Source organism: Bos indicus x Bos taurus, chromosome 11 (genome assembly GCF_003369695.1).
Source record: "Bos indicus x Bos taurus breed Angus x Brahman F1 hybrid chromosome 11, Bos_hybrid_MaternalHap_v2.0, whole genome shotgun sequence".
NCBI lineage: Eukaryota > Metazoa > Chordata > Mammalia > Artiodactyla > Bovidae > Bos > Bos indicus x Bos taurus.
Genome location: NC_040086.1, coordinates 94,231,858 through 94,376,036, shown reverse-complemented (window position 1 = coordinate 94,376,036; position 144,179 = coordinate 94,231,858). Strand labels below are relative to the sequence as shown.

At 48.6% G+C, this 144,179-nt stretch overlaps 1 protein-coding gene across 3 annotated transcripts; it reads right to left on the bottom strand.

Moving 5' to 3' along the window:
- Positions 1 to 25,975: 25,975 nt before the first annotated feature.
- LHX2 (LIM homeobox 2) lies at positions 25,976 to 125,893 on the bottom strand. Of its 3 annotated transcripts, none has more exons than XM_027556233.1 (5): positions 112,795 to 112,932; positions 111,088 to 111,290; positions 109,772 to 110,175; positions 103,918 to 104,123; positions 25,976 to 27,226 (listed from the first exon to the last, which is right to left on the bottom strand). In XM_027556233.1, the coding sequence occupies exons 1-5, from the start codon at positions 112,912 to 112,914 to the stop codon at positions 27,140 to 27,142; spliced, it is 1,020 nt and encodes a 339-aa protein (XP_027412034.1). In that variant the 5' UTR covers positions 112,915 to 112,932; the 3' UTR covers positions 25,976 to 27,139. The 3 variants fall into 3 exon arrangements, with proteins under 3 accessions (XP_027412034.1, XP_027412033.1, XP_027412032.1); XM_027556232.1 differs by lacking the exons at positions 25,976 to 27,226; positions 112,795 to 112,932 and adding exons at positions 93,235 to 94,135; positions 125,687 to 125,893; XM_027556231.1 differs by lacking the exon at positions 25,976 to 27,226 and adding an exon at positions 93,235 to 94,135 and having other exon boundaries at positions 112,795 to 112,992.
- Between the last annotated feature and the right edge of the window lie 18,286 nt (positions 125,894 to 144,179).

Here is a 144,179-nt window from a genome sequence, read left to right as displayed (position 1 = left end):
GACACCATTTTGTAGATAGATGGGTGATGGATGGATGGATAAATGATAGATGGATAGATAGGTAGGTTGGTAGATAAGACAGATAGATGCTAGATCAGTTCAGTCAGTTCAGTCGCTCAGTCGTGTCCGACTCTTTGCGACCCCATGAATCGCAGCACGCCAGGCCTCCCTGTCCATTACCAACTCCCAGAGTTCACTCAAACTCACATCCATCAAGTCGGTGATGCCATCCAGCCATCTCATCCTCTGTCGTCCCCTTCTCCTCCTGCCCCCAGTCCCTCCCAGCATCAGAGTCTTTTCCAATGAGTCAACTCTTCACATGAGGTGGCCAAAGTAGTGGAATTTCAGCTTTAGCATCATTCCTTCCAAAGAACACCCAGGACCAATCTCCTTTAGATGGACTGGCTGGGTCTCCTTGCAGTCCAAGGGACTCTCAAGAGTCTTCTCCAACACCACAGTTCAAAAGCATCAATTCTTCGGCGCTCAGCTTTCTTCACAGTCCAACTCACATCCATACATGACCACTGGAAAAACCATAGCCTTGACTAGACGGACCTTTGTTGGCAAAGTAATGTCTCTGCTTTTGAATATGCTATCTAGGTTGGTCATAACTTTCCTTCCAAGGAGTAAGCGTCTTTTAATTTCATGGCTGCAATCACCATCTGCAGTGATTTTGGAGCCCCCCAAAAATAAAGTCTGACACTGTTTCCAATGTTTCCCCATTTATTTCCCATGAAGTGATGGGACCAGATGCCATGATCTTCATTTTCTGAATGTTGAGCTAATGGATAAATAGATGGATGGCTGGATGGATAGATACAGTAAAAGAAATGATTATGGGGAAAAAAAGAAATGACTATGGGAGGAAAATAAACCAAATAATTTTATTAGTTAATGTTTGGACATGGACTTCTTCTGACTTTTGTTTTCTTTCACCTTTCTATATAGATCCAGTGAATCTGTTTCCAAGGGATCTTTTAAATAAATACTGCGAGTGTGTGTGCTCAGTCACTTCTTTTGTGTCTGACTCTTTGCGACTCTAGGTAGCCTGCTAGGCTCCTGTGTCCATGGGACTCTCCAGGCAAGGATATTGGAGTGAATTGCCATGCCCTCCTCCAGTACCACTTTTATTTAAAGACAGTTTAAAGAAGAGAAGAAGCCACATACAGGTCACCAGGCCAGCCCCCTGCCACCTGGCCCCGGCCAGCCCTGCTGTCCTGCCCTTCCCTCTACTGACCTGTGGCTCCTGCAGGTGCATCCCACCCGCAGCATTTCACAGTGGCTCAGGTTCCTCAAACCCTCAGTCTGGCTCACCCTCTGGTGTTGGCTTCTTTACTCCTCTTGTCTACACTGTCAGGAGTGTCAAGGTATTGAGAGGTGGCATACCTGGAGAAGGAATGGAAACTCTGGGCCTATGCATCGCTTCCATTTAGCTGGTATGGAGTTACAGCCTTTATGATAAACCAGCAAATGCAAGTCTTCTCCCTTGAGTTCTGGGAGCTGTTCTAGCAAATTATTGAACTTGAAGTAGGGGTCCTGGGATCCCAATTTACAGTCAGTTGGTCAGATGCAACTGGCATCTGAGGTGGGGGCTATCTTGTCAGACCTGCAACTTGTGGGATACGATGCTAATTCTAGGTAGGTAGTGTCAGCATTGCTTTGAGTTATTGGATGCCAGTGGGTGTCTGGAGAACTGGCTGTTGGAGTCAGAAAATACTGCAGAAATTCCATGCCCATTTAGAAGATGAACAAACTGAGACCCCAACGGATGAAAATAACTTGTCTGCTGTTCAAGATGTGGAAGGACCGAAGAGGAATTCATACGTGGGGCTGTCTGAACTCCAAAGCAGTCCTTCATCCCTAATTTGGAGAAGGCAATGGCACCCCACTGCAGTACTCTTGCCTGGAAAATCTCATGGACGGAGGAGCCTGGTAGGCTGCAGTCCATGGGGTCGAGAAGAGTCAGACACGACTGAAGCAACTTAGTACCAGCAGCAGCATCCCTAATTTACACAGTCCTCCCACAGGGACTGCAGTTTGGTACATTTTGCCTTATTTTTTTCCTTTAATTTTTTTTAAATGGCATTTATAATAGAGGGCTCAGAAGAAAGAATATGTACGGCCAGTATTTTTCACAAATACATCCATTCTTTCTAAAACACTGAAAAGGCCTTGGCATCCTAAATAGTCCCCAAATGACATATTAGGAGAAAATCCTACATTTTTAAAGAAGCTTTTACTTTCCTGGCAGTGGTATCATATTGACTCACACAAGAAAATCGCACAAGGAAAAGATCCCATTTCTCTCGGTACACCTGCCCTGCAGAGGCTCCAGGTCCGCTCAGCAGGGACTGCTGCCAGGAGTCCAGCAGGGGCCTGGGAGTGTCTCCAAGGCTGGATGGGGGTCCCAGATCTGGTGAGGAGACGGCCTCTGGCTGGCCTTGGTGAACCCTGGTCCATCCCTAGACTCTGCCAAGGTCATAAGGCTTCCCTGGGAGAGTCAGCTGAGCACAGGTCTTTGTCTGAGTGAGGGTCAGGGCTGAGAGGCAGCTCACAGTTCTCCAGACTGCAGAGGCAGCTGGGGACTGGCTGATGCTCATAGAAGCTGGAGACACAGTATCCCTCAGTAACCCCATCCCCTGAGCCTGCTCAGCCTCCAGTCCCCCAGAGAAGTGAAGAGCCCTGCCAACCCCCAGAGCCGCCCAGAACAGCCAGTGACTTTCCCAAGGTCACACAGCTTGCAAGCCAAACCGTCTGATGCCACAGTCCTCCGTCTCCAAGCCTGGGGTGAAGTACATAAGGTCTGGGTCCAGGCTGCCTGGGCTCGAGTCTTCACCTGAGGATCCTCCCTCCTTGTCCTCCCACCATATCCTTCCCATCCCACTCCTTACATCTTTCAAGTCCTCCCCCTTCTCCCAGCCCAGAGCTGCTTTCCCTGCATTTTCAGGCTGAATGGTTCATGGCTGTGGCTCGGTGATGGCAGCACGTGACAGCGGGCAATCACTGCCTGCCAGGTGGTATGCACAGATCAACTCACTTGATTCTCGTGCCCCCATGAGGTGGATGCTCTTATTAACCCCACTGTACAGATGAGGAGACTGAGGCCCAGAGCCCTGTGTCAGTCACCAACACGATGTCAGAGTCACACGTTCCACTGAAGACTCGAACCCAGACCCCATGCACTTCACCCCAGACTCATGACTCAGAGACTGAGGGCTGTGGCATCAGATTGGTCCCGTTTGCAACCTTAGGAAATCCACTTCATCTCTCAAGTCCGTTTCTTCATCTGTAAAACCAGAATGCCGATCTTGCCTTGAGTTGTGGAAAAGATAAGATGAAATAACACACATAAAGCTCCGTGTGTTTGCCATTATTTCATACTGACTGCCTTCCTGCCTCCCCTCTCCTCTCCTGGGTCCCACCTGGCAGTCTGAGTAATCTCTCTCAAATGCCATTTCGATCCCGTTACTCCCTGATTAAAACCTTCCACATCTCTAAAGCTCCTCATTGCTTCAAGATACAATCCTCTCCCTTTACTCCGAAATTCAAGTGCTCCCTGACATGGTCTCTGAAGTTCCTTCCCCCATTCATCTCCTCCCCCTACCCCTCCTGCTCTGGATTCTCCCTCTCACGGCCCACGCCTCATCCTCCCGGTTTTTCCCTTACATACCAGGCTTCTCATAGCCTCCCTCTGCACAGGCTATTCCTGCCTCCCTGGAACACATTCCCTCCATGACCTCTTGGCTGTCTCTGGCTCAGACCTCAAGACTCAAGTTGAAGGTCACCACCTCTGTGGCTCCCTTTCTCTGCATGGGTGAACTGGCCAACACTTTCCCCTACGCTCTGCCTTGTAATGCCTTTATTGTTACTCTTGTCATGTCCTATGGAAATATGGTTTCTGTCTCTTCTTCTAGAATACAAGCTCTTTGGGGCAGAGAGTATATACAGATGATCCAGCCCTGGATGGAGGTTGGGAGTCCCAAGCTGCCCTAACCCCAGGACCCTGAGGTCCTCTCCAGCCTTTCCACCTTTTGCCTGGTTGGGACAGAGAAGCACCTGCCCGGGGAGGATGCTCTGGCACCAAGGATCAGAAGTGCCCTTCGTTGGAAGAGGCCTTTGGAGGGATCTGCCTAGCTCACCATCATCTCCTTCTCCCCAGACTGCTGTCGCACCCAGAGGCAGACCAGTTTCCTTAGACAAAGCTGATTAGTGAAAGTCGATCAGTCGTGTCAGACTCTTTGCAACACCGTGGACTATACAGTCCCTGGAGTTCTCCAGGCCAGAATACTGGAGTGAGTGGCCTTTCCCTTTCTCCAGGGGATCTTCCCAACCCAGGGATTGAACCTGGGTGTCCTGCATTACATACAGATTCTTTACCAGCTGAGCCACCAGGGAAGCCAAAGAATACTGAAGTGGGTAGGCTAAACCATCTCCAGCGGATCTTCCCAACCCAGGAATTGAACCAGGGTCTCCTTCATTGCAGGTGGATTCTTTACCATCTGAGCTACCGGGGTAGCTGATTAGACTATAGACCATTTGGTGGTCCTAAATGGTCCAGTCTCAGCCCAGAATCACGTTTGAAGTCACAAGATACAGCCATCCAATAGGATATTAAGAATTTCAGCCTGTACATGGATTTCAAGAACATTAAAGGGATCCAGGTCAGAACTCACAGCTTCTCCCCAGCCCCTCTGTGCTCCCCAGTCTCACACCTGCACCTGCTCTACGGCCTTTCACACATCCAGTCCCCACGATCCCCTCTCTGTTTTCCTTTCCTTCTTCTCCTCCCTTCCTCCCAGTTCTTTATCATTTGCATCATCTCAGCCTCTCCTTCCATCTCTCTGTTCCTATCTCCTATATCCATTCTTCTGACTCTTTAGGACTCAAAATCAGGGAACAGGCTGGCAAACAGTGGATGGAGGGTGGGGGAGGGGTGGGAATGCACTGACATTGGCACATGGATAAATATTGTCCCCAGCATGCGCACTTCCCCCTATTAGGGCCTGACACTTCCTTCTATTGCTCTCTTATTCCCGCTACAATTCTCACACGTGATTTGCATAGTATTACTGTTTCTCCTCGGGACTCACCAAAAGCCATATTACCCATCTTTTCCCACCCCTTGTCAGCCTTTTACAGTTCACAGATCCCTTTTACATTCACTGTCTCCCTCGAACTTCATGATAACCCTATGAGGGTGTCGCTAGTATTGTCCCCGTTTTACAGAGGGAAAACTAAAATTCACAGGTGCCAAATCACCTGCCCAAGGTGCCACAGCAGGCTTTGAACTCAGATCTTCCTGAGTCCAGGGTAGAGCTCTTCAACACTGCTCTCCACTGTCTTTAAACTAAATTCTCTGATGGCTGCTGTTAAGGCCATTTTTATTTTGATACACATGTGCACAATCACATCCATCCCCATGGAAACACATCCAGGTTTACACACATATACTCCAACATGCAGAATGACCTGCAGATACCCATCAGTGGATATATACACAGCACCCCACCAGGGTGAGGACACACTCAGGTACACGTGCTCACATGCAGACGTATAGTCTCCAAAACACATGTGCCTGGTGGAGCTAGTGGTAAAGAACCTGCCTGCCAGTGCAGAAGGCATGAGACGCGGGTTCAATCCCTGGGTCGGGAAGATCCCCTGGAGAAGGAAATGGCAACCCACTCCAATATTCTCGCCTAGAGAATCCCATTGACAGAGGAACCTGGTGGGCTACAGTCCACAGGGTTGCAAAAAATAGGACATGACTGAAGTGTCTTTGCACACACACTTGCACTGCTAGAAAGCTTCATTAACATGGACAAGAGCGGGGCCAATCCCACAGCTCCTCCCGTGGTCCTGCACAGCCCTTGGTCACCCGCAGGCCCCCCAGTGCCACGGCCTTCTCTGCCTGAGTTCCTCTCCCCTCAGCTCCTCCTGCACATTCTTCGTGCCCCTTCCTGAACTCAGCTCTGCCACCAGGCTCTGCTGGGACCTTGTTATTTTTACAGCTGCAGGGAGCGAATTCTTTGAGAGAAGGGAAGGCTTTGCTAAGAGGGCGGGTGCCTAAGGCTCTGAGTCACTGCTGGTCCAGCCCCGGGGGGCAAAAGCCCCTCCCTCTGCCCACCCCTGGCTCAGCTAGAAGGTGTCTGTGGTCAGCCTGGGCCAGCTCCAGTGTCTTCCAGAGGGACCTTCCCTGGTGAGCTGGCTCAGTGCCACTACCAACTCTCCCCTCGGGGCGAGGGGGCACCCTGGATTGGCTCTGGGCCTGGAAAGGTCCCTAGACTAGCAGTCAGGGGAAGGGGACTCCGTGTTGGTAGGGATGGAACAGATCCCTGGGAGTCTTCCCCAATTCACTTCCCCTCGCAGGGCAGAGAGCTTTGGGGCTATGCCCATTGGTGTGCATCAAGGAAACTTCAGGATGGTTCTAGAACCAAGGGGCCGGCTCAGGACCCTGGAGAGGGGACAAGCTATTTCTGGGTGGGGATCTTTACAAGAGGGAAGGAGAGAGTGGGGGAGGAGAGGGAGAGATTTGGGGTTTGGGGACAGGAGGAGGAAAGTAGAGCATGTCTGATTACAGGGGGAGTCTCCTGCTAGATGCAGAGACCAAGGAAGACCATCTCCTGAAGACACTTGCATCTGGCACCTGCCTCCATGATTCCTCATCCATCCACCTGCCGAGACAGTGGGACTCTTTGGATTCCTATTGCTGAATTCCATTCCCCTCAGGGCAGTCGGTTCAGCCAAAGTGATATCCTTCCTGCCTGCCTGACATCTGGCTGCAAAGACCCTTCCAGGGTCCCTCCCTTGCTTCCCCACCTCTGAGACCCACACCCAGCCTCCTGGGCCCCAGGGCCTCTGCCAAGAGTTGTCTACAAAGTTGGGCACCTCTGAGTCCCTGGCTGTCAAGGAGCGGCTGCCAGGACAGCCCAGGGGCACCTTTTCTGGCCCAGGGCCTGGAGAGGTCTCTGAGGACTGCCCCAACATACTCACCCTCTTTCCGCTGAAGAGAAGGAATGTTGTTGATTTCAGTGTAAAGACCTCATTATTTCGCTTTCCAGACCAGAAAGCCCCACACGTGGAGTTAATTCCCCATTCTGACATAGGGCTAGTGCCAGCCAGAATTGGGAATTTTGCTGAATACCCACTGGGCACCACTGTTTCCATCACAGGGTTAATTAGTCCCCATGAGCGTCAGCCAAGGGAGGCTGCTTGGGCTGGGAGTCCAGAGCTCCAGATGCTGAATGTACATCTGCCAGTGACTATCTGGGTGAGCTTCGTTAGGCAAGCCCCTTTTCCTCTCTGGGCTTCAGTTTTCCCATCTGCAAAACGAGCAGGTAAACCTGGAACCCAGAGTCTTTTCCAACTGACTGGAACTTTCCATGACATTCTGTGATGCCGACATTCTGTAACAGCCTACAACGGTCTAGGAGATCTAGGATGACGTTCTAAGTCATTCCATGACATTTACAGCCATCTACAGCATTCTATGATGACATTGGAAGGTGGTCCTTGACATCCAATGACATTTACAACCATCTACAGCATTCTGTGACATCTTTTGACATTTACAACAATTTATGACATTTACAAGAATTCACGATATCCTGTGACATTCTTTGACATTCCAGAGCATTTTACGACATTCCTTGACATTCAACAGCACTCTATGGCATTCTTGCCACGATATTCTGTGGCATTATGTGACATCCTAAATTTATATCATGTAGGTTTGTCTCTCTTCCAAGGGGCCTCCCTGACATAGCCAGAGAGGCCACATCTTCCCTCAAGACCCCCCTCCAGTTCTCCTCCTGCCCAAGATGCAGGACCCCTCTGTGGTCAGAAGTTCATGAACTGGAGCCTCTAGAGCCAACAGCCATTTCAGGAATCTTATCTGTGCTTTGCGGGGCAGGGAAGAATCTCTCCCGCAATAGTCATCTCCTCAGGGTGTTTTACTCTTAAAGAAATCTTCCCCTCACTTTCCCACCCCCGCTGCCACCAGAATATTCCAATTAATGGCCCCTTCCTCTAGGATAAGACAGTCCCTTTGGCATAGTATTAAACTTAAGCATATAACACCAAGTATTTTAAAAACTTTGACCTCTGGGAATGGCAATTTTATACAGTTCAACCTAACGGAACAGAAAGTATGTGGATTTGGGAATCAGACAGCTCCAGGGACAAATATGATTGCTGCTATTTCTTAGCTGTGAAACTTCAGGCAACCCCACCAGACCTCACTTTCCGCATTCATAAGTGGAGATAACTCCTTATTCAAAGCGTTGGCAGAGGATTCAACCAAATAATGCAGGTACAGATCTAGGCAAAGATCTAGAACAGAATATAAGAAGTCCTTGAAAATGTTCTTTCCCCTTTTATCCTTCCCCTAGAACAACAGTGGGACTTCCCAGGTGGCTCGGTGGTAAAGAATCCACCTGCCAATGCAGGACACGAGGGTTTGATCCCTAGGTTGAGAAGATTCCCTGGAGAAGGAAATGGCAGCCCATTCCAGTATTCTTGTCTGGAAAATTCCATGGACAGAGGAGCCTGGCAGGTTATATAGTCCACAGAGTCATAAGAGAGTTGGACACGACTTAGCAATTAAAGAACAACAGAACAACAGTGAAACAGCTCATGCATGAGACAGCACAAGTTGAAAAAGAGAACCCAGGTTTGGGTCTCGGTCCAGTTACCTCCTCACTGTGTATTCCTGAGGTCTGTTCTATGGACCTTAGTTTTCCCGTCTGTAAAATGGGGCAGGAGACACTCAAATCAACTTGAGGACCTTCTGGCTCTGATGGTCTGGGCTTCTCTGGCTGTGGAGGGGAGGGTACAGAATAGGGAATCCTGAAGTCTGGTGGGGTAAGCCTGGGGCAGCAATGGGTCACCATAATCTGTGAGGGCAGGACATTGCAATGCGGGAGAAGCAGGTCAGACCTGAACAGTGCTTCTTTCTAACCATTGCAAGATGACAGTCTTGGTTGTAATGCTGCTCCTCCACAGCGTTTTAGGAGCATGGCCCCAAGATCTCTGGCTGAGTAGGTGGACAGATACCCGCTTCGGTGAGGGGTACCATCTCCAGCGCTCCAGGCTGAGTGGTGATGGGAAGGACTCAAGCTGGTGTGGAAACGTTAAGAGACTGCGCCCCCTGGTGGCCAGGCGCTGTCATTGCAATATAGGGCTCCCAGCCCGGGGAGGTGACACCGCTGACTGGGACTTGGTCTTAGAGGGCAAATTTCTTTCCAAGAGGAAGGACCCTGCGGGCAAGTCTTGGAAAGAGGGTGACCCAAGTTGGGGCAAGCCTGTAGGGCGGAAGGCTATTAAGGACCCTTCAGTAACCTCTTCAACAAAGTTTGCTGATCACCTACTGTGTGTCAGGTAGTGTCTTGGGCTCTCCAGCCGTGTTGTAGATGAGGCCCTTGCTCTGCGAGGAGCTCACAGCTCAGCCTGCTGAGGACCCACTTATGCGTCCTGGACTCCTCATAACACTCCTGGGAGGTGAGAATGATCGTTCCCATTTTACAGGTGAGGAAATTGAGGCCCAAATCCACACAGCTCTAAGGGTTCGGAGCGGGGATTCTTTCTTAGCTGGATGAGCCCAAAACTGCCCATCACATGACGTCTGTGTAGTAGCAAGAGCCCAGGCGCTGTCAGGCACAAGACCCCCTCGTCCCAGGTAGCCTCCTCAGGGAAACGGGGCCTGTGAGGTGCCCCGTGCGTTCAACCAGGGAAGGAGCGCCCCCATGCCCACGCGCTGTGCCCAATGGGACCTCCTCGCACAAGTAGGGGGGTGCTCCCCGACAGGCAGGCACCCGGGAGCCCGGGCATTGTTCTCATTGTCTCGGGCCTCCCTTTGTCTCAGGAACATCCGGGGCTGGCTCCTCCCCTGGCGGAGATGGGGGCCAGCTGCCTGGAGAGTCGGCCCCGTACTGCTGCTGCCGCTCATTAGAGCCCTCACAAATGCCTCTCTCACGGGACTCCCCACCCCAGGGTCTGAGGGAGTTTGACACGAATCTAAAAATAGCTGCTGTTTTGTTCCTTTGTGGGAGGGGAGGGGCTGGCAGAGGGGCTCCAGCTCCCCTTAATGACCTGCCCACAAAGAACAAAGCCTTTTCTCTGCATTCGCTCTCGCTTCCGCAGCGGCCCGGGCCTCCTCAGCTCACTGAGATGGAGCCCCTGAATGGTGGTCCTGCTGGTAGAGGCAGGGCCTGGGTCCAGGCCTCCAAGCCCGGCGATCCAGGCCCCAGGCTGGCCGGCAGCCGCGCCCAGGGTGTAGTGAGTCCTGTGGGCGGGGCTCCGCGGGGGGCGGGGCCCGCCCGTGTCCTGTGACATTGTGTGTGATGTCATACCACATGGCGCAGTGGATGGAGTGTGGTAGTCGCTCGGTCCTGTCCGACTGTTGGCGACCTCGTGGACTGTGGCCCGCCAGGCTCCTCTGTCCATGGAATGCTCCAGCAAGAATGCTGGAGTGGGTTGCCATTCCCTTCTCCAGTGCATCTTCTCCATCCAGAGATTGAACCCAGGTCTCCCGCATTGCAGGCAGATTCTTAACCGCCTGAGCTACCAGGGAAGCCCCAATGGATGGAGTCTGGGACAGCAAATGGCTGTTTGTGGCTGATTGTGGGCAAGTGACTCTGGGCTTATGCGTCACTGAGCCTGACTGTGCACAGATGACATCATAAATGAGTGAACCTCTCTACACACAGGTGACACACAGTTGGTGTGTGTTGGTTTGACATGGGGCGATGGGGCAGACTCTGCAGGTGACGCTGGAGGTGGGGCTAACTGTGCAGTGACATCATTAAGTGGCATTGGGAGAAAAACGGCCATCAGAGGTAACAGAGCACACTCCTGCTGTATCCAGGGGAGAGAGGGAAGAGTGGGACTTGGGGAGTGGTCAAGAGGGTCCCAGCTTCATCCTAATATTTGGGTCAGTTGCTCAAAGGGAGAACATATTTATATATTGCTGTCAAATTTTAAAAAGATTTCAAGCCCTGGTGGTCCAGTGGCTAAGACTCCAGAGTCCCATAGCAGGGGGTCTGGGTTCAATCCCTGGTCAGGGAATTAGATCCCACAGGCTAAAGATCCCACATGCCGCAACCAAGACCCGGCACAGCCAAATAAATAAATAAAAATTTTAAAAAAGATTTATCCAAATGTGACAAAAAGCTATTTGTTGTTAATCTAGGCTGTGTGATTATGAGTGATTATTGTACTACTCTTTGGGTTTTTCTGAATTTTTAACCTCAGAAAAATCATTAAAAGCAGTGCATGCTCGTGATGGAGTTTGTTATATGCCAAAGTTAACAGTAACTTCACGTCTCCATGTACACTGTGCTACATGCTTTACATGGATACCACAACCCTAGGAAGGGAGAACTCTCAGCATCCTCCCATTATACAGATGGGAAAAGTGAGGCTCAGAAGCCCTCAGGCAGGTCTGCAGTTCTCACCTCATCTTCCATACCACGTGGGATTTCAGGAAAACTCAAAATCTCCCTCTGCTGGATAACCCTGCCACTAAAAGGATGGAACCTGTGTCCCATGTATTAGTTACCTGTGCTGCGTTAAAACACCATCCCCAGATGCAATGACTTAAAATAACAGTCATCATTTAATATTTTCATTGATTTCTCTGAGTGAGGAATTTAGGGGTGGCTTTGATGGGGCAGTTCTGGCTGAATGACTCCTGAGATTCCAGTAAGATGCTGGAGGGCTGCAGAATGTTGACTGGGACTGAGGATCCACTTCCAGGTTGGCTTGGTCACATTTCTAACAAGCCAGTGAGGGCTGTGTTGTCTGCGTGGGCAGCTGGGGTTTCCTCAGCACATGGTGCCTGGGATCCAAGGGTGAGCTTCCCAGGAGAGCCAGGCAGAAGCTGTATCAGCTCCTGTGACCTGGTCTTGAAGTCCAGGCATCACATAGCATCACTTCCACAGTATTCTATTGGCCATGGGGGTCAGGTCTGATTCAGTGTCGGGGTGAATTGTCAGGGACTATGAGGGGCTGCCATTTTTACCCTACTTACAAGCTAAGAAGTTAGGCTTCTTAGATGCCCTCACTTCTTGGATGCTAACAGAAGACATGTGGCTCCAGGGTCAGACACAGAGGACAGTTCACTACTCACAACCATAGCAACAGCCAGAGAATCAGCATTTTTTTTTTCACCCAGTGCCCAGTTCCCACAGATCAGCATAAAGAGAGCTAGAAGTCATCTGCTCGCTCAGTGGGCTGTATTAGAGGAGAGAGCTCTGAGCTGAGGGAAACCACAGCTTCTATAATGGGCAGGAGCATGCCTGCCCTTCGCCACAGAGGGAGACATTTCTTTCTCTGTCTGTCTTCTGAGGGTTTGCCACACATACATCCTTGATGAGAGCCCAGAACAAACGACAGTCATGCCTTGCTCACAAGTCCTACCAAAATTCGAGAGCTCTGTCTTAGTCAGCTTGGACCGCCAGAACACAGTTCCATGGACTGAGAGGCTTGAACAACAGAAGTTTGGTTTTCACAGTTGCAGAAACCAGAGAGTCCACAGTCAAGATGCCGGCCAATTTGGTTCCTTGTGAGAGATCTCTTCTTGGTTTGTAGATGGCCGCTTCTTACTGTGTCCTCACATGGCAGAGAGACAGAGACTGAGAAACTCTCTTAGGAGAGAGCTCTATAATCCCACCCTGTGGGATTAGGATCCCACCCTTATGACTTTATTTAACCTTAATCACCTCCCCAAGGGCTTACCTGGTGGCTCAGAGGTAAAGAATCCTCCTACCAGTGCAGGAGACACGAGTTCAATCCCTGGCCTGGGAAGATCCCCTGGAGAAGGGAATGGCTACCCGCTCCAGTATTCCTGCCTGGGAAAATCCCATGGACAGAGTCTACAGTCCACAGGGTCACAAAGAGTTGGACATGACTTAGCTACTAAACAACAAAGACACCTCCGAAGTCCTGTCTCCAAATACAGTCACATTGAGGGTTAGGGTGCTAACATATGGATTTTGAAGACACACAATTCAGTCCATAGCAAACTCCAGCAGAACTGGTCCCAATAGGGACTAGCCGAGAAGGTGACCATGAGGGTCATCTAGGAAGCCGGGCACCACAGCCCAGGTTTTGCGGTGGTGTCCTCAGACGATCTCTTCCTAAGGTCAAAATGGAGAGTGGAGGCCATGGCCTCTTTGTCATTAATGATAACATCCCTTCACTATGGGCTTCCCTGGTGGCGCAGATGGTGAAGAATCCGCCTGCAATATGGGAGCCCTGGGTGCGATCCCTGGGTAGGGAAGATACTCTGGGGAAGGGAATGGCTACCCACTCCAGTATTCTAACCTGGAGAATTCCATGGGCAGAGGAGCCTAGTGGGTACCCACAGGGATGCAAATAGTTGGACATGACTGAGTAACTAACACTTTCCCTTTCCCTTCACTAACACCCTTAACCAGCTGCCATCCCTAAGTCAAGGCTCAAAGGGTAGGAACTGGGGCCCTCCTGTCCCCCTCCCTCACTGCCTTCCCCGCCCTTCTCTCCCCACTCTGTCTTTGGGGTAGGCTTTCCCCAAGGTCACATCTTTCCTTCCAAGGCTAACCACATGGCCAAATTTTTAATTGATAAATAGGAACTCTACGAAGTTGACTGTTGTCGAGCTACAAAATCCTATTTTTGAATGTCTGAAGCTGAATTTGTTCTTCTCTTTTTCCTTCTTCTAGATGTTCCCAATTCCCCCCAGATTGATGGACGCTCCCTGACCAACTACTGCAAAGATCAAAAACTTTTTTAAAGCACATTAACAATTTTCACACTATTAAGTCTTTTTACACACCAAATTGTTCAGAAGCACAAGGTGAACTGTCTAACATGCATTGTTGTAAATTTTGCTTTTCATAATAAAAAACATATTCAAGGGACTTTCCTGGTACTCCAGTGGTTGCCAATGCAAGGGATTCGGGTTTGATCTGGGGTCAGGGAATTAAGATGCCACATGCCTTGGGGCAAGTAAGCCCATGTGCCACAACTACTGAGTCTGTGCTCTAGAGCCTACGCTCGGCAGCTAGAGAGAAGCCCACGTGCTGTAACAAAGAGCCTGCAAGCTACAACAAAAGACTCCATGTGCCACACAGCCAAACAAATGAATATTTTGAAAAAACATGTAGGAATAAACCAGTTTTTAAAAAATATTCGAGGACCTCCCTGGTGGTACAGTGGCTAAGAATCTGCCTGCCTACGCTGGGGACACGGGTTCGATCCCTGGTCTGGAAAGATTCCACAAGTTTCAGGGCAGCTAAAGCCCATGAGCTGAAACTACTGAAGCCCATACACCTAGAGCCTGTGCTCTGCAACGAGAGCAACCACTGCAATAAGAGGCCCGTGCACCGCAATGAAGAGTTGTTCCCACTCACCACAGTAACAACAGAGCCAGCGCAGAGCAACGAAGACCCAGCACAACCAAAAATCAACAAAATGAAATTGTAAATACATAAATAAATATGCGAGATTCTGTCAGTAATATAGATATACTTCATTCTTTTTTGATCAGATCAGATCAGATCAGTCGCTCAGTCGTGTCCGACTCTTTGTGACCCCATGAATCGTAGCACGCCAGGCCTCCCTGTCCATCACCAACTCCCGGAGTTCACTCAGACTCACGTCCATCGAGTCAGTGATGCCATCCAGCCATCTCATCCTCTGTCGTCCCCTTCTCCTCTTGCCCCCAATCCCTCCCAGCATCAGAGTCTTTTCCAATGAGTCAAGTCTTCGCATGAGGTGGCAAAGTACTGGAGTTTCAGCTTTAGCATCATTCCCTCCAAAGAACTCCCATAATGCTATAGTATTCCAGAGTCATAGATATACCACAATGTATTCAATCCTGATTCTCCTGAAGGACGTTTAAGTTGTCTCTAATATTTTTGCATTACTGGCAATGCTGCAGGGAGTAACCTTATTTTTGCATGCATATGCTAGTAATTTTGTAGGATAAATTTTTACAGGGGAATTGCTGGCACCTAGAATACATGCTTCCATCATTTCATGACAAAATAGGGGAAAAGTGGAAACAGTGACAGATTTTATTTTCTCAGGCTCCCAAATCACTGTGAATGGTGATTGCAGCCATGAAATTAAGAAACGCTTGCTCCTTGGGAGAAAATCTATGACAAACCTAGACAGAGACATCACTTTGCCAACAAAGATTTGTATAGTCAAAGCTATGTTTTTTCCAGTAGTCATGTATGGATATGAGAGTTGGACCATAAAGAAGGCTGAGCGCCAGACAATTGATACCTTTGAATTGTGGTACTGGAGTAGACTCTTGAGAATCCCTTGGGCAGCAAGGAGATCAAACCAGTCAATGTCAATCCTAAAGGAAATCAGTCTGGAATATTCACTGGAAGGGATGATGCTGAAGCTGAAGCTCCAGTACTTTGGCCACCTGATGTGAAGAGCTGACTCATTTGAAAAGACCCTGATGCTGGGAAAGATTGAAGGCAAAAGAAGAAGGGGGAAGCTGAGGATGAGATGGTTAGATAGCATCACTGACTCAATGGACATGAATCTGAGCAAACTCTGGGAGACAGTAAAGTATAGGGAAGCCTGGCATGCTGCAGTCCATGGAGTCACTGAGAATCAAATGTGACTTAGCAACAGAACAACAACAGAATACACATACTTTATTTTTTGATAAATATTACTAAATTTCTCCCTAAATTAATTAGAATTAATGGTGTGATCACTCACCTAGAACCAGACATCCTGGAACGTGAAGTCAAGTGGGCCTTAGGAAGCATCACTACAAACAAAGCTAGTGGAGGTGACGAAATTCCAGTTGAGCTATTTCAAGTCCTAAAAGATGATGCTATGAAAGTGCTGCACTCAATATGCCAGCAAATTTGGAAAACACAGCAGTGGCCACAGGACTGGAAAAGGTCAGTTTTCATTCCAATCCCAAAGAAAGGCAATGCCAAAGAATGCTCAAACTGCCACACAATTGCACTCACCTCACATGCTAGTAAAGTAATGCTCAAAATTCTCCAAGCCAGGCTTCAGCAATACGTGAACCATGAACTTCCAGATATTAAGGTGGTTTTAGAAAAGGCAGAGGAACAAGACTTCAAATTGCCAACATCTGTTGGATCATTGAAAAAGCAAGAGAGTTCCAGAAAAACATCTATTTCTGCTTTATTGACTATGCCAAAGCCTTTGACTGTGTGGATCACCACAAACTGTGGAAAATTCTGAAAGAGATGGGAATACCAGACCACTTGACCTGCCTCTTGAGAAATCTGTATGCAGGTCAGGAAGCAACAGTTAGAACTGGACATGGAACAACAGACTGGTTCCAAATAGGAAAAGGAGTACGTCAAGGCTGTATATTGTCACCCTGTTTATTTAACTTATATGAAGAGTACATCATGAGAAATGCTGGGCTGGATGAAGCACAAGCTGGAATCAAGATTGCCAGGAGAAATATCAATAACCTCAGATATGCAGATGACATCACTCTTATGGCAGAAAGCAAAGAACAAAAGAGCCTCTTGATGAAAGTGAAAGAGGAGAGTGAAAAAGTTGGCTTAAAGCTCAACATTCAGAAAACTAAGATCATGGCATCCGGTCCCATCACTTCATGGCAAATGGGGAAACAGTAGAAACAGTGGCAGACTATCTTTTTGGGCTCCAAAAATCACTGCAGATGGTGACTGCAGCCATGAAATTAAAAGACGCTTACTCTTTGGAAGAAAATTATGACCAACCTAGACAGCATATTAAAAAGCAGAGACATCACTTTGCCAACAAAGGTTCATCTAGTTAAGGCTATGGTCTTTCCAGTAGTCATGTATGGATGTGAGAGTTGGACTATAAAGAAAGCTGAGCACCAAAGAATTAATGCTTTTGAACTGTGGTGTTGGAGAAGACTCTTGGGAGTCCCTTGGATTGCAAGGAGATCCAACTAGTCCATCCTAAAGGAAATCAGTCCTGAATATTCATTGGAAGGACTGATGTTGAAGCTGAAACTCCAATACTTTGGCCACCTGATGCGAAGAGCTGATTCATTTGAAAAGACCCTGATGCTGGGAAAGATTGAAGCCAGGAGGAGAAGGGGATGACAGAGGATGAGATGGTTGGATGGCATCACCAACTCAATGGACATGAGTTTGAGTAAACTCTGGGAGTTGGTGATGGACAGGGAGGCCTGGCATGCTGCAGTCTATGGGGTTGTAAAGAGTTGGATACAACTGAGCAACTGAAGTGAACTGAATTATAAAATTAATTTATATTTTCTCTAACAGCATGGGGCTTCCCAGGTGGCACAGTGGTAAAGGATCTGCCTACCAATGCAGGAGACATGGGAGACATGGGTTTGATCCCTGGGCGGGGAAGATCCCCTGGAGAAGGAAACAACAACCCATTCCAGTATTCTTGCCTGGAAAACTCCATGGACAGAGGAGCCTGGTGGGCTACAGTCCATGGAGTCAGACATGACTGAGCACACACACACACTAACAGCATATGAGTGTGCTCATTTCCCCGTACCCACTTCATCATTGAATATCACCAGTGTTTTAGTTTAGTAAGTCTGTTGGGCAAAAAGTGGTTTCCTCACATGTTTTAATTTTCATTGTTACTAATGAGCTCAAGTTTTCTTCATCTACTTACTAACCATTTGTAATATTTCTTTCTGAAATACTTCGCCTCATATCTAGCCCACTTTACTATTGGATAACTGTTATTTTCTTATTTGTTTGTGGGAACTCTTTATATATTGTAGATGTTACTCTTTTCCACAATATAAATTACAGATACTTATTCCCAGTTTGTCTTTTAAATTTCTTTGATTCTTTTTACTGCATAAAATGTTTTATTTTGGGGGAATTCTTTATAACTCCTGGGTTTCCTGTCTTTCTTGCATAAGCCTTTTATGGAGTAAAGATATTAACCCTAAAAAAAAAAAAAAGATATTAACCCTTTCAGTAAGAATGGGTTTTGCTCTCTGAACATTGTCTGATGTTGCACCTGATTTGAGATCCTAAAACTGCCATTAAAGGAAGTTACCTTCCCCTAGCCTGGAACAGGGGAGGGGGCATCCCAGAGGGTAGTTAGAGAGGCAGTGAGGGTTCCCAGTGATCTTTGTTGAACAAAACAAGCTGAACTCCTGGGATCAGGTCCCTTTGGAAGGGCATGGCTTCTTAAGAGGCCCCAAGGGGGAGCCTGGGCGGAGCCACTCTGATCCTCAGCTGCCTGGGAGCCTGTAGGAGGAGACTGCAGCTGCCACTATCAGGCCTCCTTCCCATTGTGACTCTGCCAGCCCACATTCATAGCCACTCACAATCATCCTACTCCAAAACACCAAACACAGCTGACATACACACCCATGGACATACAGAAACACAATTTAAAAAAATGCACATGTGCATACCCACATAGGTATCTGTGCCATTTGCCCCAACTCACAAATGGTCACATGGGCACACAGAAGGATGCCCACGTGTACAAAGCCCATGCATATTTGTACATGTGCACAATACGCACTGGGGCTTCCCTGGTGGCTCAGAAAGTAAAGAATCTGCCTGCAGTGTGGGAGACCCGGGTTTGAACCGTGGGTCAGGATGATGCCCTGGAGAAGGAAATGGCAACCCACTCCAGTATTCTTGCCTGGAGAATTCCGTGGACGGAGGAGCCTGGTGGGCTACAGTCCACGGGGTTGCAAAGAGTCAGGCTGCTCTGCAGCCTCATTCATACCTCCTATTGTCAGTTTGTGTATTTCCTTCTTTCTCCTCTATTTCACTTGCCTTCCTTGCTCCCTCTCTCCCCTTTCCTTCCTTCCTTCCTTTTTTACCTCCCTTCTCTTTTTAAGCCATTTAATAGCTGCGTAGTGATAACGTTTGGTGCGTTGAATTTCCATTTCTGGTGTGCTGCAGTCCGTGGAGTCACAAAGAGTCAGACACAACTGAGCAACTGAGCAACAGCAGCAACAATATACACTGATGTGCATGCAGGTCTCTCCAGGCACAGCCCTGCCAAGAGAGGTACTATCCACACGTGGTCACTCACTCAACGTCTGCACCTGCTGTCTCAGTCAGGAGCCTAGCAAGAAACATGCAAACCAGGTGAGATAAATTTAACAAAGAGGCTATTTATAAGAGTGAGGAAAGGGTGAAGGGCAAATGAAAAGCCACAGTGGGGAACCAGGTCACCATCCCTGGGCCTGAAGGGTCAGGAAAGGGAGGGACTGCGGGAGTTGGCGAGAGCTGAAGCTTGTCAGGGGACCACCCAACAGAAACTGTGGTGGTCAAACGGGACCACAGCCACTGTCGATCCACAGCCTGATGGGGAAGGAGCCAACCTGTCCAGCCCCCTGCCCTTCTATCTGCTGGCTGGGCCTGCTGTTGGCCGAAAGTGAAAAATGAAAGTAAAAGTCGTTTGGTGGTGTCCAAGTCTTTGCGACCCCATGGACTATACAGTCCACGGAATTCTCCAGGCCAGAATACTGGAGTGGGTAGCCTTTCCCCTTCTCCAGGGGATCTTCCCAACCCAGGGATTGAACCCAGGTCTGCATTGCAGGCGGTTTCTTCACCAGCTGAGCCACAGTTGGCTGAACTCAACTATTAATAGGAGCCCGCGGGAGTCTGGTTGATGTGTGCCTGGGTCGGGCCCCTTAGGGGACACAGAGCAGAGTGGAGAGAGGATCTGAAGGATCAGACAGCGAATATCACACAGAGCTCTAGATACACACACACAGATGCAAGACGCAGATATTCACGTGTGCACTTCTGCGCCTCCACACAGTGTAGGACTATGTGCACAGAGGCTCCAACACCCACAGACTCACAAGTGCCTGCGGAGAAGGCTAAAAGCCACACCTTCCTTCCGCCTTGCCTGGTCCTGCGGTGAGCCCCGCCCCTTCCCCCTCCCCCTCCTCCTGCACCAAGCCCAGAGCCAGCTCTTTGCTGAGTTCTTTGTTGCTCTTGGCAAAGACCGAATCCCAGTGGGATAATGGGCTGGCCAGGCCCTCGCAAATCACTCGCTCTCTGGGGGCCTTTCAGAGGCCTGGCCTGCTGAGTGACAGCTGAATTGGGTCCAGATTGGGCTGGGGAGGCGCTCCTGGAGGCAGTACTGGGAGGTCTCCAAGCCCCTGTCTGACTGCCACCCTCCACAAGCATCTGCCCATTGATGCCCCTGCAGGGGCACCTGGCCCAAGGGAGGGAAGTTGGGGGCCCCCAAACCCCCTTAAAGCCTTACTCCCCACTGACATCTAGCTCACCCCCATATCCAAATCACACTATGCCCCGCTGCTCCAACACCCTAGGTCTCCTTATCTTTGGCCTGGGAGCTGCCAGAGGAACTTTTTTGAAATGTAAATCAAATCATTTTCCTCTTCTGTTTAAGATCCTTCAATGGTTCTCCTCACCCACTCCAGATAAAGTCTCAATTCAGTCCTATCCTGCACCAGCTGGTCGCTGACCCCATTCTTAGTCCCAGGGCTCACCAGCTGCCCCTAACCCTCCCAGGCTCCCAGTTCTCTAGGTGTGCCAAGCCCTCTCCTTCCCCTGGGCCTTAGCACCTGCTATTCTCTCTGCTGAAAAGTCTTCACCTCAGTACTTCATCTATTGACCCCTTCCAAACTAGAGCTTCTCAAACTAACACTGGGATAGAATCAAGCCAGAGTTTTCCCCCACTTCCATCATGGAGAGATGTTTTTGTAAAAACACGATGAAATAAGCTACTAGAAAAAAAAATAAAAACAAAGAGAGGTATAACTATCTTGGAAAATAGTAGTTTCACATAAAGTTAAATATTCATTTACTGTATGACTCAGCAATCTCACTCCTGGGTATGTGCCCAAAAGAAGTGAAAACATTCATCCACGTAAAACCTATTTGAGAATGTTCACAGCATTTTTATTTATAATCATCCTAAACTGGAAATAACTTGATGGTGAATGGATAAACTTTGGTACATCTATGCACTGGAATACTACTCAGCAATAGAAAGGAAAGAACTGTCAAGACCCACAGTATGGGGAATTTCAGATGCATTATGCTAAGTGACAGAAGCTAGACTCAAAAGACTGCATTCTGTATGATTCCATCCATATGACGTTAAAGAAAAGCAAAGCTACAGTGACAGAAAAGAGATCATTGTTTGCCACGGGCTAGGTTTGGGCTGGGAGTTGGGGGTCGCTGATGACAGAGGAGCGTGAAGGAACATTTGAACGATGGAAATGTTCCATATATTGATTGTGGCACTGTTTGTCAAAATTCGTAGAACTACACATTCAAAAGGGTGAATTTTACTGTGTAAATTTTACCCCAATAAATCTGACTTTTAAAAATGTAAATACAAATTCCATTTTTTGTTGTGGTAAAATCTACATAATGTAAAATCTATCATCTGAACCCCATCACGTAGCATTGAGTATGTTCACATGTACAGCCATGTTGCACAACTGTCATCACCCTCTATCTCTAGAATGTTTGTTAATTTATTTTTAATTGAAGGATAATTGCTTTACAATATTGTGTTGGTTTCTGCTGTACTCTAGAACATTTTCCATCTTGCAAAACTGAAACTCTGTACCCATTAAACAACAACTCCCCCTTCCTCCTCCCTCCATTTCCCAGTGAGTACCATTCTACTACTTTCTATAAAGTGAAAGTTGTTCAGTCATGTTTGACTCTTTGCAACCCCATTGACTCTACAGTCCATGGAATTCTCCAGGCCAGAATACTGGAGTGGGTAGCCTTTCCCTTCTCCAGGGGATCTTCCCAACCCAGGGATGGAACCCAGGTCTCCTGCATTGCAGGTAGATTCTTTACTAGCTGAGCCACCAGAGAAGTCCAAGAATACTGGAGTGGGTAAGCCTATCTCTTCTCCAGGGGATCTTCCCAACCCAGGAATCAAACCAGGGTCTCCTGCATTGCAGGTGGATGCTTTACCAACTGAGCTATCAGGGAAGCCCAATTTTAATTATTCTAGGTACCTCACATAAGCAGAATCAGGCCGTGTTGTCCTTTTGTGTCTGGTTTATTTCATTTAACATAACATCCTCAAGGTTCATTCATGTTGTAGCCTGTGTCAGAATTTCCTTCCTTGTAGGGCTGAATGATATTTCATGCCTGCAAAATGATCACATTTTGTTTACCCATTCATCCACTAATGGATGTTTGGGTGCTTTCCACCTTTTGGCTATTGTGAATAGTCAAAATGTTAAAAACAACAACAACTGGGGTATGAATATAACCTCCATTTTAGAATGTATTAGATTCAACAGACCTGAAATTACTCTGTACATTTGCTAAGCACTTACTCTCAATTTCATTATCCATTTCCCTAGTCTGCCTTTCAAGTAGCAAAGCTGCCTGGTCCCTGGACTGGCTGGACACTACCTTCCATGAGCACCCAGTCGTCCCCCACAATTCCTTGGGTGTGTCACACCTGCTGGGGTGGTCTGCTGGGGAACGGAACTTCCTGAGGAAAGACGAGGTCTGAGTCTCCTTAATCTGCAGCAACCACGGTTGGGGTTGGGTCCAGGCAAAGGGCTCAGAGAAATTGCAGCCAAGTGAATCCTCCTGTTTCTCGGGCCATTGTGGGAGCAGGGCTTGAACCCACATCTGACTTCAGATCTGTGCTCTTTGTTGTAAGGTACATGCGGTGACAATGGCCCTGAATTGGAGGCAGGGTTCAAGGCCCACCCTTCTCTAGCTGTCATGCTCAGGACTCTTTCTGCTTGCAAGAACTTCTGCTCCCTTCCAAGGTCAAGATGGAATCACTCCGTTAAGAAGCACTAGTTGTTGCCTGCTAGCTGTGTTGGCTCCTGAGCTGCGGATGGGGCTACACAGGTGAGCCACGGACAATCACGGACATTAATATGCATGTACGGGGCTTCCCTGGTGACTCAGTGGTAAAGAATCCTCCTGCCGGTGCAGGAGATGCAGGTTTGACCCCTGGGCTGGGAAGATCCCCTGGAGAAGGAAATGGCAACCCACTCCAGGATTCTTGCCTGGAGAATCCCATGAACAGAGGAGCCTGGCAGGCTGGAGGCCATGGGATCACAAAAGAGTCGGACACTACACAGCGACTAAACAACAACACAGTAATATGTATGTACACATGTGTGCATACATGTTACCTAGGTGTGGGGGCTTGATATGTGTGTGAGTTCCAGAGAACTCAGATTTTTATTTTTTGAAATAACAATCATCTCTTTTCAAAGACTAAGGGTCAGGGAAGGAGGTTTTAAGATGTGTTAGGAACGTAAATCTCAGGACTTTCAAGGTGGCTCAGTGGTAAAGAACCTGCCTGCATTGCGGCAGACACAGAAGACGCAGGCTCGATCCCTAGGTTGGGAAGATCCCCTAGTGAAAAAAATGACAACCCACTCCAGTATTCTTGTTGGGAAAATCCCATGGACAGAGGAGTCTAGTGGGCTCCAATCCATAGGGTCACAAAGAGTCGGACACAACCGAATCGACAGAGAACACAGGCACAAGAGCATAAATCTCATTCCTAGTGACTGCCCTGGCACCTGAGCTTCCAGGGAATCATAGAAAGTTTTATTTAAAAGGTGAAATATAGGCACATACCCACACATACATATGTGTTTCAACATAAACACAGGATAATGTATGCCTAATCCCAGACTGACCCATGAACACATGCATAAATTCATAGACACATAAGAGATATACACATAAATTTATAGACAACCACATATAATACAAATGTTAATTGCCAATATTTATTAAGTGTTTCCAGTTAACAAAGCACTGTGCTAAGTAATTAACATATACTGCTTTACTGAATCCCTTTGCAAAAATCAGGATGCATGCGGTAATTTTCGCCCCCATTTTACAGAGAGAAGCGAAGTGACTTGCTTGAGGTCACAGAGCTCAGAAGTGGTTGAACTGGGATTTGAGTCTCAGTGGGTAAAAGTCCGAAGCCACGTGCCTGATCACTAGACTGTTTGCTAACACACAGCTGCATATGTCACATACCCATGAGTTCACACACAGACTACAGGTGTTGACACACTGGTGCACACCTCCAGGCACACATATGTGCATGGGCCCGCACATACAGCACGCTTGTGTACAAAGATACATACAGACACATAAACACATAGTCGGTTCCCAGCAGACTTACAGTCACACATTTTAATGTTGGCCATGTCCAGGGTCACACACCAAGTGTATTGACTTGAGTTTGTGCAGAGCTGAGTCTAGACTTAGATCTGGGTCCTGGCATAGACTTCCTCCCTGACTGCCCTGGCCCCTCTTGGCAGGTAAGAGCTTGGGGGTTGGGCATACTGCACCAAGTCCTGCCAGCTGGTGGCCTGGATCCTCTGAGGACTGGCTGCTACCTCCCACTCCAACCCGCCTAGTAAGCAGAGCCACCCTCGGGGCCAGCTTCACAAAGCGCCACACCTGGGCCCCTCCCAGGAGAGGCTGAGCTCAGGAAACCTTCCAGGTGGCTGCCACAGTGGCGTGCCGCAGCCCCAGCCCACACCTCCTGCTGCTTGCTGCTCCCTCTCCAGCAATAGGTGTCAATTATGGAGGCAGTGACCCTCGCCTCTCCTGCCTCATTTTCCATTCAGCCCCCAAGTCACCCCACAGCCCAGTGCACATGCACCCTGGGAACAGAGCAGTGATACCTGCCCAGGCAGGGAGTCAAGGAAAGCTCCCTCAGGGAAGCCGTGTCTAAGCTGAGGTCTTTACCTGAAGGTGTAGCAGGAACTAGCTGGTGAATCAGAGTGGAGGAGAGCTTCAGCCAGAGGGCGGTGTTGGCAATGTCCCAGAAGTGAGAGAAAATCACACCTTTGGGGACTTACAATTGATTCATCATGACTGAAGGGGAACAAAAAGGAATGCAGAGTGATCAAAAGCCTGGGTTAGGGGGTGCTTTGGGGGTGAGCTCAGAATTGCAAAGGCCTTGGACAGCTTCCAGAGTGGCCATTAATTTAAGCCTCCCTTCTGTGGCTGCCAGACCACTGATGCTCTCAGACCCAGAGTACAGGCTCACTGTCCTGGGATCACCTGGTGGCCCAGGGCTTGCCCAGGCAACCCAGTGACCATGTCTCATCCTCACAACTAGTGATACTTCTGTGTGGATATTACTATTCCCTCTTTACAAGTGAGGAAAACTTATCTTGCAGAGGCATCATTTTAGAATGAGAATGATCTGTCTAGAGGTGACCATGAGGAGAAGGATTCCTCTGGGTGTGGCCTGGGAGAACTGTGCTTGGATCTGGGAGGAAGGGGAGAGAATCTGTGGGGCTGGGAGGCCTGGGAACAGAGACTCAAAGATTGAGGCTGGATTGCCTCTGGTGGGAGTGGCTTTCTGGTCTTTGGAGTAACCTCTAAGGCACTCCTTTAGCATGAGCCACTCCTAGCTTCAGCCCCCTTCTTGACAGTCCAGAGACCACCACCCCCATGCCCATGTAGACAGCCCCAAATAAATCTTTCTTCCTAGAAAGTACCATTAATTTGTATGGTTCCCATGTAATCTCCCTATAAGATGGGTTAATGGTTGCAACAGTGGTGACTCCACCCCTAATGAGACAGATCCTTAAGCCCTCTCAGCCCCAGCCTCCATCTCAGGCCTTCCCCTGAGCCCTAGGTCCTTGGCCTTCAGGGGGCCAATGTTCCCTGGCCTCATAAGAGTGAGTGCAGAACTAGGAGATACACAGGCCAGAGTTTTCATCCTGATTCTGCCCCCAGAATCAGCTCTGTGACATCAGACAAGTCCCCCCGCCACCAGACCTCAGTTTCATCACCTGTAAAAATGGGATGATTGTAACTATCTCATGGTAGTCTATTACAAGATTGTGGTGGTGGTTTAGTCACCAAGTTGTGTCCAACTCTTGTGACCCCATGACTTTAGCCCACCAGGCTCCCCTTTCCATGGAATTCACCAGGCAAGAATACTGGAGTGGGTTGCCATTTCCTTCTCCAGGGGATCTTTCTGACTCAGGGATCAAATTCCCATCTCCTGCATTGCAGGCAGATTCTTTACTGACTGAGCCACCAAGGATATAAGATTGTAGTGAAGATTTTATGATAAAATGTATGGGAATGGCCAAGTACAATGCCCAGGTCTTCATATAGATTTTTTAAAAAATGGATGGTGATTTTTTGGGGGGCTCCATATTTTCTGTGTCAAAGAATCTAAATTCTGTAGCTCAGAATTCAAAGTTCTTCTAAATAGCTCAGCCCAGCCCTTCAGCCTTATCTTTCCCATGGAAAGCAGTAGGGCTCAGACTGGGGCTCAGGGAGCAGGAGGTGCTGGATGTCAGCTGGGCAGCACCCCCTGGGGAGAGGGGCTGAGACTGCTGATGCAGTGTTATAGCCTCTGCTAATCTGAAAGGGCTCTGAAATGGGAAACCTGAGCCTGTGGTGAAGATCTCTGTGCCTTCCTCTCAGGTGGCCTACATGACACCTTGTCCCCTTTATCAGCCAGGGCTGCCACTGTCTTCCCCTGATCAAAGTTTTGAGCATGGTTGAAAGACAGGTGGATGGCTAAGAGTGAATAAGACACTCCACTTCCCAGGGGTTCTGTTCCCAGTACCAAAAGACTCACAAATCAGGCCCTCCCTAGCCTGGGCCCAAGATCACTTGTTTTTGATGATTGCCCTAGAGAGATATGTGGTAGAGTCCCCACTCTGGTGAGAATGGGGGTTGGGGGTCTTAAGGGTGGGAGATAGCAGGGAAGAGGGGCTAGATCAATAGCCAGATATTTATAGGTTCATATCCCAGCTCTATTATTTACTGTGAGTATGTGGACAAGATGCTCTCTTTCACTGATCTTCAATATTTGCATCTGTAAAATGGGAGAAATGACATCTACATTGAAGGCCCATTGGATATATTACATGAGATGCCATTTGTACAGCATTGGAATGGTGCCTGGCACATAGCCGACTTGATAAAGGCCCCCTCTCCCAGTTGTTAGCACTAGTACCCAGGACAGCTCCCCATCCTTGCCTGCTTGGCTGCTGTCCATGGTGCTGATAAAAGATTGCCGTCTCTTCCATTCTCTCCCCCTTGCTCCTCATTCGTTGACCTCTAACATTCTCACAGGTCTTCGAGATCAAAGGGAGTGTTTTCAGGACTTTCTCTCCAACCATTATCACCATGTTCAAAATACAGTTGTAGAATGAAAGCTATCTTTCCCACGGTGAGCAGATGTGTATGTTCTTCCTCCTGTACATTCCACTGAATGTCTGTTGGGTTGGTTCCAAGAGCTCCAGCTTAATAAGTGAAATAAAAACAAGAACAAAGCACAATAATGTTTGTTGACCACTGATTGTTAACCAAGACTTCTCATTACTCCAATCTCTTAAACCACTGTCCAGAAATTCAAACATTTTCAAGAACACCTAATAATTCTTGCCTCCTCTTCTTCCTTCCCAATTCCAGTAATCTGTAGGGAAAAGTGACAAGACTCCAGAATCTCTGTTAATACCCATTTCTCCATTCAGGGATGTGGTCAAAGCCACCATGATTCTTAGCACATCTTCCAGCAAGACGAGTCAGGTACAGGCAATGAAAGAAAAGAGCATGGGATTTGGAGTAAGCCAGACCTGGGTTTGAATCCCAGCTCTGTTACTCACTAGCTCCCTGCTTTGGTAACTTCTCTGAGCCTGTTTTCTCACCTATAAAGCGAAGTTAGTAATTGCACCTCTTTTGTAGGATTATTGAGTGAATCAAAGGATATGTTGTTTCTAAAGGGTTTAGCAGTTTCTCCATAAATGCTCCATAAATTGGTGACTACAGTTACTTCAGGTATCTGACTCTGAGACTCTCAGTGCAGAGACACAAATCACCATGTGTCCTTTCCAATGAAGTCAGCTTCAGATTCCTTAATGTTGGAGGTTGTCCCAGGGGCTTGGCTTTCCTCCTACTCCCATAGGCTGTTGTATCTCCCAGAGCAACAGTTCCTCTCTCCTTCTTCCCCCATTCAGTGTAAACCCCTGAACACACACGCACACACTGTCTTGTCAGTTTTTATTTGGTTGGGTCCATCTGTTCTGAATTTCAGACAGAGTTTGGGTAATATCTATTGGAGATAGGCAAACCTGGGTTTGACTCTTGGCTCAGCACATGCTAACTATGGTACTTTAGACAAGTCACTTAGCCTCTTTAGCCTCAGTTTCCTCATCTGTAAAATGGTGATGATAATATTCCCTTCCTCATGAGGTTCTCACAAGAAGCAGGGGAGAAATGCATTAAAATTCTTAGCACAGATGCATATGGCAAGTGCCCAATATCTTTTCACCATTATTGTTGTTCTTCTTAGTTTCCTGATTTTGGTTCTGACATTCTTTTCTAGGGATGCTCTGCTTTCTCCCTGACAAGCTGGAGAATAAAGAGTCCTACCTCATGCTTTTTGGAAGCAGAGTGAGCCCATCTTGTGTACTATCATCTCTGGAAGAAAGACATGCATGGAGTCCCCTGAGACCCTTTTTCTCTTACCCAGGATTGGGATCCTAAGTGGCATGCTCAACCTTTGTGATTGTCTTTGTTGTGTTGTGTGTGTACACATAAGATTGGGTGTGTGCATATCTGTGAGTGTAGGAATAGCTGTGTTATGTGATTGTGTGTGACTTTTATATAAGTGTACATGTAATTAGGTATGCAAGAACACACACAAATGAGAAATGGCTGTGTGTGTAAGGTCACGTGCATGTGTGTGATGGGGGTGTAGCTTTTGGATGCATTGCCAGCTCTTCAGCCATCTGCAGGCTTGAGGGGTCCTGGGCAATTCACAAGGTTGCTGGTTGCCAGCACCTGCCACTCTGAGCACCATCCCCAGCCTGTCATTTGGGGAATAGCCACGCTTCAGTGACTCACCATCCTGCTTACTCAGAATTTTTCACAATCTGACCTAAGTGGGGTATCATGAAAATATTTGCCAAGTACACCAAGGGTACTTGGAGGATGGTTAGCTTTCATAAGAAAAAGTTTCCCAGTGCTTTAAAAATTACTCAGTTTGCACCCTCTTATTTATAGTGAATGCTTAATTACCCATGATGCTTATCTGTTCATTAAAGGAATGCTCCCAAGGGATCATGTCTTGACAATAAAGGGTTAGTCATTAATTCGCATTAATTTGAAAGTAATAAAAATTTTGCAGTGTCCCATAATTCAGACATATCTCTAATTCACAAACACCCTCTCCCCCCAATTATTCCAAATCAGTAAAGTTCTATTATTTAACAGAAATACATACAATACTCAAGGGAAATAATTTCTATGTCACCATTTAGGATTCAATAACATAACATCTTCATCTGAACAAAGCTGAATTTTTTCAAAGCACTCAGCCTCCTATTGTTTTCTCTGATGCTCATAACAGGTCAGGGGTGGTGATGCCCATTTGTCAGAGGGAAACTGTTGCTCACAGTGGTTAAGTGAACTGCAAACCAAGCTCACAAAGTCAACTAGTGAAAGCAGTCAGAATTAAATGCAAGGAGTCTCAGTGGCCTCAGTTTCTCAAAACACAGTGAGTTGACCCCAGAAAAAGTCAGAAGGAATTCTTACTCTTGACCGTGGGAGTAGGAAAGATGTTGTTCTTGTTGTTCAGTCACCAAGTCATGTCTGACTCTTTGCGACCCCATGAACTGCAGCTTCCCTGTCCTTCACTATCTCCCGGGGTTTGCTATAGTTCTTGGCAGTTTGTTATTTCGTCTGCTCCAGGGCATTGTTTCAGGAGATAGTAAGCAGCAAGACATTTTAACAACAGGAACCTGTCCATTCTGTGCCTCCTGCCATTTGTGTCTGCCTGTGCTCAGTCATCTCCAAAACACCTACTGTGTGTGTGCCTTGTGCTGAGGCCAAAAGCAGGCTCCCAAGTGAGTCTTTCAGATGGCCTCAAGGACTTCATAGTTGAATGAAGGGAGGAAAATACATAAAAAGCAGTTATTCCAATCTAGCATGCCCTGTGGAGGTAGGGCAGGCAGTTCAAGGGAGTGCAGAAAAAGAAAGAAGATGCCCCCTTTGGGGTGTGGAGTCAGAGAAGGGGAGGGCTAGGGAATCGAGTTAGCCCGGCCAGATGTTAGGGGCAGGAATTCATATTTAAGTCCTACCCCCAGCACCTCACAGTGTGACTGTATTTGGAGACAGGGCCTTTGAAGAGGTAATGAAGGTCGAATGAGGTTGTATGGAAGGACCCTAGTCCAATATGACTGGTGTCCTTATAGGAAGAAGAAATCAGGACACAGGTACGTACAGAGGGATGACAACGTGAAGCCACAGGGGAAGACAGCTGCTCACAGCCAAGGAGAGAGGCCTGGAGCAGATCCTCCCAAGCCCTCCCGTACTCTACCCCGGACTTCTTGCTGCTGGAACCATGAGAAAACGCATCTCGATTGACTAAGTCACCCAGTCTGTGGCACTGTGTCATGGCAGCAAATGAACACACAGGACAGAATCTGGGGTGGATGGGAGCTGCAAGTGCTCAGCTGGCTGTGGGGCACCTCTGCCAGGCTCAGGAGGGCAGACTAGAGAAGGATGTCAGGATCAGGAGATGGGGAGGCTGTGTATGCCAGGCTCAGGATTTTAGATTTTTCCTAAAGGCCATGTGGTACCACGAAAAATTAAGCTAGAAGTGGGTCTCTAACTACGGTGCCCAAAATGGGGGAAAACCAACAAGACCACGACAGAACAAACAAATCTTAGGAGTGAGAAGTAGCTCCTGGGGGCTTTTAGCTCATAGAAATAACTCCAAAGAAGGCTGGGTGGCAGAGAGGAAAGCCTACAGGCTTTGAAGTCAAACAGACCTGGATCTGAATTTTAGTTCCACTATTTTGTCCGTGCATTCATTAATCTACTTGGCTCACAAATATTTTTATTGAGCACCTGCTATGTGTTCTAAGAGCTGGGAATACATCAGCGACCAAAACAGGAAGCCCTTGCTTTCAGAGAGCTTATATTCTGCCATTCACAATGAGCAAATTCATCAATAAATATGTAACAGGTCAAGTGATGATGAGAGCTGTGGGGAGAATAAAGCAGGGAAATGGACACAGAGGGGAAGACGGACACTTTTTTCAACCAGGTGGTCAGGGAAACAACACTGAAGCAGAAACCTGGAGGAAGTGAGGGATTGCATCACATAGAAATCTGGGGCAAGAGTATTCCAGGTGGGGGGAATGGCAGGAACAAAAGTTGCAACAGGTGTGGCAGAGAGACTCGTAGCTGCTGCCAACCCCTCCAGAACGCAGAGGCCAAAGAGCCAAAGACCACAGCACTTACACTGCAGGGACTTGACCAGAGCATCCTCAGGAGTGATAGGGATGAAGGCCAAACCAGGTAGGCTGAGGAGTGAATGGAAGAGGAAGGGGTGGAGATGGAAGCTCCAGACGCTCTTGCAAGACTTTTGCTCCAAAGGAGATCAGCCAGATGGGGCGGTGCCTGGAGGAGGATGTAGAGTCATGGGAAGCTTTTCTTCCAGGAGACATCACAATGTGCTTGTGTGATGATAGATGGATCGAATGCAGCAGGAAATGGCTGCCTCAGGAGGGAGAGGCAGTATTTGCAAGGGTCCAATCCTTGCTGGCGGAGAAGGCAATGGCAGCCCACTCCAGCACTCTTGCCTGGAAAATCCCATGGACAGAGGAGCCTGGTAGGCTGCAGTCCAAGGGGTCGCTGAGAGTTGGACACGACCAGGTGACTTCCTACTTTCACTTTTCACTTTCGTGCATTGGAGAAGGAAATGGCAACCCACTCCAGTGTTCTTGCCTGGAGAATCCCAGGGACGGGGGAGCCTGGTGGGCTGCCGTCTATGGGGTCGCACAGAGTCGGACACGACTGAAGCGACTTAGCAGCAGCAGCAATCCTTGCTGGGTGATAGGGGAGGGTTCTGGGGCATTCCCCTGCAGGCACCAGCCTCATGAAGAGGCAGGGGCAGTAGGGAGCACTTTGTGAGAGCAGGGAAAGTGGAAAAGGAGCAAATACACTGGTGCAAGAGGACCTGGGGCAGGTGGATTCAGCCTGGTAGCGCCCCTGGGGTTGGCTCAGAAGAACTGATGGTTAAATTTACAGGAACCTTTGGTGAATCGGTTAGTAAACCATTGGCAGCTTGAAATAGGCTACAGTGGGAAGATTTAAATCATGGAAATTGGCAAGTGCTACAGATCAATATCTTCTTTTTTAAACTTTTTTGTGGCCGCATTGGGTCTTCGTTGCTGTGTGCGGGCTTTCTCTAGTTGCCACCAGCAGCGGCTACTCTCTAGTTGCGGACCATGGGCTTCTCATTGCAGTGGCTTCTCTTGTCGGGGCACACAGGCTTAGTTTCTCTGTGGAAAGTGGAATCTTCCTGGACCTGGGATCGAATCCGTCACCTACATTGGCAGGCAGATTCTTAACCCCTGGACCACCAGGGAAGACCAATGCCTTCTTAACCAGAGAACCATTATTTAATATTTCCCAACATCTCCAATCCAAAGAGATAGTTCTCTTCAGATTGCTTCACATCCTCAGGGAGACAGGAAGGCAAAGTGATGAACTGAGCATGAGGAGGCGGGAAGAGCATTAGAGAACTGAGGAGAAAGGCAAAGATATGTGACAGTCATCTTGGAGTCATGAAATTGTCCTCTTGACCAGAAACTCTCTTGCTTGCACAGCAGTGCTGGGCTTGCTCATTCTCCTGGGCAATTTGCTTGGCCACTTTGAGTCTCACTTTGCACATCTGTTAAACTGGAGTCCTGATTCCAAGGTTATCGGGAGCATGAAGTGAGGTCAGGCACGTAAAGAATCTAGTCAGAGAAGGGGGCAGCGGCTGCATGGGCTGTGCTCTGGATCTTGGGTTTGCAGAGGAAGGAAAAGCTGAAGACAAGTCTTGCTTTCAGGTGTTCAAGGAGAGTGCCTGGTGCCCCTTCCCTCCACTGACCTCCTCCATGGATTGGGATGGATGGAGTCCAGCTGCAGGCTCAGAACATATTGCCCCAACTCCCCCCGATCCACATATTTATCACAATATTGCAACTGCATAATTTAAAGTGGGTGTTAAAAAATATTCCAATGTGTTATGTGATTTTTGCATTCCTGGGTGAAGAAAAATTGCTGCAAGAAGGTGGTTAATTATTTCAAAAGATGAATTCCATGAAATAAAATAAAAATAGACTCCCTGTCCAGAGGGAAAGTGAGAAAAAAAGGGGGAGACATGAGGAATGGTCCCCTCTAAAAAGGATGTGGATGTTTCAAGTAGTGAGTGAGGACATGGGATGGAGGCAGACGCTGGGCACCTGTCACATGGCCAGGAGAGAAAAAGACAGCAGGTAGGGAGGGTGCCAGCAGGGAGGCCAGTGAGGGAGCTGTGATTGCTCGGGACACGGTGGCACCTTGGACAAGGGAGGAGGTTGGTAATCGAGTGACGTGATTGAGTCTGAAAGTGTCTAGTAAGCATTGCATTGACAAGCGTTAGTTCAACTTGAGGCATGGAGATGAGGGAAGAGGCAAGGTGGGATTTTTATTTAAGGGACAGCTGGACTGGGGTGCCTTTTGCTGAAGTTCTTGATGAAGTTCAATAAAGAACCACTTTCTTCCCCATCTGAGTTCTGATCAATTTAAGAAATAAGGCCAAGGCTGACGAAGGCCAGATGCCTCCTTGCTTCCTGATGAAAGCCAGGTGAGGGAGTATATTTATGGGTGAGAGTCAAACAGATCTGCAAGCCAAACCCCAGAAGAAGGTCCATGCGCCCCTGGGAAGTGCTGACATGGGCAGCTGGCCCAGGAAGCAGGGCAGAGAAGAGCATCAGAGAAGTCCTACTCTCTGTTGGCAGCTTGCTCACAGAGGATTAAAGGGCAGACTGAGCCCAGTTGATTCTTCCCCAAACTATCAGTCAGAAAAGTCACTCTGCCTCCTCTGGGGTAGGAGAGGGAAGGAAGGGAGGGAGCCAGGAGGTAGACTCACTAAAGCATGAGGAAGGCAGCATTTGGCATCACCCCAAAACACCTTGCACAGAAATGTGGCAGCCAGGGCAACAAGCAGGCTTTGGGGAGGGCGACAGACTCAGTGTTGGCTGCGGGAGACCCAGGTGGGTGCAGAAGTTTGCTTTGCCATAGGATACTGGAGTGCCTGAATTGAAGCTTCCCTCTCACTTGCTTCTAAATGGTTTCTTGAGCAAAAGAGAAAGAAGCAGGACTTCTCTGATGGTCCAGTAGTTAGGACCTGGCACTTACACTGCAGGGGGCCCAGGTTTGACCGCTGGTCCAGGTACTAAGATCCTGCAGACCACACAGTGGGACCAAAAGGAGGAGGTGTGGGGAGGAAAGAGGGGGAGGGAGGGAGGGGGAGGAGAGGCTTTAGGAAAATTTTGTGGCAGGAACTTTGCATAAAGCCTCTTTGCTCATCTCTCTCCCTCACTGCACTGTGTTGCTAACTCACCATTTCCCTGCTTCTGATTCTTCTCTACCCTCTTCTTCCAGTCCAGAGGAGCCTCTGGGAGGTCTGCTGAATGAATCAATCACTGATGGAGAGGAGGAAGCGAGTCCTTCCCTCCTCAGCAGTGTGAATTACCCTCCGGAATCAGATGAGTCTCTCACTGAACACAAAGCTGCTTGCCCCACTGCAGATAGGGGCGTGGGTTCACGCCTCCATTTCTTCTCCAACTCAGGCATGGCCTCAGCCAGGGGAGTTAGATCAGCATTGTTGTGTGGCGGGTGGCAAGTCCTGTGTCCTGGTGTGGTGAAATGGTAGAAACTGTTTTCATGAAGGTGGCAGGAGCTGTGAGCCGGCTGGCCTGGGAGGGTGCAGGTGTCCTTCTTAGGGAACTCTGCTCCTTTGTTAAGGCAGCATCCTATGGGCCAGTTTGGTCAAAGAAGGCCTCTGGGCAGGGCCCTGGGGGAAGGAGGTCAGACAGTGAAGTGCCTCAAAAGGAATTCAGAATGGCTCAGGGGTGCTGATAAGGAGGGGCTAGAAGAGAAGAGTCTAGAGAGGGGTCCCCCTGTGATGGAGAAGATGGCATAGAACGGCGGGAGGGCCAGCAGGGACCACAACCAACTTTCATGAGAAACTGCTTCCTGTGCACTCAATGGCCTTGTGTGGGCCATTCTTCGGGGAATGAAGGAAGAAGGTTGGCAGTGCCAGGGCACGTTGCTGTGCCCAGCAGCCTGGGGAGCCGTGGCCTATGAGGGAGCTGGGCACGAAGACATGGAGCCATTGGAGAAACAGGCTGCAGTATGGGCTTGAGACAAGCCACATCGCCAAACAGAGTGAAGGAAAGTAACAAGGTGGCTGTGACCGGGCAGAGGCAGGAGGGGAACTCGGTCCTGCTCTTCATGGAGTGGGGGTGGTCGTTTTGTTTAGATATTAAAGTTAAAGCTGACCCCAGGGCCCTAAAGGCCTCAGAGGCCAACAGATGGCACTAATCATGAGTCACGTGCCTGACTGTTTAGGGTCATGGCTATGATGACATCATTTCCCCTCGCTGGCCTCCTTGACTTCTTGAGTGCGAGTGGAAGGGTGGGCATTTCAACCAGTGCCTGCAAGTGCCAGGGTGGGAGCGAGTGGCTCACGCAAATGTCACACATCATGTTTGTGACAGTGGAGAAAAGGTTGTGTCTCACTGGCGTGGACAATAGACAAGGAGCTGGGTTGGTGGTGAAGTGGGCAGGTTTGCCCGTCTCAGGGGCCCTGAGAGGCACCGCCTCCTCCAGTCCCTGCAGACGGGCAGTTGTGAGAACCCATGAGTTCACCAGCCCCACCACAGGCCCACAAAGAAGCCATCCCAGCCCTGCCCTCAGGGAGTGGGTTGGGGGTTCAGCTCTGCAAGGAACATAACTGGCCTGCGTTAAGAATTGGAGGAGCCTGGGAGGAGTTCTGAGGCTGAGATCACGTTCAAGCATGCTTGAGGTCAGTGTGAGTGGCTGTTTAAGGGGGGAGGTGGTATATCTGCATCCGAGGGAGAAGACATGTAGGTGGTGAACACACCTGTGTGCGTGAGGGTCCGCATTTGCATGTGTGATCACATGTGTGTGCGTGTGACTGTCAGCTGAGAAGGCAGGCAAGTATTTGGATGTCTTCATCAAATGTGTGTGAGTATCAGTAAGTATGAGCATGTGGGATGAAATTGGAGGGGGGCAGGCGTGTGGACGTGTGTGTGTGTGCGTGTGTGCTTGTGTGCGGGTCAGTGCAGTGGTGACCATGCATTACTCGCGAACCCGCTGTGCCTTAGTCTCCTGGTGGGTGAAATGGGATGGTGAGTACCCCCCTCCCAGTTTGTTTCAAGGATCTAACGTATGTAGAGGTGTAGCAGAGGGCCTGGCACATGGTGGGGGCTCTACCAGCCCTCGCCACTGTCGCTGCAAGTGTGGCTTGCATTCGCAGATGAGCATTTGTCTACGTGAGCGGGTGTGTGGATGCGAAGGGGCGGGGGTGCCCAGGTCTCAGGTGGTGGTTCCTGGCACAGGGAAACAGGAGACAGACGGATAGGAGCCCTGAGACCTGGGTGAGGCACCAGCGAGACCTAGGCTCAGCCCACATCCCCAAAGCACTGAGCCCTTATCCACTGCCTCCTGGAGGACTGAGAGTCTGGCCAGACAAGGGTTCCAGGGGCCCTCTTGCCCTCCTGCTTCTGTACCTACCCAAAGATCTGACAGGAGATGGGGGCTGGGGACAGACCGTCCAAGGGACCTATCCCTCCCCTTGCAACCTGACAGCTGTGGCCCAATTAAAATCAACAGTTCACAGGTGTTCCTGGTAATGACTCATGCACGGAAAGCTCCACTCCCTTTAGGGCTCTTCTAAAAAATTTTAGAGCTCTTTAAATTTTATTCACCCCCAACATCAAACCCAGGGAGGAAGTAATAAAAAGAGTCTGGGGGGAGGAGGCACAGCACACATATGTGTGCATGCACACACTTGCTCACTCATAGACACATACATATACTAGCACACACACACATCCCTTTGCCACTCCCACACACAGACCCAAACATTCACACACCTAGATGCACACTCAAATACCACAAACACACATTCCAACACATGCCATCTGAATCCACACCCACTCTCACAAACGCCCGGAGTGGCCCACAGCTTGCACCACTCAGATACACACAACCATACTGGTGTTCTCTCCCTGTATAACAAATGCCCACACACACGGCCTAAAACTGCACATATTCATTATCTTGCAGTTTCTGTGGGTCAGGAGTCTGGCGTGCCTTAGCTGGGTCCTCTGCTCCAAACCTCCGAAGGCAGCAGAGAAGGTGGCCACTGGGCTGCATTCTCATCTGGAGGCTCAAGTGGGGGGAAGTCCTTCTCCGAACTCATTCAGGTTGTTGGCAGAATGTGTTTCTTTGCAGCCCATGACAGAGGGCCCTGGCTGTTTGCTGGACATTGGCTGAAGGCTGCTTGTAGCTCCTTGTCTCAAGGGACTTACTTCAACCCACGAGCATGGAGGATTTCTCTAGCTCATGCTAGCAAGATGGAGCTGTCTGCACGTGTGTATGTGTGTGTGTGTGTGGTGTGTGTGTTGGTGTATGTACCTAATCACAGGAGTGACAGCCCATTGCCTTGGCCATGTTCTATTGGTTAGGAGAAAGTCAGAAGTCCCACCTCACCTGCTCACACACTTACTCACCCTGGATGTACGCCCTCAGGGATCACATACCACATAAGACCATCCATCAGCCCCCTTACCAACCCCTGTGCACACTCGGCCATCTCCAGGCCACCCTGGAAGCTTCCACTTTGCCTGGTCAGACAGATGAACACTTGACACTAAAGCCACCCTAGTAGCCAAACACCCTCAGAAACTAGAAGCAAACCCACTGCCCAGCACCTGCTCCCCATGTTGCTGCCTCTTGTGGCCTTTTCTGGCTTCCTGGCTTCTGGTCCCACCTCTTCTCCACCTTCTGTTTACACTCTCAGCATCCATACAGACCTGGTCCCTGAACTCCACCTCTGGGTAGATATTCATGACTCCTCCCCGCAGCCTTAGTCTTGCCACAACCTGTGTGACTGGCAACTCCTTTACAAGTAAAATCAAAGACACTTTTTAAAGTCCCAGCACTTGCATTATCCCTTCCGGCTTCACATAAGCACAGACCCATTTTGGGGGGCATCTTTGACAAGTCTTTTCAATTGTCTGAAAATGATGATTTAAATGCAGAGCCAGGGCTTCCCTAGTGGCCTAGTGGTTAATACTCCACACTTCCAAAGCAGGGGCACGGGTTTGATCCCTGGCTGGGGAACTAAGATCCCACATGCCATACAGCCAAAAACAAAAAACAAAAACACCCAAAAAACAGAAACAAACCACTCCCTCCCCCAAAACACAATGCAAGCCCTATAGCCCATCACCAGGGACCTCTCCAAAGGCTGATGCTTTGGGAGGAAATGGCAGAGATTTTAGACCCTAGGAACCTGGACATCTTAGGGAGAATCACTTCTCACTGAGCCTTAGCCCCCTTGTTTATAAAATGTGAATAAGAATTTTTCCTAATCAGTATCAGCTAAAACTAAATCTACATCTATTCCATGTCCAGAAACTCCACTTCTAAGTATATCCCACAGAAATGTGTGCATGTTTCCATCAAAGCATGATTACAGGCTGTCCACAGCAGAGCTATTCATAACAGTCCACACTGGAAAGCACACAAATGTCCATCAGAATAGAACGAGTTCCCTCTTTCTCCCCCTTTCCTTCTTCTCTTTCTCGACACACACACACACACACTTTTCTGAACTAAAATAAGGATACTATTTTTCATACCTTTTTCTTATGTAAAAAAACTCAATCCTGATTGAACGTGGACTGTAGAATAGAGGGAGATAAAGACTAGAATGGATACACACACCATGCTGCATTCATACGATATAGCAATGGAAAAGAACCATCTAGAACTGCAGGCACTGGTGTGTGTGAGTCTCATAATACCGAGTGAAAGAAGCCTAACACAAAAGTGAACATACTTTATAATTCCATTTACAGGAAGTTCAAAAAGGAGCAGAACCAATCTAGGGCATCAGAGGTCAGGGCAGTGACCACCCTTGGAGGAGACAGTGGCTGGACAGGAGATAGGGGGTGGGAGGTCACATGGGTGTGTTCAATTTGTGACAAGCTGCTGAGCGGTACACTTAATATTTGTGCAGTTTTCTGTATGGATGTGTTACAGCCACAAAAAAAACCCTAAAATAACAATAGACTGAGGCTGGATGCCTGGTGCATAAGAGCCACTCCTGTTAGGACTAGCTCTTCCTTCTCCTTGAATACCATTCTCCTTCATGAGGGGCAGGAAGAAACCAAAATGTTCTGTCTCCCTTAGCATTGTATGAGCACTGAACAGTGTCTCTATCTCGACTCTCTCCCCCCAGACCACCCTAAAGTACCTTTGGTTTTGTGTTAAACATTTTTCACAAGCTCAGACTCCCCCCAGCCCAACCTTCAAACCTGGAAACCCTCATTCTTACCCTCTCGAGCGCCTCCAGTTCCTTCTTAATTACCCTCCTCCTTCCATCCTGGCTGGGCTGGGGAGCGCACCCAGGGTGTTCGCACTGATGTCTCTGGCTGCCCCTCCCCGCCTCACCCGGCCCTCACAGTCAGATTGTCAGGATTTCCTCTCTGCTGTTTCATTCCGCAGCTTCATAATCAGCCTCAGCCTTCCTGCAAATGCTTTGACATCCACTCTCCAGGGGAAGAGAAGGCCCAGGGAGCAGTCTGATCCAGGTGCTGCCAGGATGCTGGCACAGCTGGGGACACCCAGGCATTCTATTTGCGTAAGGACTCACCAGGCCTCCAGGGATACAACCTGGTAATGACTTCAGAACTGACAGGTAGGCCCTGGTAAACCAGGACTCACACTTTTGAATTAAAAACAGAGACTTTAATCTGTGCATCCCGGAGGCTGTCTGGGTCTTACTCTGCGGAAGAAGAGACTTGTGGTCCTTGGTCTCTGGAGCTGGGTGACAGTTGCAGTGAGGGATAGCTGGGGCAACTGAGATGGAATAGGAGTCAGGCAACTTTCAATGTAACGGGCAGATAGTAAACATTTGGGGCTTTGCAGGCAAAATAACCTGTAAATCAATGAGTGGGGCTGTGTTCAAACAAAAGTGTATTTTCAAGACAAGTGTAGTTTGTTGACTCTTGATAAGGATGTTCAACCTTTGAGAAATTCCTTGAGCCTCCTAGCTGTGAAAATGCCAGGCCCATATTCCCATATTCCTATATTTGCAAGATTAACAAGATCATAGCAATCTCTTTCTCCTGGTATTGAGGAGTAATCTCAGCTCTCCTCTCTTCAGCCACCCTGGGAAGGGATTCAGGTGGATTCCAAGCGTGAAATGTTGGCCTTCTCCAGGGTTCTGACCCATCACCCTCCACAGGAATGACTCCCAAATTACGATTGGGGCCCTAAGTCACCAAGACCACAGCTGGGATTCACCCTGACCCTTCCCTGTCACGTTCCCCTGTTGATTTCCTGCATCCCCACCCCTCTTCTGCCTGCTTTGTAACCCTTAATACATCCTCATCACTTCTGTCCTGGAAATAATAATAATAGCATCCTCGTCAGTTCTGTCCTAGAAAACTGTAGTGACCTCCACTGGTCCCTGTCTATTCCTTCATCTTCTTCTACACACCTACTGGAATAATCTTTCCGCATTCAGATTGGCCTATGCCTCCAAAACCTACCCTGGCTTCCCACAGCCTATTTACAAAGCCCACATTCCTCAGCTTAGGCTAGTGGATGTTTATGATTTGGCTGCCCAGCCTCTTCTCATTTCTGGGACTTTTGTCCTCTTTTGGAAACTACCTCTTAATCTCTGACTCCTAACACAAGCACATTTCTCCCGCAGCATTAGGGTACTGGCAACCTTACTGGGGGGAGAAGGCAACGGCACCCCACTCCAGTTCTCTTGCCTGGAAAATCCCGTGGACGGAGGATCCTGGGTGGGCTGAAGTCCATGGGGTCGCTAAGAGTCGGGCACGACTGAGCGATTTCACTTTCACTTTTCACTTTCATGCATTGGAGAAGGAAATGGCAACCCACTCCAGTGTTCTTGCCTAGAGAGTCCCAGGGACGGGGAGGGGGGAGCCTGGTGGGCTGCCGTCTACAGGGTTGCACGGAGTCGGAAGTGACTTAGCAGCAGCAACCTTATTGGGAAGCATGACCCCGCCCCAAGCTGCAGTTGATTGGTCCAGCCTGGGCACGTGACTCAAGCTGGCTCAATCAGAGGCTGTCCCTGGATCAATCAGACCTGAAAACTGATGAGAGGTCAGGCTCTTTGGATGGCTAAACCGTAGGACACCTAAATTTAGGAGATCTTATTGGCCATGCCCTGCCTTGAGGACCCAGGAGAAGGAAGTCAGGTGCCAGAGAGGGAGAGGAGCAGACAGGCAGTGCAGAGAGAAACACGGCATGAGACAAATCTCGTTTCCTGGGCTAGATACTAAGGGTTTCACGCCCTGGTTTTGTCTGCATCCAACCCCTGCCTCAGGGAGCCGGCCTGGTCCTCCAGCTCACCTGCATTTGGACTTGAGTCTCCCAGAGGTGCCTTTGGTTCCTAGCAGCCAAAAGTGACATTCCAAATCCTTAACAACTGGACCATGTGGCCCTAACTATCAGTGACAGTAGCCCTGGAGCAGGGTCCCTAAGGTCACCTGGTAGTCAGGACATTAACTCTTCAGTTGCTTGAGGATGAAATGATCCAGCAGTTTGAGGGAGAGCCAGGATGGCCTGGCATCAGGGCTGGATGGCCTGGTATCAGGGGTGGCAGTGGTTGCTGTCCAGGGATTTGGGCCAGCAACTGTTTACCAACCAAGCAGAAGCGTTACAGTATCTGAAGAATTTGGCAGCAGAACCAATGGAATCAATGCAGCCAGACCCTTCACACTCAGACTGCACCAGTCTTAGTCAGCTTGGGGGCCCATAACAAAAGACCATAAATCATTTTCTCACTCCTCCGGAGGCTGGGAAGCCTAAGATCAAGGTGTCATTTGATTTGGGTCCTTGTGAAAATTCTCCTCCTGGCTTACAGATGGCCTTCTCACTGTGCCCTTGCAGACCCAAGGGAGAGAGAGAGACATGGGAGGGTGGGGGTGGGTGGCGGGGAGAGGGACAGCGAGCCCTCTGGTGTCTCTTCTTATAAAGACACTAATCCCTTCATGAGAGCCCCACCCTCATGACCTGGTGTATGCATGCTGCTTGCTAAGTCGCTTTAGTAGTGGCCGACTATGCGACCTATGGACTGTAGCCTGCCACATTCCTCTGTCCATGGGGTTCTCCAGCAAGAATACTGGAATGGGTTGCCATTTCCTTCTCCAGGGGATCTTCCCGACTCAGAGATCAAACCCACATCTTTTATGTCTCTTGCATTGGCAGGTGGGTTCTTTTGCCTCTAGCGCCACCTGGGAAACCCTCATGACCTCAACTAACTCCAATTGCCTCCCAAAAGCCCCATCTCCAAATACACTGGTGTCAGTATTTCAACATGTGAATATTGGGGAGACACAAATATTCAGTCCATAACCCCACACTACCTTCAATATTCACTCAACAAACATTTATAGAGTGCCAGGTGTTGGGAATCATTAGCTGGGCCCTGGCCCCTTACTCCTTATTGAGGCTCTGCTGGTCTGGTCAGCATGTCCCATGGCAGTCCCTCCAGAATGCCCTCTCCTTTCTTCCCTGACCTTGTATCAGCCTCCAAAAGTCCTCCTCCTCTCAGAAGCCTTCTCAGAACCCCTCTCTGCCCCTTTCATTCCCATCACACATCACACTCCTCTCCCCAGATCTACTGGACTCCATCTTCTATTCATGTTCTCTGGGTGTCTGTCTCCCGCCACCCCTCACTCCAAACACACACAGGTCAAGAACTTTTAGAGGATGGGGACAAGGTCAATGTTATCTCCACCTCGCCCAGCAGCAGCTAGCTCTGAGCTCTGAGCATGGTTGGGACTTGATTGACCTCCTCATTGATTGCTGGTATTGAATTTTATTCTGATGGGGTTTGGTGAGAAGATGGAGCAAGAGGGATGACTGATAATTTTATCAGGCAAACCTGATTGCTCTCTCTCCACTGTAAGCTTTTCACTGCTTTCCCTACCCTTTCTTTTTGGATAAATGTCAGTCCCTTGAACCTTAAGGACCAGTAAGCTGCTTTGTAATCTAGGTCCTGCTTACAGATCCAGCTTCACTTGGAAACTCCAGTCACCCTGAACTCCTCGCCCTTGCTTCCCTCTCTTGCCTCTGACCCTTTGCACATGCTATTCCATCTGCCAGCATCAGTCTCCCCAGCATCTCTCCTCTTTCTTCTGGCCAAAACTTAGCTTGCTCCAGGAAGTTATTGCTGACACCCTCCCACCACCGCTCCCAAAGCCTGAGTTGATGGTACCCTATGCACTCCCGTAGGGCACTGTTCTTCTCTTGTTGTTAACCTTTATCATGGTCATCGCCTGTTTAATTGTAAGATCTTTGTAGGCAGTAACTACCTCTGCCCAGCCTAAGTTGGTACCCATGGGAACCAACAGTGCCTAGAACCTTGCCTTTCAAGTTGGCAGCATCAACATCACCCATGCGCTCCTTGGAGAAGCAGCTCTCACTGGCCCTTCCCCAACCTCTAACCTACTCTACCACCATCTGTACTTTAACAAATCCTGGGGAACTTGTGTGCACATGAAAGTCTGGGAAGCACTTATCTAGGTCAGTGATTCTCAAACACTAGGGAATTTTAAGAGCTGATGCCTGGGTCTCCCTGGCCCTGAGAGTCTGACATACATGTTTGATCTGAGGGGAGGGCTTACATTTCTGCAGTGTTTAAAGCTTTTCACATGATCTAATATAGCACAGGGCTTAATAACCCTGGTCTACTCAGTAAATACCCCTCAAATGAATGAACTAACATCTATCGAGCATTTCATAGAATCGTCACAACAACTCTGTGGATAGGAGATTATACTGTCCCCATTTCATGGATGAGAAAGGTAAGGTCAGGCAGGGGGGAAGAACTGCCCCAAGTAGTGGCTGAATCTGAAGCCCATGATCTTTGCTTTGCTCCGAGCTGCCTCCCAGGACAAAGATGAGGACAGTCCTCAGGAAGGAGACTCAGCTCCATCCTGCCTTGTTCTCCCTATACAGGCAGCAGCCCCTGTAGGCACATGGGAAAACAAGCCCCTGGGGGCACCAGGAGGCAAAAACACACATAAATAAAACTTGAACCCCAGTGCCTGCCGTGAAGATTAGGCACATATTTATAAAAACCACCAGAGCCACTGTTCCTCGGTTTCGTGTTTCATTTACGGCGAACACAAATAGCTTCAGCACGAATATCTGGGATCAAAACAGAGCTGAGGTTCCGGAGCATCTGTGCTATAGGAGGTGCAGTATGCACTGAGATAATTTTAGCCGAATGTGTTATAAACAAGATCTGCAGAACCGCGCGGCGGGCTGAGTTTTGAAAACTTAGGATTCTAAATGTATAAATTGTTTGGAACATTTAACATCTAGTCATTAAGCAGTCACCCCCTTGCCCTTCGTTTTCAGCAAGAAGCTTGCAGCACGGCAGCCTCCAGCTGACACCGCCTTCCCAACTATTAAATAGGGACCACTAGGCTGTGATACACACACACACACACACACACACACACACACACACGCACATGCACACGCCAGCTGGTCCAGACCATTCCTTGGAAGGCAGAAACAGCACCAAGGCAAAACATCCGTTCACCGCTGTGCAGCAAAGACTGTTTCTTAGGGACTGAGGCCTTTTTTTTTTTTTTTTTCGATTGAATTTTTAAAACAGTCTTACACCTCAGGTTCCAAAAAGCCTCCCTAGGATGTCAGGGGGAAAGCAGGGAGCTGGGGAGGGAAGAAGAAGGGCACTGGGATGTTTATACATCATGATGTAGTCTATACTGCCTGACTAGGCAAGGATATTGTTCCCTTTTTACAGGAAAGAAAGCTGAGGCTGGGAGAAGTGGCATGCCCAAATCAAAGACCTGTCAGGAAGCAAAGCTGGGATTTAAACAGGAGGGGAAATTATTTAAATGGCAGCCAGATGGCAGACAGGGAGTCTTGTACCCACTTGAGTTGTTCCTTTTAGAATGCCTGGAACCCTTCTTTTTGTCTATTAAACAATCCCTTTTGAATCACAGCACTATGCCTACATAGTAACAAATGGTACAGAAGAGGTTGTGATAAAAAAACAAGTCTTCTACCCTTTTCCATCCCACCCGCAACCACCCGTCTCACCTGGGAAAAGCAACTTTCGGGAAAAAAAAAAAAAAAAGTTTGTCTTTCTGACTCTCTAGTGGGTAACTCAGTATCTCTAGCTAACTTGCTTTTTTTCCCCCTATTTCTTGGTTTATCATCTTTATACCATGATCAACCCCATGATCTAAAAGATGGGAATTTAGCTGTCTTAGTCTACCTCGTTTCTTCTTGTTCTTCCAGTGTTTGAAACTTAAGTAATTATTTTAAGTCTTCCAGTTGTTACCTTTGACACTTTCAATGGTATGTAAATAATTTACTTTAAACCATTTCTTGCTTACTGCTCTTAAACCAGATTTTAAATGAGTATTTCTTGACTCCCCACTTTGAAAGTGAGAACTTTGCACCCCTACTTTGTCCCTCCTTTCTGCCAGCTACACCCTTATTTTCACCTTGTCAAGGTTGCTAGTACTTATATTCTTCACATGTAGTACTTATATCCTTCAACCACAGCCTGCTGCTGCTGCTAAGTCACTTCAGTCGTGTCCAACTCTGTGTGACCCTATAGACGGCAGCCCACCAGGCTCCCCCGTCCCTGGGATTCTCCAGGCAAGAACACTGGAGTGGGTTGCCATTTCCTTCTCCAATGCATGAAAGTGAAAAGTGAAAGTGAAGTCTCTCAGTCGTGTCCGACTCTTAGCGACTCCATGGACTGTGGCCCACCAGGCTCCTCCGTCCATGGGATTTTCCAGGCAAGAGTGCTGGAGTGGGGTGCCACTGCCTTCTCCATCAACCACAGCCTATACCTCTGTATGTCATCCACAGTTTTACTCTAAATACTGAAATTCAAGAAAGAGCATTTATATTATTGTGAGTAAGTAAACATTATTCACTGATGAGTCAAGTAATATCTTAGGATTCCACTTCTTGTCTTAAAACCCAGTGTCAGGACCCCAGGTCACTGGTAGGAGACTTGTCTTAATATCACAGTCAAACTGATTCTTTTTCCTAAGCTCTCTCAAACACTCAAAATACTGCCATATTTTAGTTTGCTTTGTATTTGGAACATGACTTTCTTACAAATATTTGCTTTTCCTGCAGTTTTTAATTGCTTTTCCCCCCTTTTTTATACTGTATTATATCTTCCTTTAAAAAAAATTTTTTTTTTCTATTACCCTACCAGTCTATCAAATTCCCCATTTCCTCTTCCTGACCCAACCAATCTCCTCTCCCTTCTGTTCAAGTGTTTTCTAACCTTGCAACCTCATGGTCATCCTTCCACCTTGGGTTGGCCCACTGTTCCTGAACCCCATGTCTCTCTCTTCCTGGGTTTGTTTCCTTTTTATTGCTAGTGAAAGTTATAGTCACTCAGTCGTGTCTGACTCTTTGTGACCCCATGGACATGGGATTTCCCAGGCAAGAATACAGGAGTGGGTAGCCATTTCCTTCTCAAGAGGATCCTCCCAACCCAGAGATTGAACCCGGGTCTCCTGCATTGCAGGCAGATTCTTTACCATCTAAGCTACCAGGGAAGACTTTTATCTCTAGAATACTTCCCAAAAGGGGGTACATGGAACTATGAGTCATTGCTTGTCTAAAAAATTCTCTCCCTCATGTTTGACTGATAATGAGGAGGGGTTTAGATCTAAAGTTGAAAATAATTTTCTTTCAGAATGTTAAAAGTATTTCTCCTTTGTCTTAGAACCCAGTGTTGCTGATGGAATGGCTAGTGGTAGTCTGATTCCATTCTTACATTGGTGGACTGCTTTTTCTCTCTGAAATTTTTTAGGATTTCTTCTTTACCTTAATAATTCACGAAGATGTGCATTAGATATGGGAATTTTCTCATTCACCATGCTGGGTACCTTTTAGGTCCTTTCATTGTAAAGATTCTCTCTGGGGAATTTTCTGCTATTTCTTATTTTATTTTAATTATCTTTTATTTGGGTACTAGTTGTGGCACACAGGCTTAATTGCCCTGTGGCACGTGGGATCTTAGTTCCCCAAACAAGGATCAAACTCACGTCCTCTGCATTGGAAGGCAGATTCTGAACCACTGGACCACCCAGGAGGTTCCTCTGCTGCTATTTCCTTGGCTATTTCCTCTCCTCTGTTTTCTGTGGTCCATACAGCATTTGTATTTGTAATATATACATTAAACTCTGACTTTTTGCTCTATAGTCTGGAATGTGTCTTCAGCCTTACATCCCAGGCTTTTTGATGAAGTTTTCTCTGCAATTGTAATTTTAATCCTTCAGTTATTTCTTGTCACCTGATTGCTCATTTTTTCACGACAACCTGACTTTGTTTTATGGCTATATTTTCTAACTGAATATATGAATTAAGGGATCTTGTAAAGTTCTCTCCATTCTCTGAATTAGTTTTGTTTCCTCCAGGTCAATTTCACTGTTCAGCTTCATCTTTCTCTTTCACAATGCTGGTTCTCTTCACATGCTTGCTGCTCCTTGGGTGTCTGTTCATATTTATAAATGGAATGGGTGGCTCGTGTGGGTTTCCTCTGCTATTTTGTAAAGAGATTAGTTTTCTCTGAGGCCTCTCACCAACGGAAGATTTTGACTGTGTGGTCTGGTGGGGAGAGGTGGGTTATGTGACTGGTGGGCTTGGTTTTAAGGCCAGTATGTTGAGAGCCAACTGGAGGCCCCCCCTGCAAATGTCAGAAAGGGGCGACGTTCACTGTAGGTCACCAAAATGCATAGGAGGAGCTTCAGCTTTCCCAGACAGTATGGTTACTCTCTTTAAAAAAGAGCTTTCTGCTTTTCAGCCTGGGGTAGATGCTGCAGACTGCTTTCTACAGAAGATAAAATGCAGGGCTGGAGAGGCCATCAGACGTGATCCCACATGCAGACCCGCAGGTAAGGTGTTGCCTTCAGCCCCCTCTCCTGCCTTGACCCGAGGGCAGAATCTCTGCCTGGCCCTCCACTGCCACCTCCTCCGGGACCCTCTCGGAGTGTATTCTAGGCTGTGCCCATTCCATCCGTCGGCCCACTCCCATCTGTTTTCTACCTTTCACACATTTGTTGAAATTCCTGGTTTCCAGAGAAAGATGGTGAACCCTCCCCCTCTCAACAGTTGCTCTTGTGGACTTATTCTCTGTTTAACTTAACTTTTCTCCTTCTATTTTTATTTTGTCAGGAAAGAAGTTGGGAGACAAAGGCATGGACCCAGTACATCTTGGACTGGAAGAGCTGAATGCCTGGATTCTACCAGGAGTGACTGATGAGTGCTACATTTTACAGGTTCTAAATAGTAATAACTTTATATTAAATAATTTTATATAGCAACTTTGTATAATTTAATATCATACAATTTAAGTAAATGACTCTCCCTCAAATGATGATGCCTTTAGGCATCTGAAGTAGATTTCAGGTAGATTCTAGTTGTAAGGGCTGTGGGAACTACATTTACCATGTGGCTTTTATTTCCTCACCACGTTGTTTGTCACAGTGACCCTGTGAAGCAGGCATCATGGCCCACTCTCTGCAGATGAGGGAACTGAAGCTCAGAGAGGTTACTTGCTCATGGTCACACAGTCAGCAAGCAGCATTCCCCAGGGAAGTTTCCAGGATTTAGCAAAGCTGAGATCAGATGGCCTCTGGAAGGAGAGACTCCAACTTAAGAGAGAATGAACTCACAAATGGGAGAAAATATTTGCAAATCGTATATCGGATAAGGGATTTATATTCAGAAGATATAAAAAATGCTTACAACTCAATAATTAAAAAAGACAAAAAATTACAAACTGAGCATAGACTTTTCTTCAAAGAAGATATACAGTGACTGATATGTGAATGGTATCTCAATAGAGCTGTTTTTAAAAAGAGAAAAAACAGATGGGAAAAAAGAGGGAATGAAACCAGAATATCATCATTTCATTTGCGGTGCAGTGCCAGGACGGAGCAGGCAGGATCTCGGCCAGCTGAGGAGGAGGGGACAGCGGGACCTTATTATGAGTGGGGAGGTAAGTAGAACAGGAGGAAACTAGATAAACAGGTCAGGTCAGTGAATTCTTTTGACAGTTACTCCTGACCCTTTGGGTGGCTGCACCTGTTTTCAGGTGACAGTAATCCTGTGTTATAGGGTGTAGCCCCATCCTAGGAAAGCCCCCCTACCCACTCCCACCCTACCCCTCCTCTTACATTAACAGTTAACATTAGTGGCAGGCACTGAGACAAACTCTTTCAAAACCTTTTTATGATAGAAAATTTCAAGCATACACAAAAATAGAATGAACTCCCACATATTCGTGTACTCACTTCAACAGCTATTGATGTTTTGCTATTCTCACTCCATTTAGGCACCTCTCCCCAGCATGTTCTAAACTCTATACTTACACATATAGTATTTACCCTGTTGAATTCTCACAACAAACCCATGAGGTAGGTATTCTGATCATCCCCATTTTTTAGATGAGGAAACTGAGGCTCAGAGAGGTGCCGTCACTTGCCTAGGGAAGTGGCAATGCTAGAATTTGAATCCAGGACCATCTGATTTCAGATGCTGTGTTTTATATTAGCCGCAGCTGTGTGTAAAATAAGGGTAGAGAAGGATGTCTCCATCCCCCAACAAGCAACCACCAATCTCAATACCACTTCCTGCCATCTTGCACCCATCTTGGAATGAGTGTTGACTCAGGGAAGCTAAGTGCTGTCAGTGCCAGGGTGGAAATAGCAGCGTCAGGAGCAGGAGATGTGCTAAAACTGACTCTGTGACCTTGGGTAAGTCACTGTCCCTCTCTTGACCTCAAGTTTCTCATGTGTCAAATGGGAATAAGACTCCCTACTTCACAGAATTGTTGTCAGATTTCAAAGACACAAATAATTAAAGTGCCCAGCACATAGCGGGTGTTCTACAGTTGGTAGCTGTTCAGTTTTTCTGTTTTTATTTATTTATTTTTTAGCAACAGGAAAGTCATATGGAAAGGAGGGTAGGCAATAGAATCTACAAGTTAATCTAATCCAGGGGCTGTGGTGTTGGTTAAGCAAAGGAAGCAGGGACAAAATCTGTGGGGAGCCCTTTATAGTTGGAGTGGAGCTTCTGTAGAAATCAAGGAGCTTTTTCTCTATGTTTTCTTCTTGGAGTTTGATGGTTTCAGGTCTTAAATGTATTTTGAGTTAATTTTGTGATTGGTGGAAGGTAGGGGTATAGTTTCTTTCTTTTTAAAAAAAAATTTTTTTTTTAATTTATTTGTGACTTTACTGGGTCTTTATGCTTCCCTGATAGCTCAGTTGTAAAGAATCCACCTGCAATGCGGGAGACCTGGGTTCAATCCCTGGGTTGGGAAGATCCCCTGGAGAAGAGAAAGGCTACCCACTCCAGTGTTCTGGCCTGGAGAATTGCATGGACTGTATAGTCCATGGGGTCGCAAAGAGTCAGACAAGACCAAGTGACTTTCACTTTCACTTTATTGGGTCTTTGGCTGCAGCAAGCAGGGGCTACTCTTCATTGCGGTGTGCAGACTTCTTGTTGCCGTGGCTCCCCTTGTTGTAGAGCACGGGCTCTAGGGTGCACAGGCTCAGTAGTCGCAGCACATGGGCCCTGGAGCATTCCGGCTTCAGCAGTTGCAGCTCATAGGCTTAGTTGCCCTGAGGCACGTGGAATCTCCCAGACCAGGGATCAAACCCATGGCCCCTGCATTTGCAGGTGAATTCTTAACCATTGGAACACCAGGGAAGTCCCTGGTTTCGATCTTTTGCATGTGAATATCCCCAACATCTTTTATGGAAGAGACTATCTTTTCCCCATTGAAAAGTATTATTCTTGGCTCCTTTGTCAAATATTAGCTGACCATATATGAGTGGGTGTGTTTCTGGGCTTTTGATTCTGTTACATTGGCCAATGTGCCTGTTTTTGTGTCAGTACCATACTGTTTTGATTATAGCTTTGTAATATAGTTTGAAATCAGGAAGAATAATGCCTCTAGCTTTGTTCTTCTTTCTCAGGATTGCTTTTGGCTATTTGGGATCTTTTATGGTTCCATACAAATTTTAAGATTTTTTTTTTCTATTTTTATGAAAAATACCATTGGAATCTTGATAGAGATTGCATTGCATCTCTAAATTGTCTTGGATAGTATGGACATTTTAACGATATTTATTCTTCCAGTTGATGAACATAGGCTATCTTTCCATTGGTGTTTTCCATTTCTTTCATCAACATCTTATAGCTTTTATTTTCACCTTCTTGGTTAAATTTATTCCTAAGTATTTTAAAGTATTTTATTGTTTTTAATGTTATTGTGACTGGGATTGTTTTCTTTATTTTTCTGATAGCTCATTGTTAGTGTGTTGATATTTTGATTTTGTATCCTGAAACTTTACTGAATTTGTTTATTCTATATTTTTGGTGGCATCTTTAGGGCTTTCTACACATCCTGATTATTTAAAACATCCCATTTTAATGATGTATAAGCTGAGGTTCAGAGTGATTAAAGATCATGCCCAGTGTCATAGTTAGAACTGATGTTGTTGTTGCTCAGTTGCTAACTCGTGTCTGACTCTTTGCAACCCCATGAACTGCAACACACCAGGCTTCGCTGTCCTTCACTATCTTTTGGAGTTTGTGCAAACTCAAGTCTACTGAGTTGGTGATGCTATCTAATCATCTCATCCTCTGCCTCCCCCTTCTCCTTTTGCCTTCAATCTTTCCCATCATCAGGGTCTTTTCCAATGAGTCAGCTCTTCTCATCAGGTAGCCGAAGTACTAGAGCTTCAGCTTCAGCATCAGAACTCATGGTCCCAACTAAATTCAAAGTCTGCCTAACTCCAAAGTCTTCTTGGCACAAGATATTGCCTCTGCTGTTCAGTCCTTGAAATAGTATGAAGGACTAGACGGTACCCATTGTCGAGAAGCAACAGAGAAGCAAGTTCAGATTATACACTCTAGCACCTGTGGCTTCTTCTCCATCCCAGCTGCCCTGCCCCTACCTGAATGTATGTGTGAGGAGTGGTTGTCTGCATCGAGATTGGGAATGACCATGTGCGTTTGTGTATGCTTCTGGGTGTTTGTGTATCCGTGAACACATGGTACATATGTGTGTGCTGCCACTGTGGCGTGTGTTGATATGTGTCTGGGTGATGTGTGAGGGGAAGCGTGCATGGTGGGTGTTTTTGTGTCGGGATGTGTGGCATGTGTGGAGATGTGCTTGTGTGGGGTGGTGTGGGTCTGCAGGGCACGGGGTACAGTGCCTGTGCGAGGTGAGGCGGGGGTGGGGGGAGTGCAGTGCCGGGTGTGCTCCAGGAGAAGAGATCCAGTGACTGGTCTCGGGCATGTTTTCCATCCTCGAGCGTCCCGGCATCTTGCTGACACTGATCTGGGTCTGGGAACATCTTTCCTGAATAAACATGATGTCATTTCCATTCCATTCAGCCTGCGCTGGGACAGCTGCTGTCAGCATCACTGAGGGAAATGCCACCTCGGCCCTGACAGCTGCCACTTGGCACACTTTGTAGAGAGCTTCTCTGAGAAGAAAAAAAACCAGCCAGTCATGCAGATGCTATTTAAAGTATGTTGCATCTTGATGAGAAATGTAGAGGAAGCTAAAGTGTGCTGGAGGGATGGCTCAGAACCCTGGGCTGGGAGAAGGGGGAGACTTGGGTGTCCTTTGCCCTGGATCTGTGTATCTTGAGCTAAGTCTAGGCCTGCCTCCCATTTTACAGATGAGGAAATTGAGGCCTAGAAAGGGGAAAGGGCTTACCCAAGATCAGAGAGCAAGTCAGAGTCACAGAATGGAAGAGCTAGAAGTCATGGCCAGAATTCTCAAATCTAAGTCCCACATCAGACCATTGGGGAAACTTTGGCCCAGAAAGGAGAAGCAGTTTGCCCAAGTTCATTCAGCAAATCAATGGCAGAGCTGAGGTTGGAACCAAGCTCTCAGGCATGGGTATTTGACCTTAGGCTTGATGCTGATCAGGCTTCCCCAGTGGCTCAGACAGTAAAGAATCTGCTGCAATGTAGGACACTCGGATTCAATCCCTGGATTGGGAGGATCCCCTGGAGAAGGAAATGGCTACCCACACTAGTATTCTTGCCTGGAGAATTCCAGGGACAGAGGAGACTGGCAGGGTACAGTCCATGGGGTCGCAAAGAATCAGACACGACTGAATAACTAACACCCTTTTTTGATGCTGATCATCTCATACAGCATACATATGCATCTCATTGCATACAGTAGGAGTTAAAACAAATACATGTTAATGAGATTTACATTGCTTTCAATGGCTCAGAAATACACTGAATGATTCTTTTCTCATCCCTGCCTTTCACAGCCAGGAATATCGTATGCCTGCCTTATCTAGCTTCCTTGGAGCCTCTGACATCCTGGAATTAGTTTCTACTGCAGCAGGAAGTAGATAATATCCTCCTGGTCAGGCTGGGAACTTCTCAGTCCTCTAAGTTGGTGCTTGAGTGTTCAGCAAGCCCAGGCTTGAGTCTGACACTTCCCTGATTCTCCTCCCTGTCTAAACTCCTAACAGTGACTTTCAAGGTATTTCACGAACTGACCTGTTTCCACCTTCCCATGTTCATCGCCATCTCTTCCCACTAGCCAGTGATACTGTAGTTTCTCATTCTCCCTGAGAAAGCCATGTTCTTTCACACCCCTGTATGTTTTTGCACATGCTTTTGTATAGAAAGACGTTTCTCCGCCCGTCAAACTTCTACTCATCCTTCGGGACCCTACTCTAATACCATGGAATAGGCGGAGTAGCTAATCTTGGACTCACTGCCTCTTGGAAATCCCTTGGTCATAAATCTTACCACAATGAGTTGAATGTGGTGGTCTGACTCCCCTACAAGATCAAGAGCAATCAAGGACAGGAACAGAGGCTGAGCAATGTCTAACACCAACATCCAACTCAGAGCCTGAAATTAAAAGTGTTCTGAGGAAACGTTTATTGAATGAATGCCCCACACAGTGACTTGCTGATGGGCCATGGCAGAAACCCTGGTCCAGAAGGCTAGGGAGAAGTGAAAGAATGGCACCATCATGGCATTGAATTCCAGGCCAGATGAAGAAGTTATCCATGAGCAGTTCATACAGTTCAGCCAAGTGTGTCTTTAAGATTTTACCTCTACCCTTTCTGGGCCACCCCTCCCACTGTCTGACAACTCCACTCACACCCAGTCCTGCTACCTCACTGATACCTGAAGTGTCCACCAGGCTTGCTCTTTCTTGGTGCCCCCAAGGTTCTTAAATAACTTATTTCTCCCTTAACCTCCAGAAAAATGCCATTATTCTCATTGGGATGGATTGTCTTGGATGCTGGGAAAGCAACCTGACTCATAATGATATGTGAAGAAGTAGGACTTTGTCCATCCTTCTTAGAAATCTTCTGCAAAGAAAAAGGAGTGAGAAATATTAGTAATAAAGGGATTTAACAATAAAACAGAATTGGAAGTGAACTCAGACAAGGAGGACTTTCCTGTTTACAAATGCTTTGAATGGCCAGAAATTTACACAATAGATTCTCTATAGTTCCTTTGCTCTTTCTATCATCTCATCTGACTGCTTTAAAATATCACTGACATTGGTATCTTTCTGACAGAAACCAGTCTCTTTGATATGTAAAGTTCATATAATCCTTGGAATCTTCAACAGTGCTTACTTTTAACTTATGGAAAACTTATTATCTTACTAATTTTTCTTTTAACTTATTGAGAGTATAGCATAGGCAATACCCTTGGACAAGATAGGAATAGAAAGCTCTCCTCCTGCCTCTTTTGAGTTTTCTCTCTCTCCCTTTTTAATTTTCATTTTTAAAGCATGTGAAATCCCAATTCCTCAACCAGAGATCAAACCCACGACCCCTGAGAAATCTTAACCACTGGACCACCAGAGAATCTTAACCACTGGACCACCAGAGAAGTTCCTCCTTTTGCCTCTTTTGAAGTAGATTATCATGGTCATAAAAAGGCAGAATTGGGAGAAGACTAAAGAATATAAGACTGAGACTTACAAAATATTTGTCAAAGTATTAGGTTAGGACTCAGAATCAGGTTAGGACTCGGACATTGACCAGCTCCAATTACATGGATCACTATGTGATCAATGAATTCTCTGTATATCTGTGAGTCAAACAGTCTCAGACTTAGGTCTTCCCAGGTTTCCCTGGGTCTCACAAATGTGGGAGAGTGAATGACAGAGAGGACTGATCTCATTATTTCTAAGTAACAGAGTAAAGGAAAGTGTTGATGAACAGCCTTCTTAAAGAAGGGGTCATTGGGCCATAGCTGGAGAAGAAGAGGAAACAGTTTGAGTTGAGAACCTATATGATGCCATTTATATATATATATATATATATATATATATATATATATATATATATATATATTCACAGTTATTACAACATCTCACTAAATAGGGTCAGCAATTTTCAAGGTATGATTTGCAGATCCCAGACATCCCCAGGACTGTTTCAGAGATTTTGCAAGTCAAATATTTTAACAGCAGTACTTAGAAGTTATTTGCCTTTCTTTCCCACAGTTTGATGTTAGCACTGACATTGAACAAGCAAAGGTAAATCAAGGTCGTGTCAAAAACTGTACTAATGATCATTGTATTCTTTATTACCAAATACCACATTTAAAAAATGAACGTGATGAATCAGTAAAAGTTACTAATATTATTAAGTTTCAACCCTGGAATTCAATTCAGTTCAGTTCAGTCGCTCAGTCGTGTCCGACTCTTTGTGACCCCATGAATTGCAGCACGCCAGGCTTCCCTGTCCATCACCAACTCCTGGAGTTCACTCAGACTGACGTCCATTGAGTCAGTGATGCCATCCAGCCATCTCATCCTCTGTTGTCCCCTTCTACTCCTGCCCCCAATCCCTCCCAGCATCAGAGTCTAATATCTTTTTAATATGCTGTGTAGAAAATGGGATGGTCTTCCCTGGTGGCTCAGTCGGTAAAGAATCTTTGCCTGCAATGCAGGAGACCTGGGTTCGATCCCTTGGTTGGGAAGATCCCCTGGAGGAGGGCATGGCAACACACTCCAGTACTCTTGCCCAGAGAATCCCTATGGACAGAGAAGCCCGACAGGCTACAGTCTGTGGGGTCGCAAAGAGTCGGACACTACTGAGCAACTAAGCACTAAAAATGGGGAGTACACAGGAAACCCTTCTGCTACATGTTTCTTTTTTTTAATATTTATTTATTATGCCAGGTCTTAGTTGCAGCATGCAGGATCTTTTAGTGCAGCATACAAACTCTTAGTTGTGGCATGGGGGTGTCTAGTTCCCTGACCAGGGATTGAACCTGGGCCCCCTGCATTGGGAGTGTGGAGTTTTAGCCACTGGACCACCAGGGAATTCCCTCTGCTACATGCTTCAGTACAAGGAAAAGGAATGTATGACTCTTTGAGTTGCAAGCTCAACTACCCACTTTTTTCACAGAATACCATTTTCACTTGAAAGTTCTTTCACATGATATATAAATTTTAGTTAATCAGACTTGGGCATTTGACGGACATTTCTTCAAAAATGAAAGAAATGAGCCTGTCACTTCCAGGACAACAATTCTTGGCATTTGTCGCCAATGATAAAATTGAGCTTTCAACAGAAAACTGAGTTTGATAGCTTCCTTACAATTGTAGACTAATGAGGTGTTGTCAAGTATAACTTTTTGATATTGTATATTGAGCTATGTCACTATTTGGAAGATATGCCTAATACAGTCAACCAATATTTTCCAAGTGATGATGCATGATACTACAAAGTCACGTGTAGGTAATCAGATCAGATCAGATCAGTCGCTCAGTCGTGTCTGACTCTTTGCGAACCCATGAATTGCAGCACGCCAGGCCACCCTGTCCATCACCAACTCCCGGAGTTCACTCAGACTCACATCCATCGAGTCAATGATGCCATCCAGCCATCTCATCCTCTGTCGTCCCCTTCTCCTCTTGCTCCCAATCCCTCCCAGCATCAGAGTCTTTTCCAATGAGTCAACTCTTTGCATGAGGGGGCCAAAGTACTGGAGTTTCAGCCTCAGCATCATTCCTTCCAAAGAAATCCCAGGGCTGATCTCCTTCAGAATGGACTGGTTGGATCTCCCTGCAGTCCAAGGGACTCTCAAGAGTCTTCTCCAACACCACAGTTCAAAAGCATTAATTCTTCAGCGCTCAGCCTTCTTCACAGTCCATAGATCCATTTAAAATGCAAGACCAGCCAACAGATTTTTATAAAACAGAATATAAAATGTTTATCAATATGATTCAGAGTTTACATTGCAACTAACCTTTTGAAAATGACTGCTTGTCAAGTTTTGGTGTAGTAACAAAGAAGAATATCCATAATTATCTGAAAAAGCTATTAAAACACTCCTCTCTTCAACTATGTATTTGCATGAGGTCAGATTTTTGTATATAATTCAACTAAAACAGCATATCACAACACATTGACTACCAAAGCAAATATGAATCTAGTTTTTTCCTATTAAGCTAAACATTAAAGTGATTTGCAAAATGTAAAAGAATGCCATATTTTCAACATATTTTTGTTTTGGAAAACATTTTTCATCAAAATTATGCTATTTATGTTAATAGATAATGGATTTAGTGCTGTTCTTTTTCAATAAATCAATATTCTTAAATTTTTACTTTTAATGTTATTAATAATATAGTAAATATCAATACATATAACTAACATGGCTTCTCTGGTGGCTCAGCAGTAAAGAATGCACCCTGCAAAGTAGGAGAAATAAGTTCAGTCCCTGGCTTGGGAAGATGCCCTGGAGAAGGAAATGGCAACCCATTCTAGTGTTTTTCCACAGGAAATCCCATGGGCAGAGATGCCTGGCAGGCTACAGTCCATGGGGTCGAAAAAGAGTCAGACACGACTTAGAGACTGAACAGCAACAACAAATAACTAACATAAATTAAAACTCTTTTTGTTTGTGAAACAATAATTTTAATATAACAATAGAAGATGATCAATAAATATTTGTTAATTGAATGAAAGTGTTAGAAACAGTCAGCTGTGAAATTTCCAAATCTTGGGAAGAACAGTAATTTTTAAGAGTGTAAAGGAATCCAAATACCAAAATGAGATCCACTGTATAGAGTTATTATCTCCACTTTACAGAAGAGGAAACTGAGGTTTAGGAAGGCAGAGGGACTTTTCATCAGTCATCCAACTACTCGGTGATAAACCAAGATTTCCACTCATCTGATTCAAAGCCCACATTCTTCACTGTTGCTCTCTACATTATTGTCTGCACATTCAACAAACATAGAACCCTCTTTTGTAGCTTTCAAAGAGTATTTACTGGGACTTCTCTGGCTGCCCAGTGATTAAGACCCTATGCTTCTACCGCAGGGGGCACAGATTCGAACCCTGGTTGGGAAACTTAAGATCCCACACGCTGTGCAGTGCAGCCAATTAGTTAATTAATTAAAAGACAGGCTAAAACACCATAACTATTTTTGTTCTCCGGAATAATGAGTTGATTCATAACTACTCAAATAAATTAGCTTTCCTACACTGAATGATTCATGTGCTGAAAGACAAAATTTTCATATCATTTGTCTTAGTTTGGATTCCTCAAGACAATGAGTTGGGCACAAATAGTTTATCTGGGACACGATCCCAGGAAAGATGGTGAGGGAGTAGGGAAGTGACATAGGGAAAATAAAAAGCTGATAAATTGTCTGTCAATGCAAGGGTGATCCGGAGAAGGCAATGGCACCCCACTCCAGTACTCTTGCCTGGAGAATCCCATGGACGGAAGAGCCTGGTAGGCTACACTCCATGGGGTCGCTGAGAGTCAGACACGACTGAGAGACTTCACTTCCACTTTTCACTTTCATGCATTGGAGAGGGAAATGGCAACCCACTCCACAGTGTTCTTGCCTGGAGAATCCCAGGGACAGAGGAGCCTGTTGGGCTGCCGTCTATGGGGTTGCCCAGAGTTGGACAGGACTGACGCGACTTAGCAGCAGCAGCAGCAGGGGTGATGACTATGGGCAACTGGAGCTTAATCCCATTGAGGATCCTCAAGAGGATATGCCTTAAAAGTTTCCAGCTGATGGGGCTCTAGTTCCCTGCCCTCCTTGTTGAGGATTTCTGCTAGGGCACTTTTGACTGCCCACAGGTGGGCTGAGCATGACCAGAGGACACCCTCAGGTAGAGAGAGTAGGCCCTCAGCTTATAGGGAGTTGTCTGCAGGTGACCTTGGCTAAAGGGACATGGGTAAGGCACTGGCAACGTGTGCCCAACAGCCACACCGTTCATTCCCTTATTCAACAAATCCTTATAGGAGCTTCCTCTGTGGCAGGTCCTGTCCTGCGCACCCGAGCTACAGAGATGAATGACTGACTCAAGCCCCAGCCTCGTGAAATTACACTTGGGCAGGCTCTCATGACTGTATTTCACGTAGAAGAGTAGATTACTGGTTGAGTGAATGGATAACAAACACTTAGAAGCAGACTTTATTTAATCAATTCACTTATTTAAATGATACCTCTGTGAGCCTGTGCCTGGGTATTTTATTTAAAAGACACAGCTGTGAAAGATTAAAGGCTCAATTTACAAAAAAGAGCTCCAGGTAAAGGGTAGAAAGAATGCAATAGATGGATGTTTAGTGTGTCATGGTATATAAGTGGCAGGTCTTTTTTTTTTGGTGCTGTTGGTAGTCGGTGGTTTAGTTGCTAAGTCATGTCCGACTCCTCTGACCCCCATGGACTGTAGCCTGCCAGGCTCTTCTGTCAATGGGATTCTCTAGGCAAGAATGCTGGAGTGGGTTGCCATTTCCTTCTCCAGGGGATCTTCCCAACCTAGGAATGGAACCCGGGTCTCCAGTGTGATATTTTTATATATATAAGAGAAGCTGATGATGATCATATTGATAAAAGCAATGACTACCATTTTACTGTCCCTGTTATGGGATACTCTGCACACATTATGTCATTTAGTTCACACAACCCTGATGGTTGGGAACTGTTAGCTCCATTTTACAGATGGGGAAACTGAGGCTCAGAAAGGTGCAATAACTCAATCAAAAATATAGCAGCTTAAAACCAAAGTTGATCTAGATTCCCAGTCCTGGCTCTTTTCCCCAGCCACGTGGTAGAAGGAAAGAGTGAAGAAGGGAGAATAAATGGGTGGGAGTTGGGGGGAGATGGAGGAGGGAGAAGAGCAAGAAGAAAGGAAGAGAAATAAGACAGAAGAGTGAGAACCACTGGGGAGACAGAGCCACCTGTTACCTAACAGTTGTCTTCATCTAAATGAGGAAAAGGCACCCCTCTGAGCCATCACAGCCCTTCAAACTTGGCTGGGAGAAACACATTGTGTGTAAAGAAAATGCCTCTTCCTACTGATGGATGAAGCTCTTATCAAGGCATGCAACTTGGCAGGCAGAATGAAGGCTGGATTTCAGGCATTCCTTGCCCCTTGCTTGACGACTTTGAGGGAAGTGAATCAGAAGAGAAAAAAGGCCCAGGTGAATGGGTTCAGGAGAAATAAGAGAGCTCCCAAGGGGGCTTGTCTTTGGAGGTCTCTGGAGTAGAGTCATGAAAATGCTCAGTGTCTAGAAGTGACAGGAAAGCATTTGACAGAGAGAAATCCAACATCCTTCTCTCACCCACACTTCCATCTCCCAGTCGTGTAACTCATCTACCCACCATCCACACACTCACTCGTGCTTCCGTCTCCTTCCCATCATCCACACACCCATCCATTCATTGTTCAGTCACTCCCAAATCCCTGTGAATCTGCTCTGTGAACACGCCCCAGTTCTGGGAGCCCAGAGGTGGCTCAGTCAAGGTCCCTGCGCGCCCTACAGGAGCGGGAGACAGAGGTAGTCAAGAGTGCAAGGCCTCAGGGCCTTCCAAGAGATGCAAACAACAGACATTAAGAGTCAAAGGAGGAAAACAGAGAGAAGGGATGGGGAGGAAGGGAGGGAGAAAAAGAGGGAGGGCAGAGCGAGAGTGGAGATACAACAGTCCAGAGCTGTGTGGGGACAGGGAGGTGCGGGAAAAATGACACAGAGGAGGTGACATCGGGTCTAAACGCTGAAGAATGGGTAGGATATACTAGGGCAATGTATCTCAAAACCACAGTGAGGTGCCACCTCACACCTATTATGATAGCTACTACTAAAAAAAGCTTAAAATAACAAGTGCTGGAGATGATGTGGAGAAATTGGAACTCCTGTGCATTGTTCGTGAAGATGTAAAATGGCACAGTTGCTGTGGAAAACAGTAGGAGGAACCTCAAAATATTAAAAATAGAGTTACCACATGATCCAGAAATTTCACGCACATTCATTGAAAGCAGGGTTTCAGAAAGATATTTTTTACACTCATGTTTATAGCAGAATTATTGACAAAAGCCAAAAGGTGGAAGCAACCCAAGTGTCCACTGATGGATGAATGAATTTTTAAAATACAACATATACATAAAATGAAATATTATTAAGGGCTTCCCTGACAGCTCAGTTGGTAAAGAATCCACCTGCAATGCAGGAGACCCTGGTTCAATTCCTGGGTCGAGAAGATCCTCTGGAGAAGGGATAGGCTACCCACTCCAGTATTCTTGGGCTTCCTTTGAGGCTCAGCTGGTAAAGAATCTGCCTGCGATGAGGGAGACCTGGATTAGATGCCTGGATTGGGACGACCCCCTGGAGAAGGGAAAGGCTACCCACTCCAGTATTCTGGCCTGGAGAATTCCATGGACTGTATAGTCCATGAGGTCACAAAGAAATATTATTTAGCCTTAGAAAGAAAGAAAATTCTGATGCATGCTACATGAGAGAATCTTAAAGACTAAGTGAAATAAGCCAGCTACTAAAGGGCAAATGCTGTATGATTTCACTTATCTGAAGTACCTAGAGCAGTTAAATTCTTAGAGACAGAAAGTAGAATGGTGGTTGCCAGAGTCTGGGTGGGGGAGACGGGAACAGTGAGTTGTTGCTTAATGGGTGTAGAGTTTCAGATGTACAAGATGAAAAGAATTCTGGAAGTTGTTTGTATAGCAATGTGAATGCATGTAACACTATTGGGCTGTAGACTTTAAACAGTAAGGCGGTGAATTTTATGGAGAAGGAAATGGCAACCCGCTCCAGTGTTCTTGCCTGGAGAATCCCAGGGACGGGGGAGCCTGGTGCGCTGCCGTCTACGGGGTCGCACAGAGTCGGACACGACTGAAGCAACTTAGCAGCAGCAGCAGTGAATTTTACGTTATGAATATTTAACCACAGTGTGTAGGATTCAGACATATGGAGATGGGGGAAGAAGGAAATTCTAGGTGGAGGCAATGTTGATAAAGTCCTGAAGGTGCAAGATGTAACCTGAAGGCAGAGATACTCACTTTGGCCTTCAGCATAGACAAGAAGAAAGAGGCATGACGCAGACACAAGCTTCCTCCAGGACCTGGGCAGGTGGCAGGAAGAGGGCTTAGATGGAACTGACAAGGATGCGGGCGCAGGACCATATGTGGATAGAGAGGGCACAGGAACCATCGGTCCCCAGAGACCTCACGAGGCCTGGGAACCTTGACCAAGTCATCTCAGTTCTTTCCTGTAAGATGGGGGTGGGGACACCTGTTTCACGAGTCTGTTTGTGACTATCGATAAGACCAGGACTAGGAAAGGGTTTTTTATGCCAGAAATTCCAGAAGAAGAATAACTATTGCTATTATTATATAGCAGATAAGCCCAAGCCAGGAATGAGTCTGATTGGTTATGGAACTTCTAAACTAGCCATCCTTAGCATGGGTTGACATTATGGGAGTTTTAGTATTGTGGTTGTTGAATAAGAATAAATTATTTGGGGACTTCTTTGGTGGTGTCGTAGATGACAATCCCCCTGCCAATGCAGGGAACATAGGTTCTATCCCTGGTCCAGGAAAATTTCACATGCCAAGGAGCAACTTAGCCCGTGTGCCATAGCTACTAAGTCCGCAAACCACAACTACTGAAACCCTGCACCTAGAGCCTGTGCTCTGCAACAAGAGAAGCCGCTGCAGTGAGAGCCAGCGCACTGCAGTGAGAGTAACCCCCGCTCTCTGCAACTGGAGAAAGCCCGAGTGCAGTAACAAAGACCCAGTGCAATATTTTATTTATAAATAAATAAATAAGAAGCAGTATGTACATGTCAAATTATTTTGGATGCAGAAGATCCTAGAAAAGAAAGTGGATGTTCTAAAGACCTTGTAGCAAAGGGTTGTTTTTCAGTCCTGTATTAGTTATTGTTATAAAGCTGCATAACAAACAGCCCCCAAACTAGAAAGTAACAATAAGCATTTACTTTTTACTCATGAGTCAGTGACTGTGCTAGCCCTGCTGGGCTCTCCTGATGTAGGCTGGGCTTAGCTGCAGGCTGTAGGTCAAGTTTAAGTCTGCTCTGTGTGTCTCTTATTCTGGGAGAAGCGGCCAGCTACCCAGGGTGTGCTCCTCTCATGATGGATGGCTAAGCCCGAACAACAGAGGTACTTTTAAAGCTCTGCTGGCATCATGACTGCTAACTCTTCATTGGCTGAAACCAATTGGTTTCCAGGAAGAAACCAAACTCATTGGTTACCAGGAGGCCCAACCTCACAGCAAGCTAGAATATGCACCACTTGCTCTCCTGGGAGGTACTGCAAAGTTGGGTGGCAAAGGATGTGCCTGGGTATTTCACAGAAACAGTGAAGAGCTAGGAACAGTAATCCAGTCTTCTCTAGGCCTTTGTGCCGAAAGGATCAGCCCAAGAGACTGAAGGAACTGGGTGTGGGATAGATCCAATGAGGCCCTGGCCAGGTAGTGCTGCTTCTGGGCCCAGCAGACAAAAAGTGACCCAGAGGTAGAGAAAGGGGAATCCTGCTCCCCTGCCCACAGCCCCATTTGTCCTCCATAACCAGAGTGCAACTTGGCTACCTTGAGGGGTCCTGGCAGCAGTGGACATCAGAACACATCTTGCTGCTGTGTCTGGCAAGTAAGGGATGATCCTCCCATCACTGGGGATGAACCAAACAGCTGGAGAGTCCAGTGGCATGGCTGAAGCCTTGCAGGCGACTAGGCAAAGACCAGGACCACTGGGACTTGGGGGCTAATGTCAGTGGGACAGCATGTTTATGTACAGGCCGGTGAAGTCTGGGATGGCCAGGCTGCCACTACAGTTCTCCTCCTAAAACAGCTACTTAAGTGAAAAAATGCATATGTTCTTTGACCCAGCAGTGCCACTTTTCAATTTAACCTACAGAAATACAACAATGGAGAAGGAAGTGGCAACCCACTCCAGTATTCTTGCCAGGAAAATTCCATGGACAGAGGAGCCTGGTGGGCTATAGTCCATGGGGTCACAAAGAGTTGGACACAACTGAGCTTTGAGCTTTATTTTTAATACAACAAAGACTAAAAATATGTGTAAATAAGGATGTTCATTGCACTATGGCTTGTAACTTGATAAGGCTAGAGACAACTTAAACATCCCTCATCAGGAGGTTAAATTCATTCTGGGAATTTATCTAGTGACTTCGAAGGTCACAGTAAGGTCACAAACCCTAGGGACTGCTGTGGGGTACCCAGATGGAGTGTTTATCCCAACTGCTTCCTTTCTTCTGCTCAGGGCCTGGGACCATGGCTCCAAACAGGAGGTCAGCTGCAGGACCCTCCATGGGGCACACTCACAAGGGACCTGGAAACTGGTTGTTAAAGGCAGAGTCTTTTTCTGGTTTCTAGAAGGATGTTTGGCAACTGGCAGTGCTGCTGTGCCTGCAGTACTTAGGCGTGTGTATTCAGTGATTAAGAGCACAATATGATATGGTGTCTGGTCTGTGGAACCAGACACCATATCAAACCCTGGCACTGCGCTCTGAAGAGCCAGAGAAGGGGACCATGCCCTCAAGAAGCCTCACAGTGCAGGCAGTCAGACATGGACCCTCACAAGTCAGGGTGACAAGTGCTATGATGAGCTATAGAAGGGTAGCAGCCAGAGCCACAGGTCTGAGGGCCCCCGTGGGCTGGACCAGAGGCCTAAATTGTTTCTCATGCTCCCAACAGTCCTGACACGTGTTCCAGAGACGTTATCTTAACTGATCTGCATTTAACCAACATACCGGGTTATTGGCGGCCCTCCAGTCCCTGGTCAGAAGTCACTGTTGCTCCCTACCAGTGCTGATGGCTCAGACTTCTACAGCATTCTTCACCCTACCCAAGCTCTGTTCCCACCAGCTGAATCAGGAGGGTTTGTTCCCCAAAGTTTGGGGTTATTTTGGGGGGGGTTTTTTGGTGTGTGTATGGCATGTGGGATCTTAGATCCCCAACCAGGGATCAAACCCATGCTTCCTGAGGTGGAAGGGCAGAGTCTTAACCACTTGACAGCTAGGAAAGTGCCTGTTCCCCAAAAGTTTGGACCAATTTGTATTTATTGTTGTAATCATACAATTTATCTGAATAAAACAAAACTCATGAAATCTAATTGCAAGAAAGAGAAAGTAATGTTTTGAGAAAAACTAAGTCCAGTGCTTCGGAAATATGCAATAAAGATGAATTGCTAAAAATAAATCTGCTGATTTCCTTATGGCAGAAATTCTGAGTGGGAGGGGATAATAACAATGTGGAATTCCAAGTTCAAATTGCTTCACAAGTGTCCTTGCATTCCACTTAAAAACAAGAAAAAACAGAACTGGAAATCTTCAGCAATGTTCTGTGTATACAGGCGAAACAAAGCAGAACTCCAGCCAGAGGACTTGAACTCAAAGCAGCAGCTTTGGCCCCGACTGACTTTTTTATGTTAGAACATATTTAAGGTATTTATGAATTCACTTTTAACAACTGCTTTTCTTAGCCAACCTTCTGATTACCTAAACAACTGCTTGAACCAATCAGGTTAGCCACGAGGTTTCTACTGGACTGTCGTGCCCATTTTACAGATGAGGAAAGTAAGCCTGGGAGAGGCAAGTGTCTTGTTCAAGGCCATACAACAAAGAGGTCCTAAGTGGCTGGTGAACCAGGATCCTCCCTCTTCACTCATGACCTCCAGTGGGTGGGTCTATTGAGTGTGAACTGGAGATTGTATGTGAGAGTATGAGTGGGACAATGAGTGTGTGTGTGTGTGTGTGTGTGTGTGTGTGCACATGCACATGTTTCTGACATGGGCTCAGTGCCAGCTTGGCCCACCCCCTCAAGTTTCCTCTAACAATGATGCTCAGACACCAGCTTCGGTCCCACCAGTATGGCTTCCATGCAGAGACAGGTCTAAATAACCTGGAGGAAGAGCCTAAGGAATCTGGGCTCCAAGAAGCAATCTTGTACATAAACCATCACGACACAGCCTAGAAAGGCCCTGGCTCCCGTGTCCTCCTGGCCCGAAGAGGGTGGTCAGCCCTGCTGAGTCCTACACCCTAAGGAGGGCCCAACCACAATGGCAATCCCAAACTCTGCCCCCTCCTCAGCCTCAATGAGGCTGCCCACAAAGGCCCACAGCACCTTCCCACGTGGCAGTCTCGCCGTTTCCTGAGGGCAGCGGCATACCTTCTGTATGGACTTCCTGCAGGCTCAAAGGTCCCCACTTTGGAGCCCCTACGCTCTGCTATTCTTCCTGAGAGCATGCAGGTCCCAGGGCAAACTAGGATGGTACAGGAAAAAAGCCAGACAAACAGGGTTAAACTCTCATCTGTCCACTCAGGGAGGCCTGGGCAACTTGGGCACTTGTCTTCTCCAAGGCTCAGTCTCCTCATCTGTTAAATGGTGGCAGCCCGCACCTTACAAATGGCAGGAAAACCTCACACTTGGGATTCCCCGGGTCCAAATTCTTGTTCTGACACTTGCCAGCTGGGTAAGCTTGGGCAGGTGACTCAACCAGCCTGTGCTGCAGTTTTTCTCATCTGTAAAGTAGGGATGATAACAGTACCCATTTACTGGGCAGCTGTGAACATGAATTAACTAATTATGTGAAATGAATTAATATGTGTAAAAAACTTAGAATAAGCAGACGAGACACATAAAGCTATATCTATTTGCTACTATCATCATTATAATAATTATGTTTAACCTTATGAGTAAGAAGGAAATGAAATGGATCCAATACAATGCCCACGTGAGCCCAGGACATCTTGGCTGCTCCTCACAGCCAAGGCAGAAGTGGGGAAGACGGTGACGATAGACCTGGGAACTAATTGCCTCCTCCTGAATCAGCCTCTACTGTACTTTCTACATGTCCTTCCCGTGCTCAGTGTAAATGTCCTTCCTGTGCTCGGTACTGTCTGCTGTGAGCTCATTCCATGTCTTCTCCAACAATCAGTCTAATAGCAGACCTCAGAGGGATTCTCGTCCCATTTTCCGGACTAGGTAACTGAGAAAGTTCCCAGGGTGTTTTACCGCCACCCAGAGGTTGGGATCTCAGAACATCTGAGTCAGAAAGACCCTGAAGGCTCGTCCACACCAAGGGTGGTTTCATCTCCCATGCAACTGGGGCAGACTGGTCTCAGAGGTTTGTTTGAGAAGAATTTGGAAGCTAGGTGGGACCTAAGACAGAAAATTTGCTGATTGATTACTGATGTCTTCCACAGATGCAGACATGTGACGTGGAGATGGCATCATTGGAAATCCTGTTCTCAACCATCCCCTTGACTTAGTGTCTGGCTGAGAGACGGAAGCCACTTTCCTGTGGTCTCAAGGAAAACAGTGCACAGAGGAGACAGACCCTGCCCAGCCAAGGCTCCATCCCGCATCTGGCGCTGGGTCATTTCTTCTTTCTTGGGGAGGCGTTCATTCAGTACTTCTATTGTCTGTGATTCTGGCTTCCAGGAATCAAGGCATTCAGAGTGGACTGAGGAGCCTGTGGGAGGCAGCCCCTGCCTCTGCCATTGCTCCTGCTAAGTCCAGAGGAATCGTATGCATCTCCGTGGGCTCCCACCCTGGAGGCGTTTGTTATCCAGAAGATTCAGGAGCTGCCTCCAGGAAGATGTATGAAGAAAGCAGGTTTCTGACACACCATCCAGCTGTACTCATCACTCAGGGTCACTGGGTGCCCCAACAGGGCTGCTCCTCCCATGTTACAGGCCAGAGTGAGCAGAAGATGCTGGCAAGGCAGCCAGAACAAGCAGGAACACGGGAAATACACATAAATGCACACACCCTTAAGTGAAGGCTTGAAATTCACTTATGTACACAGATACATATATAGTCACAGATGTACACTCAATATGCCAAAGCCTTTGACTGTGTGGATCACAATAAACTGTGGAAAATTCTGAAAGAGATGGGAATACCAGACCACCTGACCTGCCTCTTGAGAAACCTATATGGAGGTCAGGAGGCAACAGTTAGAACTGGACATGGAACAACAGACTGGTTCCAAATAGGAAAAGGAGTACGTCAAGGCTGTATATTGTCACTCTGCTTATTTAACTTATATGCAGAGACGGAAAATCCCATAGACAGAGGAGCCTGGTGGGCTGCAGTCCACGGGGTTGCTAGGAGTCGGACACGACTGAGCAACTTCACTTTCACTTTTCACTTTCCTGCATTGGAGAACGAAATGGCAACCCACTCCAGTGTTCTTGCCTGGAGAATCCCAGGGACAGGGGAGCCTGGTGGGCTGCTGCCTATGGGGTCGCACAGAGTCAGACATGACTGAAGCGACTTAACAGAGTACATCGTGAGAAACGCTGGGCTGGAAGAAGCACAAGCTGGAATCAAGATTGCCAGGAGAAATATTAATAACCTCAGATATGCAGATGACACCACCCTTATGGCAGAAAATGAAGAGGAACTGAAGAGCCTCTTGAAAGTGAAAGGGGAGAGTGAGAGAGTTGGCTTAAAGCTCAACATTCAGAAAACGAAGATCATGGCATCTGGTCCCATCACTTCATGGGAAATAGATGGGGAAACAGTGGAAACAGTGTCAGACTTTATTTTTGGGGGGCTCCAAAATCACTGCAGATGGTGACTGCAGTCATGAAATTAAAAGACGCTTACTCTTTGGAAGGAAAGTTATGACCAACCTAGATAGCATATTCAAAAGCAGAGATATTACTTTACCAACAAAGGTCCATCTAGTCAAGGCTATGGTTTTTCCCGTGGTCATGTATGGATGTGAGAGTTGGACTGTGAAGAAGGCTGAGCGCTGAAGAATTGATGCTTTTGAGCTGTGGTGTTGAAGAAGACTCTTGAGAGTCCCTTGGACTGCAAGGAGATCCAACCAGTCCATTCTGAAGGAGATCAGCCCTGGGATTTCTTTGGAAGGAATGATGCTAAAGCTGAAACTCCAGTACTTTGGCCACCTCATGCGAAGAATTGACTCATTGGAAAAGACTCTGATGCTGGGAGGGATTGGGGGCAGGAGGAGAAGGGGACAACAGAGGATGAGATGGCTGGATGGCATCACCAACTCGATGGACGTGAGTTTGAGTGAATCCGGGAGTTGGTGATGGACAGGGAGGCCTGGTGTGCTGTGATTCATGGGGTCTCAAACAGTCGGACACGACTGAGTGACTGAACTGAACTGACACACTGAATAACTAGAACCCAGTGAATATAAAGTAACAAATACCCACACACACCTCCCACCCTGAGTTAATAAATGTAGATGATTCATCATTTTTGCTTTAGACATTTTTAATAAAAGAACCAGTGTTAAAGATTTTCATATTGAAGTCCTTTTTTATACTCCTTCCCAGTACCATCCCCTTCCTTACACAGAAGCAAACTACCATCAGGAATTTGGTATGCACCCACCCAGTCCATTTTTTAAATCCCCCAATAATACATAATATTATTGTGCTTTAAATTTTATATAAATGATGTCATGTGTATTAGTAATTTATTAATTCATCTCATTTATTTGTCTGTATGGTGTGAGACAGGGTTTAATTTAATTTTTTTTTCCACTTGGAAAGCTTCTCCAAACCCTAATTTTGAATAGTCCCTCCGTTCCCTCAATGCTTTTTGATCATACACCAAGGTTCCATATAACTTGGGTCTGTTTCTGTGTTCTCTTCTCAGTTTCATAGATTTATTTGTCTACCACAGTGCTAGTAACCAGGATGTGTTCATTATCAAAGCTTCATAATAAATCAGGACTTTTAAAGATTGATCATTATTGAAGAAACATTGGTTTATAAATCAGGATTTTTAAAGACTTTTTTTTACTGAAGTAACATTGGTTTATAGTGTTTTATGTTTCATGTGTATAATGTCATTAATTTATTGCATATCTGTTTCTGTGGGCTTCCCAGGTGGCTCAGTGGTAAAGAATTTGCCTGCAGTGCAGGAGATCCAGGTTCGATCCCCAGGTCAGGAAGATCCCCTGAAGAAGGAAATGGCAACCCATTCCAGTACTCTTGCCTGGTAAATCCTATGGACAGAGGAGCCTGGTGGGCTATAGTTCACAGTGTCACAAAGAGCTGGACACAACTGAGTGACTGAGCACATATGCGTATCTGTTTCTATATATCCAAGACTGTGCTCACCCCCCAAAATTTAGTTTTCATCATCACAGTTGATCCCCTTTACTCATTTTATCCTCCCCCAACACCTCTTCCCCTCTAACAAGTACTACTCTGCTCTCTAAATCCCTATGTTTGTTTTTGTTTGGTTAGGCTTGTTCATTTATCTTTGGTTTTTGCTTCGTTGTTTTATTCCACATAAGAGTGAAATCATATGGTATTTGTCTTTCTCCAACTAACTTATTTCACTTAGTATAATACCCTAAAGGGCCATCCATTTTGTCACAAATGACAAGATATCATCCTTTTTATGACTGAGTAGTATTCCATTATATAGACATGCCACAACTACTTTCTCCATTCACCCATTGATGGAAACTTGGTCGCTTCCATATCTTGACTATTGTAAATACTAGCATAGTGAAATATAGGGTGCATATATCTTTTCATATTAGTGTTTTCTTATTCTTTAGATAAATACCCAGCAGTAAGAAAGCTCAGTCATATGGTAGTTCTGCTGTTAATTTTTTGAGGCACACTCATACAATGTTCCATAGTGGCTGTACTAATTTACATTTCCACCAACAGTTTGTGAGGGTTCTCGTTTCTCCACATCCTTGGCAACTCTTCTTGCTTCTTGTCTTTTTTATAATAGCCATTCTGACAGGCATGAGGTGATGCCTCACTGTAGCTTTGACTTGCATTTCCTTAATAACTTGTGATGCTGAGCACATTTTCATGTGCCTATTGGCCATCTCTGTGTCTTTGGGAAAATGTCTATCCAGTTCCCTCTGCCTGTTTTTTAATTGGATTGTTAATTTGTTGTTGAGTTGTGTAAGTTCTTAATATATTTTGGATACTAACGCCTGGTCAAATATATCATTTGCAAATATTTTCTTTCATTCAGTAAGTTGTCTTTTCTTTACTGATAGATCCCTTTGCTGTGCAGAAGCTTTTTAGTTTATGTGAAGACTCATTTGTTTATTTTTGTTTTGGTTTCCTTTGCCTGAGGAGACATATCTAGAGAGATATTGATAAGACTGATGTCAAAGAGCATACTGTCTATGTTTTCTTCTAGGAGTCTTATGGTTTTAGGTCTTACATTCAAGTCTTTATCCATTTTGAGTTTATTTTTGTATGTGGAATGAGGTAGTGGTCAAGTTTCATTTTTTTGCATGTGGCTGTCCAGTTTTCCCTATACCACTCATTGAAGAGACTGTCCTTTCTTCACTGTGTGCTTTTTGCTCCTTTGTCATGAACTAATTGGCCATATATGCATGGGCTTGTCTCAGGGTTCTTGATTCTGTTCCACTGACCTATGTATCTGTTCTTCTGCCAATACCATGCTGTTTTGTCAGTTAGGATATTTGTTACTCTATCTCAGATTTGTCTTAGCTATCTGTGCACCTTTCTGTGTGAATTTTAGGATCAGTTTAACAAGTTTAATGAGAAATCTTATTAAAATTTTAATTGAAATTACATAGACCTTATCAATTCATTTGAAAATTAAAGTATTTATGATAGTGAGTCTTCCTTTTCATGAACATGATTGCTGTTCAGTTGCTCAGTCGTGTTCTACTCTTTGCAAGTCCATGGACTGCAGCACACCAGGCTTCCCTGTCTTTCACTATCTCCTGGAGTTTGCTCAAACTCATGTCCATTGAGTTGATGATGCCATCCAACTATCTCATCCTCTGTTGCCCCCTTCTCCTCCTGTCCTCAATCTTTCCCAGCATCAGGGTCTTTCCCAATGAGTCTTCTCATCAGGTGGCCAAAGTATTGGAGCTTCAGCTTTAGCATCAGTTCTTCCAATGAGTATCCAGAATTGATTTCCTTTAGGATTGACTGGCTTGCTCTTCTTGCTGTCCAAGGGACTCTCAAGCGTCTTCTCCAGCACCACAGTTCAAAAGGATCAGTTCTTTGGTGCTCAATCTTCTACATGGTCCAAATCTCACATCCATACATGACTACTGGAAAAACCATAGCTTTGACTAGGCTGATCTTTGTTAGCAAAGTGATGTCTCTGCTTTTTAATATGCTGTCTAGGTTTGTCATAGCTTTTCTTCCAAGGAGCAAGCATCTTTTAATTTCATGGCTGCAGTCACCATCCACAGTGATTTTGGATTCCAAGAAAATAAAGTCTGTCACTATTTCCATTTTTCCCCTCATCTATTTGCGATGAAGTGATGAGACTGGATATAATGATCTTAGTTTTCTGAATTATTCTTATGTGCATGTGTGTATTCTTCAATAATACTTTTTTATTTCTTCATTGAGAAACATCTTTAGTTGATTACTAGAGTTTATAGTTTAAAACCTATCCTTTTCCTGTTACATTTACATTTTCTAATTGGTTATTTCTGATAGATAGCACACTATGGATTTTCTATGTTGATCTCATATCCAGCAACATCAATTCCTTTGCAGTTCCAGCCAGAAAGACCAGGAGCTTTGGACTTGGTAAAATGCAGGTCCCAAGGCAGGATGCAGTATAGGCTCAGTTCAGTTCAGTTGCTCAGTCTTGTCTGACTCTATGACCCCAGGGACTGCAGCACACCAGGCTTCCCTGTCCATCACCAATTCCCAGAGCTTGCTCAAACTCATGTACATCAAGATGGTGATGACATCCAACCATCTCATCCTCTGTCATCCCCTTCTCCTCCTGCCTTCAATCTTTCCTAGCGTCAGGGCCTTTTCCAATGAGTCAGTGCTTCACATCAGGTGGCCAAAGTATCAGTTTCAGCTTCAGCATCAGTCCTTCAAATGAATATTCAGGACTGATTTCCTTTAAGATTGACCTGATAGCTCAGTTGGTAAAGAATACACCTGCAGTTCAGGAGATCCTTGTTTGATTCCTGGGTTAGGAAGATCCCCTGGAGAAGGGAAGTGCTACCCACTCCAGTATTCTGACCTGGAGAATTCCATGGACTAGATAGTCCTTGGAGTCACAAAGAGTCAGACAAGACTGAACAACTTTCACTTTCACTTTCATGGCAGTATAGGCTAGATGTTTAGAATATGGCCTTGGCCATCAGACAGGTGAACCTGGGTTTGAATCCTAGATCTGCCACTCACTACCTGGGTAAGTTATTTAATCTCTCTGGGCTAATGATCACATCCATTCCCTGAGTTATTTCAAGTAATAAGGCAGATAAAATGCATAAACGTACCTAGCACAGAGAAAGAACGGATACCAGTTCTTGTTATTATTATTAAGTGGCTTCTCCTGTGTAACCAGGGAGATAATTACCCACAGTAAAATAAATCAATTCCTGCTTCTACTAATCATGGAGAAGCTACACAGAGATGCCAGTGTTTGAAGCAACTTGATCACAAATTAACTCCCATGTTCAATGACTGATTTGGAGCTCATATTTGAAGCCCATTCCTTTTCTCTGTCTGTGCCATTTTAATACAAGGCCCCCCCAGCCAGACAGCAAATGGCCCACCATTGACCATCAGTCTGAGAAACTTGGAGGACACCTGCCCATCTTTCTGACCCTGCCCCATGCCCCTATACCCTGAGCCACTCTGAGTAATGTGGTGAACATCAAGTGCTATGGACTGAATGTGTTCCTCCCAAATCCATATGCTGAAATCCTAACCCCAATGTGATGGTATTCGGAAGTGGGACCTTTGGGAGGTGATTAGATCAAGAGGGGCTTCCATGATAGCTCAGTTGGTAAAGAATCTGCCTGCAATGCAGGAGACCCAGGTTCAGTTCTTGGGTCGGGAAGATCTGCTAGAGAAGGGATAGGCTACCCACTCCAATATTCTTGGGCTTCCTTTGTGGCTCAGCTGGTAAAGAATCCACCTGCAATGTGGGAGACCTGGGTGTGATCCCTGGGTTAGAAAGACCCCTGGAGAAGGAAATGGCTCCAGTATTCTGGCCTAGAGAATTCCATGGGCTGTATTGTCCGTGGGGTTGCAAAGAGTCGTACACAACTGAGTGACTTTCACTTCACTTCATTTCACTTCACTGGATCAAGAGGGCAAAGCCTTCATGAATGGGGTTAGTGCCCTTATAAAAGAGCTTTCCCGAGAGCACCTTACACTTCTGCCACGTGATGACAGATGGCTGTCTTTGACTCAGGAAGAGGTCTTCACCCAACACCAATCTTATAGATCTTTGATCTTGGACTTACAAACTGTGAGAAATAAATTTCTGCTGTTTATTAGCCTAGTATGTATTATTTTTGTTATGACAGCTTGAGCGAACTAACAGAACAAGTCTGACCGTCCTAAATATACCCTTCAAACGATTCATGTGGCTATTTCTTCATAATGCGGATACAAATATCCAGACATGCAATAATATCAATTGTATTGCTATTATTGTTTTGTTTTCTTTTTAGTTGCTAAATCGTGTCCGACTGTTTTGTAACCCCATGGACTGTAGCCCGCCAGACTCCTCTGTCCCTAGGCAAGAATACTGGAGTAGGTTGTCATTTCCTTCTCCAGAGAATCTTCCCAACCCAGGGACCAAATGGGTTTTTTACCACTGAGTCACCAGGGAAGCCCCTTTGTTATGATACTATTGTTATTATTAGTAGTATCAATACTACTCCTGATACACTCTAATCAGCTGTTTACACAGGGCTCAGGTCCAACAGTTCTGAAACCCAGTGCCCAGAAGAACTGGACAGTGGGTGTGGTTGACAAAGGAAAGCCCTGTGAGGCAGGACTTTGTAAACACATTCAAAGGAGAGCCGGAGAACATACCTAAAAAGGACTCTGAAGGGTCCCATATGCTTTCAAGCTGTAGATAACACTCACGTGCCTTGTGTATAGAAGCCCTCCCTGGTCAAAGCCCCGGCTCCCAGGACTGCCTCCCAAGGGCTACGTGATCCTACCGCAACAATACAATCTGGTGTATCACTGCTGATGGCACAGAGAGAAGCACTTTGTAGACATCATCTCATTTAATCCTCCCAGCAAACCACCAAGGGAGTGAATACCCCCACAGAAGAACCGTAGTTCAAGGAGGGGCAGGGAGAGGATGTTGATCCAGAGCCATTCTGAGATTTTTAGTTCAGTTTTCATTTTTTTTCCAAACGAGTGAATGCTACCATGGACTGCTAAGCATTATTCCCGGGTTAGTGTGTGTCTTCGGCTGGCACCTGTGGGTGGTGGTGCTGGGCTGTGGAGTCACTTGAATGCCCTGCTGACAGTTTTCACCAGACCAAAGAATATCTGATTGGGCTGGTGAGGACTTCTGTTCAGCCGCTAGGTATGGGGGCAAGTCCTGAGCTCATCTGGGGGTGATCTGATCGCCCAGATGTGGCCAGGGCCCTGCTTCTGGCATCTCCCTTGGGGTGCCCCCCTGGCAGAACAACAACTTCCCAGACTCTGCACAGCAGCTGTTCTGACTTCGTGGAAATAGCTGAGGCTGGCACGCCTCATCCCTTCTTCCCTTGGATACTCAGGGAGCCTGAGGCCTGTGTAGAGCGGGAGGAGGTCTCTGGGGCCCTGATCACAGAGTTCACCCTGGCAGAAGCTGTAGGGCTCAGAGACCTTCCCCTACCCCTTTAAAACCTGCCAGAGTCAATACTGCCTCAGACAGCAGCCTGGGGGCGCAGAGGAAAGGGGCTGAAAGAAAAAACTGTCAGGCAGATGCTCAAAGACCCCAAAGCCTCAGAAATGCACTGAGTCGACTCCCCAGCCCATTGCACAGGTGGGGAGACTAAGGCCCCAAAGCAGACTCTTTACAGGAACCTCATAGTTCTGCCCACTGCCCATAGTGTCAGCACACTGCCATAGAGACAGTGTGTTGGGCCACCTTGTCCTCTCCTCCCTGGGAGGGGCCTGAAAGCCGACACAGCTCTTGTCCTCCATGCCTCATCCTCCATGCCTGTCTTGACTTTCCCCTCTGGAATCCAACCACACAGCCTGGACACTAGAACTGAGGGGCCAGAGAGCTCTGAATTCACCTCCCATACAACACTCTCTACATACTCCTTTTAAAGCGACAACAAATCATTTGTCAATCTTTCCAAACCTGTTTTATAACAAAGGTAACATCAATATGTGCTTTTCCACTCCTGGGTGTATGCTCAAGACTTGAGTGCATACGTCGACCAGAATACCTGATATGTGTGTTCATAGCTGCTGGGTTCATAACGGACCCAGACCTGGAAAGGACTAAGTGCCATCAACAGGAAACTGGATCGCCGAGCTGTCGTGTATTTCTGTGACAGGGCACGACACGGCCATAAGGGAATGAACCGCCGGCAGCTGCAACGTGGATGAATCACATCTTTACTGTGTTGTACCGAGGAAGCCAGACGCAAGAGAGTCCTTACCGTATTACACCATGGATATGGAGTTCAAGAACAGACAAAACTATCTGAGATGATAGAAGGCAGTGGTTACATTTGTCACAGACTAAGTTCCCCTAGGCATTTGGCTACAATATCAGTTTCCCAAGGGCTGCTATAGCAAATTAGCACAAACTGGGTAACTTTAAGTAGCAGAAAGTTTTTCTCTCCAAGTTCTGGGGCCTAGAAGTCTGCAATCAAGATGTCAGCTGGGCCAGGCTCCCTCTGGTGACTCTGGTGGAACAAATCACCCAGTTAGCCTGTCGTACCTTCTGGTAGCTGCCTTGGCATTCCTAGGGTTATGGCAGCAGAATGCCAATTTCTGCCTTGGCCTACATGACCTCTCCTCCAAATTTCCCTCTTCTTATCAGGACACCAGCTACTGGGTTAAAACCTAATCCAAAATGACCCTAATTCAGTATGATCTCATTTTAACTTGATTACATCTGCAAAGACTCTATTTCCAATAAGATCATACTTTTGAGTCCTAGGGCTTAGGACTTGAACATATCTTTGGGGGAGATACAGTTTTACCCACTACAAATATGGTTTCACATTTCCTGTTCTGTTCTATTGATCCATCTGTCTAAAATGCACCAGTGGCAGATTGTTGAAAATATTGTAAGCTTGTTGTATTGTTTAGTTGCTCAGTCATGTCCATCTCTTTTGAGATCCCATGAACCGTAGCACACCAGGCCCCTCTGTCCATGGGGTTTCCCAGGCAAGAATAATGGAGTGGGTTGCCATTTCCTTCTCCAGGGGATCTTCCTGACTCAGGGATCAAACCCAGGACTCCTGCATTGGCAGGTGGATTCTTTACCACTGAGCCACCAGGGATGCCCATTGTAGATTTATGCCATGCTCTGATATCTGTCAAAACCAGTACCCTCCATTACTCTTCTTTTTCAGGTTCTCAGAATTCCCTTACTTATTTTGCCATAAGGACTTTAGAGTCAGCTTGCTTCTTTTAAAATTCCTATTGATATTTTGCCAAAATTCATACAGATATATGTAACATTACTCACCAATAACAAAAAGGTGAATTATTCAGTAAATAGCAGTGGGTCAGCAAAACAGACATCCGAAGAAACAGCTGAACCCCTACCTCACACTGCATACCAAAGCAAATTCTAGAATAAAACAGGGGAATAATTGCAAAAAGATTCTCAGAGTAAGGAAGGCCTTTAAAAGTATAATTAAAAAAATAAATAAATCTAGGGACTTCCCTGGTGGTTTAGTGGTGAAGACCCAGTGCTTCCACCACAGGGGGACACAGGATCAATCCCTGGTAGGGGAATTAAGATCCCATATGCCATGAAGTATGGCAAAAAAAAAGAAAAAAAGAACCCATAAATGAAAAGATTGATAAATTTGGCCACAAAAAATTATTTTAATTCTTCATGAAAAGTAACATAAACAAAGTCAAAAGGCATATATATTATAGACATATCAGATGTTATTGAGAAAGGGCTAATATTCGTGCTATTTTCAGAACTCTTACATATCAGGAAGGGAAAAAAACCAACCTAATTAAAAGATAGGCAAAGTATATAAACAAACAGTTCCCAGGAAAGGAAATGTAAATGATTCTTAGTCATATGAAAACACGGTCAACCTCCCTTGTAGCAGGAGAAATGAAATTACAGCTATGAGATATCATTTTATATCTAACAGATTGACAAAGATCAAAAAGTTTGATAACATGCTGTGTTGGCAAGGGTGTGGGAAACAGGCATTCTCATTCATTGCAAGTGGGACGGCAAATTGGTGCAACCTCCCTGAAGAAAGACTTGGCAATGTCTAAGCAAATTAAAAACCTACATACCCTTTAGCCCAGTCAGTCTATTTCTAGGAATCTGCCATACAAATACACTTGTACACATGCAACTTGGTGTATAGATGTGGCTACTTGTTGCAGCTTTGCTTATAATAACAATAGATTAGAAACAGCCTAACTTGCCATCAGCAGAGCAACAGTGAAATGAATTGTGGAACATCTATTTGGTGTAATACTATGGACTGTTTTTTATGGGGGTTTTGTTGTTGTTTGCTTTTTTCTATGGCCGTACAGAGGCTTACAGGGTCTTAGTCCTCCAAACGGGGATTGAACCCAGGACCTGGCAGTGAAAGTACCAGGTCTTTACCACTGGACTGCCAGGGGATTGCCTGGACTGTTTTAAAAGAATGGAACAGTTTTATATTTACAGTGTGGAAAAATCTATGTAGCTAAGGGCAAGGAGGAAGCAAGGAGCAGAACAACATGAACAAAACACCACCATTTGTGGGGAAACTAGGCCATCAGTGCAGTTCAGTTCAGTTCAGCAGCTCAGTCGTGTCTGACTCTTTGCGACCCCATGAATCACAGCACACCAGGCCTCCCTGTCCATCACCATCTCCCGGAGTTCATTCAGACTCACGTCCATCGAGTTGGTGATGCCATCCAGCCATCTCATCCTCTGTCATCCCCTTCTCCTCCTGCCCCCAATCACTCCCAGCATCAGAGTCTTTTCCAATGAGTCAGCTCTTCTCATGAGGGGGCCAAAGTACTGGAGTTTCAGCCTCAGCATCATTCCCTCCAAAGAACACCCAGGGCTGATCTCCTTTAGGATGGACTGGTTGGATCTCCTTGCAGTCAAAGGGACTCTCAAGAGTCTTCTCCAACACCACAGCTCAAAAGCATCAATTCTTTGGCGCTCAGCCTTCTTCACAGTCCAACTCTCACATCCATACATGACCACTGGAAAAACCATAGCCTTGACTAGACGAACCTTTGTTGGCAAAGTAATGTCTCTGCTTTTCAATATGCTATCTAGGTTGGTCATAATTTTTCTTCCAAGGAGTAAGTGTCTTTTAATTTCATGACTGCAGTCACCATCTGCAGTGATTTTGGAGCCCAAAAAAATAAAGTCTGACACTGTTTCCACTGTTTCCCCATCTATTTCCCATGAAGTGATGGAACCAGATGCCATGATCTTCGTTTTCTGAATGTTGAGCTTTACACCAACTCTCTCACTCTCCTCTTTCACTTTCATCAAGAGGCTTTTGAGTTCCTCTTCACTTTCTGCCATAAGGGTGGTGTCATCTGCATATCTGAGGTTATTGATATTTCTCCCGGCAATCTTGATTCCAGTTTGTGCTTCTTCCAGCCCAGCGTTTCTCATGATGTACTCTGCATAGAAGTTAAATAAGCAGGGTGACAATATACAGCCTTGACGTACTCCTTTTCCTATTTGGATCCAGTCTGTTGTTCCATGTCCAGTTTTAACTGTTGCTTCCTGACCTGCATACAGATTTCTCAAGAGGCAGGTCAGGTGGTCTGGTATTCCTATCTCTTTCAGAATTTTCCACAGTTTATTGTGATCCACACAGTCAAAGGCTTTGGCATAGTCAATAAAGCAGAAATAGATGTTTTTCTGGAACTCTCTTGTTTTTTCCATGATCCAGTGGATGTTGGCAATTTGGTTTCTGGTTCCTCTGCCTTTTCTAAAACCAGCTTGAACATCTGGAAGTTCACGGTTCACGTATTGCTGAAGCCTGGCTTGGAGAATTTTGAGCATTACTTTACTAGCGTGTGAGATGAGTGCAATCGTGTGGTAGTTTGAGCATTCTTTGGCATTGCCTTTCTTTGGGATTGGAATGAAAACTGACCTTTTCCAGTCCTGTGGCCACTGTTGAGTTTTCCAAATTTGCTGGCATATTGAGTGAAGCACTTTCACAGCATCATCTTTCAGGATTTGAAATAGCTCAACTGGAATTCCATCACCTCCACTAGCTTTGTTCGTATTAGAGTATTTCTGAACAGATACACATGAAACTGGTAACAAACCCTGCCTTTAAGTAAGGAGCTAAGATACTAAAGTGAGGAGACAGCATACGTAATACCTTCCAATACTATGTGCAAGTGTGAATAACGCCAAAAAATCCAAAGTATTAAACACAAGAGAATCATAAAGAAGGAAAAATGGTGAAAGTTTGCATCTGAGATCTGCGTTTACATGTCAGCTCCACCACTTTCTTGGACAAGTTATTTCAGCTCTTAAACCTTAGTTTTCCCCATCTGTAAAGTGGGAATAATACATAATATCCATGTCAAGAATTGGAAGGGGAGAGTATGGAGAGCAAGACAGTGAAAGCAAAAGTGGCAAAAGGCTAACAATTGTGACTCTACAGGGAATTCCTCGGAGGTCCAGTGGTTAAGGCTTCAAGCTTCTGTGGCAGGGGCCACAAGTTCCACCCCTGGTCAGGGAACCCCACGTGCCACACAGTGTGGCCAAAAATAAATAAATAAACCAACAACTACACACACAAAAAAACAATTGGTAACTCTAAGAATGTTGTATGGGAATTTGCTGTATTAAAATTCCTACTTTTCCTGTAATTTTGAAGTGTTTTCTAACTAAAAAGTTTTTATTTTTTTTGTTGATAGCGTGTCCCACCCCAGACCTATTAAATCAGAAATCTCTAAAGGTAAGGCTTGTGAACCAACCTCTTCTCCCAAGCAAGCTGTATTCTGAGAACCACTGGGTCAGCACAAACCTGGGGTGACTGGGCAACCCTAACACCTCACTGCAGCCCACTTGCTTCCCTTCGTGGGGCATAGGTACAGCGGGTACTGTACCTGATGGGCATATGCAGGACTGGAAACATGGAACTGGAGTCTGGGGCAGAGATTGGCTCCCCCTGGTAATCTTGGGGGACAAACGGGCCCGGTGCCAAGCCCCGCCCCCCCACCCACTGTGGGGCTCTCTCCATGGGGCCTGTGCTGGGACACGCAGGGAACCCCGGCCCTGGCAGAGCCCCCATCAGATAAGGCCGCCTCCCCAGTGCTGGCAGCCTTCAGAGCCGGCGAGGAGTTTACGTAAGCCTGTTGTTGATGGAAAAACAAATGCACCAGCAGGCATTTCCTGGCCTGCTCAGAGCCGTGGGCCCCAGACGCTGGCTCACCCCGGAGAGGCTCTGTCCTGACAGCTCCCCTGGGGGCTCCAGCGAAACTCTGGGGCTCCCATGTGCTAGAAGCCCAGCTCTTCGGAGGCCACCCAGAGCCCCTACCCTCAAGCCCAAGCCACCCTGCACGTGAGCCCAGCATGCAGGAGGCATTTAATTAATGCTCATTCTTAACCACTCTCCCATGGCCCTAGCACCAGCCTGGGCCTCCAACTCTGGCCCTGTCCTCGCCCAAGCCTGGAGCCCAGGAGGGGCTGGTCCAGGCATCCATCAGCACCACTCCATTGAGTGCTTGGTGCATGCCTGGCCCTGCTCTGGGGCAAAACGGTGATGGAGGTATGGGAACCAGGGAAGAACTGAAGATGGGCAGAAAGAAAGTGAAATCATTCAGTTGTGTCCGATTCTTTGCAGCCCCATGGACTATAGCCCACCAGACTCCTCCATCCATGGAATTTTCCAGGCAAGAGTACTGGAGTGGATTGCCATTTCCTTCTCCAGGGGATCTTCCTGACCCAGGGATTGAACCTGGGTCTCCCGCAATGCAGGCAGACGCTTTACCATCTGAGCCACCAGGGAAGCAGAGCTAGCAAGAAATTAGGGGGGAAACCTCATCTTCACATGGCACCTCCTTTCTTGCTTCTAAAACTAAGGAGCGCTAAGGCACCTTCACAGAGGTGTTGGATGGAAAGAAATGAGACAGCTGAGGGTTTTCTTACCCACTCCCTATCCCCTTTCCATCTTTGCCTGGAGGGAGGGAGACGACCAAGGTTGCAATTCCAGCTCCAGCAGCTCCAGAACCTCATCAGCTTATGCCCAAGTATCTTTATAAAATAGGGCTATTTTATTTTTTATTATTATTTTTTCTGGCCCCACTGCATGGCATGTAGGATCTTAGTCCCCCAACCAGGGATCAAACCCAGGTCCCCTGCATTGGAAGGGCAGAATCTTAACCACTGGATCACTAGGGAAGTCCCTAAGATAGGGCTAATTCTTGTAGCAACCTCAAGTACTGAGAATTAAATGAGACATTTTGAGGATTAAATGTGATAATGACTATAAAACTTTTTTTTTTTAATTGCACCATGCAGCTTGTAAGTATCTCAGTTCCCCGACCAGGGATTAAACCTGTGTCGCAACAGTGGAAGCCCAGAATCCTAACCAGTAGGCCACCAGGGAACTCCCTAAAACTTTTAAATCACACTTATCATTGTTATGTCAGGCACACAGCATCACACAGAAACAAGTCATCACAGATGTAAATATATTATGCCTGCCTGCCCTTTCCATCTTGACACAAATATCTGCTTTTCGAGGTACCCTTTCCTGACCCCCAGGGAGGGCTAGGTAGGTGCCCCACTTACATTCCCTCCCAAGTCCCCCTTCATCCGCTCCTTCTAGCAGCCCTCTTCACCCATGTTACCACCCCAGACTATGCACTCCCTGCGGGCCAGGCTCCACGCTGGCCTTGGGCACCCAGAGATAAATCACATTCTGGCTCTGTCCTCTAAGGGGACCCAGCCTAGAGGATAGAGATAGAGGATTACAGAGAGCAAGGAATCACTAACCAACACAGCACTGTAATTATCCCCCAATTAAAAATAAATAAATTTTTAAAAAGAGAATATTATATGAATCACAAAAGCTAAAGTGGGCACACTGCTAACATGACACCTGGCACACAGTAGGAACACCCTGAAACCCTAATTACATAAAATGATGCTATTTAGGGCTTCCCTGGTGGCTCAGGTGGTAAAGAATCTGCCTGCACTGCAGAAGACCTGGGTTTGATCCCTGGGTCTGGAAGATCCCCTGGAGAAGGAATTGGCTACCTACTCCAGTACTCTTGCCTGGAGAATTCCATGGACAGAGGAGCCTGGCAGGTTACAGTCCATGGGGTTGCAAAGAGTCAGACATGACTGAGCGACTAACACATACTATGCTATTTAACAGTGGAAAGACCTGGAGTCAAGTGCTGGCTCTGCCACTCGCTTGCTGTGCAACCTTGGGCCAGGCACTTTCTGTGTACTGCAATTTCTCCATTCATCCGGGGAGATGCTAACATTAAATACCATCTTCAGGCTCTGGTAAGATTCTAACAAGCTGATGCACCTTCTGGACTCTCAGAGAACTGAGCTTATCAGCTACGGACTATCACGTCAAGGCCTGTGTGGGGAACACAGCCTCGGACACAGCCTTTGGTATCAGGCCTGCTCCCGGGACCCAGCCTGGATCCCCCTTGTTTTGCAATGTATGGCTAATGGCTCAGCCTCAGTTTCCTCATCTGTAAAGTGAGGATAATAGTATGTACTTCCTAGGATGCCGTGAGGCACCAAGGAGATCACAGTGGTGAGAGGTAGTATTTGTTGCACACTTAGTCATTGCCAGACAGGATTCTTAAGTGATTTTTGTATGTTAACCCATCTCCGGTCACTTTACAGCTGGAAAAATTGAGGCAGGGAGATTGTAAGACCTTGCCCAAGGGAACTGTTGGCAAGGGAATCATCCTAGCAGTCTGGTTGGCGCCAGAACCCAAGGTCCTAACCACCCTGCACCACTGCCACCCTTGAACCTGTTTCAAACCTTAGACATGGCACATAGTGAGGCCTCGGCAAACAGTAGCCACTATTATGATTCTATTAATATATGTGTTGGTATCATCATGATCCTAATTACTCATCAATCCCTCCTCTAAGCAGGGCAAGCTGAAGCACTTTGGGCCTGAGTGGGTGCCAGCTGAGAGCTGGCACGATGAGCCCCGAATGTGGGCAAAGTGTTAGTTCCTGGTCACACCCAGTGAGAGTCAGCACACGGGGCGGTGGGGCAGGTGGGTCCAGCACTGGGGCCAGGTCCAGGTGAGCATGGATGTCACAGGTGGCCCTCTTCGCCCAGCCTGGCGCTGGACACCCACCCGGCTCCCGGAACAGGGCAGGGCCAGGCTGGAGAGGCCAGGGCAGACACTGGGCCTTTGTGCCCTACTCCCCACGCAGCCCAGCCCAGAAACCCATCTCCACCCCCGCCCCAGGCTGGGCGCAAGGTGTGCAGTGCCCTCCTGGAGAAGAAAGAATTCAGGCTGGAGCTGGCAGTCTGGCCAGGACCCTGGCTCCACTGCCCTCTGGCTGAGAGTCCTGGGCCAGTCTCTCCCTGCTCGAGGCCTGGTTTCTTCATCTCCAAGATGAACATAGAGAGCTAGACTCAATATGGGTAGGGCTTAGGGAAGAGGGAGGAAAGGAAAGCACTGGTCCTGACGGGCTGCAGTGAGGGGACAGGGTAGGGGCCTGGCCACTCCTCTGTTGGGTACAAACATGGTTAGGGCTTTTCACCCCCTCCTCAGGCAGGCCCAGATCACCCTTAGCCCCATAACACAAACCCCCAAACTGCAGCATTCCTACCCCCCACCTGCAGTACACAGACACCCCCTTGAACACCTGTGTTCATCTGAACTCTTATCCCTGTGTGAACACACAGATTTAAACACACCCTTGAACAAAGACACACATGCCTAATCACAAACACACACACTCTGGATCACAGACACAGACACACACTCCTAGTCATAGACGCACATGGACAAACATCCCTGAACAAAGATGCACACACCTGATCACAGACACACACATCTCAACAAAGACATGTGTGCACGCATACATGGTCAGTCATGTCTGACTCTTTGCGATCCCACAGACTACTCCACCAGGTTCCTCTGTCAATGGAATTTTCCAGGTAAGAATACTGGAGTGGGCTATCACTTCCTACTCCAGGAGATATTCCCCACCCAAGGATCAAACCTGAGTGTCTTGCATCTCCTGCATTGGCTGGTGGGTTCTTTACCACTGCGCCTCCTGGGAAACCCCCAACAAAGACATGCTGCTGCTGCTGCTGCTAAGTCACTTCAGTCGTGTCCGACTCTGTGCGACCCCATAGACAGCAGCCCATCAGGCTCTCCCGTCCCTGGGATTCTCCAGGCAAGAACACTGGAGAGGGTTGCCATTTCCTTCTCCAATGCATGAAAGTGAAAAGTGAAAGTGAAGTCGCTCAGTCGTGTCCGACTCTTAGCAACCCCGTGGACTGCAGCCTACCAGGCTCCTCCATCCATGGGATTTTCCAGGCAAGAGTACTGGAGTGGGGTGCCATTGCCTTTAGACACCCCCAAATTAACATACACACCAACATGACACAAACAGAAACTGACATCAAAACACACCTCCCCCCAGTCTATACCCAGCACACCCCACACCTGCCCACCCATCACACACCAGGCAGATGGGCTTCAGTCCTCATTCATGGAGGCCACTGGGAAGGGAGGTGCAGAGTGAGCCCCCAGAGGAGCCCAGGATGGGTGCCTGGAATTGGAATTGCACTTCCTCTTCCCTTTCCATACTTGGGGAACACCTCAGGCTTAAGCCCAACATCTCTGCCCAGAGGCTTGCAGGACTGAGCCTAAAGAAAAGGAGGACATTTGGTGGGACCTCCTGGGTGCCAATCCCTGAGCTGTGTGAGTCCATGCCGTCACAGCCCTGGACACTGCCTAATGCAGTACCTGGCACACCTTAGGGACTCCAAAGCAGAAGCGGAGGAAAGCGTCCAGAGCCCCAAATAGAATAGCTCTCAGGTCTCTCAGCTGAGGCTCCCCAGGTGGCTCAGTGGTACAGAAAATGCCTGCCAATGCAGGAGATGAGGGTTCAAGCCCTGAGTCGGGAGGATCCCTGGAAGAGGAAATGGCAACCCACTCCAGTATTCTTGCCTGGGAAATTCCATGGCCTGAGAAGCCTTGCGGGCTACAGTCTATGGGGTCGAAAGACTTAGCGACTAAAACAACAGATATCTGACCTCCCTGAAGGGTATTTCAACAGTGCGGACCCCACCAGAGCAATGCCGCGGTGCACCGCCAGGGGGAGCCCTTCGCCCGGTCGCTGCGGGGGCTCTGTTGCCCCACCCCTGGCGTCCCTCTTCCAGTCCCCACGGTGCCGGCGCGGCTCCCCCGGAGCTTCGGTTAGGTCTCCGCGGGCGCCCCCGCAGGATGTCTCGACTCCTCACCCTGCCGGATCCGACCTCAGCTCCGGCTTCCGCCCCCTCCCCAGTCCCCAGAGGCCTCCTCGAGCAGCTCCAGGCTCCGCAGCCACCCCCTCTGCCCGGAACCGCCTCGAAGCTCACCCCCATCCCAGCCTCTGGCTGAGAAATTCTGAGGCCGTCCCACAGTGGAGCCCCCTCCCTTGCCTCTTCTGTTGGAGCAAAGACTCATAAAGGTGCCTGAAGTGAAAGACTGAATTGAATTCAATAAATAGCAACACTTCCCCCCTTCCCCCCACCCCCACCCCAGCAGAGCATCCTACATGCCAGGCACTCTGAGTTATATCCTTCAGTGTTCACGAAACTCTGTGAAGTAGGTGTTAAGCACTACCTCCGTTTTACAGATTTAAGATGCTAGAAGTTCAGAGAGGTTAAGTAATTCGCCCAGGATCTCAGAAGTAGGTAGCAGCACAGCGTCTAGGGCCAAAGGTGTAAGGGCCAGATTCTGATCCGCAGGAAGGCCATGCTGACACTTAATCTCTCCGGGATCTAGGAGGTGTTTTTTTTTAAGGATCCACCACCTGCCAGGCACCGGACTGGGTGTGATATAAAGAACACAGGGACACTGAGTCATAGAGCTTATAGTGGTGAGAGAGTTAAATAGTCCTTAAGCATGCACCTACATATTCATCATGACTTCGCTCACTTGCTCTAGATATGTTACTAGGAACCCCCGTGTCCAGCGGTGTGCTGGCTGTGCTGACCTAGGCAGGAAGGGGCCAGGCCCAGGGAGCCTGTGGCAGGGTGTGAATGGGGACAGACACACATCACTGCTTGTGTGGTAAGTTAACTCTGAGGGTCCTAGTTACAACAGGGTCAGGAGGGAAGAAGGCTAAGCAAGCAAGCGTCCATAAAGGAGGGAGCAACTGAGCAGGAGTTTTTGAAGGGAGAAGGGGGAAGGACCCCCAGGCAGAGGGCTCACCCAGCGTATAAAGCATGGGTGAATTTGGTGTGTACTTGGCTGGCTTTAAACCCAGAGATGGACAGGGCCCGAGTCCTGCACCAGAGAGGTGGGCAGAGGCCAACTCGTGACTTAAGTCTCACACACCAGCTTAAGGACCCACTTGCTCAGGAGGGATGGGAAACTCAAGGAAGAGAAGCAATGTAAATGTCCCAAGTGCCTTTCACACCTCCCTCCCGCGACTCAGGGCCCCTTGATGGGAAGGACGGGTCAGCACTTCAATGTCTTAAAGGCATCATAAACTCCAAATCCCTGGTCATTTCCCCTGCCCCCCGACCTCTTCCCAACAGATTTTCCCATTGCCTCGAAAGGCACCACCATCCACCCAGTTGTGGCTCTGTCCCCTTTTTCCCTCCCATAGCCAGCCCATCTCCTCTGCCTCCATGCAGTCGGGTGCCCCATCATCTGACTGCACCTTTATCTTTGTTCCCAACTGCCCGGACATCTTTTCCAGTTTCCTGGTGCTCTTGGAATAAAGATACAGGCAAGTTGCCTGGAAAGCAAATGGCCATGTCTCCAGCCCCAAATTCCCACCACTCAGACTTACTCTGAAAGCTCCAGGCATTCTAGCTACCTCTGAGTGCCTCGGACCTGCTCGACTCAGGACCTTTGTACATGCTGCTACTCCTTTTTCTCCACCTTCCCCTCCCACTTGCTGAGTTAATTCCCACTCATGAATCTGGTCTCTGTGACACCTTCCTCCAGGAAGCTGTTCTTTCCCTCACCTGTGTGTATGGTCTCACATACACCTTGTCACAGACATCCATAGTCACTTTGAGGTTATTTGACATTGGTATCCTTCACAAGACTCTGAGTGCTACAAGGGCAGGGGCTGTCTTATCACTGGTATCCTCAGTGACCAGCACAGGACATGCCTGAAGAAACTATGACCAACCTAGACAGCGTATTAAAAAGCAGAGACATTACTTTGCCAACAAAGGTCCATCTAGTCAAAGCTATGGTTTTTCCAGTAGTCATGTATGGATGTGAGAGCTGGACAATAAAAAAGGGTGAGCACCGAAGAACTGATGCCTTCAAACTGTGGTGCTGGAGAAGACTCTTGAGAGTCCCTTGGACAACAAGGAGATGAAACCAGTCAATCCTAAAGGAAATCAACCCTGAATATTCATTGGAAGAACTGATGCTGAAGCTGAAACTCCAATACTTTGGCCACCTGATGCGAAGAGCTGACTCATTGGAAAAGACCCTGATGCTGGGAAAGATTGAAGGCAGGAAGAGAAGGGGATGACAGAGGATGAGATGGTTGGTTGGGGTCATCAACTCGATGGACATGAGTTTGAGCAAACTCCGGGAGACAGTGAAGGATGGGAAAGCCTGGTGTGCTGCAGTCCATGGGGTCTCAAACAGTAGGACACGACTGGGCAACTGAAAAACAACAACAAATGTCCTTTAGCAAGATGAACCTAGTTCTGATGCTCACTGGCTGGGTACCTTTAGGCTACAGTCCATCAGGTCATAGAGTCAGACATGACTGAGCCATTGGGCACTGCAGACCTCAATGCCCAGCACCGGGCCATGGAGAAGGGAGGAAGAGAGGAAGGGAAAGGTGGAAAGGATGGTACGAAGGACCTGCTGGCACTCCTAGAGTTTCCAGGGGCTGGAGGATCCAGGATAGCCCCTCCCTGGGGCTTCAGCTGGCAGATGAAGCCTGGAGGTGTCCACTCTTGCCAGCAGGACCCACCAGCCACAGTGGCCAACTCTTCCTCTCCAGGAAGCTGGTTCTGCCACGTGGGACTCCGACCTGAGTACAGGGTGGGGAAGGCGGTCTGCTCAGGAAAGAGCACGGCGATCAGAGGTATCTCCCCAAGCCCCCAGGGCCAAGCCCCAGCTGGTATCCAAGGTGTCTGTGAGCTGAAGCTGACCCACCTCCCAGAGCACCCGCAGCCATCAAATTACTCCCCACTCCCGAGGGTGCTCTGAATCCCCTTGCCTGTACTGCTGTGTTCTCACCAGGAATGCTCACCTTCTCCCCTTCTCCACCAGGTCACTTTTGGTTTGTCCAAGATCCCAACTCACACAACACCTTCTTGGAGTCTCTCCCAACTTCTTCAAACAATTTCTCACCTCTCCCCTGTAGCTCCCTTAATATTTAGTCAGACCACGAATATAGCATTGTGTACACTCATTTATGGAATCCTAACAATACCTCTATATAAGGTGGATACTATTGGTCCCATTTTACAGATTAAGATACTGAGGTCTAGAGTGACTAAGTACCTTGCCAGAATTCTTGCAAGGCAAAGAAGACTGTGGAAGGTCTTTTCCATCTGCCCCCTATGTCCCTGCTCCAGGGGAAAGGAGACTTCATAGGATGGGACAGAACGGAGCACATTCATAGTCAAGACGTCAGCCCCTGCAAATTGCCTAATTTGCAGTTTGGAAATGGAAATGCCTGTTCCTGGGTGTAGGTCTCAGGAACCAGGAGGCTCTCTGTGTTCACAGCAGGTTGGAGCCCAAAAGGCTTTGGTGATGGTCCCTTGGTCCCCTCTGGAGGAGCATATAGGGAGGTGGGAACCTGCCTCAGAGTCTCATGTGGCAATGATGACAACATCTCCTCCCTCCCATCACCAGGGGACAGAGCTGGGCTGGCAGCCTGAGCCCAGACTCCGCCCCTGCCCCACCAAGTGCCTGCCCTCCAACCTGAGCCTCTATTTCTGCTGTCCTTCCGGTGCCACCTTCTCCCTCTGTCACTTTTCACCAGCCTCAAAGCGACCATACCTGTTTACCTGGCTCTGTCTCAGTCTCTGTTGGCTCTCCCTTTATCTCTCAGGACCTCCCTTTATCTCTGATTCTTCTCAGCCTCCATCTCCTTTGTCTCCATCACGCCGTCCGTCCACCTGTGACTCTGTCTCTTAACCTGGGTCCCTGTCTGTGTCTCTCTGCCTCTTCACTACTCTGTGGCTGTTCCCTCTCTTTCCATCTCGCTCGCTACTCTGTGGCTGTTCTCTCTTTCCGTCTCCCTTTCCCTGTCTGTTAGGGATCTGTCCTTCTGCCTCTCTGCCCTTATCTTTGTCCCTGTTGTCCTCTCCGTCTCTGCCTGTGTGTCTTCATCACCGTCCCTTTCTCTTTGTGTCCCACTCTTTGCCTCCCTCCCCACCTCCCTGTCCCTGTACTCTCTGAGTGTCGCACTCCGTGTATGTTATTCTCAGTCTGGACTCTGGGGAGAGCAGAGCCTCCTCTGCAGTGCCCCCTTCCCTGGCCCAACAGCGGGCGCTGCTACAGAAGTTGCTCCCAAGTAGGGGGCGGGGGACCCCCGGGCATCATTCCAGGGCCTGCTCTGTCTGGGTGGCAGTGCTGACAGAGATACGGATCAGACTCGGCTCTGTCCGGGCCTGAGCAGGGGGCACAGCCTGGCTCTGCGGGGGCGTCTGGGTGCCTGCAAATGTTTGCATATGTACACATCTGGGTTTGTGTGCGGGTCTCCCTGTGTGGGGTGGTCTGTGAGCGTCTGGGCCTGTTTATGTCTGTCTGCAAGATATGTGCGGCTGTCTGGGAGTGAGCATCTTAGCCTGTGGGTCTATCCATCCTTTTAATGCCTCAAGAGCATACGTGTGCATGTCTGTGGAGTCAGGGTATATATGTGTGGCTGTCCATGGGCCAGGTCCTCTGCTTGCATTCTCTTACCCAGTCATCAATGAGGTGTAGATTCTATTATTCTATTTGACAGGCAGAAAAGTTGAGGCTCTTAACCTCCATGCTTGGGTGTGTGAGTATGAATGTATCTGTTTGAGGTTGAGAGCTTGGCATCTGGAGACAGATCTGGTTCAAATCCTGGCTCCTCTACCACTAGCTGCCTGACCCCAGGCAAGTTGGTTAGTCTTGGGCAATCCTGAATTCATTCAACAAAAATGTATCGCTCAAAACCAGATAAAACTAATCCCTGGTGCTACAAGTCAGAATAGGAGCCACCTTGGGAGGGGCTGACAGGGAGGGGGCCCAAGGGAGACTTCTGGGTGCTGTCAATGTCCTGTGTCTTGATCTGGGTGGTAGTTACATGGGTGTGTCCATTTGGAAACAGCAATCAAGCTGTTCATTTTCAGAAATGCACCCTTTATGCACATTATACATCAGTATAAAAGTTTTCAAAAAATTGATTGATCTCTATTTACCAGGCATTAAATAGCAACAATAGTGTTTTATGAGTGTGGGTGTGTTTAACATTTCAGAAAGTGAGGCACTTCAGGCTTTACATTTCTTCCCTATTCCCTTCTCCAGCCAGCTCCCCATCATGATGGCAGGAGGCGGAAGGGAGACAGATCACCGTCCTGGGCTGGACTGCTCCCCTGCCCAATCTTGCATGGCTGTTGTCTCTTCAAAGCAGCCATGATTTTCCCTCCGGATTTTCAAGTTGGTGGGCCACTGCGGAGTTTGTGCTAGAGGATGGCTGGCATTCGATCGAGCTGGTAACAAAAACAGTGCACTGTGGCACAGCTTGGGGCAAAACACGGTGGGATGTAAGATGCCCAGTGGACCGCTGCCACACCTGCTTGATCCATCTAGCAAGGCAATGCCTGGATACACACATTCCTGCTCTCCACCTGCAAGGTGGTCCTAAGATGTCACTTGTCATTCCATGAAATACACTGAGCTCCTGCGGATGCCAGGTCCTCTGCTGGGCCCTTCAACACATCTCCCTTCACCCCCACTACAGCTGTCACATAAGGGTCATGATTGACCCCTCGCTGAGGAAACTGGGACCGGGAGAGATGAAATGACTTCCTTCAGCTCACACTGCTCAACAGTAGAGTCCAGCGTCATTCGGCCTGCTCTCGTCGTCCGTCCTCTCTGGATGCATCTTTGCTCTGGATTTCTGTGATTACCTGACACTTTGTTAGTAAAGGAACTGAATTCATTTGGTTTTGCCCCGGTGGAAGATTCTGAAATTCTGTGTCTTTCATTAGGAAAGCTTGAGCTTAAGCTGCCCTTTGGTGACGGCATTCATTCCGTATGCGAACAGGCCTCCCTCCTTGCGTGACATACCCTTCCAGCCCAGAGAAGAGCAGAAAAGGCAGGTGTGATGGCCTCTGACCTTTGTCACATGTATCCAGCATGGCACACTTATTTAATCTTTGAAAGACCAAATGCATAAATGAATGGCATTCTGCTTACACACTCCTCACTTGGTACATAACACACATGCTAAGATGATCTCTTGTCTGTCGCTGCCTCCACTCTAAATTCCTTAAGGGCAGGATTGTGTCTACTTCATCTCTGGATCCCAACAAGCAGCCCAAAGTCTGGCACAAAGAGGGACCCCACAAATATTATAAATAAATATTTATAAATCATTATAATTAAATATCATAGATAAAGAGAGGAAGACTTTGGAATTTATCTCTGGGTTTCGGTAAGACTTTTATAAGTCCTGTGAATTTCACACCTCACTCAACAGCAGCAGCACCAACTAGTTTCAATAAGTGGTTTTATTACTTGTTAGATTTTACAAATTCTGATATTCGAACAGACTTCCACCTTAAAATTCTAAAACAACAAAGCGACCGTTGGAGGGGGTTTGATTTTTTTCCTTTTTTTTTTTTTCTTTTCTGTTTAGGACTATTCAAAGTAACAAACTTTTTTTTTCCTTTTTTTTTTTTTACATTTTTGCTCTGGTCATAAATATACAGAGAAAAAGAGGGAGAGAAAAAATGAACAAGTCATCCAAAGTATGGAGATAAAACAGTATTCCTAAGGCACGTGGCAGTCTTTGAAAATACAGAAGCTCTAGCCAACTTAAATTATTTGTTGTTTTTCCTCGCTCAGTCCACAAAACTGTACAGTGACACAAATGTTGTGTTGCAGATAGATCTTCCAAGTAATTCCAGTCCACAGAGCTGTGTCAGCCGGGGGTGGGGGGGCGCAATTATTTTCTTCCTCAGTTTCCAGGCGAGATCCTAAAATGTGGTTAGTTAGTTGCTCAAAGCCTCTATTTTAAAATACACTTGGAATTCAACTAAAGATAATTTCTTTTTTAAAGAAATTGTGGGGCGGGGGCAGAGGTGGGGGTGGGGCCGAGAGTCATTAGAAAAGGTTGGTAAGAGTCGTTTGCGAGGGGCTGTGAGGCTCGTGGCCCTCCAGGTTGCCAGGCACAGAAGTTAAGACGGACGTCACAGTCGGCAGGGTGGGGCTAGTCAAGTCTGTGAGGGTGGTGGGCGTGCTGGAGGGGCTGAGCGAGGCGTTGGACAGCTCCGAGGCCGGCCCCGACGGAGTCCCTGTCTGCAGCGCCGCCTCCGTCGACTTGTCCACGCCCGTGTTTTCCTGCCGTAAGAGGTTGCGCCTGAACTTGGCCCGGGCGTTCTGAAACCAGACCTGCGTGGGGGAGAGGGAAGGGGTGATCAGAGGAAGGCGGGGCGGGCAGGAACAGGAGATGAGCAAAGATCGCTCCAACTGTTTAAGCCCAGAGATGCTAATGGGGGTTCTGCCCGAATGGGGGTGGGGGTAGGGATTTATTTAAAAGTCTGGCTAGGGACTTCCCTGGGGGTATCAGCCTTCCAATGCAGGGGACACATGTTTGATCCCTGGTTGGGGTGTCAGGGTCCCTTATACCTCGGGGCATTAATTGACCCCCAGTACTGCAATTAAGACACAACACAGCCAAATAAATTAAAAAAAAAAAAAAAAAAATTTTAAAAAAAGGTCTGGCTGGCAATTCTTTGTTCTTAATACAATAAAAACATCCTTTCCTCAAACTGCCTGTAATGGGGGTCTCCCCTTGTTAGAAGATTCCAGAACTCAGCCCCAGTCTCTAATATCGTAGCCACTAGCCACATGTGGCTACCCAGCACTTGAAATGAGCCTAGCCCCTAAACAGCTGGTCTGTAGCTGAGAACCATATATCAGAATGGTAGAACCATATCAGAAGGAGGTAGAATATCTCAATGGTCACTTTTATTTTCATGAATATATTTTCTATTGGACAAATTGGGCCAAACAAGATATAGCCTTACAATTAATTTTACAAGTTTCTTTTTGTTTTAACGAAGGTACTGGGAAATTTTCCATGTAAAATTATGTATGTGGCTCAGGTTGCATTTCTCTTCTCTTCTAGAAGATTCGCACAAACCAAATTTCCATCATTTTTGACCATGGTTCACAGGTTTTTCTCAGCAGTCGACTTTAAACAGGCAAAGATCCCACAAGTCCTTGTTGGTACCAATTTTCAAGTTTTTCATGGTAAGTCTGGGAAATACCAGAATGGTGTAAAGAACACAGAGGACTCAAGTCGGTAAACGATACTGCTCCTAATCCCCGCCACCATCACTCAGAGAAGGCACCCTGGACCACTGGGTTTCAGGTCTCCAGGCAGAGTGGGAACAACTGCCCAATTAAAGATCCCCCTCTCCCAACCTGCCCTCGTCCCAGCGTCCTTCATGGGGGAGGAAAGGGCAGTTACTGAGCTTGGTATGAAAAGAATGCCCGCGAGAGAGAATATGGGTTTGCTTTCATTTTTCCCTTGGCGCAGACACAGGCACACATCCACGCCCACACCATTGCACACGAGCCTGTACACACAAAGCATCAAAACTTGTCCACACAGCAGCACCCCCCACCACTAGCAAACTGCATAGAGAGATCCCACTGTACCCTGAGGTCCTCAAAATACTTCGGGAGAAGCCTAGAGAATCTAGGGGGGTGGGAGGTCCTAGTTTGCAAAGAAAAAAAGGCCAAAGGGCTGGGCGCCTTCACTTCCCTTTGCGTGAGGAAAACACCCGCCAGAAACCTCCCCATAAAAGAAAGGGGCTTAGGGAATTTTACAGATTCTGGGGTGTCCAGTTGCATATTTCCAGATGTGCCTGCATTTGCCTGTCTTCCCTGTGTCTCAGACAGGGATGGGAAGGACCAACTCCTGGCCCCACCCTACCCTGGGGACCACCCCAGAGAGGGGGGCTTGTGGCCTCCAACTTGTCTTTTTGGTGGCCTGATACCACTTGGGCTCAATTTAAAAGCACAGCCTCAAGAATCCTGGGGTAAGGAGAAAGATGGCCACTGTGAAGTTGGGAAACAAAGCTCTCTCCCATGCATGCTGGCTCCTTCCAGGAAGAAAGCACATTTTCCCCTGGCCTTCTGCCCAAAGCAAGCCCATCACCTCTTCTGGGGGCTCACAAATAAGGACAGTGCTTCTAAGACCAGCCTCCAGAGGCACTGGTTGGGGTCGGGGCTTCTTCCCTGCTCAACCCACAGAAATCTGCAGGGGTGAGACTGTGTGTCTGTCTGGGCCAGAGAATGACCGACAGAGAAAATGATGGAGGTGTCCCCAGACACCCTCAGAGAGAGAAGATGACTCCCCCAAAGTGTCATTTCAGACGGGGGAGACAAAGAAGGCTGGAGCCTTGATGCTCTTGCCACCATCCTATCCTAAGAGTGTGTGGCCCCGTGAATACCCTGTGAGTCTGACTCTCCGAGCAGGAGCAGGAAGCCTGGGGGTGGGGTGGGGGGGCAGTGCATCGCCCATTGGTCTGGGGCTCCAAGCCCTTGGGAAGGGCTGGAACCAGTTAGTTGCTGGCTGTTTGCTATTGCTCCGGCGTTGCCCCTAACAGTGGTTTGTAAACAATGACACCATCTTTCACAACGGCCTTCTCTGCTTTACTGGATCTGAGGCACTGGGAATCTGGTGGATGAAAGTCAACAACTCAAGCAAAAGCCAGTTGCCGTGGGGGTTTATGTGGAGTTTGTTTCTCACCCTAAGCCAGGCGTCACCAGAATTCTCCAGGGTATTTTTTTTTAAATCCCCTCCCAAGAGGATATTAGAACAGGGACCCTGTCTGAGCCATCTTCATGTCCCTGGGGATATCACACAGGGACTGGCAAAGATGAAGAGTCAAGTCACACACACTGAGTTAATAGCAATACTAACAGATAACATTTACAGAGCTCTTTGTGCCAGGCACCAGTCCCTCCTCTAACACGCACCATCACAACTTATCTCCATGACAGGCCAAGTAGGGGGGTACTGTCATTATCCCCATTTTATAGACTGAAAACCAGAGAGGAGGCTCAGAGAGGCAAAGTCACTTGCCCAAGGTCACACGAAGGCCAAGCGGAGGTTAGGATTCAGGACGATCTGCCGTTAAAAAGTCCATGCTCTCCCTGCCACATGATCCTGAGTGAGTCAGCAAGTGAATGAATAAATGAATGAATGCGTGAGTGAATAAACAGAAGCAACTGTAGTGTAGTGGAAAGAGCGCAGGTTGTAACTTCATAACTCCAGTTGTGCTTCTGCCACTGCCCAAGTGACCTGTGCAAGTCTTCTACCTCGGGGTCTGCCTCAGTTTCCCTGTCTATACAGGAAGGGGACTGGCCCGCACCACACCATCTCTATGGCCTCTTGGGGGTGCTCACAGGCTGTGACTCCAGGGCAACCGCAGCAAGGAAGATGACCTGCTCTACCCACTCAGCCCTCCCTATTCATCTCCCAGGGCGGGGGCGTGGTGCCTCAGTTGGGGCTTAAGTCCCAGGTGAATGAGGTAGCCCACATGGCTGCATGCCCCCTCCTCAGATACCCACTGGCCCTGCAGGCTGCACCTTGCCTCACAAATCCCCTTCTTCAGGATTCTTTCATCAAGGAGGCCAGGAGGGCCAGTGGGAAACCCTTTTTGCCCACAAATCCCCTTCAAAACCACCGCTAAGGAAACCAGCAGGAAGACCAAAGCTTCAAGCCCCAAAATGTCCACTGGCATTTTTTCATGACATGAAAATTAATGGCTGCACCCAAAGCATCTGACCAAAGATGGGACAAGTGGAAGTCAGGACCCAGCCACGCCACGCAGTCGCAGAGCAAACGTCTTATAACGAATGTTGTGCTACGTGTGCTTAGTCGCTCGTCATGTCCGACTGCAACCCCATGGGCTGTAGCCTGCCAGGCTCCTCTGTCCATGGAATTCTCCAGGCAAGAATACTGGAGCGGGTAGCCATGCCCTCCTCCAGGGGATCTTCCCAAACCAGGGATTGAACCCAGGTCTCCTGTACTGCAGGCAGATTCTCTACCATCTGAGCCACCAGGGAAGCGATGAATGTTACGTGAGGGAAAAAAGAATAATGAATCATATCCTCTGGTATAACTTCATAAAGCAAGTAATAACGATCAGTATTATCCACTCTCAAGGCAACGGCCAAGCAATGTTCTAAGCATTTTACACATGTGAACTCCAGTTAGTGCCATATAAGGCTGACACTAATATTATGGCCAGGTGAGAAGAATGAGGCCTACAGTCCAGCCAAAGAGGTAGAGCTGAGAGGTGAGTCCCTGCAGGCTGGGCCCATACCCCCATCCACTACTTGACCTCCAAACTGTACACCTGGATTATTGGTTTCCTGTGTCCTCATAAGGGTAATTTTCCCCTCTATTTTTCTAACCTTCTGTATGGTGGGGCTATTTATAAACTTTAAAGAAAGTTTTCTTGAAAGAATAAAAAATGTGAGCAGTGGCCTGGACATCATGACCCCTTGATTCCAGCTCCAGGGCTACAACTACTTTGCTGTGGAGCCTTGGACAAGTTAGTCTACATCTATGGGTTGCAGTTTCCTTTCTTCTAAAATGGGAGATTTGGACCAAATCATCTATAAAATTCCCTCCAACTTCAGCTGTCCGTTTCCAGATCAAACAGTCTCTATAGTCCTGCACAAACGGCAGGAGAACAATGTTCACTGTCCCCATTTCACAGGTGGGGAAGCTGAGGCTCAGTGAACTGAAGGCCTAGTTTAAACCTCACCTTCTCAGTGAAGCCACCCCGACCACCACCCTCCCCAGGTCAGGGCCTCACGTTTCTGCTCTCGTTGCGCCCCTATATTTTTCCATCCTAGCACTTCTTCTATTTTATTTTTGTCAAGAGTTAAATAAGAGCTCTGTGGCCAAAAGCATTTGGGAAATGTTGGATTAGACAACACTGAATCTGCTCAAGAGTTCTCAATACCTGTGCTAGCCCCAGTGTACTCTGATCACCAAGAGAAGAACACGGTCAGTCTGTAGCCTACTGCAAACTTAAATGGTCCTGGAGTCACTTAAAAGATATTATAACTATGAGATATTTCAAATATACGGAAAAATATAGAGCTCAATCTTATAACCATTTTAATTATTTATACACTACCTTGCTGGACATTGTCTCCCCCTGGACCATACAGTTCCAGCCAGGCCTGTTCACTGCTGGGGTCACCACTGAATACTCAGTACTTCATGCCCCACCCAGAAGATGGCAGCTCCGGGTACGTGTTGAAGTGAGTGAACAGAGGAAAGCTCGTATCCTCGGGTCTTGAGCTCTCACATAGGTTAGTGATGACTAATGGCATCTGAAGAATGTTTTTAAACTGTTGATTGTTAAAATGTATTCTCCTTCAAAGTCACACCCAGAACCCCTAGGGAGACCTCCACCCATCCAAATCCATCAGCTCATCAGCCCCTTCCCCAAGTCTATGGCACCTTAATATTCTGTCTTCCTGACACCTCTCCAGGAGAAAAGAGAGGCAACACGGAGGTGCATGGATGTGCTGAGGAGTGGTCTCCAAGAATTGGTAAAGCTTAACGTCTTAATGGACCACTGTCCAAGGGGCCATTCTGTCTCCCAGTCACTTTGCTGACTGGTGACAAGTATTAAGGCTGTCCTGCTGTTGGTAGTGAAAATTCTGAGCATGTTTTATGCCCCTAGGGCTTTACAACAGAATTCCCACTTGCATACCAAGACGTAGCATCTACGACTCACTCCTTCCCTAGTCTCCCTTCTGTACTGCTGCATTCAGGGCTTCCCTAATAGCTTAGACAGTAAAACATCTGCCTGCAATGCAGGAGATCCAGGTTCAATCCCTGGGTGCGGAAGATCCCCTGGAGGAGGAAATGGCAACCCGCTCCAGTATTCTTGCCTGGAGAATTCCATGGACAGAGGAGCCTGGCAGGCGACAGTCCACGGGGTCAAAAAAAGTTGGACACGACTGAGTGACTAACACATACACACTGCTGCATTCAGCAACCAGATCCAAGGGGAGGGGGCGCTGAGAATCTCAATCCCTATACTATGCTATACTGGAAAAGCTCCGGAATCAGACCAATCCTGGCTTGACTCCTCTCATTACTGATTAGCTGTGAGACTCAGTGCAAGGATTTTAGCCTCTCTGAACCTCAGTTTTCTCATCTGCAAAATGAAGATAATTAAACTTTTAAATGTGTGCAAAAGGGAATGGTAGACTGAACCGTGCTAGGTAAATGTGTATGAAATATAGTATGTATTGAGTCCCTAATATGTACTTTATAAATTACCCATCATGTCATCTTATTTACTCCCTGCAACCACCTAGGAAAGCATTATCATCCTCATTTTATAGCTGAAGCTCAGAGAGGTTAAGTCACTTGCTCATAACCATTCAGGGAGTCAGTGGGAGGACTGAGTCTGGACGTCATATCAGCTTCAAATTCCGGCAGGGATACTGCACCCCAGGCACGCCATGTTGATGGTGCTTATGTATCACAGATTTGGTAACAGCCCAGAACCCCTAGATACACACACACACACACACACACACACACACTTCTGGGAACACAGCCTCAACCTCAACCTGCCCCACCATGCAGACCACAACCTGCAGGGGGCACCCAAGGCCTAGCACCATTAAGCTGGTGTAGCCAGTGATGAGAAACCATTTCATGGGCACCTACTTTGTAGCGGCAGTATCATGCTTCCCATTCACTGTCTCAATCCTCAGGAATTCTCAGGGTGCGAACTATTATTATCTCCACTTCAAAGACAAGGATGTGGGCTCTGAGAGGAGACGTTAAAGTGTCCAAATCACATTGCTGGTATGTCAGAAAGGTGTTACCTTTCAAAGCCCCACCGGCTGCTTGGCCCCAAACTGCCCCCAGCTGGCCCATCAGTAGTCAGAACACCTGGGAGAGGGCCCCACCCTGCCAATACCGGTTCCTGTATCCTCAAGTAAATCACTTCATCTCACTAGTTCTTAAGCTGCTCATCTGCAAATGAGCAGGTAAATATTAAGGTAAGGGAGACAGATGACTGACTGGAAAGACAATGCTTCGCAAACTGCTGCATAATCATGACCCGTTGTGCCATTAGGGAATGTTAAGGATTTGTACAGGAGATTGGGAGAAAGGGGAGGAGGGAGAACAGTGGTCCAGTGTGCCTTTCAGGTACAACTGACCTCACCCCAGCGACGTTCAGGCTCTAAACGATACTCAGAGGCAGTCTCTGCTGGACTGGCTTAGGGAGAAGGAGCAATGCCCATTTATCAGATGGGCCTGGATTTGGATCCAGCTCTGCTACTTAACAGCAAAGTGTGACCTGGGGCAAGTGAAAATCATTTGGGCCTCAATGTTCTCATCTATACAGTCGAGGAGTATCACTATCATGATGCCTGATAGTGAGGACTTGATGAGTAAATGTATGTCATAAGCCTTTTAACACATAGTAGACACAGGAGACCACTCAAGCATATACTGATTAGTAGACATACCATAACTGTCAGTGGTTCTCTCTCTGTCAACTAGTCCTATGTCCTGGCTCTTACAAGTCCCCATGTGGAGAGGGCATGCAGGTGCTAAGAGCCCTGGCTCAGGATTCTAGGGGAGGAGGGGCAAGCCTAGACCCAGGTCACCGAGGTGAACCTTTCCTCATGCACAGGGTAGGTAACTGGTCTCTCCCCTGGTCTTCCACAGAATCCCTCCCCTCCCAATTGATCACACTATGGGGAAACTGATCGTGGGTCAGTCTTGACACCTAATAGTTGAAATTCTTCAGGGCCAGGGCTGTGGCTCATCCATCTCTGGGTCCCCAGGGCCTGATGTCAATAGGTACTTGGTTAGATGAAAGATAACTATGCTGGAAATGGCAAAGCACTCCTAAATCAAGCCACCTGCCTTACTAAGGCTGAAAGAGACTGGCTCCTCACTCCACATTCAGACCCAACTACAGGTGCTTACTCTTTATTTCATTTAATCTGGATTAAGTGTGGAGGTGTGTGTGCCATAATGGTGCCCATTTTACAGATAAGAGAGTTATGGCTCAGAGAGGGAGTAATTAGTTCATCCAAAACACACATCCAACTGAGTACAGGGACAGAAGGGAACCAGCTCTGCCTGACTTCAAGCCCCTGTTCCTGACCCTGCCTGCTCCAAGGGCTTGATTCACGTATCCTTTCCATGGAAAGGTGAGAATCACCAATTCACCATAAGGGCATCTTAGAAAGAAAGGACTACTAACCAGAGAGAAGTTGGCGGCTGCAGATCCAAATTCCCCCCAGGAATTCCCTACAGTCCAAATTCCCCAGGGCTGAGGAACAGAGGGGGCGCCAAGGAGGGTCCTCTGATCTAACCCCCAAAAGGACAAGTCCGAGGGAAATGGACCAGCGGGACCCGAGACCCCAACGGAGCGGGGACGCGGCAGGATCCCCGCCTCTTCTCGAGCCCCAGCCAGAGAAACCCTTGGGCAAGGCGGACCCAAACGCAACCGCGGGGCTAGCGGAGCTCTGCGGGGAGGGGGGAGAGGGGCGGGCCCAAGAGGCGCAACGGCGTCCCATTGGCGGGCCCTCAGTTCCCTCCGCTACGTCACCGAACCGGCAAGACCAAGCTGCCCCTGACCTCACTCCTGGTGCGCCGCACTGGGCATCCGGACTCCACGGTCTCCGGAGACCTGCGGATCCTCACCCGCGCCACAATCCCCTCTGCTACTTCTGTCACCCCCAAAATGTTTTTTTTTTTTAAGTCCTAACAGACTCGCGGGAAAACTTAGAGTGGCTTCACAGCCTTCAGGGTCATCATCACCCGTCACCTACCGGTGTTGCCAGCCACCCCCGGGCCCTCAGTCCTCAAAGACTTGGGGGCTGGAAGTTGGGACGGACTAGCCTGCACTCAAATCCCAGCACCACTCCTCCTATTATGAGACCACAGACAGATCACTACTTCTCTCGATTTTCTTACCTCAAAATGTGCGTTGTTATCCCTACAATCACATGGTCTGAGGAATAAACTGGTTAAACTGGCTATAAAGGGAGATATTCTCCCACCTTATTATACAGATGGGGAAACTGAAGTCCAGCCACCAGAATAATCGTTTATACTATTTAATATGTTAACTGATGAATCTAGTTAATGTTACTCTCACCCACCATCCACTGAGTGGTTAAGTGCCAGCTACCGTGATGGGGACTTACATTATCTCAATAGCTCCTGTAATGTAGATAATTTTTGTGCCCATTTCATATATAAGGAAACTGAGGCTCAGAGGGGTTAAGTGATTTAAGGCCACGGATCAAGGAAATGAGTAAGAGGAGGAGCTGAAGATTTAAAAATTGGTGATCCAGGACACTGTCGTGAATTTGGGTCACCCTGGACTCCCCAAAGGAGGTTCTTAACATCTTTGAGGGGATGGAGGGACCCTTAGGAAATCTGGTGAAAACGCTGGATCCTCTCTATCGAGAGAGCACACTCCATACAAGCGCAAGGCTGCTCAGTTTCAGAGGCACCCATCTACTTCCACCCAGGGGATCTGCCCTAACCCCTCTCCCTTACCAAACCTTGCTTCTGGGAGAGTCTAAGAAACAACAAAGAAACAGAAGGAAAATCCAGAGAGAGAGACAGAAAGAAAGAAACTAGAGAGAGCAAGCGAGGAGCAAGCAGCAGAAGGAGCAAAGGGCTAACAGCAGTTGCCTTGGACTGGCATTGTGGTATAAGGGGCCAGGGTGGAGGGGAGCTCTAGAGTTATCTGAAATGCTTGAACCTTTTACAACATGAACATATTTGTGTGTCACTTGAGTAATAAATAGCAACTAAGAATTGCTTACAAGAAAGAAAAGAAATTGTGTAGACAAAGAGGACAGAGGGACCCACAGACACAAAACAGAAACACCGAGGGACAAAAACTTGAGGAGAGAGAACACCTCAGAGTAAGGGCGGGGGTAGGGGTGGGGGACTTGAAATACAGCCAGAGATAGACTGAAAAGATGGAGAAAGAGAACAGGGAAAGATAAAGAGATAGGCGGACATAGAACAGGAGGTCCTTCCGCAGCCCACAGCCGCTGTGGGGTTCCACCTCACAGGTTCCTCAGGTCCTGACGCCACCGAGGCCCCCACCCGTAGCCCCGGCCCAGCTGACCTGTAGGACCCGCTTGGTGAGGCCTGTCTTTTGCGCGAGCTGCTTCAAGTCCTTGGCGTCGGGGTTGTGGTTAATGGCAAAATAAGACTTCATGGTCCGAAGCTGGTGGTGCTTGAAGGAGGTGCGCATGCGCTTCGTCTTCTGGCTGCTCGGGTACGGCTGGTCTCGGTCCAGGTGCTCCGCGTCGTTCTCGTTGCAGCTCAGGGCTGGGGAGGGAAGGCAGAGGCCGAAGGTGAACCTCCTGGCCCGGCTCCCCACCCCCTACACTGCCAAGTCCACACCCACCTCACGATCCGCCAAATGTTTCTAGCCTCAGGACCACACTGCGGGTGCCGCACCCCGCTGAGATGGAGATATTATCCCATTTTATAGATTTATAGGGGAATTTGAGGTTGAGCCATATACCCGGGGTCTCTCAGCTTGGAAATGCTGGATTCAAATCCAGCTCTAGGAAATTCCAAAAAACATTCTGAGCCACCATGTTACAATAAAAATAGTAATGACAACTTGTCAATGACATTCAACTCCACAAGATGTGCTAATGGGCTTTACATGCACATTTTCATCCTCAAAACCTTTTGAGCCAAGCATTATTTCCCCCCTTTTTACAGATGTTGAAACTGAGGCTCCTAAAGGGAAATCACTTGACCTCGGACACAGCAGGCCCATTACCTTCCCGCTTCTCCCTGAACTCCTAAGGAGAAATGCAGTCTGCAGCCTTCCCTGCCCCTTGCTCCCACACAGGGTCAGGGGCAGGCACCTAGAAGTCATAGACTTCCACTCACGTTCCAAACCCTCCACCCACTTTCATCTCTCCGTTCCCACACCCAAAGTACTGCAGGACCCCTTAGCCCTGGGCCGGAAATGCTGGGCTGGAGGTTGGAAATTGTATTTTGTAGCTTCATCCTCACCACTCCTGTGAGGCAGCCGCTTTTCAGTTTTACAAACGAGATCAATGAGGCAGAGAGGTTAAGCGATCTTTGGAAATTTCGAGGAGTGGCACAGTACTTAGCCAGAAAGGGAAGGAAGTTGGAGGAAGAAATTAACATGTATTCCACACCCAGGGTATGCCTTTGGCCCTACATACAAGGGGGGGTGGGGCTAGGGAGGGCTTCACTACTGCTCCAATTGCTATTCACCCCATTTTAAAGATGAGGAAACTAACACGAAGGGAAATGAAGCCACACCATTGGTTAAGGCTGAGCCCAGATTCAACACTGCAGTTCTTGCCTCCTTGCTGTTTCTTTCCCCTACACCACAAAGGCTGGCAAAGATGAAGCATGACTCTTTGGGGAGCGTGTCCCTATCCAGAAGGGGCCCAGCTGGGGCTGCCAATGCCTGGAAGGCACTGGGGGTGGGGGACAGGGATGGAAAACTCGGGCTTCAGAAAGTTGCTTAGCAACCTGGTGGCTGATGGGGACATGCGGGACCCTTCTCCAAGATCCCCTCAATACATCCTGAGCCATCTTACTTTGGGGAGTGCCTCATAGGAGATTAATTCAGTCCCCCCTAAAGTGGGCAGCTGGGAATATATCTCCTGTTTCATCACATGCCCATAACAGAGCTGCAGATTTAGCAAATAAAAATACAGATTGTCTAGTTAAATTTGAATCGCACATAAACAATGAACAAGTTCTTAGAATGATATCTGAAATACTGCATGGGACATACCTATACTGAAAATTAATCTGTTGTTTGCCCAAAACTCAAATATTGCACTGTATACACTTATACTAAAAAAAAAATTATTCATTGAATTAAAATTCAAATGTTGTGTGGGATACACGTACACTAAAAAATTGTATTTTTCCTTTATTTAAAATTCAAATGTTGTAAGGGATACACTTACAGTAAAAAAAAAAAAATTGTCGCTTACCCAAAATTAAAATTTAACTGGGAGTCCTGCATTTTATCTGGCAATACTACCTCAGAAGCACTCCTGCTCCCCTGGTGGCCTACTCCTCCCCTGCCCAACTGAGGAGTAATCCCCTGCAGAAAAAGTGTGCAAGATGCAGGTCTTATCCCTAACCTTGAAGTTGTCAGCAAGTAGCTACACCTCCTAAAGTCCCCTTCCCACAGGCAACCAGGCACCCAAGTTCTCCAGCTGGGCTTTACTCTCACTGAGAGCACCCAGAGTAAAGAATGGGGATCCAGCAATTTAAAGGGGATCAGAGAATGACTCCAAATGTGATCCATGGAAACTGCCCTGCCCCCCTGCTGTGGGGAAAGACCCTCTTCTTGCCCCTAGTCCCCAGCTCCACAGGAGGTGGGGGGGGGGGTTGGGGAGTAGGGCAGGCCTCCCCACAGGGGATCTCTGGGCCCATTCCTCCGCCCAGCCCCCACCTGGGCCTTGCTGCTGTTAATGAGCTCCATGGGGACCCTGGCACCCCACGCACCCAAGGGACGTGCCCTGAGCTCGGCCTATATTGGGGGGGGCGCGGATGGTGGTTGGGGGAGGGAGAAGGAAAGGGCAGAGAAAGGAGAAAAAGAGACAGATGTAGAAAAAAGAGAGAATGGACAGAAAAGGAGAGGTGGGGGCAGGGGGATGGGGGAAGATGGACAGAGCCAGGAAAAAAGAGGAGAGGGAGAGAAAAAGAAAGCAGTGGATATGGAAGAACCAGAGAGAGACAGCTACAAAGACAGAAAAAAATCAGGAGACACACAGAGAGCCAGAGGGGTCACCAAGGCCCAGAAATAGTAGGGATGCGGTGTGGTGAAGGGTCCAGGTTAAGGAACTAAATCCCGGTCTTGGGCAGGCCCGGTCCCTTTGGCGTGGCTTTTTCAAAGCCGTTACAGGCCGGGTAGGGAGGAAAAGGGGAAGGATGAAAAAGGAGGGGAGGGCAGAAAAGAATTCGGCCCAAGGTAGGGAGGCCCAGGAAGGCCAGCAGCAAGGGCAGGGGACCGCACTAGGGGCAAAGGAGCGGCTGTTGGGCCCAGATTCGGTTGCTGCCCCAGGTCCCCTCACTCTGGCCCCCAGCTTCCCAGCCGGGTGAGATTCCCCAGGATCGGATCCGGGGAGGAGCAAGGGGACGAGGGGAGGGGGAGAACCAAGCTTTCTCTCTCTCTTTTTTTTTTTTTTCCTCTCAATTAGGCCGATTCAATGGAGCTAAAGAGCTCGTAAAATCATGAATAATTTACTCGTGATCTGTTATTAACCCATCGGGTTTCGAGCTCTTGTCGCTGGGACTGAACCTGTAATCAAATCTGACTTCGCCTCATTTTACTAAAGACGAGATTGTAGGTTCAATTGTCTAAATAATGGATTGGAATCAAATCAGTAATTACGCCGCCAGGCGCGCGCGCACACACGCACACACGCACACACGCACACACACACACACACACACACACACAAAGCTGGGGCTGGGGGAACTGGGCATCCGGCCGGTCCGCGCGGGACTCCCGTGGCCGCGGCGCGAAAACTCGGACGCGAGGCGCAGAGCCCGGGCCCCTGACCGGCTCCGGCCGCCTTGCCGCGCCCGAGGCCGGGGTCGGGTAGGTTTCAGTTCTGCCTCCGGGACCTGAGCTAAGATCTCGGACCAGAGGGGCTTCCAGAGGAGGGCCAGCCGCGGCGGCCACCGCCCCGGAAGGACTTTCCGATCCTGCGGGCCCCGCCGCTCTAACTGTCCTTCCCTAAGCGAGGGCCGGGCGCACCGACGGCGCCACCTCCCCACTCTGCCCGAGCTCACTGCCCCGTAGTAAGGTGCCGCTGCTCCTCCACCGACTGTCCCCCACAGCGATGAGCTTTGCAGGGGGTTCGTGTGGCTGGGCCCCTGGGTGTGGGACATTCACACCAACAAGCTCGAGTCCTCACAATCGGAATCACGCGCGCACACACACACACACACACACACACTTGCCCGGACATAACCACCGAAATCGCACCCTCCACGGGGCCCTCTTTCCAGTCCCAACAGCCCGCGGCCCACACTGTGGCCCTTTCTCTTCAGCGGGAGCAGGCAGGGGAGAAGGAGGCCTGGTCGGGGAGGCGCCCCCATTTCTCAATCTAGTCCGGGAGCCCGGAGTAAGCAATCCGCACAGCCACGGGCAGCGCGCCTTGCTCGGGTTCCACCAGCTTAGAAAGCCCGGGCCAAGGCCAGAGACAGGAACACCGGAATGGAGAAAGAGACAGGAACTTAGAAACCTGGAGACACACGCAGAGAGAGAAACGGGGGCCTAGAGACCCAAAAGGAGAAAAAAAGAGAAAGGGACCAAAGAGAAAAGGAGGAGAAGGCATGCGTGGGGCAGACTTGTAGAGGTGCCAGCTTCTCTGAAACTCAGCCTCCAGCCACATCTTGCTCTGAGTGGCGCGGCCTCCTCAGGGAAGGTGGAGGAGCAGCAAAAAGCACAAATAAATCGCTGTACCGTCTACCTTTCCATTGCAAACCTGTCTGCCCAGGGAAAACATAGTCCCGCTCCCCACCCATCAGGAGCCCTGTGGCCCAGCCCGCCCGCTGCTTTCTACTGGAGGCTGACCGCACTTGATAAATAGACCCGCTTTGTTTTGGGGAACCGGATCTGGACTCAGGGTAGTCTGTTCAGGGTTGGGGGTGACCGAGGGATGCAAGTTTTGGAAAGCCACATCTCTTACAGAGCTTTCAACAAATCTTAAATCTGCCTTGCAGACCTCGCTGCAGCCACCTTACCATTTACCAGACTGGGGGCTGTGTTTTCCTCCCAGCTCCACACACCAAGACATATGCCCCATGATCACCCAACAAACAACTTCGTTGGAGCGAACAGGGGACCCCCACCCACCTATCATTCTCCACCCCCTGCCCATGCCAGCTCAGATTTTTAAAGATGAAAATAATCCTGACTTCTTCCCCACCACAGCCCTCTCCGCACAGTTCAGGGGTTTGGTTTTGTTTTGTTTCCACTTGCGCATTAGACTAAGGGGAAAAGGAGGAAGAAAACAAAGTCTCTGAATCCGATTCTGCCCCAAACGAAAGAAAGAAAGTAATTGCAAATAAACTCTATCAAGTTCAGAAGCCCAGGGAGTCATAAACCTTCCCAGCCGTGCAGACTTCGGGCAGATGTTGACGGGCCTCAGAACCGCTGCAGCTGTCCTGAGCTAGGAGGGACGCGGGAGGGGGCAGAGCCTCTCCCAGAACAACACAGGGTTCAAAGACGCCGGAAATTCGAAACAAGCCCTCCACCCCAACCCCAGCGCAAAGCCAGGCCTTCTCGGTCTCATCCTGGGGCGCCGGCTTTGGAGGGTCGCAGCTCTCATCTCGGCGCCCCGCTGTCACCCGGAACTCGGAAGAAGAACCAGGGGGGGAACCCGAGACCTGGTGGAACAGGAGGATCGGGCAGGACACTACAACCCGCTTTTGCTCAAGAGGCTCCTGGGCCCAAGTTTCCCGAGCCTGCCGCCCACAGCACAACTTTACATGACCTGGCCGCAAGCCAGGCCAAACTCGATGGCCCCGGGCCACCGCCAGTCCTTTCTCTTGGGACCCCCGCCGCTCGGCCTCGCTCAACCATCGCCCCAGATCCTCTCCCTCAGCCATGCCAGCCTACAGCCTGTGTGGTGTCGGCTCTGCCATGCTTTCTCGATACTTGCACTTTCTGCTCAGCCAAGTGGGTAAAAGGCCCAAGACAAAAACCCTCTAAAAGATTTCTCGGCTTCGAGGTACTGCACCGGGAGCATCAAGACCACTCCAGCCGAGGGCGCAAAGGCTGGAGCCCAGAGAGCTAATGGCGCTTTCTGCCAGGTCATCTGGTGGGCATGGGGAAGCCAAGAGTGACAGTAAACATGTACAGCACACTGAAATTCACTTTGCCCTCAGCCTCTGACTCTGTGCACCTTCCCTCAACCCGTCGGGGCCCGCTCGCGGCTCCTCGCACTCACCAGCGTTGTAGGCGGCCAGATCTGCCCCAGGCCCGGGGCTCTTGCGCTTCCTCGGCCGCCCCTTCTGCACTGTGCCCACGCCATTGTAGTAGGGAAGACCCAGAGGGTTGGCCCCAGCTGCACCCAGCCCGGCGCTCTTGGCCGCGGCGGCTGCCGCTGCTGCAGCCGCCACGTCGGCGTGGTTGAAGTGCGCGGGGTACTCGCCCTGCAGCAGCGCCTCGAAGTGCAAGCGGCAGTAGACCAGGCTGTCCTTCATGCCGAAGTGGTCACCCGTGGTCAGCATCTTGTTACACGTGGTGCACGTGAAGCAGTTGAGGTGATAAACCAAGTCCCGAGCTCGCATCACCATCTCCGAGGCCGAGATGCCCAGGTGGCAGCGGGCGCAGCGCTGCACAGAGAAGCGCCTGTAGGGACCATCGAGGGAGGGACTGTGGGGACACACGGTTGGGTACCCCCCGTATCCCTCCTCCAGGTACCGCTGCTACCACTGGTGGGAATCCACTCAAGACGGGCAACCGGGTCTTAACTTGGAGGATGGGGCAAGAGGGAACTAGATTTTGGCCCATATCTGGTCCAACCCTGAAACATAGTTTCCCTTAACCATTTTCGTGTCTACAAAGGCTTTACTTTACCCAGAGTCTGAGCAAGCCCTAGGAAAGCCTCGCTGGGGAGTAAGGGAAACTTCCCATTCATCCCTTCCTCAATCTCTACCCCTGCCCTCCACACCAGTGCCTGGGCATCCTACAGACCTTTGTAATTCCTAAGAAACAGAGACAGGGAGAGAGACAGAGGCAGGGGAAGGGGAGGTGCGGTTGAAATAAGCAGACCTAACCCTAAACCAGGAGAAGAGAACCAAGGAGCCTGGAGCCTGCCTGTTAGTGATTCCGGTTCTTCAATCCTGACCAGCTTTCACTCCCATCTCCAGGAAAGACCCGGAAATGCACCCAATCTGATCCCCGTCTCTGTCTCCAACTTTGTTCCACACCAGTCCAGACTGCCTGGGTCTGGGGGTGCCTGTTTCAGTTCGCCCCAGTTGACCCAAGAAACTTCAGAGGGAGAAGGGTGCCCAACTCAAGCTTATTTTTGGTCTAAGCTAAAAAGAGGGCAGCTTCTGCTTTTCTCTGGCTCTCCACCGACACTTCACAGATCTTTCCAAGAGTTCCCTCAGATTATTGCTTAAAAAGGATGTCAGTCAATTTGTACTGGCTTGGAGAAGGGGGGGGACTACATAGGGAACCCTCCCTTGGGACAAGACTGGATCTGAGACCAGGGGTCCTGGCTGCCCCGGGGGCGGTGGGTCCCGAGGTGGGGGCTACCTGTAGTAGTCTTCCTTGCAGTAGATGCTTCCATCCTTGCTGAAGCAGGTGAGCTCCGACTCCAGGTTGAGCTTGCACTCGCAGCACTTGAGGCAGCGCATGTGCCACTGCTTGTCCACCGCCAGCAGGTAGTAGCGGTCGGAGATCTTGCCCCCGCAGCCGGCGCACAGCGCAGCGCGGTCACTGCTGATGGACGGCATGGTCTGCGGAGGGAGGGAGGCGCGAGACCGCAGCGCCTGCGTCAGCCTGCGACCCCACCGCCGCCACGCCGCGGGGAAACAGGCACGCACCCGCAGCTCCCTCGGTGGCTCCAGCTAGCCCTAAACGCAGCGGGGTGGCTGCCAGGGTGTGTGGTACGCCTCCTCTACGCCAAAAGGCCCATATCCAAGGGGCTCAGAACCCAGGTCCGCCCATGCAGCCCAAGTCGGTCGCAGGCCCGGACCGGCTGCTGGCCTGGACAGACCTTCCTCCTTACTTTACCCCCTTCCTGTCCCCTCTGCTCTTTTCCCGAAGGGCTCATGCTTCGTTGGGGGACTGGGGGCAGTCGTGGCTACTTCAGCCAAGCCCTCCAAAAGCTGTCCCCAAACTGTTTCTTAAAGGAGCCACTCTGCTGGGCCCCAAGAAAAGGGATAAGATGACCATTATAAAAGTCACCCTCCACCCAGACTCCTCTCCAGAGACTCGGTCGAGTTCTTGGCCCCTAACCCCAGTGATCTCTGAATTCTTAAGCCGGAGGTTTAGGCCAGGGCAAATAGCGCGCGGCTACCACCTCTGCCACATTGGCTGGGGCCCTCTTAGGTCCTGAGAGAGGCTGAGTGTGGTGCATGGGCACCCTCAAAGTCTCCCAACGCAGGATAGGCCCAATCCAAATCCTCTCCTAACCTGACAGGCTGAGTGGGTACAACTCCGGAAGAAGAGCTTGGAAACAAGAGGCACTGGGGCTGCTGTTCTCGCTTTCCAAGCAGAGAAGCTTCGCTGCTGCTCCCCACCTCCTTGGCCTCTAAAGGGCACTGCGGGGCCTGGCTTGGGCAGTGTCTGTTTGTCTGGCCCCCAGGAAGGTCGGAGGCAAGGAACTGGCTATTTGGGGCTGGGCTGGTGGAGCCAGGTGTGGAGATCCGAATGGACTCTCCTTCCACAAGAACCAGGCCAGAGCCTGAACGGCCAGCCCTAACCGGGCCGAGTGAGGCCAGCCAGGAGGCCCGAGATGCGAACAACGAAGAGCGCTGGCCTGGAAGACTTCGACCTCTGAAACTGTGCTGGGACGGGAACCCCGATTGCCAGGAGGCGGAGAGTAGCTCCAGTCGGCTGGAGACCCCGGTGCTGCCGGGTTGGTTCGTCCTTCCCCGCGCCGAAGGCGGCCAGAGCCGAGGAGAGCGCGGGGTTGGCGACCAAAGAGCCCCTTGAAGTGAGAAGAGAGCCATCGGGCCGCGGGTAGGACTTCGCTCCCACTTCGGGAGAAATGCTCTCTTCCACCTTTAGGGTCTGAAATTTCGGTCTCAACCTTGTTTCCCTCCTCCGCCCCAGCAGCCGGGTTTCCCGTGAGCCGGGAGCTACGGGCCTTGCATCCTGTCCGCAGATCCCCAGCGTCCAGTCCCGCGCGGCACGAAGGACACTCCCCAAAGTGCCCCCAAACTTAGGAGAGCAAAGGCGCAGACCGATCCGGCCGCGTCCCAGCTTCTGGCCCGGACCCCGCAGCCGTGCGCCTACCGTCTCCGTGTCGCCGCGGTCGATGGCGGAGCTGATGGCGGGAGCCTCGCTCTTGGCCCTGCGGTCCATCTCGTCGATGACCCCGTGCACCTCGGGGCCCGACAGGCTGTGGAACAGCATCGCGGCGGGACCGGCGGGGCCGGGGGCGCGGCTCCTCCGCGGGAGGGCTTGCCCCCCGCCTCAGCTGCCTGGCGCTCCCCGCACTAACGGGCCCGGTGCATCGCCACCGCGGCCCCGGCCCCGCCCGAGCTCGGCTGTGCCCCCAGGCCGGGCTCTGGGCCCCGGGCGCCCGCGGGCCAGGACGCCTCCCGCCGAGGCGCGGGGGCAGCTACATCGCGGGGCGCCTGGGCGGCGGCGCCAAAGCCAGGGTCACAGGGGCACGGGGCGGGTGGGGGAGGAGGTGGGGTGCGGGAGGGGGCAGGAGACCAGGGCAGAGGTCGGCCCCCGCCGCGGGCGCTTTCACGCCGCGGGCATTGCCCGCCCGGCTTCGGCGCCCCGGGCGCAAAGCAGGAGCGCAAACTCTGCCCGAGGCGGCGACGGCTGCGGTCGGGGCTCACTAGGGAGCGACTAGGTGCCCGCGGCGGCCCAGCTGCCTGGACCTCTCCCCTCCCCGGGGTGTGCCCCCAGCCCAAGGCGACCCGCTTAGGCGCTGGGTCGGCTATGGGAGTAGGGGTTTCTCCGGAGCCAGCTAGCCGAGCGGAGACACCAGGAGAATTGAAGAGGAGGAGGAGGAAGAGGAGGAGGCGGAGGTGGAGGAGGAGGAGAAAAAGGAGGAGGAGCAGAGTGGGAGGAGGAGCCGCCGGCCGCGGGCCCCGCCGCGCGCAACGCTCTCCAAGAGCGCGCCGAGCCCAGCCCCGGCTCTGCAGTCCGCGCCAGCCAAGCGTCCGCGCCTTTTCTACAGCCGCGCCTGACATCACGTCCTGCCGCCGCGCCATTGGCCGCCCGGCACCCCGGGCCCCGGCAGCGCGTGCTCTGGGAAGGCGGGAGACCCGAGAGGGAGGGGAACCGCAAGAGGAGGAGAGGAGCGACGAGATGGTGGGAGCTGGTGGGCGAGGCTGGGGGGCGGGGGCGGGAGCCAGCGAGGGAGGAGGGGGAGCGCGGGGTTTGGAGTTTTAAGCTACAAACAGTTTGCTGCGATTTTCTTCGGGAAGGAAAACTAAACCTTCTCTCCCCGCCGTCTCCATCCTAAGAAGGCGCAGCCGCCAGAAGATGCTTGAGGAAGGGCTCCCTCGGGTAATCCCTCGGCCCGGAGCCGCCCCTCGGGCACCGGCTGGGGAAGCCTGGGAAGGCCGGCCTGAAGCAGAGCTCGGGGAGCCTTCGGCCGCTTCCCGCCGAGTCCTGTCTTCCGCCTGGGCTTCGCGCTGCGAGGCTGCGGGCTGCCGTGCAGGCCTCCTGCGGACCCGGCTGAGCCAGAGCGGCAGGAACCGGCGGGAGCTATGGCTCCCGGGGAGGGCGGCCAGTCAGCTTACCCTGGCTCCAAGCGAGCTACGGCCCAATTAATGGCCCGGCGTGTAGTTCCCACTCTCTCTTCCCGGTCTCTCTCCAACCTGGAAGAGTGAGTGTGAGCGTGGCTTTACGAACGAGAAAGGCATGGGTTCGGATCCTAGTTCTGCCATTGACTTGCAGTGTAAACTTCGGCAAGTGACTTAACTTCCCTACGCCCGTTTCTGATCTTTTAAGTGAGGGACAAGAAAGCCCTCTCCACATGGATGTGATGAGCGAAAGAGATCACGAATGTAAAATGCCTGGAACATAGTAGGCACTAAGGAAATTCTTTCATCACTTCCTTTCCTCTCTTCTTCCCTTTAAAAACTTTCCCACTCCGAGCTACATTAGGTATCACTGAGGTTCTTAAAAACCACAGGCCCATTGCGCTGTCCGCTGGGTGCCTCATGCCACAGACCAGTTACTGAAGGGCATCCTTCCTGCAGCTTGGCTGCACCACTTCTCCAACAACCTGGCCTGCCGCATGAGTCCCAACTACCACCCCAACCCCCAGACTTCAAGCTCCACCAAGAGACTCTTGGGAGTGACGGGGTGGGTGATGAAGAGGGATTTAGGGAATAAAAAGTGACTGTGGAGAAAAACTGAATGAGCTAGTTACAGAACCTCAGTCTCCTGGCTCTGCCTTGGAGGCGGGTTCGTGTGCAGTGACTTGATTGCCAATAAGAGGTAAGGGGCTAGCCAGGATCTGTGTAGTTTACCTTACAGGGCATAGAACTGAGGCTGTACAAAACATACTTTTACACAAGTCTTACATGAATTTCAGACAACTACATGTGAGCTTGTAATGCCCAAGCACAGACATGCTTTGTGTGCAAATGCACATGTTCATCTTCATTGGCAAACACTTCGAGTGTAAGTATATAATGCCAGGCAGGAGGATGCATCTATACACTGGAAAATTGCAGTTATAGGTAAAGTTGCACTCTCAGACAACTCTATGGAGATGCCTGTGTAGGGTTCTCTGAGACCATGTTTTGCATATTTGCAAAACTTTCGAAGTTGCAAGAATGTGTGTACATGCTGCACACGCACAGATGCCCTCAAATGAGGAACGGACCATCAACCCAAAGACGCGCGTGCGCGAGTGTTCACACAGACGTGTGTGTGCTCTAGCGCCTGCACAAGGCCAGCGCCCAGGCACACTGACGCCCGCACGCGTACACATAAGCATGTTTTACTGACGCATCTGGGGCACTTTCTTTCAAAGAAAGGAGGGAATGAAGATCTAATCTGGGAGTCACCGGGGTTCATCGGGAGGTTGCCCAACGGGTAGGGAAAAAAAATGTAACAGCACTTGAGCGTTTGTCCGTGGTACATCTCTGTGCCCAAGCTGGAAGGATGCAATGCGTTTCCTAGAACTCGAGGGGCTGGCTCCCTTCGGAGCTGCGGGGCGGGGGAGGAGCACTCGGTTACTCTTTGCCGCGGGCTTCCCCAGAAAGGTGGAAACACACCCTGCGGCTCTTCACTTCCCCCATGTCTGTAAGCACACGCTTTCTTCGCCACCTCTCTGACCAACAGCCCACACCACACCCACCGCCGACCGACCCCGAATTCCCTGACAGGATTGCCGCCGGGTGCGCCCGCGTATGTATCCCTCCGTGTCTGGCTGGGACGCGCTCGGGTCGGCAAAGGGCTCAAACTTCAATTCCCGCCACGGGATCTGGGCACCCCTCCCGCCCCCGACACCACACACACCCCAGCCCTGAGTTCAGAGGCCGGTAACTTTGCTAATCTCCCCCAGCGGCGAGGGGAACATCGCACAACCGCTGAGCCCTGTCCACGGAGACTAAACAAGGAGAGGAACAGGCTGTAAACACACATCTTGACACGTGAGTGACATTTACACGGTGCAAGAAGCCGCAGCCGCGAGGATGGCGGCGGGTGGGGGGAGCAGGCATCCGCAGGTAAATGGAACCTTCGGAAGCGCCGGAAACAGAGGCCCCTCGACGCCCCTCCCCCAGGTACGGGAAAGGACTCCCCAGGTCGCTTGAACCTGCCTTCTGTGGGAGGTGACAGGTGAACGGAATTCAGGTCTGGCTACTCTCGCCGCTGCCTACCTCCCCACCATCTGCTTCCTCGCAGACAGGCAGACCCGGCGCATAATGAGGTAGCAGCCTCCAGCCGGCCACCGTGACTAACTCAGAACAAAAGCTCTCCCTCCACGCCTCTTCCAACAAAGGGGCCACCAGCCCTGGCGCTCCCCGAAGGCTGCGGGGCTCCGGGCTGCCGGCTGCGGAGCTGCCGCTCGGAAACTTCCCGGGGCTGCCGGCGCCACGGAGCCGGGGCCGGGAGGGAGGAAGCACATGCCGCCCAGAGAAAGTGAGGCCGGGCCTGGCGGGGGAAGAGGGGGCGGGAGCCGGGTAGCCGCGGAAGGAGGGTGATTGATCAGTGCGCCGTTCCCGGCGCTCTGTCCCGTTATTAGAGGCGGCCAAAGCAGGGCCACGCAATAACCTCCGAATCGCCAACTAATTGACGCTGCAGGCAACTACTTCATTGTGCGCGCTGGTTTTATGTCTTCATAGCCGGTGATTGACAAGGTGTAATTAGTCATCTCACTCGGTGATAAACATGGGCACCCTCCTCCCGCGGCATCAGGCCGTGTGTACCAGCAGAGGAAGCGATAGTTGACGCTGATATACCATTAAATCAAAATGAAGACGTTCAGAAGTGTGTGTTTGCTGTGACGCTCTGATGGTTTATTTCTCAAATACGGCACCAACAGATTTACTTGATTTGCAAGTTAACTACAACATTAACTGGTTTTATTTATTTTGCCTCTTCTTTCCTTTTCCTAGGCAGGGATGTTGCTCTTGGAGAATGTGAAGACAGTTTGCTTCTTGACAAGCGAGCGAACGGGCGCCCAGATTTTTGCAGCCTCTCGAGTCTCTCCCGAGGGAAAGGCAGGCAGAGAAAACGCCTGATTTGGGAGCCACCAGGGAAGGATTCCGCGCAGGGGGAGCCGCCCTCTTTGGCCCCAGACCGGCCTGCCGGGGACCCCCTTTGGGCACAGCCAACGGATGACCTGAAACACTGAGGATGGTGCTGGGGGTTGGGGTGGGGAAAGCCTTTTGGATAATAACTGCAAAGAAGAAAGAGGTGAAGACAACTGTTTCTTCTCTGCCTTGCAGCAGGAGGAACTGTGTTCTTAGAGCTGTTGGCTGCAGTCACAGGGCCAGTTGCCTGCCTCGGTTCCCTGAGTAAAGTGTAATGTCTCCTGTTCTCAGGGTTGCACCCTTCAGCAAATTATATACCTTGCTCAGCTGTGAAGTAGGTCTTGCTTAGGGAAGTGTGTGTGTGTGCGTGCGTGTGTGTGTATGTGTGTGTTTATGGGGGTGTGTCTCTCTACAGTGAGGCTGCTACTAGAGGTGCTAGTTATTCATTTCAAAAATCTGGTGGTTAAAAACTTTAAAAAGGGGAGGGAGCATTGCTGGTTGGGCTCCCTGGGATTGCTGGGGTCTGTCTTGACTCTAATTCTGGTTAGAGAATGGCGAGGACTGAACAAAACTACCAACTGAAAGCCCACTTCCAGTGTATCACACAGCCCCCAGGAACCCCCCAGTGGGGAAAGCTCCCTGCACTTTCCCCTTCTCTCTAACCTCTGTCTTGAGTTTGTTTAGCAGAGGAATGGTGATTCCTTGCCACCATGCAGGAATGTGGGGTTGTGGACATCTCCAAGAAGAGATAGGGTGAAGCCGAGTCACAAGGATGACAGAAAAGTCTCATATTTTCAAAAATGACCCCCTTCTACCCAGGCCTGGGCAGGAGAGGCAAAGAGGGGAGTGTTTTATACTGATGTGAGAGGCTGTCAGTCAGCAGCAAATCAGCTCAGGCATGGCCACTTTATGAAATCAACTCTTTTTGCCTTGGTCAAACCTTACCGAAAATCTGCTGGTTACTCATACTGACAATATAAATTAGCTGCTTCTTAGGTTTTTTTGAGGAAGAATACCACGTCTGTTGATAGATAAATGGCTTGGCCCGACTCAGGCAGAGAAGAACCCAATTCCTCCTCCTCTTATCCCTGCAGCGATCTGAACAGTTCCGAAACCGCCTCCCAGGGCGTCAGCTGAGCAGGTTGGGGAACTAACCAGGGCCCTCTCTCTAGGGCCCTGTTAAATGCACTGAACTTAAAATGAAACACGAAGTGTGAATTTCAGGTTTGAACATGATGCATCAGGAAACGTGGAGGTTGGCAGCCCTTTTCTCCCTCCTGCCTTTCGGTAGCAGGTATTAATATTGTATTAAATGTTATGAGAAAGTAAAGGCTGCGGAGAGGAATGTGCTCAGATGCAATTTTGTCAAGGTTTTTATCTGTGATTATGATTCCAGATGTAGAAACTCCCGGAGGAGGGAAATGAGGGGCTGCTGGCGTGTGACATGTGTTTTAAGGTGTTTGGCAGTGTTTCTCAAAGTGGTGACAAAATGTTCAATTTTATTACAGGGAATCGGCAAAAAAAAATATGAATATACTAGGCTGGAGAGTGTTCATCTCAGCAGAGGATTTACCATTATTGATTAGGGTGGGGAAAGTTTGTATCTGGGTCCGCTTAAATCACATTGTCAACAATGTAAATCTGTCAGATCAGATTATTCCGAAAGCACTATTGTAACAAATACACAAAGCTAATTGCATCTCTCTACCTTCTAATTTCCATGCAAGATGTAAACTGCCCTGGAAGCACACAAAAAAAGTAAATATTGCAACGTGTCATTTTTTAAAACTGGTGTACCTACCACTATTGCTTGAGAGTGATTTTTCTTAACCTAACCCAGAATACTACTCAGTCCTAGAAGGGACCCTAGTCCTAGAATTTTGCTCATTCTGTTAATCTGGTTGCTTTTTAGGTAGGAGCACAACTAAAAGCAATGAATTTCCTCACACAGGGAACCACATTTTGCTAAAAGGAAAATCAGGAAGATTGTATGGGGAAAAAAAGTGGGGTTGGGGGAGGAGGCAGCTGAACTCTTGACTGACAACTCTTGTATCTACATGCGCTTGAATCTGGAAAAATTCCTACCACAGTCTTTTCTCCATTCAGAGACATCTCTGCCACCCCTCTCTAACAGCAGTATACCCCTAAACTCTATTTCCAACCAAAGGTTCCCTCATAAACCTTTTATAAGCTTCACATACACTAATCGACGCAGGTACGCAGCTAGCGCTGACTAGACTGGAGGAGGATTTGGTAAACATTTCCATAGAACAAAAAGAGGGGGTTTTGGCTAAAGATGCTGGACTTGGCTCTCCCACAAGTCCTCAACCAGAGACTCTCAGCACACACAGGACACATTACTGCATGTGGATTGCCCCACATCTAGCACACGCAGTCTGGTCCATCAGCCCATTTCCTGAAGCTCACAAGTATTCAGCCCCAGCCCTTCCTTAATCCCGGCTAAGGAATGTTGATTTTGGCTTCCCAGCCACTGGCACTATTTTACCATCACAAAACATACTGGTTCCTAGCACAAATCGCACCTTCCTGGGAAGGAAGAAGGTTCCTCTCCTGTGAAGTGGTTGGTACATTTCTGAGGGGAACAGTGAGGTTGCACGGAAGGGAAAATGCTCAGCGTGGTCACCGTCTCTCCCTGCGCTTTCAGCAGAGCCCTTTCTCTACCCCAGCCCAACTTTCCACTGGCTTGATTAGCAAACCTCTACTGCTATTTGGGCAGCCGGCATTGTCTCCTTAGGTGAGGAACGAGTCATTTCCCACATAAGCTTCAACCGAAGCCCAACCTCTTGCCCCCTCCCCCATTTTTATTCTTCCATTAATTAAAACAACTAATGTTGCATCGATTATCTTTGCATGAATGAAAATCATTACGGGCCCTTGCAGGTATATGGGAAATTCTGTTTGCTCAAGTATTCACACTTTGATTTCCAATAGACTCATTTTCCCAGGCATAAAGAAATTCAAACAAAACAAAACAAAAACAAAAACAGAATCTCCTGACACTTTGCAGTAAAGCATGAAGACTGGTAGTAATGAGCTTGTGCCGATCTCTTGCAGGAAGGAATGCTCAGATGGCCCTGTTTTAGAGCTGAATTGTACTATCTGGTAAAGGCTTCTAGACAGTTAACGCAAATGTGGATAGGTCATCAGACCTAGATTTTGAATTTGTGCTTGTGTTGAAGCAGATGAGCTCATCCAAATTTACTTTTAAGCTACCATCAGTCCTCAAAAGTAAAAAGGCAGGGGACAATCATCTCTGGAATTTCCCGGGTAGTTGGCCATTTCAGCTTGCATCTCCATTTCTGGGGGCTGCCATAATTAGAGCGATCTATTTTGCATTTACTTCTCTTTCCAAGCACTACATTATTCACTCTTTCCTGTGCTTATTAAACAGTGCCACCTGCACCAAATTCAACAAAGCTCTTCCATCAGTCAGCCCAGTAAGGATCCCAGACCATATATTATCATTAATTGAAGCTCAATTGAATAGTTGACGATAGAGGCATGAGTAAAAGCAACACATTTCCTAGGACCTGCTTATAAGAATGTTTGAGGCAAAAAAAAAAAAAATTCCCCAAATTGTCATTTTTTACAAACTCATTTCATTCTCTCTGTATAGTAATTTAAGCAGCAATTAGCAAGTCTTTTAATTAATGAACTACTCCCTGTATGTCACCAAGGTGCCTGCAGCACAAATGTCCTTCATAAGGCACTAGAAGATGCAGTCAATATTTTGTCACCCAAAGCCTTCGAAGCTGACCACCTCGATAGCCCTAATACTATCAAAAGCATCTGAAGAGGCAGGGACAAGGCTGGGAGGCAGAGGACAATCTTGAGAAAACTAGCCGTGGATAGCCTGAATCCAGAGAGAGGGAGTGGCAGGAAGAAGGGATCCAGAGACAGAAAAGAGAGGTAGAAAATGAGTGTAGATAGATACCAGCAGTTAAAGAAAAGCCTAGAAAGTTTCTAGCAAAGATGGGACCATCTCTGAGTCTCAGCTGTAACAAACTCCATCTAAATGCTGATGGTTTACAAATTTTTAAGAGCATCAAACCTCCCTGTGCCTTGTGCTTTAAAAAGCTCTCTGCTTTGTTCAAAATACTGCTTATCTTTGGCATTGTCAACAGCTCTGCATCTGGGAGAGATTAATTAAGTGATAGGTCAGGCACAATGAGGTGAAAGGGCATGTCCACCCAATCAGGACTGATTCATCCATTTCTAGGTGAATCAACTTTGTTGAGGGATGCCAATTTCAGTTCCATTTTCAGGGAGGATTTATCAATAGGAATGCCTGAGCTCCCCCAGTGAGGGGCTCTTAGATGGAAAAGCTATTTCCAGACAGAAAAATCTAAAATCCACACTCTCTGTCTTTTACAGATGTAAAACCAAAACGTAACTATAAATTGTCTGTATGCTTAAGTTTTACTGATCTAGGTGAAGGCTGATTTTCTTGAACATGACCTTTTACAAAACCACTAATTGGATGATTACAAATAAGACTGCCATGCAACACAATTTTAAAAAATAAAGACTTTGCTTTCTTTTCTCCCCTTCTCAACTGTTCCTCATTGCCTCTTCCTTTCAAAGTCCACTTTTAATTTCTAGAGGCAAAGTGAAAGAGACAGGAGGAAAGAGAGAGAGAGAATGTAAAAGAAATAGAGAGGTTGTCTAAGTGTTCGCTGAATTTTTCCAGACCAATTAGAGGTTATCTTTAAATCTTCACTCCTCCATGTCCCCCACACTTTTCTAAAAAATCTTTAGTGAGAAATCAGCTAATTGGAAAGGCCATGTGGCCAGTTCACCCTGTTCCTAACCAGAACGGTTTTAAGGACCTTGGATCCTACTCCCCAAAATGACACTCTCCCCATCTCTTCAGCAGCACGTCAGTCTGGGTCAAAATTGAGGTTGCCTCTGTGTGTGTGTGGGGGGGGGGTGGTGGATGGGTGGGTGAGAGAGAGACAGAGAGAGACAGAGAGGGAAGTAGACTCCGAGCCTGTGTAATGCTCAAGTAAAGTGACTGTTTTGAGTAGACCCCAAACAAAACACTTGGAATATTTTTACTCAGTTCGTGAATACCCCTGGCAAAAGAAGTTCTCCTTTTACAAGGTGTGGTGGGGGTGGGGTGGGGGGAGGAGTAAACAATGGTTTGTGTTTTTTGTAACTGACCAACCATTTCCCTTTCTCCAAAGAAATGTAGAATGCCAGTTTCTTAACTATCCAATTCTTTAAATCATTTGGGATCCATCTATATTTATAAAACTGAGCAGAAACACTTAACAGCCTGATCAATAGCCATTGACCATCAGTGCACCTCACACCCTAACATGCACAGCTTGATCATGTATATTTGATCATCGAAAAATTCAAAGCATCTTGCAGCAGTGTATCAAGCTTCCTATAAAACAGTCTATCTTTTTCTGTGGTCTTAAAAACAGTGTTGGTTTCTCTCTCTCCTGATTTCATCTATCTATTTACACACACACACACACACACACACACACACACACCCTTCCCTTCCTGGAGAGTTTATTGCTCATATATTTGATGAAGAACAAGGTAATTAACTGTGAGGCTGTACATCTGGGCGGTACTTCATATCCACTGTAATAATAAAACATTTTTTCCCCCATTTTAGCAGAAGAAAGGCTAGTCCTGCCCACAGATTCAGAGGACCCCAGAGTCTCCATCTGCAAAGCCTCCTTGTTATAAATCCTGCCTCCCTCTTAAGTGATGGCATGCACAATTGCACCAAGGGGCACTAAGTGTATCTGTAAAAAAAAAAAAAGCATCATTGGAAAAGCTTGTCCCTTCTCTGAGATTCAGCATCAGATACTAGGGGTTTGGAACAGACACGGCTGGCTCCTCTGTCCCTAGTCTCTTTGGCAGGAAACGGGAACAAGAGTGCAAAGGGCTTGTTCTAGGAAGAGACACAAGTAGAAGGGGTGTATGTTGGGATCTCAAGGGCTGATCTCATGTCCTAAGCACATGCCACTAAGCTCCAATATCCCCAAAAAGGACTCAGCCCTGCAGACTTTTCTGATATTCCGAGGTCAAAATACCAGAAACTGGTTCTAAGTTTCTCCAATCTGTCGAAACCGCTCCAATCATTGGGTCAGAGGAATACCAGCTGGCAAGCCTGCTCCAAGTCTGCAGCACAGTCTTTCTAACCCCAACCCCAGAGACCACCTCCCACCCCCACCCCCAGCCAGCAAAACAAATTACCTGCAGAACCTCCCATTTCTGGAGTCCCCTGCTCTGTATTCCGAATCGTGCCCAGAACAAATTTCTCGGGGCCCTTCCTTCTAAAAGCAGCAGCATCTGGGCAGAGGCTCCCTCCTTTATATGCGGGGGTAGGGGGGCAGACTTCATATGATAATACATGTAATATGATATGGAATGACAGAATGCATGACAGTTGCCCATAATACGGAGAAGTCAGTCAAAGGACAGAGGGGACATTTGGATAATTACCATCCATTGGCTAGTCAATCACGCGAACAGAGAGAAACTGCACAAAACCCACAATGGAGTTGGGAAACAAAAGAGACCCGAGCCAGACTCAGGATTAACCGGTCTAAAGCGATCTAAATGCTTTTGTATCTGAAGAACTGAGGCTCCTAGGTTGCCCCCCCTTCCCACTCCCAGGGAACTAATTGCGGGGATCAGAGTTAAAGCCCTCTCCCTCCTTTACCCTTTCTCTTTGTAGACTGCTCACCACGCAGAAAAAAAAAAAAAAAATGATTTCTCTCTCTGTGTTCATTAAACTATTTTAAAGTTAAAGGGGTGGGGGAGGGAGCCTCCATGTGGGCCCTCAGCCCAGAAGCTGGGGTTCTTCAGTCTTGGAAGAGGCTGGGACAGTCTCAGTTGGTCTCAATTCTTTGTTTCTGGGTGAAGTCTTCCCTCCTCGCCCCTGGAAACAGATGCCCCATTCACCTGGGCAGCTGCCCTTTGCCTGGAGGCTAATGGGGATGGCTGGTACCTGTTTTGGGTGAGGAGTGCCCATAACTGGCTCCTGCACCAGAAAGACAGACAGGTCCATCCCCTCGTTGAAAACTCAAATGGAGTCAGCATCCTCAGAATTAAACGGTGTGAAAGGGTGACAGAGAAGGAACTCTAGCCTTCATAATGGGTAAGAGAGAAGACGACGGTGGTAAATTGTGAGAAGAGAAAATCTGCTTCTCAACTGGGGAGTGAAAAAGACGAAGAAAATCCTTCTCAATGAGGCAGGGAGAGACTATGCTTACTTGGGGAACGGGATGAGAAGAGATTCTTGCCTGAAAAAAGAGAGAGGCAAAGAGGTGATTCCTCAAAAGAGAGGAAAACGGTCCCATAAATTTTTAGAGACTCTGAGATGAAGGTGAGAGAGGAGGAGAATTCCTCAAAAGATAAAAGATACGGGCAGAGATCTCTGTCTGAGAGTGAGACCCCCGAGTTCCAGGGCGGAAAGACGGGCAACTGTCTCACCCATAAATTCCCACCGGGTCCTCCGATGCGATTCTAACTCGCCCAGCGCCCTCCCGGCCCGCGGAGCTCGCGTGTCCCCGCTCGGTGGCAGCGGCGTCTCCCAGTCCGGCACGCGGGTGCCCGCCGTGCCCCCGTCCGCAGCCCCCTGCCCCTCGGGGCGGCCGGGGAGCCCTCTTACCTTTCCGAGTCCTCCGCCGCGGGTGTGGCCGGCTCGGCGGGCGGCCCCGGGCCAGGGCCGAGGGGCGAGGGGCGGGGGCGCGGGGCTGGGGGGGAGCAGCAGGGTGAGGGCTGGGGGTGCTGGCACGGTGCCCAGGGGGGGCGAGGGGGCAGCGGGCAGCCCCAGGGCCCGCGGGCGAACACGGCCGAGCCGGAGGAGGGGCGCGGAGAGCGGGGCCGAGGAGGGGCGCCGGGGCCCGGGGCGGGGGGCGGGGAGCTCCAGCCTGCGGGACCGGCCCGGGAGCCAGGCGAGGCGCGGAAGGGAGGCCTCGCGCTTGGGGAAGCCGAGGACCCGTCGCGCGGATCCCTTCGGCTGACAAATCAATCAGGGCCAGCCGAGCCGGGGCACTGCCGCCGTCGCTGCGGGGCTCGGGACTCCCCGGCCCGGCCCGCGCCGCCAGCTGCCGGCCGCCTCGGGTCCGCACGGGCCGGCGTCGCGGGCGGGGCGGCGGTCATCCGGCTGCGGGCGCGTGCGGCCCGGGCGGGGGCGGGGGCGGGGGCCCGCGCGGCGCCGCATCCTGGCCTCTCCTCCCCCGCCCGCCGCCCGCCCGCGCCCGCCGCGCGCTCCCCCCGCACTGTCACTAGCTCGGGCAGTTCCGTCGGTCCGTCTCTGCCCGCCTCCCCGTGTGTCTCTCCATCTCCCGGTCTCTGTCGCGTTTCTCTGTCTACCTTCCTCTCCCAGTCCCTCCCGCTGTCCCCAGCTCTCTTGCTCGCGGCGCCTGTTTTCTCTGCCTCCGTGGTGCTGATTCTCTTACCCTCTCTCCTCGGTCGTTCTCACCATTATCACCCACACTCTCTTCTTTCTTTCTGCCTCCCCTCACTCTCCACCCCTCCTTGCTCCCGATGCTCAGGAGGACTATGTATCTCTCCCGCCTTGAAGCAGCAGCCCCAGCCTCGGAATCAGAACTTAGTCCATTTCTCTACTCTGAGACCTCGGACCAGTCACTTCCTCCCTCCCAGCTGCAGTTTCCGTGTCTGAAAGGAGTTAATAAGTGGCTCGCTCTCGGTGATGTGGTTGGGAGGGGCGCCGCCGCGGGGAGGGCAGGCGGGAAGTGTTCCTGGACTCTGGTTGTCCCTCTTGGAGTTCGTACTTACCCAAGAGCAGCAGTCACTGTGGCAGCTGCCTGGCGGCTAGGGCTCACCAGGTGTCAAGTGTGCCCCGCAAAACCAGTCTCCCAGCCTCCTGGGCCAGACAGCCACCAAAAGGCCAGTTCAGCTGGGAAGGTCAAGCGTGGGGTCTCAAAAGCCAAAGGTGGGTTCTTCTGGGGTCTGGAAAGCCTCTAGCGAGAAACATCTGTGGTCCCCAGGGCAGATCTCAGAGATGGATTCAACATCTCATGCCCTGGCACTTGCTGGTTCCTCCTTCACTGACACCAAGCAGGAGGGCAACACTCTCTCCTGTCCTTAAACCCAAGCAGGAAAAAGCCCATTCCTCCCCGACTTAACACACACACACACACACACACACACACACACACACACATACACTGAATGACTTTTAAGCTTCAAAGATGTTTCCTGGATGGAATGTGGCTTCAGAGACAACCTGTCTTGTGAATAGCTGTATCCTCAGTGTAATCCTCATTATGAATTTTTTGAGTAAAAGCTAGACAGAATAAATAACCTTCTATAGACACATGAGGCATACCGTGAATGATCCCAACCACAATCCTAAAAGAGAGGTAGTTACCGTTCCCGTTTCACAGGTGACGAAACTGAAACTTAGAGGGATGTGACTTGCCCAAGATCACACACTAAGAGGCCTTGAACCCACATCTGTCTGTCTTCATGCAATTTGCAGGCTATCCCGAGAGAGAGACTCTGGATACCAGTTCCATGATTATTTCATGCCAGTTGTACAAGTGCCATGAAGGAGTAGAGAGTACAGTTGAAACCAAACATCCAGGGAAACTGACCTGGGCTGGGGGCTCAGGAAGGGTTTTCTCAAGGTGAGACCTGAAGTCAGCTGTGGGGCTTGCAATTTGTAGGAACTGGGAATGTGCTGTTAAAGAGAGAGTTCTTAAAAGAGTGATCAGCAAGTTCAGGGGTGGGGTGGGGGTGGGGGGTTGTTTGGAAAGGCAGAAGGGAATATCCCTAGAAAGGCCAGTGTAGCTGAAGCAGAAGGAATGAAAGGGATGAGGCTGGAGAGGTAGGCGGGACCAGGTAGAGAGAGGGAGGAGCTTATAGATGGAGGAGGAGCCTAGCCAGGCCTCATTGTTTCCCTATGAGCCCTGATTTCCCTTTTCTTGACTGGAAGCCAGGTGAAGCCAGATTCAGTCCCCATAAGTGTCCTCTGCCTGTGGTCTGTCTCAGGGAGTTGTCATCTCTTGTCCTTTCCTCTGCCATGTCCCAGCACTGTCCACCTGCTTGCCTTGGCATCTGTGCCGCCCCAGGAGCATGACCTCCCCCAGACCATGTATTGGAATGGTTCCTTCCTCTCTGTGCCCTTTACAGTCAGTTTCAAAGGAGTGTCCTCAGCTGGCATTTGTTGCTGGAACGAACAGTCAGGAGCTGTTGAGAGCCTGCTGTGTGCCAAGTTCTGTGCTGGACATTGCCCTTGTCTTCCCAAAGTGCTCGTTTCATGGGGGAGACACGTTTTTTTCTTTGTTTGGCTGTGCCAAGTTTTCTTTGTGGCACGTGGGCTTCTCTGGTTGTGGTTCATGGGCTGGGTTGCCCTGTGGCATGTGGGATCTTAGTTCTCTAACCAGGGATCAAACCCTTGTCCCCTGCATTGGAAAGCGGATTCTCAACCACTGGACTACCAGGGAAGTCCCAGGGAAGACACTTGTGGACACACAGAACCATAATGACCATAATGAAGGGGCCCTGAGGCGTGGGACTGGAAGCTGTTTAAGGCCAGGCCTGTTCCGGTCTGCTCACCTTGTACAGTCTTCAGGATGTCACACAGGGCTTGGCACAAGGTGGGCACTCAGTAACATGCATTGAGAGGATGGATGAAAAGGAAAAGCGAAGTTTAAATGCAGAAGGACTAAGGATAAACAGGAGGTAAGTGAGGCAGGAGAAAGGATGAGGAGACTTGTCTGTGAAGGTCTAGCTAAGAGCAATACACACACAGGAGGAAACAGGAGGATCTGTACAGAGGGAGGGAGCTAATGCTTATTGAGCTCCTCCTCTGGGCCAGGCAGGACCTGCGCATTTTTGTGCAGTTATCTTGACTAACCTTCATAGCACCACTGTCTCAGAGGCAGCATTGCTCTCCCTTTTCTGAGTAAGCATTGGAGTCCAGAGAGGTTAAGTCACCAATCTGAGGTCACACAGCTAGTAAAAGCCTGCATCCAGATGTGAACCCAGGTCTGCCTGCTTCTCGCCACTAAAAAGTGGAAGCAAAAGAGGAGGCAAAGGAGGAGGAAGGAGATGACTGAGAACAAAAGAAGGGTGGTGGTAAAGGAGTGAGCTCTACGAGTAATTTTTCAGCTTAAAAACAATTCCCATTTCCCAGCCCTGCCGAGGCTGCTGCGGCGGATCTGAGACGCGCCGGCCCTCTGACTCGCAGGAGCCTGCCGAGGGGCCCCAGCGAGCTGCTTCAAAGCCGGCCTCTTCAGTACAGGCGCTTTTAAACTTCACACGGGAAACTTTCCAGGGCTGACTTTTTGCACTTTGTTTCCAAATCAAGAGATGGGGAAGTCCCTGTTAGTCCAGCAGGGAGGAGATCTCCCTGAGAGACTGACTCTGGGTTTCTGGGCTTGGCATTAGGCTCTCCACCTCCCAAGGGAACCTGGAGGGTGGGGCAAGGGGCAACCTGTCCCCTGCCCTCAGTGGGTTCCCAGAGAGAATTCAGGGTGTGGGCTTGGCAGCCGATCCCTCCTGGGGATGAGGCTTCTTTCCCTGTGTTCTTCCGAGTCTGGTTTCTCACTGGGTTCCTGGTGGTGTTGGCTGACAAGGTGTGACCAGCTTACAAGGGTCATGTGTATGCCTTGCTCTTCTCTGCCCAGCAGCCTCCAAACCAAAACATGCCGTCTGTCATCTTCTGATCACTGTTGTGAGAAGCAGCGAGGGTCTTCTTAACCCTCAGCTCTCTCTGATTTTTGGAATTCAGACTTGGATTTTGGATGTACATCAAGAGGCTGGCTCCATGCATTTTAATTAAGCTGTCTTTTTTCATTTATTACTAATACACTCCTCTTAACTATGATTTATTTGTTAAACAAAGCACCATAAGCCGTCACTTATTCATCTTAATTTCAACAAAATTAAAGTAGTCGCTGTTAGATTGCACCTAATTGCACTTGCAATGAAGAAAACGGAGATGTTAATCAAAATAAATTGAAGATAAACAATAAAATCATTACATCTTTGCGGCGGTAAGTGTAACTAATCAGTTTTGACTCGAAGCGACCGAACAGGAATAATGAATGTGTCACTGAAGGCACGCTCATTAAGGAGAGCCACAGCAGCCTGGGTCCTCAGGGCAGCAAACAGCCACCCTGTCCAGGTGGCCCTGAGGGTTCCTGCCACCCTGGGCAGGGCAGAGAGGCCCTGCCGAGAAAGGGAGCCGGGAGGAGGCTCACAGAATAGGAGGGAGTCCTGGCCGAGAAGCCCAAAGGCTGCCCTGCCTTCGAGGGGTTCTCTCAGTCTGATGAAAAAGCTAGAGGTTCCAGGCACATTTCTGGACTTTGCAAATAACTAAGGATCGGGGAAGAGGCCAGGAAGGAAATAGACATCCAGGAGACATGGTCAGACACATGCCAGAGGACACAGGAGAAAGGAGTCCAGCAGAAAGAGATAAGGAGAAAGAGAGACAGGCAGATGGAAAGAGAACAGGACGAGAGACAAGGGCATAGAGGCATAGCCAGGCTAGGAATGGACAGTTGGATAGGATGACAGAGTAAAGAGCCTGGAGTTGTCAAGCAAATTGGAATTGAGGTGAGGCTGGAGACCAGAGATTGAGATCTTGACGTGTCTTGGCAGAACCAGTGAAGAGCATCCGAGTGGACATTTACTCTTCTTCACTGGTGTTTGCTTTTTGGGGGGAGTTTTTGTTGTTTGTTTTGTTTTGGCTGCTCAGCATTCATTTGCTATACTTGAGGTGGGACTTGTCTTTTGGGATTGCATCTTCCCCTTTATATCCCTTCTTCCCTCCCAGTCAGTCCATGTGGTTCTAATAGAGGCAACTCCACCTTGAGGCCAGAGGAAGGAACATGTGACCTAGACCTAAGCCAATCAGCACATTCTATTCCTGTGGCCACAGTGATTGGTTGAAGGATGGCTAAGCAGGCCCAATGAGAGCCAATCCAGTACTTGGGCCTGAGGACTTGACAGAGGTCTTTGAACCTTTCTGCTGGTCTCTAATTTAACAGGATGCAGGGTTTGGGGCTGCTGCCACCATCTCACTGCCATGCAGAGCTTGAAACCAAAGCCAACAGAGCAGAAGGCAGCATGACAGAGCAAAATGAGTCCCAGCGACATTGTTTGAGCCCCAAATCCAGCCAAGATGAAGCTAGCCCTAGCTCCTGGCCTTTTTTAGTTTCATAAGCCAATAAATTTCCTTTTTGTGTAAGCCAGTTTGGGTTGGGTTTTCTGTCACTTGGAACAGACAGTTCTAGCTGATAGGCTTCAAACAGGAATGCAATGCTGTGATGTATTTTAGTAACATCCCTCTGGCAGTCACAGTGCAGCAGAGGGACTGAAGGGAGTGAGCTTGGCGGCAAGGAGGCCAGAGGGGAGGCTGGAGTGGTCGTGCCAAAGAGGGCTTATGTTGAAGAGCAGGCCATGCTAGGGGGTCCTGTCACCACCAGTGCGTTAGGTTCTTACTGCTGCCATAACAAATCAATGCAAACTGGGTGACTTAACAGAAAATTCTTCTCTCACAGTTTTGGAGGTTAGAAGTCTCAAGTTAAGGTGTCAGCAGGGCCAAACTCCCTCTGAAGCCTGTAGGGGAGAATTCTTGCCTGCCTCTTGCAGCTGCTGCTGGCTCAAGGCATTCCACCTTCTCCTCCTCTGTGTCTTCTCGTCTTCTGCCTCTTTTAAGGACATTTGCCATTGGATTTAAGGTCCACCTGTGTTATTCAAGAGGACTTCAGCTCAAGATCTTTAACTTAATTACATCTGCAGACCCATTTCTTCCCCTCAAATAAGGTCATATTCATTGGTTCCTGGACGTGAACGTATCCTTTTGGAAGTCACCATTCAACCCATTATGTCATCCCATAATGGCAATCCATTAAAACCGAAAGAGCTATTTCCAACTCCAGTCCTCTGTGCGGCCCATTTCACACCTCAGAGCCTCAGTGTCACCATCTGTAAAGTGGGTCAAGGTGACCCACGCAGCATGTGACAGAATCATGTGAACACTAATGTCCTGTTCAAATACAGTGATTTAAAGAGAGATGAGGAGGCAACTTCCATATCGCTGCCTCCTGTACATGCCCATTTTGATGACATTTTTCTCATAAATGCCAATTTTCTCACAAAAATTCTTCTATTCAATCAAAGAATGATAAAGTTGTAAGGATGACACTTTTTCCATGAGACACAATAAGGCACAATAGTGATATTCCATAAATGCACACTCCCTTCCCCAACTTCAACTCATAATAAGGAAAGGGAATTTAAATTAAGATAGGCCCCTGGGGGCTTCGCTAGTGACTCTGTGGTAAAGAATCCACCTGCCAATGCAGAAGACACAGGTTGGATCCCTGGTCCGGGAAGATCCCACATGCCACGGAGCAACTAAGCCTGTGCACCACAACTATCGAGCCTGTGCTATAGAGTCTGGGAGCTGCAATTAGTGAGCCCACGTTCCCTAGAGACTGTGCTCTATAACAAGAGAAGCCACCGCAGGGAGAAGCCCACACACCACGAAGTAGCTACGAAGTAGCCCCCTACTCACCATAACAAAAGAGAAGCCTAAGCAGCAACGGAGACCCAGAACAGCCGAAAATAAAATTAAAAAAAGAGAAAGAAAAGATAGACCCATGGGGAGGAAAGGAGTTGGGCTTCGCCAACCTGGAGTCTCCTCGCAAGTGTCCTCAGCTGGGACCTTGAGGCCCGCTCAGAGGTGCTTTGTCATCCCAACCCTGCCCCCTCCATCTGGAAGCTCTGCCTCCTTTGGTCTCCTGCCTGACCAGGTGAAGATTACGGCCATGACAGCTCCATTTACCGACCATTTGCTCTGTGCCAGGCAGAAGGCTCAGGGATTTCCACGCCTTAGCTCAATTTCCCTATTCACAGAGTCTATTACTGCCCCCATTTTATAGATGAGGAGATTGAGGCTCGGAAGGGAGAAGTGGCTTTCTCAAAGTCATAGAACCAGCAACTGCTAGAGTCAGGTCTCCAGCCCAGATCTGTCTGGTCCCAAAATTCATATCTGCGACCAGGGCATTAACCTGCTGAGGCGCAGACCCTGAAAGCCAGTGGCGCTGTGGAGACACCGATGCCCTGGGGTGGGGGTCCCCTGGGCTGTCAGCAGGAAGAGGTAATCCGCCTAATGGTGCTGAGCCAAGGCGGCAGTGCTTTAGCTTCATCTAGGGAGCTCTATCAAACAGGAGGGGGCCCCTAAATTCCTCTTTGAAGTGGAAGCCAGAGGCAAGAGCTGCCCTATAAGGGATGGCTGGATGCCATGTGTCAATGGAGGGCCAGAAACACACCAGTTTCTATACCCAGCACAATACAAGTCAGCATAACTCAGAGGAGGCTTGAGTTGGGCACCAAAGCCAGATGGTGGGCAGAGGGAGGAGGGGTGGAGAAGGAGCCCCTCTCTGGCCATGGTGCCTCCATTTAAGTTCAAGAAATGGAGGCCTTAAAACACACTCTATAAAAATTAAACATAGAATTACCATATAAATCTGGCAATTCCACTCCTAGGTACACATCCAAGAGAATTGAAAGCAGAGATTCAAACAGATACCTCTGTACACTCCTGTTCATAGCAGGATTTTCACAGTGGCCAAAACATAGAAGCAGCCCGTGTCCACCGACAGATGAATGGATAAGCAAAACACGGTATATACATAGAGTGGGATATTATTCCGTCTTTAAAAGGAAGGAAATTCTGACACGTGCTGCAACATGGGTGAACGCTGAGGACATTATGCTGAATGAAGTCTGTAAGCCACTGCCAGAGGGACAAATACTGTGTGGTTCCACTTGTATGAGGTACCTGGAGCAGGTGCCTAAAATGCCGCCTGGTACCCGGGACAGAAACTAGAACGGTGGCTGCCAGGGGCTGGGGGAGGCGGAATGGGAGTTACTGTTTAGTGAGTGCAGAGTTTCAGTTTGGGAAGATGAGAGAGTGGAGAAGGATGGCAGGGATGGTTGTGCGACAATATGGATGTATTTAATGCCATTGAATTGTACAGGTAAAACAGTTAAAATGATCACTTTTATATTACGCGTATTCAGCCCAGTGAAAACAACCAAAGCTGACATTTCCCTTACTTCTTTTTTATGTTATTTTATTTATGTATATTTTGGCTGAGCTGGGTCTTCATTGCTGTACGTTGCTTTCTGTAGTTGTGGCGAGCAGGGGGCTACTCTTTGTCGTGGTGGACACGCTTCACTGTGGTGGCTTCTCTTATTGCGGAGCACGGGCTCTAGGGCGCCCGGCTTTCAGCAGCTGTGGGTGGCAGGCACTGGAGTGCACGCTCAGTAGTTGGGACACACTGGCTTAGTTGCTCTGCGGCATGTGGGGTCTTCCTGGACCAGGGACTGAACTCCTGTCCCTTGCATTGGCAAGCAGATTCTTAACTGCTGGACCACCAGAGAAGTCCCTCCTTTACTTCTAATAAAAACCTTTCCTAGCTAAAAGGCAAAGGCAACCGCCCTCTGTTATTGAGTGCTGTGTGCCAGGCTTTAGGCAAATGTATTCCATTCATCATCTATTTTGTCCTTTGCAAAAATCACATTGGTAATTATTTCTCCCGTTTTCCACATAAGGAGGTGGAGTCTCACAAGAAACTTACCCCAGGCCTTACAGCTAGGAAGGAACTTGAACCCACCTCCTTAACCACTATTCTCAGAGAGGGAAATCCACTTACCCAGGAACACACAGCCGGAAAGTGGCAGCTCCAGGCTTGTCAGACTCTCCTTGGTCCAGGGGCAGAGTGAAAAGATGGGAAAAAACAGACTTTGGCTTATTTGACCTCTGGGCAGAGTGGAGAGGCAGCCCGGAGGCTAGCAGCGAAGGCCCATAAGAGGCTGGTAGGGAGCCCAGCCTTACAGTGGATGCCTTTCATCTTTGAGAGTCCCTGGGACAGCTTTTCCGCCCTGGGTTTTACTGCCTGCTAGGAGTTGCAAGGAATCAGAGCATGTCCAATAAATGTTTTATTCCATCCTGAGTTGGCCCTCTTGGGCAAAATAAGCGCCTTTCTCTAGGAGGAAATGAAGGGCCGAGCATTTCTAGGGCACCTACATAGGGAATGGTCTCTTTATTTCACATGGAATGACCAGCTCAGAGAGATAAAGCAGCTTGCCCAGGGCTACACAGCCAGTCAGCCCCCAGGGTTCCCAGCTTCTGGCCCTGGAGTCCACATTGCTCCACTCCACTCCAGAGCTGTCTGAGAGCTGGGCTGTCTCCCTCTCAGCCTCTGGGTCTCCCTTCTCTGTTCTAACAGAGGAACGCTCAGCAGGCTGTGGGCACTGAACTGCTAAGTCATCAAAAATCTCTGAAGGTGACTTTTCTTAGAAAGGCCCTCTGTGATGGGACTCCCTGCCTGCTTCTCCAGCCTCATCTCCCACCAGCCTCTGCCCTCCTCCTCCCCCAGTTCCTCTGAGCCACTGTATTCTTCCTCACTCCAGGCCTTGACCTCTGCTGCTCCCTCTCCTAGTGGCTCCCTGACCCCCCACCTTTGCCAACTTAACAGTGGTTCACTCTTAGATCTCAGCTTGCATGCCACTTCTTCTGGGAAGCCTTCCCTAATCCTCACCCTGGTCAGCACCTGCACCCTCTACCATGCGTGTGCATGTACACACGCGTACACACCCCTACACACTTGCACATACACACTCATTCTCACACACATAGATACTCACACACTCATACTCAAACACAAACACATCTTATCTAGTGTCCACTGTTGCGTCCCCAGTGCCTAAAACACCGCCTGCTACAGAGCAGAGCCTCAGTAAATTCTGACAGATTGAAAAAACATATGAAAAGAATGGCATCAGATTCAGTTAACAATCCTGGATTTGTCGCTAAGTAGATGAAGAAGCCTTGGGCAAGATGTTTAAACTCTTTGGGACTCAGTTTTCTCATGGGTGAAATGGGTATAAAAAAAGAACCTTCCTCACAAGGTGCGTGGAGTCAATAAGCGATTCTATGTAAAGTGCTTGGGGGTGTCCCCGGTGGCTCAGTAAAAAAAGAATCTGCTTGCCAAGGCAGGAGACCTCCTGATCCAGGAGGATTCCAATGCCGCAGACCAACTAAGCCTGTGTGCCACGAGTACTGAGCCTGTGCTCTGCAACAAGAGAAGCCACTGCAATGAGAAGCTCGTGAACTGCAACTAGAGTAGCCTCCACTAGATGCGACTAGAGAGAAGCCTGTGCAACAACAAAGACCCAATACAGCCCCCCCAAAAAATTAATTAATTAAAAATAAATAAATAAACTGCTTGGCTGTGACCTAGGTCATAGCAGGGCTTTAGTGAACCTTTGGCATTGCTGTGCCTTGAGTCATAGCCCTCAAGTATCCTCTGTTGAGGAGGAAGATCACATGTGCAGAGATCAATATTCACTTCCAAAATCTGTGAGCTGCTGAATTGGAAGTCTGAGGCATACAAGCACCTTGGCCTTCAAGGACTTTGTGATTCAGTGGTGGAGGAAGACCCTAAATAGACAACAGTGCCTTAGCAGACTATGTAGAGGGAGTTCTCATAGGAGCCCCAAGGATGGTCTCTCAGATGATGTGAGGCTGGAGCTTTGCCGGGAAGGAAAAGTTAAGTTTTCCACGCAGAGATTTGGGTGCAGGGAAGTCCTGTGGGCAGAGGGAAGAACATGGGCAAAGGCCAGAGTTATTATTAGGAGCAGTGAATCGATCGAAGGACTGGTGCCTGCTGGGGGCTAGAAAAGACTCAGGGGAAGGTGAGGGACAGCCAGTAGGCCAAGGTGGGCCATGGCAAGGTTCCAAGCACATTGAGGGTGAGTATTAGAGGGTGAGATCCTCAGATTTACTGTCTAGAAAGAGTGTGAACAGGGCTTAGCCTGGCAGAAGAGATTCTTTAGAACATGTTCCCCCTAAGTTCATAGAAATTAAAGTCTTTGGTTTAGGGGATCAGGTATAGCTTGCTTCCTCTGGCTCTGCTCCTTAGAACTGGGTGGCAAGTGGCTTCTTGAGTCTGGAGACCCCATCTGTAAGTCAGATAAGAAGGGTGACTTGCAAGGGTGCTGAGAGGACTTGATGAGATTCTGAGTGTGCAAGTGCCCGCATGTAGCAGTCACGCCACAGAGGCTGGCTCCTTCCTCCTTGGGCCTAAGGAAAAATTTACCCCAATTATCCCAAGGACTCGGGTATGACCAAAGCTCCAGGTCTGTTTTGTACCCATTGTGTGTGTGTGTGCTAAATCATTCCAGTCATGTCTGACTCTTTAGCGACCCCATGGACTGTAGCATGCCAGGCTCCTTTTTCCATGGGATTCTCCAAACAAGAATACTGGAGGGGGTTGCCATGCCCTTCTCCTTTTTTTTTTTTTTTTTGGTTTCTGCAAGATGAAAGCACAGTCACTGGTGTGCAAATATAGTGTGAGGTTAGACTGTATTTTTAGGAGCTGGTATGTGGTGGTGATTAAGTCGATAAGTCATTTTCAACTCTTGCAACCCCCATGGACTGTAGCCCACCAAGCTCCTCTGTCCATGGGATTTCCCAGGCAAGAATACTGGAATGGGTTGAAATTTCCTCCTCCAGGGGATCTTACCAACTCAGGGATCAAATCTGTGTCTCATGCACTGCAGGCAGATTCTTTACCAATTGAGCCACCAGGGAAGCCCTTTGTGCTTGTAACTTAACCAGGCTCATTTCAGAAGAAGCCTTTGGGATTTTCCAGTGCATACCACTTACTAAAGGCACCTTCCAAAGTGGGTGGGGCATCATCACGTGTGCAGACCTGGCCATCTCAGGCAGAGGCAGGTGGACCTTCGTAGCTGCACATCACAGCTGCCCATCCCTGGTCCCAGGGTTTAGAGACAGAGAAACACAGACCCCTGTGCTTAGGGAGACGTCCCTGGTACAAACCTTCCATCCACCTGGCTAGTCCACCCTCCAGGACACAGGTAGATCAGGGCCTTCAAGGAGATTCAAGGCATATTGGGTGCAAGCTATGAGTCCAAAGAGCTTACAGAGTAGCTGGAGATATGTAACGTTCCCTCCTTCTCAGTGCTGTACACACATTAAACACCACTCTTGTCCCCTACAAGGTAGTGCTTTGTTAATAATAATCACATTGATCATTTACTGAACCTTACTATGTGCCAGGTGCCTTGCTCAGTTCTATCCTTGGGCTGTTTCTCTTTCAACATTATCAAGTATATACACTTGTCAGTCCCATTTCACCAATGAAGAAACTGAGATTCACTTGCCAAATCATCCAGCTGGAAACTGGTGGACTGGGACTTGAATCCAGGTTGTGGGCATGAAAGCCTTCACTCGTAGCTGTTTGTTTAAAAAGTCCCTGTCTAGATAAGAAGATGGAGGAAACAACGCTATTGGCTGGGCAAAGGCTGGGCTTGGTTGGGATCTGGGAGGCAGGTAGGGGTTCTGCAGGAGGTTGCTAAGCAACAGGATGGAGACACTGGAAATACAGAGCAAGGACTAGTCCCACTGGGACTGCACTTCCAGAGAGCAAGGTGGGAAGGTGGGGACTGGGGGACCCCTGCCTGATACTTCTCACAGCCCAAACTCAGCTCTCACCAGACCCATCTTCTTTTGCCCAAAGACCTTAGCTGACTCTATTGATGTAAGGACAGAAGTCCACATCCCTTGGTGTGCCACTCAAAGCCCTTCACAAGCTCTCCACGCCTAAGCCTCTGGCTCCACCACTGCCATTCAGTCCATCTGAGAGCCTCACTTGTCTTTCATAACCCTATGCCTTTGCACATGTTGACTGTTCTGCCTCAGTTCCTCTTCCTGCCTTTTCCATTTGATGAACTCTGGCCCATTCTTCCATACCTTGCTCACACATCAGGGAAGCCAACTCAATCTCTCCTACTGGGGACATCTTTCTCTCTCTTCCTCTTTTTCTCTATCTCTACCTTTATCTCTGTCAGAGACTAGGTCACAGGAAAGGTTTGGGAAACAATCAATGAACCAATCGATGGACCAAGGCTACAGCTATGCTCATGCTATGCTATGCTAAGTCACTTCAGTCGTGTCTGACTCTGTGCGACCCCATAGACGGCAGCCCACCAGGCTCCCCCGTCCCTGGGATTCTCCAGGCAAGAACACTGGAGTGGGTTGCCATTTCCTTCTCCAATGCATGAAAGTGAAAAGTGAAAGTGAAGTCACTCAGTCGTGTCTGACTCTTAGCGACCCCATGGACTGTAGCCCACCAGGCTCCTCTGTCCAGGGGATTTTCCAAGCAAGAGTACTGGAGGAAGCTCAAATGCTGTTCCTGGGAAAGAAGAGAACTGAAAGTCACTGGGAGGGGTCAGGGTGGCTGACAGGATAGTCTAGTTCCCTTTGACTGGCTAAATTAACAGACTTCACAGTTTTTGTCTCAAGAAATATTTTTAATGGGCTTCAGATGATTAATTCCTTGACAGCCTCTCCACACCCATAACTTCCAAAGGGGTCGCATACCCCTGCCTTAATTCAGAAATCTCCCTCAGCTCTGCTCACTCACTCATTCGTTCTGTGAATCAGGAGAGGTTCAGTTCTGCTGCAGTAACAACCCCACCCCACCCTACCCCCACCCCGTATCTCAGTGGTTTATCCTGTCTGCACGCTTCAGGTTGACTGGAGACAGGACCTTTGCTCTATCTATATTATTCCCCTCAAGGACCCGAGCTGCGCAAAGCTCTTTCTCCAGGCTTCTGTGATTGCTGAGGCAGGGAAAAGTGAGCACCACAAATCACTTGCCAGCTCTTAAAGCTTCTGTTCGGAGGTGATTCATGTCATTTCAGCTCATATTGTACTGGCCAAGACAAGTCAAATAACCACACCTAATTCTACATATGGCAGAGAGGTACAATTCCAGCATGTGCCTTGAAGTCAAGAGGCTGAAATATTCAGCAAGTTACATTAAATACCACCCCACCCATCACCTTTTACTGTGCGTCTACTATGTGGCATGCATGGCAGGAGTTCCTGAACTGGAGGGGGCAAGTGTTCTGCTCACTTCTTACCTGGGACATCACCTATGACCCCTTTCCACACTGTCTCATGTCGCCAAAACTCTGCACACGTACTTCTTTCTGCTTCAGATGCTCTTTTTCTTTTTAGCACTTGGAAAATTCTCATCCTTCTTCCTTCTCGTCCTCCCTCCCTTCCTTCTTTCCCTCCCCGCCTTCCTTCTTTCCCTTAATAAATATATATCGAGCACGGCAGTGGTTCATCGCAGTGCTTGGTGTTTCAAGATCCAGCTCAAATGTGTCGTGTGTTCTTGGAGGTCTTCCCCGATCCTCCCACTTCAGAAACAAGTGCTCTGGGGTCATAGCACCTTGAATATTCCTCTGCGTGTCCCTTTAGGTTGTAAGTATCTGCATCCACACTGTCTACTCACTAGGTTATGAGATTTGCAAGGTCAAGGGCTGTCTCTCATTCATCTGTCTCCCCAGTCTCTGTGCTTTGGCTCAGAGAAGGATTGTCAACTGACTGGCCAACTGGCTGATTGAATGAATGAGTGATGAATGAATGGATGTTCAACAGTAACTTGCATACAAAGCAGGAAATGACTTCCCACTGCATGCAAAACAAGATCCAAATGCTTTTCATGCCTACCAGGTCCTGCTTGACTTGACCTGGCCTACCATGTTCCAGTTCTGATCATCTTTCAGACCATCAAACACCAAGTTCGTTCTTGGATCAGGGCCCCTGCACTTTTCATGCCTTCCCCCAGGAACACTCTGTTTCCAGGTCATTACTGGGCTGGCTCCCTCTCCCAGCCCAAATGCTACCTCCTTGGAGTGCTACCTTCCACCACCGCAGTCTAAAAGTAGTCCCAACTGTTCTCTTGGGCACATCACCTGTGTTTTGATTTTGGCTGGACTGGGTCTTCATTGCCGTGCATGGGCTTTCTCTAATTGGGGCAAGTGGGAGCTACTCTCTAGTTGCGATGTGGGGGCTTCATATTACAGTGGCTACTCTTATTGCGGGGGGCTTCCCTGGCGACTCAGTGGTAAAGAATGCAGCTATGCAGGAGCCGCAGGAGATGTGGGTTCCTTCCCTGAGTTGGGAAGATCCTCTGGAGGAGGGCATGGCAACCCATTCAAGTGTTCTTGCCTGGAGAAGCCCATGAACAGAGGAGCCTGGCGGGCTATGGTCCATAGGATTGCAAAGAGTCGGACGTGACTGAGCAACTGAGCACAGATGCACTCTCGTTTGCAGAGTGGGCTGTAGGCACACTGGCTTCAGTAGTTGTGGCTCATGGGGCTTCGTTGCCCCGTGTCCTGTGGGATCTTCATGGACCAGGGATGGAGCCTACACCCCTTGCATTGGCAGGTGGATTCTTAACCACTGGACCACAAGGGAGGTCCCAACACCCATGCGCACATACAGCTGAAACCCCACATGGCGATCCCTTAGATGAGACAAAGTTCTTCGCCTGAGTCAGAGAGGTCCTGCAGGCTGTCCCTTTACTTCTCTAACTCCTGGCCCCAGGCTCTGCTGCTGCCCCCACTGCCTGAGGTCTCAGCCCCACGCAGCTGTGGCATAATCCCTGGTTTTAAAGTCAGATATTGGGTGTTGGTCCTGTTCTGACTTTGAGGAGAGGGCACGGGGTGGCCATACCAAAGCTGGCAGGGCAGACAGAGGCTTCAAAGGCTGCATCTTTAACTGCTGGTTGCCAGGTAGCAGGGAGACCAAGGGGCTGGAGGCCGGGTGGGGGGTAGCTAGAAGCAGGCAGTGCCCACACGTGCTGGGGTTGGGGAGGGGGCTGTCTCCCCTGCTGAGGCAAAGCAACTTCGTATTTCCTTTCTTCTCTGGGTAGCAGGCAACAGGTGAGAGCTCCTTAACGGCAGTCTGGGGAAGTGTCATCACTGGGTTCCCTGCAACCGACATGGGACATAATGGACTACAACTATACCCTCATGTTCTCCCAAAGCCTGTCTTCCTTGCAGTGTGGGGAAACCAGCCCTCTCCTAACCTCCTAACTTCATTAGTTCTTTTTTTTCCCCCCAGAAGCAACTTTGCAGCCTGTAAACATGCTTCAAAGAAGCACACCCTGGGCCTGACATTTCTCCTTTTAGTGATGTGCCCTGCAGACACAAACGCAAGTATGCACAGATCCACTCAGTAATGTGTTCCTTTAGGTGTTCACACAAAATAATTTATTGACAGTCTACTGTGTACCAGACCCTGAACTAAGCACCACCGAGATAATCTCATGAACACACAGACAAGATCCCTTTAGGTTTGCTTAAAAACTCTCAGAGCTTAGTAAGGGAGAGAAATATTGAATAAGCCATTCACAGAAGTGCTCAGTTGAGATTATAAATACTTCAACTAAGGAGTGTAGGGCACAACAGGACAGAGTTCAAGAATCCTTCCAGCAAAGTTTTTTTGTAAATGATAAAAGGCAACAGGCAAAGTATGCATCGACAGGGGAGTGGTGAGAAAAATTATGGATCTGTACTTTGAATTATCATGCACCTACGTCTTTGTCAGTTTGGTTTGCTGTAACAAAAACACCATAGACTGTGTGACTTTAAAACAACAGCAGAAATTTGATGTTTTAAAGTCACAACTTGTCACACAGTTTTGGAAGCTGAGAAGTCCAAGATCAAGATGCTGGCAGATTTGGTGTCTTGTGAAGGCCCATTTTCTGGTTCACAGATGGACATCTTCTCACTATAACCTCACATGGCAGAAGGAAGGCAGGGGAGGGAGATCTCTGGAGTCTCTTTTATAAGGGCACTAATCCCATTCATTAGGGCTCCACCCTCATGACCTAATCACCTCCCAAAGGCCCACCTCCAAATACCCTCACAATGGAGATTATGTTTCAACATATTAATTTTAGGGGGACACATTCAGTCTAAAGCCACCTGTTAGAAAGAACGAGGCAGATTTTATGAATTGACAGTGAACGATGTTCTTAATATAGTGTTAAATTTTTGTAAAGGTGTGTGGTATGCTTTATTTCTGTAATGCTAACAATTATTATGATACTTGTGTGTGTTATTAATATTTGCATGGGGAAAGACTGGAAGAATATGTTCCATATTGTTAACAGCTGTTATTTCGGGGGAGGGGAATACCTGTGACTCACACATTGTAAATGTTCCGATGATGTTCAAATTGTTAAAAATAGGCATGAATTACCTTCATAACAAGAAAAAAGAAAGGTTTGGGGGGGAAAAACTGGTGCTATTCAACCAACCATAATCAAGGAATTCAGAATGGGATCTTCCTTCTTGAAGACAAACTTTCTTCACCGAGGACTTAATCTCAAAAAAGAATCACAGTAAATGGGGTATTGAGGGGGCCTTGTAGGTCAGCATCATGCAGAGAATGGAATGTGAACTTCAAAGTTGGGAAGAACTGAGTTCTAATCCTGGCTGTTCCATTCTTTAGCTGGTAGATCTGTGTAAATCACTGGGTCTCTTGGCTTCCTCTCCTACAGGAAGGATATAATAACTTCTTCACAGGGTTGTTTGTAGATTAAATGAAATGCTACATTAGAATTTTCTTGGAAAGCTAAGACTCGGTGATTCTAAATAGAGGGAATGTCTTTGCCAGACCTGGAAACATCATATGGAATTGTTGGAAGAGAAGAAATAATTTTACTCTTGGCTCTTCTTGCAGGGAATTGGAGTTTGCTTACATCATCCACCTAGGAAATTTCAGTAACATGTCTGCTCGTTGATAAGAAGCAGTGATTTCAGTGTGCTTCCCTCGGCATCCCTCTCTGGCACAGAGAAAGTATCAGAGTTTATTGACAATAAATGAATGACCTACTCCAACCTAGAAGTGACTTACAGCTCACCCAATGTGACACTCAGCTAAACAATTCACTGAACAAAACCCACACCTCACTCTCCAATTAGTCTTGGTAACATTGTCTGTGAAATGTCTCAGGCATCATTCCACCAGGCACATTTCCACAGTGAGTACTGTCTTGTATTATATGGAATCTGGGGGATACTTGGATGTAAGCTGCATCTTAGGGCTCTGTTCAAGGGGTCTGGCTTCTGTGAGTGTGTACTCAGTTGCTTCAGTCGTGTCCAACTCTTTGTGACCCTATGGACTGTAGCTCGCCAGGTTCCTCTGCGCATGAGATTTCCCAGGCAAGAATTGATGGAGCAGGTTGCCATTTCCTCCTCCAGGAGGCTTTCCTGACCCTGGGGTGGACCCTTTGTCTCCTGCATTGCAGGCAGATTCTATACCCACCCTGGCTTCAGTGGTATCTTCAAATCACAAGAAAAAAATAGACTTGTCATGAGAAACTCAGAGAAGATATTATTGTATGTTTACTACATACAAGGCATTGTTGTAGGCCCTTTTTCTGGATTAACTCACAATTCCCTACAGTATATACTGCTATTATTCCCATTTTACAGGTGAGAAAACAGAGTCCTGCTGAGAGTAAATTTCCCAAGGTCACATAATTAGTAAGGACTCCAACTAGAGCCATCAGACAACACAAAGGTGACAATCACTGTCCCATTCATTGAATGCCCACACGTGTCTGACTTTGGGTATAACGCTTCCAACCTATCTTGCAAATCTCCCAAGTCCCCAAGGGTAAAGAGCAGAATCTCACTTTGCAAGTGAGGAAAGTTGCCCAGAGGCTCAGTGGCTTGCCCAGGCACACAAAGCCAAAATGTGACAGCAGTGCAGGACAGGACCCCAGGTCCTTCTGGCAGTCTGAGTCTAGATTTTGAGGTTTTCCTACCATGTGGACTCAGCCAGCAGGTAGGTGGTTAAAAACTGAAACTAGGGGGCACCTGGGCCTCAGAGCTTCGCTTAGACATGTGAGAACCAGGTGGGTAGTGGTCACACTGAGCCTGGGCCCTACCTGCCTGGGGCATTGGGCTTCTTTGTCCCTCCCTTCCCCTGAAGTCAGGGTAAGTCCAGAAGTCTGCAGCCTGAGGCTATGGCTGGACCCAGGAAAGTCCGGCTTGGGGGTTGCCTGTCCT

What these genes read in the sequence shown, in the direction of transcription:
- LHX2 (XM_027556231.1), bottom strand. Translation starts at nt 112,914, where the DNA reads ATGCTGTTCCACAGCCTGTCGGGCCCCGAGGTGCACGGGGTCATCGAC. An exon ending in ACCGCGGCGACACGGAGACG is followed by an intron (nt 111,291 to 112,794) that starts GTAGGCGCACGG and finishes CTCCCTCCGCAG; the next exon opens with ACCATGCCGTCCATCAGCAG. An exon ending in TGCAAGGAAGACTACTACAG is followed by an intron (nt 110,176 to 111,087) that starts GTAGCCCCCACC and finishes TGGTCCCTACAG; the next exon opens with GCGCTTCTCTGTGCAGCGCT.